General features: G+C 36.0%; 2 protein-coding genes and 1 long non-coding RNA gene across 4 annotated transcripts; 2 read left to right on the top strand and 1 right to left on the bottom strand.

The window, feature by feature from the left end:
- Positions 1 to 58,762: 58,762 nt before the first annotated feature.
- Positions 58,763 to 61,301, bottom strand: LOC132284901 (uncharacterized). The gene is made up of 3 exons (XR_009472391.1): positions 61,180 to 61,301; positions 60,656 to 60,778; positions 58,763 to 59,366 (listed from the first exon to the last, which is right to left on the bottom strand). It is a non-coding gene; the product is annotated as an uncharacterized LOC132284901 (long non-coding RNA).
- Positions 61,302 to 63,422: 2,121 nt separating this feature from the next.
- LOC132286401 (phospholipid-transporting ATPase 2) lies at positions 63,423 to 108,449 on the top strand. 2 transcript variants are annotated; one of them, XM_059788733.1, is made up of 25 exons: positions 63,423 to 63,537; positions 64,353 to 64,592; positions 67,071 to 67,284; positions 69,933 to 70,049; positions 71,960 to 72,052; positions 72,148 to 72,322; positions 74,134 to 74,300; positions 80,608 to 80,712; positions 86,899 to 86,996; positions 87,105 to 87,247; positions 88,335 to 88,431; positions 88,591 to 88,700; positions 88,783 to 88,947; positions 89,618 to 89,772; positions 89,913 to 89,993; positions 90,140 to 90,260; positions 92,215 to 92,321; positions 92,680 to 92,811; positions 94,212 to 94,365; positions 95,620 to 95,737; positions 95,887 to 96,060; positions 96,210 to 96,261; positions 106,334 to 106,461; positions 106,803 to 106,953; positions 107,454 to 108,449. In XM_059788733.1, the coding sequence occupies exons 2-25, from the start codon at positions 64,468 to 64,470 to the stop codon at positions 107,787 to 107,789; spliced, it is 3,318 nt and encodes a 1,105-aa protein (XP_059644716.1). In that variant the 5' UTR covers positions 63,423 to 63,537; positions 64,353 to 64,467; the 3' UTR covers positions 107,790 to 108,449. The 2 variants fall into 2 exon arrangements, with proteins under 2 accessions (XP_059644716.1, XP_059644717.1); XM_059788734.1 differs by lacking the exon at positions 63,423 to 63,537 and adding an exon at positions 64,071 to 64,153.
- Positions 108,450 to 117,920: 9,471 nt separating this feature from the next.
- LOC132281003 (uncharacterized) lies at positions 117,921 to 122,942 on the top strand. Its single transcript, XM_059782745.1, has 3 exons — positions 117,921 to 118,137; positions 121,836 to 122,275; positions 122,436 to 122,942. The coding sequence occupies exons 1-3, from the start codon at positions 117,921 to 117,923 to the stop codon at positions 122,940 to 122,942; spliced, it is 1,164 nt and encodes a 387-aa protein (XP_059638728.1).
- The last annotated feature ends 21,237 nt before the right edge of the window (positions 122,943 to 144,179 follow it).

Below are 144,179 nucleotides of genomic sequence, written 5' to 3'. Positions count from 1 at the left end.
TAGATCCTAGGTTATGGACCTTTCTTTTGGTAACATGATGGTTAAGCTTAATGTTTTCAATGCAAGTCAACATCTTATCGATGAAGACGAATGTTGTCTTATAGATGTCTTGGATGAGGTTGTTGAAGAGTCCATTCCTTCCATGATTATGAAAAAGCCAACTGAGGACAATCTTTAATCTCTTTTCTCCGAGGATCCTCTTGCATCTTGTCTCCTTAAAATGTATGGGAATTATGGGTTTGGCAATGAGGGATCAATGATTGTAGTAAGCGATTTAATGGAATCCATTACAAGCTTGGATTTTCTGCCTTGGAAAGCTCTAAAAGAACCTCTTCCTTTACTTTCTAGCACTCCACTTGTTCCATCTTTAATCTCCCCACCTACTCTTGAGCTTGAAACTCTTCCTTCTAATCTTAAGTATGCCTTTTTAGGCTCGAAAGAGACTCTTCCGGTCATCATTTCTTCAAGTCTTGAAAAAGACAAAGAGAATGATCTCTTGAATGTGCTTAAAAAAAATAAGGAAGCTATTGGATGGAGTATGGCCAATCTAAAGGGAATTGACCATTTCATTTGTATGCATCGCATTCTTATGGAAGAGGATGAGAAACCTTTTAGAGATGCCCAAAGGAAATTAAATCCAAACATGAAAGAAGTGGTTAAGAAAGAAGTTGTAAAGCTTTTAGATACAGGTATCATTTAGCAAATAGGTGACTCCAACCCAAGTAATTCCCAAGAAATCAGGAATTACGGTGATTGAAAATTCAAAAGGTGAGTCAATTTCTAAGCGTACCGCTAATTCATGGCGTGTATGCATTGATTTCCGAAAGTTAAATGCTGCCACTATAAAAGATCACTTTCCTTTGCCATTTATTGACCAAATTCTAGAGAGATTGGCCGGGCAACAATATTATTGCTTTTTTGATGGCTATTCAGGTTACAATCAAGTAGCCCTTGACCCTTTAGACTAAGAGAAAACCACATTTACTTGTCGTTTTGGCACATTTGCCTATAGACGGATGCCATTTGGTTTGTGCAATGCTCCAACCACATTTCAAAGGTGTATGATGTCAATTTTCTCGGATATGGTGGAAGAATATCTAGAGTTTTTTATGGATGATTTTTCAGTCTTTGGGTCTTCATTTGATGCATGCCTTAAAAATCTATCTTTGGTGCTTCAAAGATGTCGTGAAACAAACCTTGTTCTTAGTTAGGAAAAGAACCATTTCATGGTCAAAGAAGGTATTGTTTTGGGTCATGTCATCTTAAAAAGGGGTATCGAAGTTGATAAAGCAAAAGTTAAGCTCATTTTTGAATTGCCTCCACCTTTTATGGTGAGAGAGGTTCGCTCCTTTCTAGATTATGCCGACTTCTATCACCGTTTCATCAAAGACTTTAGCAAAATTGCTAGACCCTCGTGCAATCTTTTTGCCAAGGAGACCCTATTCATCTTTGATCAAGCATGCCTTGATGCTTTCCATACACTCCGTGGTTTATTGTCATCTACCCCTATTATGCAACCTCCCAATTGTTCATTACCGTTTAAAATCATGTGTGATGCTTCTGATTATACCATTGGAGCAGTTTTGGGATAAAGAGTAGGAAAACTTCCATGCGCCATATACTATGCAAGTAAGATTTTCTCGGGAGCTCAATTGAATTACTCTACTATGGAGAAAGAATTACTTGCCGTAGTGTATGCTCTTGATAAATTTCGGTCCTATCTCTTAGGGTCTAAAGTCATTGTTTATTCTGATCATGTTGCTTTGAGGCATCTTTTGACCAAGAAAGAAACAAAACCTCGTTTGATAAGATGTATTTTGCTTTTTCAAGAATTTGATTTCGAGATCAAGGATAAGAGAGGCACCAAAAATGTGGTTGCCGATCATCTTCCGAGGTTAATGGTAGAATCTTCCCCAAGCCCACCAATTTGTGATTCATTTCTGGATGAACAACTCTTCCAAATTTCTAATGGACAAATGCCTTGGTTTGCCGACATTGTGAACTTTCTTACAATTGGCAAACTTCCAACTAATTAGTCAAGACAAGCAAAGAAACGTTTCTTTGCTAACATCCGGAATTACTATTAGGAAGATCCTGTCTTGTTTCGATATTGTCCGGATCAAATAGCTAGTGAGAAGATGCATTCTGGAGAGTGAAATTCCAAGTGTCCTTGTGTTTTGCCATACCCGTGCATATGGTGGGCATTTTAGGGAAAAGAAGACCGCCTTAAAGGTTCTTCAAAGTGGGTTGTTTTGGCCACCATCCATAGAGATGCCTACAATTTTTGCAAGGAGTATGAGAGATGTCAAAAGATGGGATCGATGTCAAGAAGAGACATGATGCCCTTGATAAATATTCTTATTGTTGAGATCTTTGATATTTGAGGCATTGATTTCATGGGTCCTTTTTCTATGTCTTATGGCTTTCAATACATTTTACATGCCGTTGATTATGTTTCTAAGTGGGTGGAAGCTTGTGCTACCAAAACGAATGACCACTCTGTGGTTGTTCAATTCATAAAATTCAATATTTTCACTCATTTTGGTATGCCAAGAGCCATGATTAGTGATGGAGGAAAGCATTTTTGCAATCAATTTTTGAAGCAATTATTTCTCAAGTACTCCGTTACTCATAAAGTCGCCACCTCTTACCATCCTCAAACAAGTGGGCAAGTAGAAGTTTCAAACCGGGAAATTAAACATGTTCTTGAGAAAACGGTAAACACAACCCGGAAATATTGGTCACGCAAGTTGAATGATGCTTTGTGGGCTTACCAAATGGCATATAAGACTCCCATTGGCATGTCTCCTTATAAACTTGTATATGGAAAGCCTTGCCATCTTCCGGTTGAGCTAGAACACAAAGCTATGTGGGCAGTTAAAAAGCTCAATCTTGACCTTGACAAAGCCAGAAAGAATCGTTTACTTCAATTGAATGAGTTGGAAGAATTGAGACACAATGCTTATGATAATGCCAAGCTCTACAAAGAAAGAACTAAAGCTTTTCATAACAAACATATTATGAAGAAATTTTTTGAACCCGTCAAAAAGCATGGCTTTTCAACTCTAGGCTTAAGCTCTTTCCCAGGAAGTTGCGTACCAAATGGGAATTCCCATATGAAATCATTTCTGTTACGCCTCATGGGGTGGTTGAAATAAAAAGGTTAAAAAAAGGGAACACATTCAAAGTGAATGGGCAAAGGTTGAAGCCCTACCTTGAGGGGCAAGTTTTTCAAGACATATAGAAGCCGCCCTCTCGGTGGATCCTATCTATGAAGAGATATAGTGATGCACTCGGTGTCATCAAGGGATGTTTAATTTGTTTTTCCTAGAGTCTCATTCATTCTTTTTGTCTCCATCATCATCATAAACTTGCTTGGATTAGTTGTGCAACGAAAAATGTAATGTTAGTTGCCTGTTCGATCGATTGCAAGGCTCTCTCGATCGATCGAACTTCTCTGTAGGTAGAAAATATCATCTATTTGTCCCATCGTTCGAACTTTCTCTACATATTTTAGGTCTCTATGCATCATTCGAACTTCCTATCCGATCGATCCAAGTTCTTTCGATCAATCCAGCTATCCCTTTGATCGATCTTAGTTCTATACTTAGAAATTTTTTTTTGAATCTCTAAAAATTTCATCTCTCTGTCTATCGTTCGAAGCCGTTTGCAGGTTTTTAGGTATTGGATCGATCGATCAGAGTGTTTCTACAAAAAAAAAAGTTTCAAGGAAGCATTCCGTCTTGCTAGAGACGTTAAACTTAGCACCCATTTTGCATTTTTCATTTTTCTTTACATGTTTCTCCCTAAAAAAAAAAATCCAAAATCCAAAAATTTGTGTTTCACCATTGTGCCCTTTTGTGTAGTCATGCATACTTTATGATTTATATTGGGCCTGATCTCATATCTCTCTTTCATCTTGTGCTATATTGTCTTAGAATGCTTGATTTGGTTATCTTTATCCCATTTGATATTTGATGACAGTTTGTTAGTGTGGTTATTCAAGTAGGTTGTTGATTCTAAGTTTGGGGGTGCACTTTTTTCTTAATGGATCATTGCCGAGCTTCATGTCTTTACCGCCACGGTATACTTTTTCCATCATTTTCATTATTCTTATTGCACATTGAAGATAATGTGCGGTATAAGTTTGGGAGCAAGGTGACTTTGTTGCATTCTATTTAAATTTAAGACTTAATTGTATGATTGAGATTTGGGATCCATTTGAGCTATGATTTTGATCTTTTGATGACTATATTGCTTAGAATTTTAAAATTGCTTAACTTGAGAGTCCAATACTCCTTGTATACCTTGTGGACGCCATTTAGGTACAAATTTTTTGAAAGATTGATATCATGCTTGCACTTGTGGTTCACATCATCCTGATTTTGTGATTGTTTTGAGATTCACTCTAGGATTCTATACTAGCACTGGTGCACACCAGCATTCATTTGTGGGATACATGCTTTGTTGACTATTGATTTGGTTACATCCCAATTGAGCTAGTAGTGTATTGAAAGTTTTCATTCTTGATAAAGGTGGATAATAAACCCTTTTCATTGAGTAACCGGAGATTCTAACCTCATCAAGCACTGAATTTCTCATGCCGAAAGGTGGAGGGCCCAAACACTAGGTTAATAATTTGTTAAAAAAAAAAAAAAATTGTTGTTGCAAAAGCAAATAAAAAAGTGAGGACTTCTCCCAAAAGGTGAGAAGTGGAAAATGATTAGATGGAGGTTGTTTTGATTTGTAGCCTAGTTGATTTGAGCTTGTAAGTCCTTAGGGGTGTTTATATATCTAATGCCCTAAAATTGTCCGATTTGGGAGTTATTGACCTAACGCTCGACCTCATAGATCGCTAGAAAGCTTAATAGATCAACACATTGCACTATGCTTCTATCTTTGATCCTTAGGGATAGAAAAAAAAAAAAAAAAATCATGTTAAAAGAATAAGCGCACATAAATGAATAAAGCTTTAATAAAAAGTCCATTATTTATCTTAATGATCGGTACTAGATTTGTGAGCTAGCTTGAGGCTGGATGTGATCATTTCTTTAGTTGGCTTAGATAGCAACATATTTGATGCTGGTTCACTTAAAAATGATTCTAGAGTTGTTTTGATTTGCATAATCATTGTCTTGATGTGTGGAGGATCATATTTGCTTGCTTGATGTTGAGATTTTGGGAGATTGCTTGGAAATGGTAGAAGCATTGCATACTTGAGGTAGTTTTCTCCCAATGCTTGTTTGGAATATTGGTGCCTCTTTTGTGAGAATGAGCTTAATGTTTGTGGGTATCATTTCTGGAAACCCTCACGAGACTTTTCTCGTCCACTAAGGGTAACCTAGGGGTTTAAAAGGCCTATTGCATGTGCTAAATGCAATCGTGTTCCCTACGAAAGTGGCGTTTTCCATTTATTGCTTTCTAGTTCATAGTTGTTTAGTTATTCATTTTTTTCTTTGCTTTGTAGTTCATAGTACATTTCTCTAGATTTTTGTGTGTGCATTAATTGTGGGTTTATTAAATGGTTAATAGCATAGTTTGATAGGTTGTGCTACGCACTAGATTGATTATATAATTTATGCTTAATTTGCCATCCATTGCTTAGTATTTCAATTAATGGCACACACACTTGTTTTACAATATGGAATCCCCTTAAATTGACAAATGCTAATGTTTAGTGAAGTGAAGCTTAGTTGTGAACCCTATGTCCCAAGACTTCTCTCTCATTCTTTATACCTTAATCTCTAGATTGTTCTTAATTTGCATGTTTCATTAGCTTAATTCAACCAACCAAACCCTTCTTTGATCATTCGACCTACTAATCCAATATTGATTCCGTAGTACCTTGCAAATCCCTTAGGATGATCCCTACTCACTCTTGCTATGTTGCTAATAGTAGTAGTGGTGGTTTTTATAAATTTAAATTTGACCAAAAAGGCGTTCATTGAACCACACTCTCACTACACAATTTGGGAGTATCAACACAGCCTCGTTCAATAAGGGAAGAGAAATTGCAAACAATAACTCAACGATTTTAGCAAGGTTCAGAAACTCCTACTCCTAGGCTCAAAACCCCTCTTAAGACTTCCCAATCCACTATGGCTTCTCCTTACGAGTGGAGAACAAACCTTTACATGAAGCAAGACCTTACTTCTTTTTCTTACTAAGAAAATAACATTCTTCTAGTCTTCCTCTGGGTCACACCAACCCGATAGGTCAAACCAACCACTTACAATTGATTGTAACAAGTACAAGAAATATCTCTCAAATATTGATGTACAAATTTCAGCTTACAACTAGAGTATATATGAATATAAATTAAACTCAATACTCTATGAATGATATGAATGAGAGAAGATGTTATAAGTAAAGAACAAAAGCTCTTATGATGCTTGATGAAGTCTCTCAAGTGTAGAATAGAGCAAAAGCTCTTTGAAGATTCGAACAAGAGTAAAAGCCCTTTGAATCCTTAATTGAATCTCTCAAGTTTAGTATATGAATGAATGAGAAAGATGAAGAGAAGATGTCAAAACAAAAGCTATCTAATGCACTATAATGTCTCTCAAGTGATGTCTCGTACATATTCAGACATTCCCCACTCTATTTATAGAGTTTACAAGCTCAAAAGAGCTGTTAGGAGTTGATTGCATGAGGCTCGAGGAGAATAGAGTCGTTGCAGTTTGAATTCTGCTGATTCGACAGGAACTGGTCAACGTGTAGTAGAAACTAGTTAACATGTTTAGCCAAACCTGTCGACGTGAAGTTTAATTCGGTTGACGTGTAGCTTAGTTTCCTTAGAGTTATTACTGTCTAGATATCGGTTGACGTGAATCCGGCCTAAATCGGTCGATGTGAAGCTCATAGACTCAGGATTTTGATGTTTTCTTTGCCCTAGCTTAGTGGTGTCATGATTGAAGCCAGACTTACTTTAATTTTACAATGTAAATAAGAAAGTACCTCCCATTTGGATTCAATAAAAAATATAAGAAAATTAAAATCTAACTAAATCAAAATGTGAAAATTCAGTTTTAGTATAAATTGGGATTCCTAATAGTTTTGGCAAAACTTGATTCTCCATGGAGGCTGATAAGCGCTGAATATTGCATATTTGAGCCCCTAAATATACTTATGTTAAGACCTAACGTGATACTTCTATCCATTGTTAGACTGATTTATGCTTATTTCATGTTTATAGGTACTTTCCCAAAGAAACGGTTAAAATCCGAGAATTTAAGATGAAAAGATTAATATCGAGCCTTACAAAGTCATTGTTGATCATCTAAAGCAAACTTAGAGTCAAAATGGTGAATTTTGGAGAAATTCAAGTGCCACAGCTCGAGCCTAAGTCCATTGACTCGAGCACAAAAGTAAGAAATTCTATTAAGGTAAAATAGCTCGAGCTGAGATCTTTAGGCTTGAGCCGAACCTCAAGGTGCTCGAGCCTTTGCCAAAAAGCTCGAGCAGAATGTGCCTCGGAATATGAAAAAATGCTTCAGAAATTCTATGTTACTAGGGCCTCGAGCTAAGACCAAAGAGCTCGAGCCAAAGACAAATAGCTCTAGCCTTTTCCCAAAAAGCTCGAGCCAGAGACTTAAGGCTCGAGCACCATAAAGAAGGGATCGAGAATTGTTAAAGAAGATCCCAAAAATATTCTAAGTGTTGATGAAAAAGACATTTCGAAAAAGATTTGAAGAAATTTGGCTAAATATAGAAGTTGGGCTCGAGCACCCTTCCAAATAGCTCAAACAATTGCACAAATAGCTCGAGCCGAAGCTTCTAGGTTCAATAAGTTATAGATTTGTTGGTTTAAGTTCTGGTATGCTCAACATACAACTTTTTGGAATGCTATTGCCTCGCAGTCTAGTTCCTCTATCTGGAAATCAATGGTTGTTGTTAGGGAAGTGATGCAACAGAATATTTGTTTCGAGATTGGTGATGGCCAGCACATAAATCTCTTCAGGGATCCGTAGTGTAAAAGGCAGATGTTCAATTAATTATTTGGCCATAGAGTGGTCAGAAGTATGAAACTTTAAAGGGATGCTCAGGTCAGTTCTCTAATATTGAATGGAGCTTAGAATTTGCACAATTTGCAAAGTGAAAACCTGACAGCAGTAAAGGAATTTCTTCAGAATGTGGAAATTAAAGGTGGGGAGGATAAATTATTGTGGGATGGTAGGAAATTCAACTTCAAAAATGCTTGGAATTGTGTTAGACATATTGATATTGTGGTGCCATGGTGTAAATTGTGTTGGGGGAAGGCTTGGCCCAGATGGTCTACAACAGCTGTGTTAATGTTATTGGATAGACTTCCTACCATATGTAATTTGCAAAGAAGAAGAGTCTGTTTGGTTTCTAGATGCACACTTTGTCAGAAGAATTTGGACACTATAGATAATGTGTTTGTTACTTGCCCTTTCTCTCAAGGTTTTTGGAAATGGTTGGGTGGGATTCTAGGATGGGATCCCAATAAATTTCAAGATGTGTTAACAGCTTGGGACGTTTTCAATTGGATGGATAATTTGTATAACAAGTCAAAATAGTTGTAAAGCCTTTTTGCTGCAGGTCTGTGGTACATTTGGAGGGAAAGGAATAATAGACTTCATGGATCCAATAGCCTTGGTTTGGAGGTGGTGGCAAGGACTGCCTTCCTGGAAGTATGTGATGTTCAAAGAATTAATTTTAATGATGTTATTGTGTAATCTTTGTTTTGGTATAGTGCTTTTGTACTAGAAATGGGCTTATTCATTAAAGCACATATTCCTAGTTGTTCTTATTTTTTCTGTTCTATGAGGGTATGCCCTCTGTGCTCCTGTATTCCGGTTTATTTTTTGAGCTCAATACAACACCAATTATGAAAAGAAGCTTCTAGGTTCGAGCCATTGATGATAAGTCAGAACTTTAAGTTACGGGATTTGTTCTAATTATGTTATATTTCATCCTAGACTGGCCCAGATGACCCTAGAAGACCTAAAACTCATCCAAACCTTATTATAAGTTAATTATTCTATAAAATGAGGCACAAGGCCACAGAAAAACTCTCTCGATTCTCTCTCGTGACTTCTCGGGAAGTCACTTTATCGTCTTAAAGGTGGTGTTCATCTCTAGAGACTTTTTCTCTTTCATTGCTTCTGCACCTGGGATCCATTATCATGTCAGTTTTCGGGTTACTCGCTGACGCATTGGGTTCTTCAAAATTTGGGCCCTCACACATTCATACCACAAAAAGTGCAATGCAAAAGTTTAGGCACATAAGACAAATCAGAATGCAATGCATCAGGCAAACATGGATCAGACATAGATTTATCAGCAGGTTTAACAAAAACTATTTTACCTTGACTACTAGATGAGCCTTTAACAAATCCTAACCTAGTTTTATCATTCACATCCTTACCAATGTTGATTATCTTATTCAAACTGTCTTGACTCGTAGTGAATCCTTTCAGTTTATCTTGTGTAGATTTCAATTCAATTTCAAGATAATTAATTTTCAGAGCAAAATATTCTTTCAATGAGTTAGCACTACTTACTTTATCTTCAAGATTAATAATCTTCTTATCAAGCTCAGTGATGATTCTGATCATAACAGAGGAGGTAGACAGACTGTTGGAAGCAGGTTTCGTCAGAGAGGTTAAGTACCCCACCTAGCTTTCCAACGTAGTGGTTGTCCAGAAGAAGAATGGGAAATTGAGATTGTGCATCGATTTCACTAACTTGAACAAGGCTTATCCTAAAGACAGTTTTCCCCTGCCAAAGATCGATCAAATGGTAGATGCAACCACTGGGTATAAACGCTTGACCTTTCTAAACGCATATTTGGGCTACAACCAGATCCCTATGCATCTAGACGATGAGGAGAAGACATCTTTTGTGATAGAGCGAAGGACCTATTGCTATATAGTGATGCCCTTCGGGCTGAAGAATGCAGCAACCACATACTAGAGGCTAGTTAGAAAGATTTTCAAAGATCAGATGGGCAGAACCGTGGAAGCTTATATTGATCACATGCTGGTGAAGAGTATGAAGAAGGAGGATCACCTTGCACACCTGCAAGATGTGTTTGAGGTACTGCGGAGACATTGCATGAGACTCAACCGATCAAAGTGCTAGTTCGGAGTAGGCTCCGGACAGTTCTTAGGTGACATTGTCAACAGCTGAGGGAACGAAGTAAGCCCAACCTAGGCTGAGGCTTTAGAAAGGAATGAGGAACCAATAGCCCTTAAAAAGGTCCAGGCTCTCACTGGAAGAATAACTGCACTTAGCAGGTTCATCTTAAGATTGTCAGACTGCTGTGGTGCGGTATCGTGTGGACACCAATGCACAAAATGAGTGTGTAGTGTGGCCAAGTTTAAATTTGTAGATTACTACTACCACTACTAACTATTAAAGTAGCTAGAGTAAGTAAGGATCGTCCCAAGGGAAAATGGAGTGTATTTAAGCTTGGAAATCAATTTTGGATTAGTAGGTTGAATAATCAAAAGGTGGTTTGATTGATTAATTAAGTTAAGATTCAATTAAAACAACGCAAGTAAGAAACAATCTAGAAATTAGGTAAAGATATAGGAAAGAGAGGTCTTGGGGTTTACAGTTCACCACTAAGCTTCACTTCACCAAACACTAGCAATTGTAAATTAATGGGAAAATTTAAGTTGTAACTTGTGTGTGTGTGCCACTAATTGAAAACTAAGCATGGATGGCAAATAAGTACAGATTGTCTAATCATTCTAGTAAGTAGCACAAACTATCAAACGAGACCATTATCCATTCAATTAAACCACAATTAGTGCACACAAAATTAAATATCTAGAGACATGCACTCTTTGCATTCATAAGTATGGAACATCAAACAACAAGAATGAATTGTTCACCTACCTAAGAAATTAAAGCAATTACACTACAGCTAATCTAGAAACATGAAAATTAAACTAATTAAACTAGAGATGTGGCACAATCCATCAAGAAATAAGTATGAACCATCAAATAAATCACACGAGTGTTCAATTAGGTACCATGCCTTGACCATCACTAGATTAAAAACATCAACACACATAGACATGCATCAATTTCATTAAATCTAGAGTCATAAACATGAACATTAATTCTAGCATACATAGACATATGGATAAAACTAAATGGTCAATTGAAAGCATTAATCCATACAAATCAAGTAAAAATTATAAGATCTATATTTATTCATGATAAAAACATCTATTACAACCAAAATCCCCAAAAATACACAAAAGCTAGGTTTAAAAAGCAAGCCTAGGGGCTATCTCTAGTCCCAAGAGAAGATTTAGCCACTCATTGTAGTGGTCATCGAACCCTCAAGGTCTAGCTTAGAGGTTGGCATCATCATCTTCATTCTTACTTTCTCCCAAAACCCTAGTTCTAAAGAGAGGAATATTATTTCTATAATTGGTAATATCTCTATGATGATATCTTACAATAATGGTTCAATGAATCAATTACATCCTACTTTGAGTAGGTACCAAGTTAGAAAAATAGCCTATGATTGGAGGAAATTCATAGCTACACAAGTTAGGTAGAAATCGGTGCGCTCGGGAATTAAATAGCTCACTGTTAGCAACATTTTTAATCGATCGAAGATTCTCGATCGATCAAACACTTAGTTTCAATAGATCAAAGCTGACGTGGCATTAAAAATATCTTCTGGGTTGATCAATTGTAGATATCTCCGATCGATCGGGATTCCCTTCGATCGATCGAAGCTCCTCTGGTGCATTTTCTTGGCTTCTTTCCAACTTTGCTTCTTCGCTCCAAAATTGAGCTAAATGGCTCTTGTTAGCCTGTTTGAACTTAATTGACCTGAAATAGGCAAAAACACAAATAAGTATCTAAGATATGAAAGTAAGATAGATGGATGGACTAAAATACCCTAACTTAGGTGCTAAAATGCGTCACATTTGAGCACTTATCATGCTGCAAGCCATTCTTCGATACAATAAGAGGCCACGGATGACAAACCTGGGGGGATGAGCAGCGGCAAGCATTATCTAAGCTGAAGAAGTATATGCAGAGTCCACCAATCCTTTCTGCCCCAAAGCAGAACGAGTGGTTGTACCTCTATCTAGCAGTGTCGAATGCTGCAACCAGCACCACCCTAGTTCAAGAGGAAGAAGGGAGGCAGTGCCCCATATTCTATGTGAGTAAAATGATGACTAGTCCCGAGAAAATATATTCGAAGGCAGAACGAGTTATACTGGCGCTGGTGCATGACAAAAGAAGCTCCATCACTATTTCGAGTTTCGCCCAATTGTTGTCCTCACCACCTATCCGATCAAGATTATTCTGCACAAGCCAGACCTGTCAAGAAGAGTAACTAAGTGGGTGATCGAGTTAAGTTCTTTCGATATAACTTACGAGCCCCGAACGGCCATAAAGGGGTAAGCAGTAGCTGACTTCCTATTGGAATGTGATACAAAAGATAAAGAAGATATCCTAGGGGAACTGCTATAGAGGCTCTATGTCGACAGTTCGTCCAACCAAATGGGGCTGGCATAGGAGTTAAACTATAGACCCCCAAAGGCCAGGCAGTCAGGCTTGAGTTTGAAGTAACCAACAATGAAGCAGAGTACAAGGCGCTACTAGCTAGACTAAGTCTTGCCAAAGAGCTTAAGCACTTTCAACGACTCACAATTGATCATAAGGCAAGTGACTGGGGAATATGGCACCAAGGACAGCACAATGGAGGCTTATCATTTTGCTGTGGAGCGAGAGGTGAAAGGATTCGACCTGGTTAAGTTCGTACAGCTACCTAGAAAGGAGAATGGCAATACTGATCGGCTAGCTTGAAGTACATCCAATTCAAGGGAAACATTAACGAGGGTAGTGTCTGTTGATGTGTTCTACTAGCTGTCAATCTTTGAAGAGCCGCTCGACTCCGAACGCCTGCAGGTATGCATAATACCAAACGAGCCTAACTGGATTGATCCGATCATGTCTTACATAGGGACGGTGTATTGTCGGGGCCAAAGGATGAAGAAAGGAAAATTCGGGCAAATGCTACAAAGTATGTAATTTTTCACAACCAACTTTACCGAAGCTCTTTTTTAAGCCCCTACTTGACATGTGTAACCCCATTAGAGGCAAGGCAAGTCTTACACACCATTTATGAGGGAGTAAGTGGTAATCACACCGAGGGCAGATCCATGGCACACAAGGTAATAACCCAAGGCTACTTTTGGCCACACATGTCATGAGATGCTGAAGACTACTCTAGGAGGTGTGACAAGTGCGAGAGGTATGGGCCACTGATCTACCAACAACCTGAAGATTTGCTTGTAATGGCCAACCCATGGCTTTTCACGCAATTGGGGATAGATGTGGTTGGCACTTTACCAAAAGCAAGGTCACAAAATCAATACGTCCTGCTCGCAATAGACTGTTTTACCAAGTGGGTAGAAGCAGAACAGTATCCCAGCGTAACGCACACACAAGTGAGGCGCTTCATATGAAACAACATAATTTGTAGGTTTGGGGTCCCAAGGTTGATCATTATGGATAACGGTACCAACTTCGATAACCAGCATGTGAGGAGCCTGTTGGATGAGCATGGGATCAATTAGAAGCTTGCTGCAATTAGCCATCTGCAACGAAACGGGCATGATGAAATCACAAACAGGATAATCTTCAGCTACATAAAGAAACAACTGGAGAAAGAGAAGGGCAACTAGCTTAACGAGCTCCTGAACGTCTTATGGGTATACCGAACAAGCCCGAGAAGGTCAACCGGTGAAAGTCCGTTCGCTATGGCATATGGCACAGAAGCAGTGATACCGATCGAGCAAATAGTGCCAACCGTTCGGAGAACAACATGGAACCAAGAGCAGAATGACGAAGTGTTGGAGCTTAGCCTTAATCTTTTGGATGAAAAGAGGGATGCGGTAACAATCAGGCTGGCCTCGTACCAACAGACGCTCGTGAATACTCACAATAAAAGGGTGAGGCATATAGACTTTACTCCCAGAGAGTTAGTGTTGAAGAGAGTGGTGGGCATCATCCCAAAGATGATACCACCATGGGAAAGACCCTACATAGTCGCAGAAGTCATACGGAAGGGGGCATACATACTAGAGACATTAGCCGAAAAGCAGGTTGTCAAGCCATGGAATGCAACATATCTGAAGAAATACTATTAGTAAAATGGAACTATCAGTTATGTTTGTATTGGATTATCTTTCCTTTCAGAAGTATGTCTATATGAATATAAGATGATTAAGCAACAAGAGAGCTATAAAGAGAAAAGTTTTTCAGAAGAAAAAAAAAACTTAAACATAACAGAACCAAGTAAGTGGCAAATGGCACTATGAGCCGAACGTCAAACACTTGTATAAATTCATATAATTCAGTGGCAAGTGGCATTCTAGCCGATCGCCAAGAAATTGACCAAGTCAGTGGCAAATGGCACCATGAGCCGAATGCCAAACACTTGTAAAAATTCATTTAAATTCAGTAGCAAGTGGCATTCTAGCCAACCACCAAAAATTTGACCAAGTCAGTGGCAAATGGCACTATAAGCAGATCGCCAAACATTTATTAAAATTTGCAAATAAGAGAGAGAAAATGAAACAAAATCCAAAAAGTCTTTCATTGACAATTCTGAAGATTACATCAGTAGGCACTTTTAGCCTTACAAAAGTCAAATACCAAAAATAAAAAGAAAAAGCAAAAACAAGTCCCTAAATAGTTCTTTCATCATCTCAAGTGGATCTTGCATTATCCCGAGTATCATCCATCGCCTTATTCCCTCGGGAAGGAGAATCAAGGTCAATACATTTTTAAGCATTTGAGCCTAACTGTCAGAAGCATGACCGGATGAAGTTCCATTCCTCGAATGTGTGGCAGCAAGAGCAGTGTTCAGAGGCTGAACGGCAGGAATAGGGGGGATGACCCCAGAGGTTACAATCTCCTTACACTCCCAGAAGATAAGGAGCATGATTGGTATATTGACTGAGCGGGTCTATGTGAAGATCACGGTCATAATTATCCGGCTCGTCATAAGACCCCCTCTGCCCTTCGAGAGGAAAGCAATCTATGAATATGTCCATGTACCCCTAAGTGTACTGTGGGGCTCTGACATGAGAGAAACGGCCATAAAAAGCCTTGATGCCTCCCTCTTCCTTGCTCATAATGCCAACGAGGGTCGTACGATCGTCAGAAGACTTCTTCTCCAAAGCAGACTGAGCGGCTCATTCGTTCGCCAGAACGCCTTGAAGATAATTCATTTCTTTCTCAAGAACAGAGCGATGAGCGCTGAATATTGTATATTCGAGCCCCCAAATACCCATTTGTTAAGACCTAAAGTGATACTTCTATCTAGTTTTATATTGATTTATGTTTATTTTATATTTTTAGGTGTTTTCCTAAAGAAATGGTTAAAACCGAGCTTTTATGATGAAAAGACTGACATTGAAGATTACAGAGTCGTTACCGGTCATTTAAAAGTCCAGAGTCAAAATGGTGATTTTGGAGAAGTCCAAGTGCCAAGGCATGAGCCTAGATTTTAAGGCTCGAGCCATAACTCAAGGTGCTCAAGCCTTTGCAAAGGTGCTCAAGCAAGAATTACGTCGGAATATGAAAAGACACTTTAGAAGTTTCATGTTGCCAAATCTCGAGCTAAAGTCAAAAGGCTCACGCCTTTTCCTAAAAAGCTCGAGCCATAGCCCCAAGGCTCGAGCCTCAAGCTACAGGGATCGAGCACCATGAAGATTTATCCCAAAAATATTTTAAGTGTTGATGAAAAAGACGATTTGGAAAAGATTTGAAGAAATTTGACTTAGTGTTGAAGATAGTGCTTGAGCCTAATCCAAAAGAGTCGAGCCTAAGCCAAAAAGCTCGAGCCATAACTTCTAGGCTTGAGCCTTGGTTGTTAAGTCAGATTTATCAGATGTGGGATTTGTCTTAATTAAGTCATCTTTCTCCCAAATAGGCCCAGATTACCCCAGAAAACCTAAAAGCCCATGCAACCCTTATTAGAAGTTAATTCTTCTATAAAAGGAGGCAAAAAGCCACAAATTAGAAGTACCTCTTCTTAGTTATTATTCTTTCATTTGGTGGCGGCTTTTAGGGTTTCAAAGGTGAAGATCCCAAGAGGAGAATTACAGTCCATGGTGATGAAGACCACGACAACACAGATAATATCTAGTGTTGTCATGAGTAGCTAATTCCTTTCTTAGGGCATTGATGTATCCCGAATTCAAGTATTATGGTTTGATTATTCTAACTTTGGGAATTTATGTGTTTATGTATCTTGATTGCATAATTATGTGCAATTGATTACGGATCAATTGGTGTTTTAATGAAATATTCGTTTTAGACTAATTAATACATTTTCCTAGATTTAATTGTTCTCAATAGGAGTGAGCAAATAATCCATCAATCCGGTTTGAACCAATCCGATCCGTGTGGTTCGGTTCGGTTTTCAGATCTCATGGTTTGGTGATGGTTTGAAAAATCTGCAATCTGGTGTTCGCGGTTCGGTTAACAGATTGGACTCTGAAAAAATCAAACCGAACCGTTAACTGAACCGAACCGCTGCCAATCCGAACTGTTAGTCAATCCGAACCGAACCGTTAAATAAATAATATATTAATATATATTATATATATACAATATACCGTATTTCTTTTCTTTTCTTTTCTTTTTATTCATTATTCTTTTAATGTTAGCCTAACCCTAACTCAGCCTCGCCTCTTCATTATTCCAATCTCATTTCAGCCGCGCCTCTTTTCTTTACCCTCTTCAGTCTTCTCCTCTCGCCTCTGTGAATCTGTGACTCTTCACCTCTGTTTTCCTCTTGCCTCTCAATCCCTCACTTTCCAATCTCTCACCTATCAATCCAACACCTCTCAACCATCATTCACCAGATTCGAAGCAACGGTGACCTCTGCGTATCGAAGCAACGGCGACCTCTTCAACTGGATCTACCTCTTTTCCAGTGAGTTCATTAGATTTTTCCGTGGGATTTCTTATTCTCCTTTTCTCTGAACATGTTTTGTAAATTATTTTTTTTCTTATTCTCCTCTTTTCTTCGACTTGATCTACTTCTTACAAATTATTTTTTTTAATGGTTTTCCACTGATTGCATGTATTAACTATTGTTTGATTACCAGTATGTGTTGAATTCATCGGGAAAGGACATGAAAACAGCTTGTCACCGGTGATGGAGAGTCCCATTTGGGGATGTTATGATCCTCAAGCTCTTCACACAATGAAATCCCAGAAAGCCCTTTTAATTTTAATTTTATTTTATTTTGTTTATATTCCCCTCTTTAAATTTTTTTTAATCTGGGTTTGATTACTATGAGTGAGAGTGAGTATGCTTTTCTTAAATTTTTGCAATCATCAGTGAGACTGATGGCCGTGTTTTGGCCTTCAATCAATTACTAAATCCCTCTCCTCCTTACATGATTTTAATTTTGTTTTGTAAATTGACAACCTATGTTATATTTTATTATTATTATATATATATATATATATATATATATATATATATATATATATATTATAACTACTGCAATTGACGTCCAGAAATTGACCTCCACCAGCCATCACATGCGCATCCCTCAATTAACACACCATGAAAACCCCAATCAATAACCCATTGAACATCCAGTTGATTTGGGTATGAAAGAGGATCTGTTTGAAAAGCCCAATCAGCTCAATCCGTGGAAACCGATCCGTCACTTTATGGATTGGTTTGGTTCGGGTTGAAGGCCCCCACGAATCGATTTGGTTTCAATTTTCACCAATCCGTGGGGACCGGTTCGGCTTGATCTTTACCCCCAAACCGAACCGAACCGATCCGAACCGTGATCAGCCCTAGTTCTCAACCTATTCTTATTGTACGAAACTGGTGGATGCCAATCGAACATAAGAATAGAGATTATGCAATGGTGTTCCATCATTTTTCATAAATTAATGTTTTCATAATCTATGCATAGGGAAGACGAGTTATACTGTAACATTAGTTAGAAGTAGGTAGGTAGATAATTTGTGCCAACCGAAGATAGGTTATAGTTAGTTGAAGTTCATGGAACATCTTTCTTTAAACCTGAATTAAATGAATGTTATTGAGTTTAATTCATCTGATACATAAATTGTGAAATACCAAAGTTAAATGGTTGACCATGACACGAGATTTGTAATGAAGCCAATCCTTAAGAGTTTCTCTCTCTTGATCTTTTCTTTAATTTAGTTTACTTTTATTTTTATGTTCATGACAGACAATTAAATAATCAATCTTTTTCCTTGAATCAAAATAATATTAATTGGATACTAAAATAAATTACAGCAATCTTTCTATGGTTCGACACCCTTAATAGAGTCCTATTCTGCAAAGATTCGTGTTATTGCGAGTGGTTATAATTTGGTACACATCACAGAGAACTTGGCCTCTAACTCCTTCTGCTTCGAATCTGCCTTCTTTAGGTCAAAAGATAACTTCTTATACCCTGAAGAGAGGGTAACCACTTTCTGGTCAGCAATCTCTAGGGCCTCTGCATTGTGCCTATCTCGAATAGAGTCTGTATATAAACGAGAGGCATCTATTACAATTAGTGTAAACAAATCTACGTCAGGATGATCGAAAAAGAAAATAAGTATAAAATAACAAGTTACCTCCATGACAGAGACAGGGAATAGAGTGAACATGTCCTTACAGGACATCTCCCTCTGCACCTTCACATCCTGGGGTAGACCACAGGTATAAGTAATAAGCTAAGGCAGTCGAACCATGCCTAAACATGGTGTCACTGTGTTCGACCACCAAACCATCCGCCCTGATGAACTTAGGAGTCCATGGGATCGCTGTCAAAAGGTCAAATGAAGTTCCCTCTACTCCTTCAGTCATTCCAGTCGGAGCAGGCACCTCGGTCTGAACATGAGGGACAGTCGTCCTGGAAACCCTTATCCTTTAAGACAGAGGAGCATCATCTTCGGTTTCCCTACCTATTTTTGGAGGTAGAACTCTTCCCGGCAGCCTTCTCTTGGGCGGACTCCCGAGCGGGTGGAGGGTTCTCAAAGCCCGGAGCAATGGTAGGGGTGGTCCTTTGTTGATCCCTCTTTCTTCCGAATGAAGGGATCTGTAGTTTGTCTATGTAGAACCTTAGGAAAGAAATGTTATTAAGTGCTGCCGAAGTAAGTAACCCGGATGATGAGAGGATACTATTCCACACCTTTTCCTCCAAGGTATGGAGTCAGACCTGCAAGTGTAATAGCCCTAATTTTAAAAGCATAGTCTCGAGATTTATTTTATTATTTTATTACATTTTTAATTAATTAATATTTCATTTTTAATTGATTGATTGATTATTTGATTTCGTGGCTAAGTGTTTATGTGTTTACTTGAATTAATTATTTGTCTATGTGTTTAATTGTCTTATTTTAATTAATTGTCTATTTAACTTTATTTGTTAAAATGATGAACTATTTTATTTTATATTTTAAATGATGGATATGGATAATAGTAATAGACTAACCATTTGGGTCACATGGATTACTTGGATAGGAGGTTTGATGGGTACGAATAATTATCTATGGATAGTTGTATATATATGTATATATATATATATATGTATATATATATTTTATAAGTTGGTGATTGATCTAGTTAATCAACAGAAAATAACTGATAACTGAAATTAACTGATAATTTAGTATAACAAAATAAATTGATTGATAATTTAGTATAACAAAATAAATTGACTGAATTTAACTAATATTAATGAAAGATAATTACAACAGAATATAATGAAAATAACTTACAAACTGATATATTACTGGTAGATGGTTGTATACAGCATACCGGAGATGTAATACAACGAAAAATATCAATATTACAAATGAAGACTAATAATATGAAAACTAAAGCCTGAGTTCCCTCTGAATGAAGCCTGCCTATCTAATGGTCTGTCTTCTCTCTTTATAGCTAGTTCCTGCATTGTTGGAGGACTGTTGGAGACATCTTTCCGAAATCTGCAGCGCAACTTTTGGCTTTAAAAGATGCTTCTGGCTTTTCTAACTGAGGTTTACTGTAGATGTTACTGTTCTTATCCTTTTGTGCTGATAGTGACGGCACTGTAGATGAATAGTGTTTTGTCGGGTGACTGTAGAAATAGTGATCTGCCGACAATACTATAGCAAATAATAATGTTGACTTGGTACTGTAGCAAATAGTAACTCTGACCATGTAGTGATTTTGACTTTTTCTGGCCTAAAATTCAAATGGATTCTGGGCATCCTGAAGATCATAATAAAGATCTGGTGGGTGACTTGACTCAGCAGCAGAGGAAGCATCATCTACTTCTTCTTCATCTTGGGATAGTTTTTGAATGCGATCAGTCAGTGTGGCTGCCATTCTTTTGAGTTCCTCAATTTCTGACTTGGAAGTATGCTTCCGAGACTTGGTGGATGTAATAGTGTTTGTAGGAGAAGACTGTTTTTGTTGAATGGCTTGTTTTGGTGGTGGAGTGACTTGTCTTGAGGTTAGTTTTGGGTAATCATCTTCAACATAACCAATAATTCTGTCAATTTTGAAAATGTCCCACCATTTAACATAGTGGCGACGGATGAGCATGTTGTCCTGGATATCGTATTGCCATTTAAATATTATATTGCCATTTTTGGACTTGGGACTGGGTCTGAACTTGTGTTTGGACTTGCAAGGGGTGCTGGATTGACCAGAGCTGACTTAAAGGTTGATTGGGAGGCAAGTGGTTGGAACCGGTTGACCACTGCTAGGGCAGAAGAGGATTGTGACTGTGATCGGGTAACTGAAGCTTTGCCTGAGCAAATATCAAAGGGTTTAACTGGTTGGGGCCTCTGGGGAGGCTGTCGGTCTGCCATCAGATTTCTGCAAGAATTCTCTGGTGAGAAAATCTGCAACGGAATTGTTACTGCCTTTAATATATTTTATATCAAAATCAAATATACTTAATATGGCTTGCCATCGGGCAAAAAATCTATTTAGAAGCAATATTTTCAACATCTTTTTCTAAAACATATTTTGCACTTTGACAATCAACTCAAACTAAAAACTTTTGGTTTAAAATATCATCTTGAAATTTAGTAATACATAAAACAATAGATAAAATTTCTTTTTTAATAGTACTGTAATTACTCTGTGCTTTTGTCTAAACACCAGAATGGAATTGAACCAATTGTTCAGGTGCATTTGGACTGACCAGCTGTTTGAGGATGCCACCATAACCAATGTCTGAAGCATCAGTTTCAATGATTTTGAAAGAATCAGTAGTTGGAATGTCAAGACAAGGCGATGACTTGACATATTGCTTGATAGATTTGACTATACTAGTATGAATAGAAGTCCATGGAGGAGGATTACTTTGAAGACAATCAAAGAGTGGTTTACATTGCTTACGAAGAACTTTGTAGAAATTAGCAATGTAATTAAGAGATCTTAAGAACCTTTGGAGTTGTGACTTATCAAGAATTTCATCAGGGAACTTATCAGCAAACTGGATTGATCGGTCAATACGACGGATTTGGCAATGAATGTGATAACCTAAAAAGCAGATTTTGCTAATGACTAGCCTATTTGCATAATTTACATTAATATGCTAATGACTGGAACAATATGGAATTTTAATTAATTTACATGTTAATGGAGAACCTAATTGCTTAAACTTATTCTAGCAATTTTCAAGGTATGTTTATATGATTTTAATCATGTATTGACAATATAATATGATCATCTATTTATCTAATTTTTATTATGCTTACTGCTGGATTATTTTAATGTATAATTGTAGATGTTATGTCAATTATGGATTATGTGGATTAATGCACCATTGTCAAGATATGAGGGCATATTAGAGATGGATTAACCAAAAAGTTAAGTCATACCTATTCGTGTCAGGCCACGGAACCAGTTGGATGACATGCCATTGAAATAATATGGTTAGATAGTTTATCTTTATGTTTTTGGATATGATGGATTTTATACATGTATAGATATGTGCCATGATATGAGCGTAAGTCTCAGGATCAATGGTTAGGGAGCGTATATTCCTTGTGATGTATAGCTGGATATAATGGATAGATATGTGCCCTGGTAGGTTTAGGTACTAATGCCCACTTTATGTGTGTTTTGCATGTTGCCTACTATTCAGGTTGAGGCCGCCTTATAGTCCAGTGAGAGTCCTTTAGTATGTGTGTGTGTGTGTGTGTGTGTGTGTGTGTGTATATACGGACTACTTAGTTACTGTTATACTACCCCTCGACTCTGAGACATGGGTTGATCAGCCCAAGCCCAAACCCAAGGGAATATCAAACAATTAAAGTATTTAACAAGTATGGAATACAAAGTGAATTATGAATAAAGAATGAAGCTGAAAGAAAACTAAATAATAACTCCTTAAATAAAATTAAATGATCCTCCAAATAAAATATTCAAAACCTCCGATATCATTATAACTCAAAAATCTATCATGTGGACCTAATCCAAAATCCAACTGAAACTAAAATTAACAAAATAAAACTGAATCCAAATACTAAAACATAAGGAAGACTCCTACGTCGAATCGAAAGAGCGAATGGATAGTCTCTGCTCGGCACGAACCACCTCTATGACTAGATCTGATGAACACCTGAAAAATAATAATGGGTCAGACCCATAAACAAGTTCTAATCTACTACATCCCAAACAAAGACCCGATACACGTATACATCCTAGTCAATTCAACAATAACTATATAATCCGTATATGTATAGATACACACTAAAGGGTTCCCATTGGACTATTAGGCGGCCTCAACCTGAATAGTAGGTAACATGTAAAACATACATACAGTGGGCATGAGTACCTAGGCCTAACAGGGCACACTATAATCCACTATAGCCAGCTAACCACCCCTACGCAATATACGCACCCTAAACACTGATTCTGAGACTCAAGCTCATATCATGGCACGTATCTTTACATATATAAAGTCCATCCTATCCAAAGCATAAAATAAATGTCATCCAATTACTTCACTGCCGACACGTATAAATAGGACTTAACCTCTATGTTAATCCATTCCCTTATAAAATTCAAATAGGTAGGACTTAACTGATAAGTTAATCCATCCTTAATAAATGCCACCATCCCATACTGGTGCATTATATCCATACAATCCACAATTGATGAAATAATTATAATACTACATCAATTAAATCCAAAAATAATCATAATAAAAATCATATATATACATGATCATATTATGCAGCCAACACATGATTAAGACCATATAACCTCCATTTAAATTGCTAAAATAATTTTAAACATTTAAATCATCCATTAACAACATGCAAACCTATTTAAATTTCATATTGTTTAATTCCCATAGCATATTAATTATAATCATGCTTTTCGCATCCTATATGAATCTAATTAATCAATTTTAATTATTAGAATAGATTCCAATAATCATAAACATATGAACAGTATGCTAACCCAAGAAAAATCCACATCCCAAGCTAAATCGGTCGACCGAAATCCTCCACCGGTCGGCCGATAGTATTCTTACAATCGGTTGACCAAAACCCCGTGTCGGTCGGCCAATGGCCCTCCTTCGGTCGACCGAACCCCAATATCGGTTGACCAAAACCCACTGCTCATCATCTTCTTCGCTAGTTCCTTCTTTAAACCTCCATTGTTAGAGATTTAAAGCTTCGATTTACCATCCCCGAATGTCCCAATAACGTCAATACATAATATGAACATGGTTTCTATAATATAGAATACAATTCATGCATTAATTTATCAAATCATAACAAAAATATAAACCAACCCATTACATATACATATGCACTGAAATTTCAGATTTAAACATGTAGTTAGGTTTATTTTAATCCAATTAATTCTACTGGAATTGATCTAAGCCTATATAGAACACAAGTCAAAGAAGAAGAAACAGAATTAGAACTTGCCTTAGAGTTTTCAGATTGAAAACCCAAACTCCTTCTTCCTCTTTATCTCTCTCGGCTTCTTTCTTCCTTTCTTTCTGGCGAGATCTCTCTCTCTACTGTGTTTGCGTATAAGGGTTGTGTAACCCTTCTACAAACTTATACCATATATATATATATATATATATATTACACTACTCCTAATGCCATTCCAACTTTAGTTACTTAGGGAGAAAGACAAAAAAAAAAAAGGAAAATAAAAATAAAATAGAAACTAACTATACATATATTTTTATATTTTGTCAACTAACGTGATATATATAATATACATATAAATAACATTAAAATTATTATTATTATTATTATTATATATAGATATACTCACTATCTATAAGAATAATAAGATTAATAATTATTATTAACAACTAACTTTATATATATATATATATATATATATATATATATATATATATATATATATATATATACCTAACTATCCATGGGTAATTATCCATACCCATTTATCCTCCTATCCAAGTAGTCCATGTCGGTCCATTAATACTATCCGTATCCATCCTTTAAAATAAAAAGAAAATAAAATACACATTTAAAATTCAAATAAACACATAGCATGAAGACAAATAATTACACATCATTTAGCACCTAAAAACCATGCAATTAAATTTAAATCAAAACATACCATTTAATGACATAAATAATATAAACGATTAATTCACATAAAAGCACACAATTAATTCACATAAAAGCACTTAACAAATAGCCACGTAAACAAATAATCAATTAAAAATGCAATAAAACAATTAAAATAATATCGAGACTATCCTTTTAAAATTAGGGTTATTACAACTGTTGAGTTGACTAGGATGTATACGTGTATCGGGTTTCTCTTTGAGATGTAGTAGAGTAGAACTTGTTCGTAGGACTGACCCACTATTATTTTACAGGTGTTCATCAGTTCTAGATTTAGAGATTGTTCGTGCTGAGCAGAGACAATCTACTTCACTCTTTCGTTTCTACGTAGGATTCTTCTCTGTATTTTAGTATTTGGATTTGGACTATTTCAGTTGGATTTTATCTGGGGTCCACATGATGGATTCTTGAGTTATAATCTAGATGGTTACTGGTATCAGATGATTTAGAGTATGTTGGATGATTTTATTATTGGATTATTTTATTGGAGGATTTATAATTTAGTTTTCTTTTCAGCTTTATTCTTTATTTTTTTTCTTTTTGTATTTTGTGTTCGTTTAAATACTTTAATTATCTAGTATCCCTCGATTTCGGGCTTGGGCTTGCTCAACCCTTGTCTCAGAGTCGAGGGGCATCACAGCAAGTGCCGTAACCTTAGTTGTCACAAGGGATTTTTAGGGAATTGCAAAGGAAAGACTAATAGCGCGGGAAACAAATTTTACATATACACTCACTCTTGTGCTTCTTTTACTTAACATACAGGGACCGAACACTCACCAAAGGCAGTCGGGATAGGAAAGTTTTTAGAGGCAAAAGCTTGTCAGATCCCTCTAACCCCTATGAGGCCCTTCTTTCAACCATTCTCAGAGTCAGGGTTGTCGGTACAGATCGACTGTTTGGGAAGAGGGAAAAGGTGATAGTACATATCTTTCTACCTAATCTTACAGATCCTATAGCAAAGGAGAAGATCCAAAAGGTTAAGCTCTAGATTTCTATTATTGTTCATGACCAGAAGGACTAACATGATCCTAAAGAAATTAGGATTCACTTGCAGAGCGGAAAGGTTTAGTTTATTTAGGATTTAGTGAAAGAAATGATGGAGAGGGAATCTAATTACATTTAAATGAAGGGTGGAAAAGAGGGTCCCCCCTTTTAGGAGACCCTTACAAACGTCGAATGAACACATCTCCGGGGATCTCTGATGAGCGCTGAAAATTGACCATTTAAACCCGTTAAGCTTAGGTATTCCAGGACCTTATCTATCTTATTTTCCCACTTTAGATTGATTTCATGTTATTTCTGTTTTCAGGCATTTCTCTCCAAAATAGGCTAATTCAGCCAAATAAGAGCATAATTGAAGCAATCTTGAGATGAATGAAAGAAAGGAGCAAAGTGGAAGCAAAATGAAACAAGTGGTGGAAGTTCAGCAAAGTTAATTCGATCGATCACAGAGTTTCTTCGATCAATCTGAAATAGATCTATCTCTGCACTCCAAGATGGATCCAAGCTCTTTTGTCCTTATCCAAAGATCCCACAATGTTCGATCGATCCAACATTTATCAGATCGATCGAAAAGATTCCATCTTGTCCTGTTGTACCACCCCATCTACCACTTTTGTCTCTTTCCCAAAATATCTCAAAAATATCTCAGATTTGTCTTTATCCAAAAAGGCGCCGCCATAGGAGGATCGATCTAGCCAAAGTTTGATAGATCTCAGCTAAGTTCGATCAATTTCAGCATAGGTTCGATCCATCGAACCCTCTCAAGTACGAATTAAATCAATTTCCAGCTCATTAAAAGTTGTCTCATGGTGCAATCATTGGAGGAGCCCTTGTGTACGAGCCTAGACCGTTGGGTGTGACATTTGAGCTACCTATATAAGGATTATGAGCTACTTTTACATATATGTTTTTAGATACAACATTTGAGATCATTCTTAGAGAGGAAAAAAAGAGAAGAGGAGGCTAGAGACATATTCTTGGGAAGTCTTCCATCTACCTCAAGAAGAAGAGCATTTCTACTATGGAGATAGCCCTTGAGGGTTGGAGGACACCATCCATGAGTGGCTAGACATCCTCTTGGGGTTAGAGTTAGCCCTAAGCATGCCTTCTTTACCTTGATTTATGTATTTTTAAGGGGATTTGTGTTGTAATACATGTTTTGACATTTTTATATACATAGATCTTGTTTATTCAATGATTTGTGTGGTTTAATTCTTCTAATTGATCATTTCATTCTATCCATATGTCTATGTATGCTAGAATAGATGTTCATGTGTTTATCTCTAGCTCTTGTGTTGTTGATGCATGTCTATATGTGTTGATGTTATAGATCTAGAGATTGTCAAGACATAGTGCTTAATAGAATGCTCTTATGGTTTATTTGATAGTTCATACTTATTTCTTGATGGATTGTACCTCTCTCTTAGTTTAATTTGTTTAATTTTCATGTCATTAGCTTAGATGTAGTGTAGTTACCTTAATTGTTAAATGGGAGGACAATCCATACTTGTTGTTTAATGTTCCATACTTATGAATACAAGTAGTATATTTCTTTAATCATGTGATGTGTTTGGATTGTGAGCTTAAAGGAAGGATTAATAGCTTAGTTTGATATATTGTGCTATTCATTATGTTATTTAGATAATATATACTTAATTGGTCATCCATGCTTGTTGAAACAACCACACACACTCACTATTGTTGCAACATATATTTTCCCCCTCATTAATTATGAATTGAGTGTATAGAAAGGTGATGCTTAGTGGTGACCTCTAAGTCCCAAGACTTCTCTTTCTTGTTTTCTCTATCCTTTAATTACTTGTTTTATATTGAGCTTGTTTAGTCTTAATAGTTGTTTAATCAACCAAACCAACCACATTTTGATCACTCAACCTACTAACCCTAATCTTGTTTCCATAGTAACACGACCCACCAATCCCTTGGGATGATCCCTACTCACCGTAGCTATATTTTTAGTTAGAGGTAGTAGTGACTTTTATAAATTTAAAACTTAGCCACATTACACACTCACACTCTTAGTTCATCTCTTTGCAAACTTTTAGTGCAATGCGACGGCAACCACCAATCTCACACTGGGCATGGAGAGATTCTAAACTATTAGACATGGCAACAACGAGGGGAATCCCCATATTTAAAAGAGAAAAGACGAAAGATTTTTCCAGAAAAAATAAAGAAGTGAAGCTGACCTTAGGGAATGGAATTGAATTACGAGGTTACTGTCAAGAGTTGCAGACGAAGAACCTCAAAGAAAACTCGTCGAAAAAGATTTCCCCGTTGCCGGAGATGAAGGGAAGAACGGGTTACGTGAAGGAATAAAAGAGGACATTAGAGGGAAAAGGGGGCACGGACCAAGGGTTTTAAAGGGGAGCCGTCACGTTGACCGAAGTGTCATGGCAATGATGAAGCCTCTGTTTTCAAAGCATGGATCTCTGTGTTGACCGTTCGCATCCCCACGTCATCACATCAAGTTGTCACATCATCATGACATCCCCTTGTTAATCTCACTCTCATAAATTAGAAAGAGATTAAGGGCAGGTGAAGGAACAGAAAGTGGACCGGGCCATACTCGATCCGTCCACCAGGCCTAGTGCGTAATCAAGTCGTTAGGCCATACACGAACTAATCCTTCAGGCCCAAAATGCCAACAAGATATGACCAGGCCCAATTTCATCAGCGTTGTGAGCAGGGTTTCCTATTTAGTGTAGCCCAGGAAGAAGATCTAGCCCAGAAAGGACGTGGCCTGAGAGCCAAGAGAGAAATTTTAGGGTAAATGTAAACTTTTATAAATAGAAGTGAGTAAGAGAGAAAGAGGCAGATTGTTTGGAGTGTAAGAAAATAATTTCCTAATATAGAGAGCAATTTCTTGCATCTTCAGATGCTCATAAGCTTCATCCTCTAATTGATTGGTTCATTCTTACACTTGAAGGAGACAATGGAATTTCTTACACCCTCCTAGAGAGGTTACCAAGTGATGATCTGTAACGACCCAACATTCATTTAATTCCTAATTTTATCTATTTTGGAAATTTAACAACAAATGTGGTTTGTTAATTTTGTAAAAATGATTAGGGTTTGAGATAATTAACAATTGAACTAGTCTTCTGTGAGTTTAAGGTAATTAACATTTTAAAAGTCACACCAATTTTCTCCATTCATTTTATTGGTCTTGTGTTTAACAATTAATCCAAAGAAAAAAGGAAAACCACTGCAATGTGAAAGGATCTCTAATGGGTTTCTCAAAAAAATTAAAGTCAAATTAAACCATGCCAAATTTAAATGATGTTCACACACACACGCATATATAAATATGTTAATTGATGAACAATGACACAAGATGGATTTTTTTAATAATTCAGGGTTATATATATATATATATATATATATATATATATATATATATATATATATATATAATGATACCTTAAATTGATCAAGTGCAATTTCAAAAAGTTTTAGTTGTCCATATGCATGTTTGATTGAGCAGAGATGAAATTTTTTTTGGACGTTAACTCTCAAACTACTAACCTAGCTCAACATGAATTGATGTTTTTCGGAAGGTACATGACTTTAAGTTGGCAATGCCTCGGTCACATTTGAAATTATATTATATGTGTGTGTGTGCGCGCGCGCGCGATTGCAGTGAAGTTAGCCTAGACATGCACAGAATAGGAGGTCTTAGTGTCTGTCTTCAACCATACAAAAGAACTATCAGTGATAAATTTGTTCACATGAAACTGGTTACATTGAATCCACAAAGTAAGGTATTTTGAATCCACAAAATAAGAGATAAATTAATAAAGAATTTTGAAATATTATTGATAAAAGGTTAAATTTTGCTATTGCAATAGATAAATAATTATAATAGAGAAAACCTAACACTAGAAGGAAACTAAAATATAATCCTACAAGGAAACGAATCCTAGAATTAAGTATAAAATAATTTTTCTCTAAAAATTTTGAAAAAATAGAGAAAGAAAACTAATCAAATAAAGCTACTAAATATAAGATCTTAGAGTATTTGGACTTTGTTAAGGCTTTGAACAAAAATCCGGAAATAATCGGCAAGTATCCTATAACACAATAAAACACAATTTCGGAGCCCTAAACGAAAGTTTTTAGCCGAAAACCAGCATCACCCACAAGCTAAAGCTAGTGCGTTTTCTCAATGCGTCGTTTCCACCCAAAAAAACAATCAAACTGCTTATCAAACTATGCAGAATTCTGTCCAACATCAATCAGAGTTCAAGTCTCCATGGTTCAAAATTGATGTGTGAGTTACTTGTTATGATACATAAAAAAGAAAGTTTGTCTAATCATATGAACCAATTCATGTTCCATTTTGATTATCATGCAAGCATAAACAAAGATGGCTTAGTCCGACATTTTTTCCACAAACCTTCAAAAGCATACACCACCGAAACTAGGAAACGAAGAAAAGTACATGTTGACATAGATGGAAGCGAAACTAGGTGGCATAAAACCGGTAAGACAAGGCTAGTTTTTGTTAAAGGTAAAGTGAAAGGGTATAAGAAGATACTTGTGCTATACACGAATTATGGAAAGCAAAGGAAGCCCGGGAAAACAAATTGGGTGATGCATCAGTACCACCTCAGCAACAACGAAGACGAGAGAGATGTCGCACTATTAGTTGCGACAGTTTTCTACCAAACACAACCAAGGGCGGAACCAGAAATTGTTAATGGGGTGGGCAAAAATTTTTTGGGTGGGCTAATATTATTATTATTATTTTTCTACTGGGCTAAATTTGCCTATGGTAATTTTTTATTTTGGGTGGGCTTGAGCCCACCAATCCTAACACCTAGATACGTCCTTAAACACAACCACGACAATGTAGCTCTAACGCGGTCAAGGACTCGCCTCCTGTAATGTCAAAGGGGTGAAAAGTTCGGCATGAGAATGGACACACTAGGGATGCTACCCAAGGCCGGCCCTTAGATTGAAAAAATCTTGAGAAGCCCTAGGCGAACTTTAAATGTGAGGCCCTCTATACATAAGTTTCACAGGCGCAAAAAAAAAAAAAAAAAAAAAAAAAAAAATTATAAAAGTGCAAAATTTTCATTAAAGTAAATGTGATCGTCTTGCATTTTGAGCCGCAAAATCATCAATTAAAGTGCTCAAATCAACTTTCTCCAACACATCTTTTTCAACAGACAAGACAGCCAATCCATTCAATCTCTCTTGTGTCATTGTCGACCGTAGGTAAGATTTGATTAACTTCAACTTTGAAAAGCTTCTTTTAGCAGATGCAACTATAACTGGGATAGTCAATAATATTCTATATGCAATCCAAGCATTTGGAAAACAATAACCTAACCTTTTTATAAATCCAATACTTCAATTGCCTTTTTTGTTTCTTTTGGTAAAGCTTCTCTTAAGACTTGTAGCTCTAAAGATAATTCAGTCCTATCAATATCAGAAACTATGTCATGTTTTAGAATAGTTTCAAGATTATGACCTGAACACTTTAAACTATCATTATTTAGAGACTTCAACCTCTCTAAATTAAACAAAAATTCAAAAGAGTCATCATATTGTTGAAATTGTTCAAATCTACTCTTTAGAGTAAAAAGAGCTTGATCAACTATGTATATAAAGTAATTAACTTTAAACGATTCTTCGGCCGATTGTGTTTGTGATGACCCTGGTTTTTAGGTCAGCGTATCCTGTGATAAACCGAAAACTGACCCGATAACAGATCCGATATGCGAAAGTGAAAACAGAAAATAAGACACTAAGAAGTCAAAATGACCTTCCATGAGGTCGTGGAACTCAATGAGAACTGACGCGGAAGCAAAAGACCAAAAATATGACAAATAAGCCCTCACGGGCAAAATAGTCATTTCTGAAACTATGGATTCGGGTGCCACCGAGCACATCGCTGGAAAGACAACGAAAAACTAATGAAGGTGGACTCAAGAATCACATGATTCGGGGTCCAGTTGAAGAAGATATGAAACTCTATAGTTTTATAAAATCAAATTTTTGGGTTTTTGAAATTAATGCGGCAAGGATACTTTACAAGGGGTAAACTGGCCTTTTTAGATAAAACCAGATGCAACTGAGAATACCATTAGATAGACCAGGAAAAATTAATGAATCTAGACTCAAGAATCACTTGATTCAAAGTCCGGACGAAGAAGATATGAAACATCAAAGTTATAAAAAAACCATCTTTTGGGTTTAAAAACAGAGCGGCATAGGTATTTGACAAGGGGTAAAATGGTCTTTTCAGATAGAATTGGATGCAACCGTGCATACCGTTGGATAGACAAGCAAAAGTTAATAAACTTAGACTCAAAAATCACTTGATTTGGAGTCCGGATGACGAAGATATGAAGCCTCAAAATTTCAAAAAAATAGACTCACTTTTCGGGTCAAAAATCTGGGCATGAATAGTGTTTTTACAGCAAGCAACATTTGATTTTTTTTTCCAGAATTGAGGCTAAGAATGGACCCTTAAACGAGTTTTTCTGGAAAAACATGAAGAAGAAACCCCCCTTAAAATGATTTAAAGTCCCTAAAATGCCCCTTGAACAGTGTAGGTCAAGATGGACCCAAAAAGCTGCTGCATGAAATTTTTTAGAATCTGCCCACAACTGAGAGCAAAAACGGGCTAAAAGATGAATTTTTCTAGAAAAACACAAAGAAAAAACCCCCTTCAAAATTGAGTTTTCTATGTGACTCGCGAGGGAATTAAAAAAAAACGCAATGTAAAATGCCCGAAATGCCCCTCCATGAAATCTGGTCATGGAGGTCTAAAAAGCTGCTAGAAAAAAACAGAAAGCTGAACTTTGCGATCGATTTTCGACACCAACATGACATTTTCTAGCAAAACACGAAAAAGAACCCCCCTAAAAATCATGTTTTCTAAGCGACTATATCAAGAACGGAATTTATTTCCAGAAGGAAAACCCCAAAGTGCTCTAAAATCGGATTATGCAACAAAACTTCAAAATGAGTCCATAGGAAGCTCAAAGCACAAACGATAAGGTTTTGCCTGGAAACGACCATGCACGCAAACGTAACTTACCTATTTAGACGTGCTACAATGGTCCACGACTTAAAAATACCACCGATACAAAATCCGACCCCCCAACGGGCAAAAAGGCAATAATGGAACTTGGAATGAAAACTCAGAATCCAAAAATACAAAACGGGGTCAAATGACCGTTTGACCCTTGGCCACACTTCAAACATGATTTATAAAACCCTATGAAAGAATGAAAATGGAATTCCCACACCCAATGCAACCATGGTGAGACAATGACTTGGCGTTTTTCAATATTTTCCTAATATTTCAAGAAGTTAGAAGTTACAAAAAATTCACTATACATATCAATGGCCTCCGGCCTCATCTCATATATGTTGAATACATTGAAAGGAGTGCACTTAAGTATACATTACATATATGGAATCAAAGAATACAAGTTTTACATATAAGTCTACAAAATGACATTTCATGCTAACATTTGCATGAAATGGAAACTTGAAAGCTACACGACATCTAAGGAATGCTAAGCATCACGAACCAAGTCTTCTTACCTGAAATATGCCCCAGTAACGTAAGGGTGAGCAACATAAAGCTACTCGTAGGAGATGAGCATGCATCGACCTAGCATTTTACAATTTTATCACCTTAAGGTGAAACATGTCAAAGGGGCTCATGCCACCTAACGTCTATGTTAAAGTGAGACTCAGGGGGCATCCTAAGCTATCATGGAGCATAAGCAACAAGAATCATGATATATATACATATATGAAATAAGTCAAGATTTGGGATAATCCAAGGAACACGATATGATGGATGCTTGAAAATTTATCTACATGAATTGTACTTTCAATACAATTAAACAAGGTTTGGGATGATCCATACTACACAACAAGAAGTATACTCGGAAGCAAGAACAAGGCATAATATCTATGCTAGTAAACAAGGATGGAATACGCGACATGAAGTGTACTTGAAATAACGAATAAGGCATAATACCTATGCTAATGACAAGATTAGCGCATTCTAATTTACATGATAGGAGTCATACAAGAAATCAAGAACAGGGCATATTATATATGCAAGTAAACAAGATTGGAACATTCTGGTTAACACGACATGAAGTATACTTGAAATTAAACAAGATTGGAGCATTTCACATAACACGACAAGTTTAAATCTTCAAGGAATAGCAACTTGAAATTTAAAGGGTGAAATCAACCAATGTGGAAACTCGGATATCGCCCGGATTAAAACCGTACTCTCGAGATCACTTTAGGGCTACTAACCCATGGGTACCTTTCCCCTAGTGCGCACTATAGTTGTAGGAGGACATTCCCCCATACTAGAACCAAGTTCTAGCCATGACAATTCTTGATTGATATCCCAAGTCCCAAAATCAACAAGTTGTGCAAGTCAAGATTGTAAAAAAATACAAGAAATGCATTAATCACGTTTCATGCACAACCAAGATTTTGGAACATACAAGTCATGCCCTAAGTACTCAACTATGATGGCATGCGAAATGTCAAGAAATCATAGTATGCATCTATATACATTATAACCAAGGTACATAGTATAAGGATTCCATTGAAGTAGATATACCACAAGTATAAGATACATGATTCAAGTACTCACTAAGCAACACATGTGTAAGTAAACCGTTCCAAGACAAATGAGCAAGTTCATTAAATACATTAATGAAACCAAGATACAAGGGATCACGATGCATGATAAAAGGTACAAGTTCTTAAAATGCAAGTCAAATTCACAAGCTTAATAAGAATTCAATAACAAGGCATGATTAACTCGATGGAAGCATACAAAAGAATTTAATCTACTTAAGGGATTAAATTATCAAGGTTACAAGGCAAGTCAAGGATCATGTCATGGACGAATTTAATGTCAAATTACAAGTTCATTGCATACAAGACACCACCATGTGAGTTAAGTCCATGGAACCATTGAATGGATTTTAATTAATTCCATTAATTAAAATCTCTAGTTTTTGAAAGTCTTCCAAATGATCTCAATTTAATGTACATTATACAACATGTTAAAACTTGATTTAAAAGCACAATACAAGTGGATTCTAAGCAAGATACAGCCATGAGTATTAAACTTTAATACTAAAAAAATAATAAATGATAGATTTTAAAACCTAATCAAATATTCTAGATTTAATATATATGAAATTAGATGACATGTACATCATGAATATCAAGTCAAAAATCAAATGGAGTGAATAGTACACTCGGGGCAAATTAATTAATCAATTAATTAATTATTCTCTAGATTTTTAAACAACTCCGATTACTCCCAATTTAATCTATATTGATGAGCATGCTAGGGCCTAATATAATATGCTAACACATATTGATTTCAAGCTAGTTAAGGCCATGTGAATTAATCTTTCACTAAAGATAAATATTAAATAAAATCTTTAATACTTATTCAAATATTCCAAATTTAATACACGATAATGAGCATATCAAGGGACAATATAATATCATGCTACATATTTAAACCAAGTCATGAGCAACCGGGAAAATCGGATCCCGTACAAGAAAAATAAATAATAAAATCTCTAGATTTTATATTTAATCATGCCAACAAGTTGTATAAACATCACAAGCATGCTATATACCAATAATTTAAACCTAGAATATCCCCTACCTCAATTTGAGATGAAAATCTCTAATCCCCACCGAAACGAAAGTGCTCCGAATCTGACGATACCGAGAGGTTTTGTCGGGGACAACACTGTGAACAAGAATCCACAAGAAGCCCCATGAAAATCCCAACTTGACTCCAAACCCAAACTCGAAAAATCGTCGAAAATGGATTCTAATAAGGGCATAAGATGCGCGGCGTCAAGACAAGCATTAAATGTTAAAGCCGAAGACTTTTCATGAAAGAAAAGTGAACCAAAAGAGGAGAGAGAAGATGGCAGCCATGGAAGGCTATGGGATCTGGTCCAGAATGTGTGGGGAAGAAGAGGAAAATTATGTTTTAATTTTTCAAACCTCCTTTTTATAGAAAATCACAAAAAGTGCCCCGAAAGGGCCCGGCCGGGTCTGGAAAAGTGAATTTTGAGTAGATGCACTCAAACAGGAAAACTCCATGAGTAAAAAAGATTCAAAATGAGAAAATATGAATAACGGAAGAAACGGCATCAAAAACTGAGTCCCGAGCAGAAAGTTATGCCCCGAACAAGTTCGGCGGCAACCGGGTTTAGAAACCCTGAAACTGGAGAAAAATGACCAGAACGGAATTCTATGACTACACGACTCAACAAAATGTGAAAATGAATCCCGTACGAGGATTCAGGCTCCAGACAAGATATTTTGCAATAAATTTCGTTAATTGCACAATGGCCCCTACAAAAAGGGTTAACTGCAAAACTGCCCTAGAATGGAAATATCTTCCAAAAGATATTTTCTTAGATACCCCTGAAATAAAATATCTTCAAAAGATATTTATGAAAAAAACCCCAAGAAATGAAAAAAATTCTGAAGAATTGTGCATCCATGCCCCTATGGGCACCGGGAACAACCAGAGTACTTTCTTGCAAAAGTAAAGATATGTATTTCGAGCAAACCACTCAAGATGAAGGCACGTGAAGTCAAAAACTAACTCCGAGCATGAGAAGTGAGGTTGTGCCAACAATGTGACAAATGGGGAAAAGATATAATAGGGAAAAGGACGAAACAGGGAAAAGGACGAAAGGCGCATAGTGTCGAAAAACGAAAAATGTAAAAATGACTTGGTCCTCAAAGGAAGTTGTCAATCCACAGAAAAGAGTCTCAGGAACCAATTCCGAGCACTCGAGATGACACTAAGCGACATGAAACAGAGCTCAGAAAAGAAAATTAAACGAAAAAAATTCATTCGTAAAATTTCAGGAAAAAGGAAAAGAAGGCAAATGACTGGGTCATTACAGTGTTATCTCTTCGTTAGCACTCTCGTCAAATTATTTCTTTCTATGAATGACACATCTTTCACAGAATAATGGTTCAGTTACGATCTCTTTAGCCTCAATCATAGCAGATTTAAACCCATTTTCTCTATAAGTTTCAAAAAAAGAAATGGGTCCTTTTAAGAGATCTATAACAACATCAATTTGCATGTCCTCTGTTTGTTTGATTTTGCTTTCTTTTTTAATAGCATTCAATATATCAAACCAAATAACCATGGCAAGTAAGAACTCAAAATTCTCAATTTCATATGTAGCTAAGCACTCAGCATCACTCTTTGTCATGGGATCTTCACTAGTGTTTGGAAAGTGAATTAAAGCATTTCTTATATCTGGAGCTTGAAATCTTATTGTTTTAACACTTTCTAGTTGACCTTCCCAACGTGTTTGGGATGGTGGCTTAAGTATAAAACCTTTAACATTGTGTGTGAGAACTTTCTATCACTTTGTGGAAGATGAAAATAATGAATAAATGCATTGCAAAACTCCAAAAAAAGATGATGCTATAGAACAAGAGTTTGCCATATCACAAAGTGCAAGATTAAGACTATAACAACCACATGGCATATAGAATGCTTTAGGATTTATATCTAGTAATCTTTTTTATACACCTTTGTGTTTCCCTTAAATATTAGAACCATTATCATACCTTTGTCCTCTTACGTCACCAATATCAAGTTCAAGACCTTTCAAAGCATCTATAAGTTCATCAAAAAGCCATTGCCATGATGTATCATCTACCTTTAGAAATCCTAAAAAGAACTCTTCCACATTTATCGGACTTGCTGAAACATTAACACATCTTAATATAAGTGACATTTGCTCTTCATGACTTGCATCCAGAGTACAATCGAGAATAACTGAAAAGAATTTTGCTTCTTTAACCTTTTTAATGATTATATATTTAATTTCATTTGATATCCGAAGAATAAATTCATTTTGAATTTTGTGACTAAGATAATGGTAATGAATTTGTTTATCTTGAATTCGAATGTGCTCTTTCATTATTGGATCAAATTCAGCAATCATTTCAATTATGCTTAAAAAGTTTCCATTATTTTCTTCATAAAGCTACTCATTGTCCCCACGGAATGCCAAACTATTTCTAGCAAGAGTTTTCACAACGGAAATTATTCTTAATAATACTTGCCTCCAATGTTCTCTATCTTTGTTGATTTTTTCTTCCACACTTTTATCGGTTGTTGCTTTTTTTTTTTCTTTTTCTTTTTTTTTTGTAATTGATTTCTAATTTAATCCAATTCCCCATGTTAACAATGTGTTCACGACTAGTCTCGTGACTTTTAAGTTTGTCACTAAGATTTTTCCGGTCATTGACTACTTCATTTGCCAAATGAGTTTATTGTTTGTCACATTTAAACAACTTACAACAAAAGCAATAGACTAAGAACTCGAATAGATTAGCCATCTCCTATCATGTTTTTCACCGTTTGACAAGTGTCGAATGTAATATGTACAAGAGAAATGTCTACTTTTTCAATTTTTAGGAAAATTTTTAAGTTTAGCATCTCTTGGAGGACCTCTTTCAACTAATAAATCTCTCATTTTTTTTATCAATATTGATGAGCACTGAAAAGTGCGCATTTAAACCCGTTAAGCTTAAGCATTCTAGTACCTTTATCTATCTTACTTTGCCGTTTTAGACTTATTACGTGTTATTTATATTTTCAGGCACTAATCCCAAAATTTAGCTAACTCAGCCAAATAAGAGCTTAATTGAAGCAATCCTGAGATAAACCAAAGGAGGGAGCAAAGTGGAGAAAGAAAGGAGCAAAAAGGAATCAAGTTGTGCAACTGAAAAGTTCGATCGATCCAACTTAGAGTTCGATCGATCGAACATCTATGATCGATCACAGTACTTCTCGATAGATCCAACCTTGGCCTTTGCTGAAATTCCAAGTTCGGTCGATCAAACATCACATTTGATCGATCGAACCCTATTTTGTTCTATTCAAATGATTGATCTTATCCACAGCTGTACGCCTACCAACCACTTTTGTCTTTTTCCCCATAAATATCTTGAAAATATCCCAGCCTTGTTATTATCCGGAGGAGTCAGACCACTTCGATCAATTCAAGATGCAGTTCGATCGATCGAACCCATTTTCGATCGATCCAAGTTAAGGTTCGATCGATCGAACTTCCTCCAGCGAGAAAAAGTTAAAGTCCAGCTCATTTATTCCGTCCTTCATCCAATGATTGGAGAATATGCATTGCACGACCACAGCTCATCATGGGGTGTATTTGACCTACCTATATAAGGAATATGATACACTTTTTGTGGGAGTCTCTTGTCACACATTGAAAATTGATCTTAGAGGCTATTCTTGGAGAGGAGGAAGGAGGGAAGCTAGAGCACCATTGGAAGAGATCTTCACCAACAAGGAGCAGCCATGGAGTTAGCCCTTGAGGGTTGGATCATCACTACCATGAGTGGCTAGACATCCTCTTGAGGCTAGAGTTAGCCCCAAGCATGCTTTCTATACTCTAATCTTGTGTATTATTGAGGGATTAGTGTTGTATGATACATCTTGATATTCATGTATATATAAATCTTGATTATTTCATGGTTTGTATGGTTTAATGCTTCCAATTGACTATTCTATTCTATCCATATGTCTATGTATGCTAGAGTAGGATATTCATGTGCTTATCTCTAGATTTAGTGTTTTTGATGCATGTCTATGTGTATTGATGCTATAGATCTAGAGATTATCAAGATGATATGCTTAATGAATGCTATTTTGGTTCATTTGATGGTTTATGCCTATTCTTGATGGTTTGTGCCTCTCCCTTAGTCTAGATAGCTTTATTTTCATGCTAGTAGTGTAGATTTAGTGTAGTGGTAGTGTAATGTTAGATAGGAGGACAATCTACTCTTGATGTTTGATGTTCCATGCTTGTGAGTCCAAATGGCATATTCCTCTAATATTGTGTTGTATGTGGATTGTGAGCTTAATGAAGGATTAATGACTTGTTTTGATCTATTGTGCTATCCCCATGTTGTCTAGACAATATATGTTCTATTGTTTAGATATATTGTGCTCTTCACATGATGTTTAGACAATACTTGCTTGATTTATCATCCTTGCCAATTGAATCAACCTAATGCACACACACCCTTATCATATTACAACACATCCATTACCATCAATTGATCACTTGTTAGTAGTATAGAAAAGTATTGCTTGGTGGTGATCTTTACACCCCAAGACCTCTCTCTCTCTTGTTTACTTCATATTATTTTATTTAGTTGAATTCAATTTAGCTTAATCAACCAACCAATCAATTGTGTGATCACTCGACCTACTAACCCTAATTACCATAGTTTCACAATTCGATACAGCATCAAATCCCTTGGGACGATCCCTATTCGCCCTATCTATATTTTATATAAAGAAAGGTAGTAGTGGCTTTCTATAAATGTAAAACTTGGCCACCTCCTAAATTCACAACTCTTCAAGCTTGACTTGGTATCGCGACCCTTGTAAAGGACCAGTCAGTTTTTGGCGCCGTTGCCGGGGATTTTAAATTGGCAACGTCGAATTGTGAAATTCAATTAGGATTAGTACTCTTTTGATCGTGTCTTTACTTTCTTTTTATTTCCTATTTTTTTTTATTACTTATTAAGTTTGTTCTTCATTAACAAGGTGCATTGAGCAAGGAGCTAGCAAAGAACTTCAAAGCTAAGGATCAAAGGAAGCAAAAAGGAAAAAAATGCTAAAAATGAAGAGTTGCTAAAAAAAATTTTGCTAAGCTAAGCTTTAAATTTGGAGTTGAAGTGCTAAAGGACCATTGCGAGACCTTCTTACTCAATCTCCTTAGTTAAATCGGGGGCCCACGTGGAGGCATTTATTTGACATACATTGCATTTGAAAATTGTGGTTGTGAAGTTTAATTGCATTGTTGAGAAAGTTGCTTATTCGTGTTGCATTGTGCATGCATGGTCGTCGTTCATTGAGACCTACTCTTGTCCCTCTTGATTTGCATTTAGAATCCACTATTAGGAATCCAAGGGGAAGAGGAAGTTCACATAGAACCAATCTACCAATGGACGCTCTCAATAATGATCATGTTGAAGACCTTAGTCACATAGACCAACAAGGCATCCTTCATCCTAATGTGCAAAATGATAATATGCAAGTTCCATTAGGCATGCCTAAGCCATACATTCATCAACCTCCTCAACAACAAGGCCAAATTCCAATAGGAATTCCAAGGCCAATGTATGCACCACAACCCCCCATCATTAATCAAGCTTAATATAACCAAGGTGTCCATGTTGCACCTCAAGTTGCTAATCCACCACTCGCATTGAGAGATCACTATGTGCCTAATGAGTATAATGCACCCACATGCATTCAATTGCCACCATTTAGAGCACACCATTATGAGATTAAAGCACAAACTATCCAAATGCTACCTAACTTTCATGGACTTCCTAGTGAAGAACCTTACAAGCATTTGGATGAGTTTCTTGAAGTTTGTTCTACCGTTCGATACACGGACATGCCGGAAGAAGTTTTAAGGCTGAAACTTTTTTCCATTCACCCTTAAAGATAAGGCGAAGTATTGGTTTAACAACCTTAGGCCTTTTTCTATAACTTCTTGGGCAGAAATGCAACAAAAAATTTTGAAAAAGTATTATCCGGTTTCTAAGACCAATGCTATGAGAACCGCCATTAGAGAATTCACACATGGGGAGGGAGAAACTTTCCACGAGGCATGGGAACGCTTCAATGAATTGCTTAGGAAGTGTCCTCACCATGACATGCCTAAATGGCAATTGGTCCAATTCTTCTTTGAAAGCTTATCGGACAATTATAAAGGTATGGTTGATGCTTTAATGGGAGGTTCTTATATAGACCGGCAAGAGGAAGACGTGTGGCGTCTTTATGAGAGCATGAGTGAAAACTCTTTGCATAGAACATTGTCATCTAGGAATGGTAGAAATTCTCAAGGTAGGAAGAGTGTTGGCTTGCATCAAGTTGACCACTCAAATGATATAACCGCCGAGATAAAGTCTTTATCTCAAAAGTTTGATCAATTGATCAATCAAAACTTGGCGAATCAAGTGTCTTCCTTTCCTAACCATTCTCCTAGAGCTCAAAATGAATCATGTATGACTTGTTCTAGTGTTCTTCATTCTACTTCTAATTGTCCTCATGGACAAATTCAAAATGAACCCATTGAGCAAGTTAATGCAACATTTGTGAACCAAAGGAACAATCCTTATGGTAACCATTACAATCCCAGTTGGAGGAATCATCCTAATTTTTCTTGGAAAAACCAAGGGGAGGGCTCAAACTCTTTCCAAGGCGGTTTTCAAGGGAAATACATTCCACCTCCACTTCAAAACCAAGGATCCCAAGGTTCAAGACCATATAACTCACAAGGAAATCAATTTGCTAGTTCTCATTTTCCTAACCAATCATATTCTCAAGGAAATTCTAGAGGTTCCGCTTTTGAGGAAAAGGTTTTAAATGCTTTGGGCACTCTGGAAGCAAATACTCAATTGTTGCATTCTCATTCTCAATCAATTGCCAAGCTAGAAACCCAAGTAGGGCAAATAGCTGAAACACTTAATGCTAGAGAGAAGGGAAAGATGCACATGAATGCCCCAATCAAACAACAATGTGTTGTAGAAACCAAATCCTTATTGGAAGGGCATAATGTTGAGCATGTCAATGCGGTAACAACCTTGAGAAGTGGTAGGGTAGTAGACAATCAAGTTAGAATGCCTAATGAAGAGAGTGAACCGGTACAACCTCAAGTTGTCACCCGTCCCGTTCCACACACTATTCCTCCTTCATTGCATGTGCATGATCTTGAGAATGAGAAGCCCTCAAATTGTGAGTTGAAAGATGATTTCCAAAGAGATTCATTGAAAACAGTGTTGAAAAATGTGTTTGAGAAAAGTTCTTTGAAAAATGTTATTCATGATTCTTCTTTGAAAAGTGATTTGAAATCCAATGAATTGAACAAGTCCAATGCTGAGAATTCTTTGAAAGAAAATGCTGAAAGAGTTTTTGAAAAAGCTCCATTTCCGGACGCCTTGAAAGGGGTCCATTTCAAAAGAAAGGCAAAAGACCAAGAACAATGAGATAATGGATATGTTTAGGCAAGTCAAAGTCAATCTTCCACTTTTGGATGCAATTAAGCAAATTCCGGCTTATGCCAAATTCTTGAAGGACTTATGCACCCAAAAGCGGAAGAACAAGAGCCAAACATCAAAGAAAGTGGTTTTAACCGAACAAGTGAATTCCATTCTACAACACAACACTTTGCCAAAGTTTAAGGACCCCGATGCACCTACAACATCTTGTATCATTGGTGAACATGTCATCAACCGAGCACTTGTTGACTTAGGGGCTAGTGTTAACCTTCTTCCCTATTCGGTTTATGTCAAATTGGGCCTAAGTGAATTGAAACCGACGTCGATGGTTTTACAACTTGCCGACCGATCCATTAAGAAGCCTAGGGGGATAATTGAGGATGTGTTAATTAAGATTGATAAGTTCTTCTTCCCGGTTGACTTTGTCGTCATTGACACGGAACCGGTGCCCAATCCAAAGAACCAAATTTCGGTTATCCTTGGCCGTCCTTTCTTGGCAACCTCAAATGCCAACATAAATTGTAGGACGGGGATAATGAAGATTTCTTTTGGGCACATGAGAGTGAAGTTGAACATCTTTAACCCCACACCCAATCCATTTGACAAATATGAGGAAGAGGTTAATGTGGTAGAGGAATATCATGATCTTGCTTGTGAAAGGAATGAGCTTTTGTGTATGAACAATGTTTCAAAGCCTTCATCTTCATCTTCAGCATTGCATGCAAGAAAAGTGATTTCAAACTCTTGTTGTGAAAGGGCGTGGAAGCCCAAGGAAAGTTTTGACAAGGAACTCAAGACGTCTTTTGAGTTTACCCCAACAAGTTCTTCCAAGAACCATTTGTTGGGAGTGACTCGAAACATCTCTCATCCCAAAAAGGAGGGGATGCATTGCAAGATCTTTGATCCGGGTTAAAAGAACCCTAGGTCTTGCTAGAGACGTTAAAGACTAGCACCGAAACTCGTAGGATGTCAAAACCCTATTCCTCCCTCATTTCTATCTTGCATTTTGATTCTTGCGAAGTCTAGATACTGTTTTATGGTTCATATACATTGGAAGGAACTGAGTAAGGGATTGCATGAGCATTCAAATCATTTTGAGCATTTAGGCATAATTTCGATCGATCCAAGTTTTGGTTCGATCGATCGAATATTGGTTCGATCGATCCAACTATGGACTCGATCGATCCAGCTCTCATTTTGCACCCAACACTTAGAAAAATTTTGGACCTACATCCAAATTCCAAAATGCATGCTCTCAGGATCTCCAAATTTTCAAAAGTTTGATCGATCGTAAACCATTTCGATCGATCGAACTACCTTTCGATCGATCCAACATGTGGTTCGATCGATCATGAGTCCCAACACTTAGAAAAATTTTCAGACCTCATCCATTTTTCAAAAATGTATGCTCTCGGGACTTTTCAAAATTTTTCATGTTCGATCGATCGAATTCCAAGTTCGATCGATCCAAGGTTCCAACACGTGTCAACTCTTGAGCCCTTAAACTTGTACATTCTTTATCCTCTTCGATCGATCGAAATCTTTCTTCGATCGATCGAAATTTGCATCTCATTAATTTAATTTCCTTTGATTTTTCAAAATTCAAAATTCAAATTTAAAAAAAAAAAAAAAAAAAAAAAAAAAATTTAGAGTGGAGACCTAGGTTCGATCGATCGAACTTAATGTTCGATCGATCGAACTTAATGTTCGATCGATCGAACTTAATGTTCGATCGATCGAACTCTACATATCGTGTTTTTAAAATAAAACCGAGTTGGATCGATCCAATTTCGAAACAAACCCTAACCCTAAGTCTCCCTTTCTCTCAATCTCAAGCTCAATCCGGCCAACCTCCATCCCAATCATCTTCCCCATCTTCGGCGAGCCAATTCCGCCAAGGATAAGCTCCATTTTCATCGCGGCTTTGCCCCTTCTCTCTCATCTCATCTCTCTCGGTTTAGAGGTAAACCGAATGCAATTTTCTTGATTCCAAGCTTAAATTGATGCATGTTATTGATTGTTTATGTTAAATCATGTTCAATATGTATGAATCATTCATTGTTGAAGCTTCAATTTCATGATTACATGCTATATATACACACATGCATTCGGCCGAACCAAAATTGGGGGTTTTTTATTTGATTTGATTTGAAGTTAGGGAGTGTTTGGGTGTTGTTAATTGTATGAATGGTGTGTAGATGGGCCCACAAACACGTTTGTGTGGGCCCCGTACTCTAGATCTCACAAATCTGTGACTTTTCAAATTCGGCATTCGCACAGTTCGATCGATCGAACTTGTGCTTCGATCGATCGAAGTAGTGAACTTCATTTCACTACCTTCGATCGATCCAATCTTGTGCACTTTCATGCTTCGATCGAAAATTTTCGGTAATCGATCAAACTTAAAGTTCGATCGATCGAGCTTTCAAAGATCACACATGCACACTCCATTCATCTTGTGTCGTCTTCATGCTATCTTTATATGCACAATGCCTGTGATATTCCACATTGGATGCATTTCATACCTACATTGCTTAGCATGACTCACATTTCATCATTATCATAGATTCATGTCATCCATATTTTGTCTATCTTATTTGACATACATGTTTCTATTATGCATTTAAATTCTTATATATCTGGCACTGACTTATATATTGAAATTTTCTTGTCTTTTTACAGATCATGCCTCCGCGGTTCAAGACAGTAGCCAGGCGATCTTCGAGGCCACAGCGACCCCCCAGACATATACGGCCCAGGATAGAGATGGTTGCAAAGCCATCTCATGCTCAGGAGGAGCCCGCACAGGCTACTCCCCCTCAGTCCCCATCCCACGAGGCTGAGGAGGGAGCTGACCACGTGCCATCTACATCCCAGGCTCCTCCAGCCTTCACACCATCACCTTCTCCTGCGCCATCAGGCAGATGCAGCCGTTATGCTATCACCACAGCCACCTCTACCGGCTCAGCGCCGTGACCAGTTGCTGCCGAGATATGTAGCCATGACCGTGGCTCAGGAGTCTTACTTCGATACTGAGTACTTCTCCGAGTCTATCCTGACCCAGTCTGGCTATCAGGATATCATGCAGCGGGGCCTCTCAGCCATCCTTGCCTCAGTCACCGGCCTTGTATACCCACGACTGGTGCGGCTATTCTTTTAGCATCTCCGGCCCTCGCCACGATCTACCGCGGAGATGATCACTACAGTGGATGGCCACGAGATTGTCATCACAGTTGACACTCTAGCCCGTGCTTGCCGGTGCCCACACCGGTGTCCACCTGAGCTTGCAGAGACATACCCGAGGCTGCATAGGCCTTCATTTTCTGACATGGCTGTCTCCTTGACAGGCCATCATGCCGGTGGTTAGACATTCGCCACCAGGACCTTCTTACCTGACGACCTCTGGTTCATCGACACAGTTCTCTTCCAGAACATTTACATGGCGGGCCACAAGATCCAGAGGCGTCATGACTACTTGACAGCTCTTTACGCTTTTTACACGAGCTGCTGGGTATCTATCCCAGTCCTCATCTAGAGCGTGATGAGGTTGCTGTATGATTCTTTCATTTCCAGGGAGGACCCTAAGCGGTCCAAGGTCCTGCCCTTCGGACACCTCATCACGCAGATCCTTCTTGACCAGCGCTACAGAGTGCCCCCAGATGAGGAGCCCCTTGCACGGTCCAGCTTCTATGGGAGGAGCGACTGGAAGAAGAGCTACAATACTCTTATTCGGAGTCTTCAGGAGCCAGCTGTAGAGGCAGCAGCTGAACTAGAGGAGGAGGAGGCAGCCCAGGCACAGCCGGCACCTCCAGCAGCAGCAGATATCACAGCGGACGACGCACCAGTCGGTCCGGCTGCCGATCGCATGGACATTGACCTGGAGTGACCTGCGGAGAAGTATGCCAATGCTGCAGATGATGCTGATGCCGATGATACCAGTGATCGAGCCGCTGCTCAGGAGCGAGTTCGGAGTCTTCTTCAGAGGCATCTCTGCCTGAGTCTCCAGTTCCCACTCCCGGATTCGGAGCACGCTTGTAGACACTGGAGGAGGATGTAGCAGCCATGCGAGCCGACATCATTACCCACCGAGCTGAGTTTACCTCTTTTAGGGCGGATATCATGGCTTGCTTTGCCGATCTCTCCAGCCGACTCCCTGCACCTGCACCCACACCTGCACCTCCAGCCACTGCAGATCTTCACGATCAGGCCTCCTGAGACTCCACTTCCAGTTATTCTATGCTTTCATTTCTTTTATTCTGGATCTTTATTATACTGTCACTGTTACTGTATTATACTTTGCGGCTGGTCTGTCGGCTTTATTATTTTATTGATGTACTTGCACTTTATATTCTCTATATATTGCTTTTTGATTATGGATGTCTCTTAGTATCTCATATTTGTATGTTTGACTCCATCAGGTACACCACAGTGACTTCAGTGAGAGAGTGCTGCCTAATTTTTCAGGACCACTCTTACACTTCTCTCTCTATTCTCTATTTATCCCATTTTACACTTGCATGTCCACTGTGCACTGATTATCCTATCTTGTTATCTAATGAGTTTATCCGAGTGCAAACTTTTCAGGACCACAGTTTATCCCAAGTTTGGGGGGGCCATGCCACCCACTTTGGATACTTCTATCCCGATCATTCATGTCTAAAGCACTGGTATACTCTTTCCTTTGTTCTCTTCACACATTGAGGACAATGTGCAGTTTAAGTTTGGGGGTATTGGTGTATGTTTCAGTGTTACTTTAAAATTCAAATTTTGAGCATGTCTTGTGTATTTGAGGGATATTTCTATACTTGGTCCATTTCTAGCTATGATTTTGATCTTTTGAGGACTATATTGCTTAAAATTTAAAAATTGCTTGACTTGAGAGTCCAATACTCCTTGTATGCCTTTTGAATGCCATTTAGGAGTAAATTTTTCAAAAAATAAAAATAAAATAAAAAAATAAAAAATTAATATCATGCTTGCACTTGTGGTCCACATCATCTTGATTCTGTGATTGTTTTGAGATTCATTCTAGGATTCTACACTAGTATCGGCGCACGCTAGCATTCAATTGTGGGGTACATGCTTTGTTGATTATTGAATTGGTTATATCCCAGTTGGGCTAGTAGTGCATTGAAAGCTTTCATTCTTAATAAAGGTGGATAACAACCCATTTTCATTGAGTAGCCGGGATTCTTGCCTCATTAAGCAGTGAACTTCTCGCGCCGAAAGGTGGAGGGCCCAAACTCTAGGTTAATAATTGATTAAAAAAAAAAAAAAAAAAGAAGAAGAAGTTGCAAAAGCAATAAAAGTGAGAACTTCTCCCAAAATGTGAGAAGCAGGAAATGATTAGATGGTTTTTGTTTTGATTTGTAGCCTAGTTGATTTGAGTTTGTAAGTCCGTAGGGGTGTCTTAACACCTAATGCCCTAAAGCCATCTGGTTTGGGAGTCATTGACCTAAAGCTCGCTACATGAATTTTCTAAAAAGCTTAAGAGATCAACACATTGCACAATATTTCCATCTTTGATCCTCAATAAAATAAAATAAAAAGAAAAAAGAAGAAGAAAAAGAGTAAAAAGAATAAGCGCATCTAAAACAATAAAGCTTTAATAAAAGGTCCACTCTCTTATCTTGATGATCGGTACTAGATTTGTGTGCTAGTTTGAGGGTAAGGATGTGATTACTTCTCTAGTTGGCTAAGATAGCAACACACTTGATGTCGTACCTCTCACATGGATTCTAGACTTGTTTCGATTTTCATGATCATTTTATTGATATGTGGAGGACCATACTTGCTTGCTTGATATTGAAATTTTGGGAGATTGCTTAGAAACGGTTGAAAAATTGCATACTTGAGGTAGTTTTTTCCCAATGCTTGTTTGCAATATTGGTGCCTCTTTTGAAAGAATGAGCTTAATGTTTGTGGGTACCATTTCTGGAAACCCTCACAAGACTTTACTCGTCCACTAGGGGTAACCTAGGGGTTTAAAAGGCTTGTTGCATATGCTAAATGCAATCGTGTTTCCTACGAAAATGGTGTTATCATTTTACTTGCTTCCCAGTTTATACTTGTATAGTTGTTTATTTCATTCCTTTACTTCTTAGTTCATTACTAGGGACTAGCAATATTTAAGTTTGGGGGTGTGATGAGCACTGAAAAGTGCGCATTTAAACCCGTTAAGCTTAAGCATTCTAGTACCTTTATCTATCTTACTTTGCCGTTTTAGACTTATTACGTGTTATTTATATTTTCAGGCACTAATCCCAAAATTTAGCTAACTCAGCCAAATAAGAGCTTAATTGAAGCAATCTTGAGATAAACCAAAGGAGGGAGCAAAGTGGAGAAAAAAAGGAGCAAAAAGGAATCAAGTTGTGCAGCTGAAAAGTTCGATCGATCCAACTTAGAGTTCGATCGATCGAACATCTATGATCGATCACAGTACTTCTCGATAGATCCAACCTTGGCCTTTGCTGAAATTGCAAGTTCGATCGATCGAACATCACCTTCGATCGATCGAACCCTATTTTGTCCTATTCAAATGATTGATCTTATCCACAGCTGTACGCCTACCAACCACTTTTGTCTTTTTCCCTATAAATATCCTGAAAATATCCCAGCCTTGTCATTATCCGGAGGAGTCAGACCACTTCGATCAATCCAAGATGCAGTTCGATCGATCGAACCCATTTTCAATCGATCCAAGTTAAGGTTCGAACGATCGAACTTCCTCCAGCGAGAAAAAGTTAAAGTCCAGCTCATTGATTCCGTCCTTCATCCAATGATTGGAGAATATGCCTTGCACGACCACAGCTCATCATGGGGTGTATTTGACCTACCTATATAAGGAATATGATACACTTTTTGAGGGAGTCTCTTGTCACACATTGAAAATTGATCTTAGAGGCTATTCTTGGAGAGGAGGAAGAATGGAAGCTAGAGCACCATTGGAGGATATCTTCACCAACAAGGAGCAGCCATGGAGTTAGCCCTTGAGGGTTGGATCATCACTACCATGAGTGGCTAGACATCCTCTTGGGGCTAGAGTTAGCCCCAAGCATGCTTTCTATACTCTAATCTTGTGTATTATTGAGGGATTAGTGTTGTATGATACATCTTGATATTCATGTATATATAAATCTTGATTATTTCATGGTTTGTATGGTTTAATGCTTCCAATTGACTATTCTATTCTATCCATATGTCTATGTATGCTAGAGTAGGATATTCATGTGCTTATCTCTAGATTTAGTGTTTTTGATGCATGTCTATGTGTATTGATGCTATAGATCTAGAGATTATCAAGATGATATGCTTAATGAATGCTATTTTGGTTCATTTGATGGTTTATGCCTATTCTTGATGGTTTGTGCCTCTCCCTTAGTCTAGATAGCTTTATTTTCATGCTAGTAGTGTAGATTTAGTGGTAGTGTAATGTTAGATAGGAGGACAATCTACTCTTGATGTTTGATGTTCCATGCTTGTGAGTCCAAATGGCATATTCCTCTAATATTGTGTTGTATGTGGATTGTGAGCTTAATGAAGGCTTAATGACTTGTTTTGATCTGTTGTGCTATCCCTATGTTGTCTAGACAATATATGCTCTATTGTTTAGATATATTGTGCTCTTCACATGATGTTTAGACAATACTTGCTTGATTTATCATCCTTGCCAATTGAATCAACCTAATGCACACACACCCTTATCATATTGCAACACATCCATTACCCTCAATTGATCACTTGTTAGTAGTATAGAAAAGTATTGCTTGGTGGTGATCTCTACACCCCAAGACCTCTCTCTCTCTTGTTTACTTCATATTATTTTATTTAGTTGAATTCAATTTAGCTTAATCAACCAACCAATCAATTGTGCGATCACTCGACCTACTAACCTTAATTACCGTAGTTTCACAATTCGATACACTATCAAATCCCTTGGGACGATCCCTACTCGCCCTATCTATATTTTATATAGAGAAAGGTAGTAGTGGCTTTCTATAAATGTAAAACTTGGCAGCCTCCTAAATTCACAACTCTTCAAGCTTAACTTGGTATCGCGACCCTTGTAAAGGACCGGTCAAATATCTTTCCAATTTCCTGAATCATTAATGTTCAAAAGAAGATTATCATTTTCATTCATATATTCTTTATTTATCAAATCTTCAAGTTCATTCATATTTTCTTCCTTTTGATTCTCATTCCTATGTTCATTCATTAAATCTCCATGTTCATTAAGATTTTCTTCATTCCTATGTTGTTCATTCACCAAATCTTCAGCTAAACTCTCAATTTGTGCATTGTTCCTAAGAAACTTATGAATAACACCTTTTTGAGATTGAATCAATTCTTTTTCTTTTTTTCTTTTTCTTTTTTTCATACCCAGATTCAAATTTTCTTGTAGACATAATTGTCAAAAATCTTGAAATCTTAGAAATCTAAATAACAGGAAACACAATCTACATAAACTAAACTTAAAAAAAAAAAAAAAAATGCTTTGCTGAAAGAAAATATAAATTACCTCAATGGCTCAATGATATGTCTTCAAGTGAAGGATTGCTCATGAGTTGTCTAAATGATACGATTTACAGAAAAAAACAAAAATACCTCGTGAGATGTCTAAATAATATGTCTTCAAGTGAAGGATTGCTGCATTGGAAGTTTGGAACTCCTGTATTACAAATTTATAACAAATTATTAGAAATCAGTTTTTATTATTGTTTAGAATATATTTTGTTTAGAATTTTTATTTATATTGTTAAATATAACTATTAGAAAGCACATATCCAAGAATGGCAAGGAGGCAGATTCTCCACAGAGAGAAATTGAATGGAGGAATCGAATTTTCCTGCAATTAAAGATTCAAATAATTAATAATACATATTTAGTGTGTGTCAATGTGTGTGTATATATATTATATATATGTGTGGGTATAGGTTAGAAAAGTAATGGGATGGGTAAGAGAGAGAGACCTGTGGAAAAAGAAGGCAAAGGGCAATGTGGCTACTTTGAAGAGTGTGCTTAGTAGCTTAGGCGATCATGGCGATGATGATGGATTGATGCAGATGCGAATCATGCGATGCGAGTTACAAACCCGAGGTCCAGAACTGCGATTTGCGAATTGAAAGTCTGGATTCTGAAACAGAGAGAGAGGAACAGAAGAGTGAAGATGATGATGATGTGATGGCAATGATGTTTTCAATTTTCTGGTTTTGAACTTTTGATTTTTAAAGAAAAAAACTTTTGATTGTTGTAGTTGTAGTCTTGCAGAGAGAGAAAGGGAGTGTAACCAGGTAAGCTTGAGACTTTGAGAGTTGAGGGTTTGTTGAGATTCTTAAGAACGAGACGATAATGGCTTTAAATGAATTGTTGGATTTTTTTTTTTTTTTTTTGAGGCACCTTAAATGATTTGTTGGGTTACAATTTTTTTATTTATTTATTATTATTATTTTTTTTTGGTGGCCCATCATTCATGGGCCTATAAATTTTGAGGGCCTTTAAAAGATTTGCTTCATCTGGTTAAATTTTTTTTTTTTTGTGGCCCATCATGCATGGGCCTCAAAATTTTGAGGTCCCTTAAAATCTTAGGCCCTAGGCGACCGCCTTGGTTGCCTTGGACCAGGGCCAGCCCTGATGCTACCATTGTTGAGTACTATAGTCCGTCTCTCATTTCTTTTGTGACCATAGTTTGAATTTGCATAATGGGGCTTCTTTTTTTTTTGGATGATAAAACAAACATACACACACTTTTTTGCCCATGTCCGGGCTCGAACCCCGCCCCTCTTCTTTGAAGATGAGGAGATTATACCATTAGGCCAAAGGCCTTTTGGTTAATGGGGCTTCTTTTGTTCCATGACATGAGAATGTTGAGGAAAATGTTCGGACTTAGCATGCGTTGAAACAATGTACAAATGTATCTTCTATTTGTTGTCTAATTAGTAGTGATGAAATAAATTATAACACTGTTAATTTTAAGAGGAAGAAGGTGAGGAAGAAGAGTTGTCCAATAAATTAAAAATAATTTAATTAAAATCACGCACCATTTGCATGTGTTCATTGGTGGTAGAATTGAATTGCAAAGTATATTTGGAATTTGAAATCTCTACTTGTAATTTAAAATTCAAATCCTGGAATTAATTCATTCCAAATCCGAAATCATATCCAACGATCTAAGGTGGATATGAAATCACAAATAATAGAGCACTACGCATGAATTTAAATTTATTATTTTATCTTGAATTATGTAGCTACTTATTTTTTGGGTGTTTTTTTTTTTTAATATAGGAAATAAAAAAAAATAGCAAAAAATCTAAATCCTAACAGTCCGTAAAATTCAATAATGATTACAAGAAAAAGTAACAAGCTAGATTTTAGTCTTATGTGTCTTGAAGTGTTCCTTTTTAGGGATGACAATTTGTACCGTCTCGTCGGGGATCGTCCATTTTGCCTTGTTAAATGCTGGTGTGGAAATTACTTTTATATCGTAAGTGCGGCTACATGTAAAATATTAAGACTCGTCGTGGCTCACGGGGCGGACAGGTTCTGATAAAGACTCGCCCGAGCCGTTATATACTTTTTTATTTATTTTTATAAATATATAGTAGTATATATATATATATACATATTATGATATAGGAATAATTACAGTTATCTCCCTTATAGATAGGTCAAATTACGCCCGCATTCCCTCTAATTTGAATAATTTCGCTTACCTCCCCAATAAGTGGCTAACGTTCATATCTGGTGATTGGAGTAATGATATTAATCTTCTATCTTCATTGTTTTAGAGCATCTCCAATGGTATGTTAAAATACTCTTTTGTATAAAATATACCCTGCCATCTATAATGTGTAAATTTTTTCCATCTCCAGCAATGTGTTAAGATACATTGCCATATCACTAATGTGTAAAAGGGTTGTGTAATTACGTCAAATCAATATATTTCATTTTTCATCCCTCTTTTTCATTCCATTAAAGAATCAACCATATATTAAGTAAATTTGTAAAAGTTATGTGGGTCCTAGCATGACACATGTTATTGGGAGATATATTTTTACACAAAAGGTACAAAACAACCGTTGGAGTTAAAATTAAATAATTCAAATTTTTTGTGTAGATCTACCATGACACATCATATTTACACAAATATATATATATAAGATGCTCTTAATGCATATTTACTCCCAAAAAAAAAAATATTGAGTGCAAATTTACTTTTATGCCCATTACACATTTAGTAATATAAAATCTAATTCAATCAGAGGGTTAACAAAGCAAGAGAGAGAGAGTTTGGAATCTTCGTCTTCCTCATCAATTCTTCTATACAAATAACAGTGTGAGTACTCAAGATCCCAAAGCTGATCCTTTTCATAGCTGAAATCGATGACAAATCAAAACCTACTTGCAAAAACCGAAAATTTGGCAAACCCAAAATCCAAAATCGATTATTTCCCCACCATGTCTGGTTAAAAATGTAGAGAAATTTGAGTCTTTCTGGTCCATTAAGCGGTGTTAATGGTGGTTGCGGTGACGGTGCAAAGATCGTGGTGATGGCAGCGCCGGCCGCCTTGGGTCACAAATATTAGAGGGCCTCAAATTTTGAGGCCCGTAAGGGAAAGCAAAAAAAAAAAAAAAATTAAGTTAGGACAAGTCTTGGTCGCCTTGGGCCTAAAATTTTAGAGGCTTCAAATTTTGAGGCCCATAGGGGATGTAAAAAATAAATAAAAAATTTAAGTTGGGGCAAGTTTCAGACGACGCAATCTGCTTCGACACTCCGCAGGGCACAGCCTCCGCTATCGCCTCAAGTGACAAGGTATTTTCATCCTCTCTCTCTCTCTCCTCTCTCCTTTTGCATGAATCCATCTTTTATATATGTTTCTTTCTTTCGTTCATCTCATCATTTGATTTGTTCTAATTTTGGTTCGTTTGATTCGGGCCTTTACCTTTGTTCCAACAGTGAAAAGTAGCTTCCAAACTAGGGTTTTTTGTGTGTCTGTGTTGATGGCTATCAAAAGCTGAATGAATGTATATTATGGTTCTCTTAGTATTTTAATAGATGTGTGCCTTTCTACACGTGTCTTTCATGGCGATCGAGCGCATAATCTATTCCAGGTACTTTTTTTTTTTTACTCTCCCTAATTCCACTCCAATCTCACAACAGCAGCAACCATACCCCTTTTCCTCATATTTTTTTGCATTTTCACATTCAATCCTACGGATCCCTTCTAGTGGGTTGAGCCGTTGATATAATAATTAACTTTTTCGATCTCTAAATTATGCTCATACTTAAAAGTGCCAAATTAGGGTTTTTTATATTTTATTTTTATATGAAGACACATACCACCATTATTGAAGTTATTTGAAGTTGGCTCAGCTAGAATTTCAGTTAATAATACTGTCAAAGCACTTGCAATCAGAATGTACAAACACATGGAAATCAAGAGCAGGCTTTAACAAAAAAACAGTTGATGAATTTTCTATTAATTTGCACAGGTCTTCTGTGGCAATGATCAATCAATCATGGCTACTAAAGTTAATTCCTCATCCTGAAATCAAGAAAGGGGTAATTGGCTCCCCAAAAAAACGCACACAAAGTCGGTGTAGTGTAGTTGATAAAAAGAGTGAGAGACAAAACTATATATGATAGTGGATGCCACATATAACCTAAAAGTCCCACTACTTCTTCAGTACTACAACTTCAGCCTCCTATAATATATATAGTCACCTCATCTCCACGTACTTTTGTCATCTGTAATCATCAAATTTTAGTATCTATATAAACAATGAATGTAAAAGAAGCTGCAGTTTTCTGTTCTCTACATGCTAGTAAACTGTTCTCTTCATTTTTTATTTTGTGCTTGTGAAAATTTCGAACTCTTTAATTGATAGATTTATTATTATTAGTTAGCTGTTTTATGCACTCTGCACATGCACACAATTATTTATTGGTGGTGATAGGTTTATAGTTATTAGTTAGTTGTCTTATGCAAATTGCACAGACGCACAATTATTTATTGGTGGTGATAAAAATTTATAGTTTTTAGTTAGTTGTCTTAAGCACACTGCACAGACGTACAATTATTTATTGGTGGTGATAGATTTATAGTTATTAGTTAATTGTCTTATGCACACTGTACAGGCGCACAATTATTTGCTGGTGGTGATAAATTTATAGTTAGTAGTTAGTTGTCTTATGCACAATGCACAGACGCACAATTATTTGTTGGTGGTAATAAATTTATAGTTATTAGTTAGTTGTCTTATGCACAATGACTACAAGAAAAAGTAACAGGCTAGATTTAGTCTCACGTGTCTTCAAGTGATCCTTTTTAGGGATGGCAATTTGTCCCGCTCGTCGGGGCCCGCCCCGTTCTGCCCCATTAAATGCAGGTATGTAAACTATTTTTATATCATAAGGGTGGGTACAGGTAAAATATTGTAACCCATCACGGCTCACAAGGCGGACAGGTTCTGATAAAGCCCCGACCCGGCCCGTTATATACATTTTTATTTATTTTTATAAATATATAGGAGTATATATATATATATATATACATATTATAACATAGGGATAATTACATCTATCTCCCTTGCAGATAGGTCAACTTATGACCGCATCCCCTTTAGTTTGAATAATTTTGCTTACCTCCCCCTGTAAGTGGCCGACTTTCATAGCCGGTGATCTGAGTAATGAAATTACTCTTCTATCCTCATTATTTTAATGCATATTTAGTCCAAAAAATATTGACTGTAAATTTACTTTTATGCCTATGGCACGTTTAGTAATATAAAATATGATTCAATTAGAGGGTTAACAAAGCAAGAGAGAAAAAGTAGAAAATGTAGCGAGAGAAAGTTAGGAATCTTCGTCTTCCTCATCAATTCTTTTACACAAATAATTTTATTGTGAATACTCAAGATCCCAAAGCTGACCCAGTTGAGAAAAAAAGTTTATTTATAGTTGAAATCGATAACAAATCAAAACCCACTTACAAAAACCCAAAATTTGACAAACCCAAAATCCAATATCGATTATTTCCCCACCATGACTGGTTAAAAATGTAGAGAAATTTGGTTCTTTGTGTTCCTTCATTTGGCGGTGTTAATGGTGGTTGCGGTGACGGTGCAAAGATTGTGGTGGTGGGTTTCACTCTGCGTCGTGTTCTAGGTCGTTATCGGCCAATTGGAGCTCAAAGCAATGGATACATTCTTAGTTCTTTCTTGGGTCAATTTGGGGCTTTCCACAATGTGTGTGTGTGTATACACAGAATTTGATAGGAAATCAGAATCCACTATATCCCTTAATCAGAACCCCATCAATTTTCTTTCTTAAACACACAGTGACGTACACCCAGATACACACACACATATTAGAGGAGAAGATCATGTAATTTGAGAAAACCACGGCTACACGTCCACACTCGTTGCCGATTCGAATCCCACCACGGTTTCACCAAAATGTCTCCTTCGGCGACCTTAGCTTTGCCATCTTCAAGACAATTCACTGTCTACAACCCTAGCCATCAGACAATTCGCCGTCTGCAAACCCATCAGATAGTTCGTCATCGACGTTATGATTATCATCTCTCAAGTCGATTTCTGCAACAACTACCATATCTTCATCGCCAACACCTTAGCCTACGTTTTCAAGAGTGATTGACCTTGAACGTGATGGCAGAGCTTGAAGATGGAGTGCTGGACCTTGAACATGATGGAAGGAGCTCTCTCTCTCTCTCTCTATATATGGGATATGAGTTCTTTAAGGAGGACATAAATGTCTTCACATACATTTTAGGAGTAGTATTGTCATTTTGAGATAGCGATGATGTCAGTGTTGACTGTGCTGGAGGCTGACTGGAGGGGTGTATTTGTTTTAAATTTTTAAAATTAAGAGAGGTAAGTGAAATTATCCAAACTAGATGGTATGGAGGCATAGTTTAACCTATCTATAGGGAAGGTAACTGTAAATTACCGTATAACATATAACCCTAAGGCCCTATTTGGTACGCGTTGTGTTTTGTTTTATTCCGAAACAAAACAAGTGTTTTGTTCTAGAGTGTTCTGAGTTGAAAACAAAAACATGTTTGGCAATGCAAATTTGCAGTAGGAATTCCGAAAGTAGAAACATGCATAACATGTTTGGCAAATTCTTTTATTTCAAGATATTTGAAAACAAAACATGTTTGGCAGGGTCCGACAGTTGTCAAATAAAAATAAGAAACATGTTTAGTACAGAGTTTTTTGTTTTTTTGTTTTAAAATTTTCAAAATATATTAATAAATTATTATTTATATATAATAGTACAATTTTAGATATGGTTTAAAAAATTATTTACACGTTATTTTATTTTTTTTCTAAAACACTTAGAATAAAGTTAGAAAATTTGATGTAAAGTTTAGAAACTGTGAAATATGTTGTTCAAGACTATAATTGTCATTCTTACTTTAAAATTAAATATTGAATAATGTGGTTTAATAGTATCATTGTCGATATTTATTTGAAAAATAATGTGGTTAATAACTTTTTTTTTACAAGTGAAAGGTTTGAAATTGAATTGGACATTAACACTTAAGTGGAAATTTAGTAAAAAATTGAAGTTAACGTAAGTAAAAATTTTACCTATTCATAAAATTTTAAATCCCATTGAAATTCGACAATAAAGAACCATATAACACCATTAAATTGATCATGAGGATGGTCTAGAATGGAATTAATTAATACATAAGTTTTTCTATTTCAGACAAGCATGGTAAATAAGTTAGTCAAAAACTATACACTTATTATTTGGATAGAGCTGGTAGGTGGTATTGAATTTTAAGCAAGATCAAAGATGGTAAGCCCTTTAAGTAATAAAAGGGCCGGAGGGAGAATTATTTCACATCGGAGATAAACATTCTTACATGAGAAAGATTATTTCAAATAGGATATAAACATTGTTACATCAGAAAGATATATATATATAGAAATATGTAACAGGGAAGAACCTAAAAGAAAAAGTTGCAAACTAGTATTGGATGACATTAAAATTAATTTTAAATTGTAATTAATATAAATAGAGCTTACGCATCCAAATAGCAATGTGTAAGAACATACAAATCTTAGGCCTTGCTTGAAATGTAACTATGAGAATAATTTTTAGAGAATCAGAACAGAAAATAGTTTTCAGATTTTTGAGTCTAAAAATCTGCTTGGTTGGAAAAACTACAAAACAATTTTCAGAGAACAAAAATTCATAAATCTAATTGGTTGTGAAAACTACAAAACAATTTTCATTCATTCATGGCCACCATACAAATACAAAATTTATGTCTAAAAGAAATTGAATCCAATATCCTTGTATCCTCATATTCAAATAAGAGATAATTATATAAATTACATCAACTGTTCTAAAATAGAGATATCATAAGTTCATTGTTACATGCATTTAAACTATACATTCATTTAAAAAAAAAATAAAAGAAGAACAAAATGCCTAAAAATGCACAAGCATGCCTAGTTGCAAAATGCTCCACTGCAATTATATATGAAGACTTTCCTTGTAGTTACTCAAACCACAAAAAAGGTTTGAATAAAACATGAGTTGCACTGAAAACCTGCAAGATACTGTCAAATTGAGTTGTACTGAAAAATCAATTCCAATCTAACTTACCTTAAAAAAAAAAACTACTGCCCCTTTAGCCATTTTTTACAATGGCCTATTACTAAAAAGCAACTCAATGCAACACACACCAAGAAGTCAAAGGTCTCTTAAACAAAATTATAGGCTTCATAACATCAAATGCACAAGCAGTTGATTGGATCATTCAAATGTAAAGTTTAATTGACAAGACATGGACAAAGGTACTATCCATTTCCCACTTCTTTTAGTTTTTGCAAGTACAATGTTGCAATTGACTGGATATGGACATTTAGCATACATATTAGTTGCATTCTTTCAATATTCTAGAGGTTTCATTGTACAAAGAAATAAAGGAAAATGAAATGGAACTGAGAACATGGGCATGATTCACTACCATAAGTTTCAACAATTGCAAAGTGTAATGGCCCGATCAACTCATGTCTCCGAAATTGGGGAGTATCACACAAAGTCATCAATGACTATTCTACAATGAATTACTATCTCCGTCCCATAATAGTTGTCTATTGCAAAAATTTGAACTCACTACTACCTTTTATTTTTGAATCTTTTGAGATCATTTTTAGTCATATTCAATTTTTATACTTATATATTACCTATACTCCGTATTAGATGTCTATTTCGGTAACTTTGATTCACAAAAATTATGAGTCAAAATTTTTTATACGGACAATTAATATAGAACGGAGGGAGTATTCTAGTTGTGACAAACTGTTTGTGGTGGGAAAAGTCTCTAAAGCATTTGATAATGCTGATACTTTCTTATTATATATATATGCGCGCGCGTGTTTATTTTAGGGACACAGACCTAAATATCAACATCTAGAAGGTTGGAAGTAGATGATTTAACTTCATATTCCGTATAAAAACTTAATCTCATCTAAACTGCCTTAAACAACATTTATTCCCATTTTATATTGTGTACGACAACTTTGTCTCATCTAAGCTGCGTTAAGCAACATTCATTTCATAATTGACAATCAGTTCCCTAATTGGTACTGACACACACATGTGTCTCCACTAAGATTCGAACCTCTGACCTCATTTTGGAAAGTAAAAACTTGATACCGCTAGGCCACTTGTCTGTTACTAATTGATAATCAGTATCATATACCATAATCACAGCAAGAGTATACACCCCAGTGATAAATGCAAGTAATATCTCTATAAAAAAATAAAATAAAAGGAAGAAGCGCAAATCAGTTGATAACAAATAAATCTTAGACAGAAAATACATAGCTTTACCTGAACAGAGAGAGATTCAGTCAACCGTGAATGAGAAATTTAGTCGATCGTGATCCCAAAAGAAGAAGCGCAAAACAGAGAGAGTAGATCGATGATGGTTGAGATCTTCTGAGAGTGAAAGATCTGCTATTGTTTAAAAGCCAATGAGTTGAGCTCCTTGTAATTAACAATAAATCAGTGTTTTAATGGATTCCAGTTTTACTTATTAAAAAAAAAAAAAAAAAAATTAACAAAAAATCAGAAAGAATTAACTTTATATTGTCTACCAAAAAATGTTAAACCCTTTTTATATCATGAGAAAAACTTATTAGGCTTCATTGTCTCAAAAAAAAAAAAAAATCTCGTCGTTTTCCAAAAAAAATTGAAAGAGAAAATTATGGTTTTCAAAAGAAATCAGCATAGTTTAAAATCAAGCTCAAATCAAACAACATTGAGCTCCATATGTGGACTTTCAACTACAAAACTCAAAGAAACGTCATCTGATTTAAACATATTCCGGGAACTGAAACGAAAATGGCTCAAACCTGGACTGTTGGTCGAAGAAAAGTAACACAATAGCTTCAACAGGTGTTGTATTTGAGCAAAACCAGCAAGGCTTAACTTCAATCGGTGGTGGTGAAATCTGATATCGCCTTTGAATCGTAGTTGTCCAAAATGAACAAAAATGTTATAAGCTTTGTTTATATACTTAGGGCAAGTATGTTTTAAGTTGGGCAGGGTGTTTCCTCCGCTACGGTGAATATTATGGGGAACAGTGCTGAAACAAGTTAAAACATCATTTTGGTATTTCAGTTTTTGAGTCTTTTTATTGAAATATTTATAACTATGCAAAACAAAACAGAACCAACCAAACATGTTTTCACCATTTTTATTGAAATGTTTTACAACATGCATTAATTAAAACACTACGAATAAAATTAGAAAATTTGATATAAAGTTTAGAAAATGCGAAATGTGTGGTTCAAGACTATAATTGTCATTCTTACTTTAAAATTAAATATTGAATAGGGTGGTTTAATAGTATCATTGTTGATGTATTATTTGAAAAATCAATGTGGTTAATAACAAATATATATATATTTTTTAATGAGTGAAAGGTTTGAAATTGAATTGGACATTAACAATTAAGTGGAAATTTAGAAAAAAAATTGAAGTTAACGTAAATATATTTTTTACTTATTCATAAAATCTTAAATCGCATTGAAATTGGACAATAAAGAACCATATAATTCCATTAAATTGATCATGAGTATGGTCTACAATGGAATTAATTAATATATAAGTTTTTCTATTTCAAATAGGATATAAAAATTCTTGCATCAGGACGATACATATCGAACTATGTAATAGGGAAGAACCTAAGGCTCCGTTTAGTTAGATAGAAATAAGCGAAAAAAGAAAAGAAATGGAAAATGAAAGAAAAGTGAAGTAAATAAAAAGAAAAGTTATTTTCTATGAAACATTTAGTTAGCCTGAAAATTTATTCAAGAAAATTGTATGAAAATATTAGTTTGTTAGTTTGGATAACATGAAAATGAAAAGAAAGTGATTGTGCATACCAAAATTACCCTTATGATTTCAACTACTAAAAAAATAAATAAATTTGTGTTTGATGATATTTATTTTATTCAAAGTTTTAATAAAATGATGAATTATTAAATTTTTATAATATAATTATTTATATTGTTTAAATTAAAACAATATTTCAAGACCTCTTAGGTAGAACTATAAAAGCAGAACCATCTATTCATTTGAGAGAAATAACGAAGCTTAAAAAAAAAAAAAAAATTTGGGCTCATGGACTTTCAACCAAGAAGACAAAAAGAGAAAAATATATATATTTTATTCTTTATCTATATAATAGAGGTGTATAATATATATGATACAATGTATATATTTAGAACAAAAAAAAAAAAAAAAACAAATCGTCCAAATAGTATTGCAAGAGAACATGTTTAGAGAGAAGTTGACTTCTAGAGTTCACTAAAATATAAATTGTTAAAAAACTTGCCTCTAGTAGAAAAGAAACTAAGTTAGAAAATAAAGAAATTAATTATTTTACATGGTTTAGTTATTGGATAAAATAAGAATTTCAAATAAAAAGAAGCAATTTTCACGAAAAAATATTATTTTCCCGTGTTTCGTGTCAAAAAAGTTTTGGAAGAAAGTAGCCTAATGTGGGAAAGTATTTTTTTTATTACGATTCTTTTTTCATCTATCCAAATTATAAAAAAATTTAAAATTTTTCTTTTTCCTTTTTTTTTCTAGTTGATTCCATCTAACCAAACGAAGCCTAAAAGAAAAAGTTGCAAACTAGTATTGAATGACATTAAAATTAATTTTAAATTGAGAGAAACTTAAATTTAATTAATATAAACAGAGCTTATGCATCCAAGTAGCAATGTGTAAGCACATAAAAATCTTAGGCCCGTTTGAAATGCTTTTTGTTTTTGGGTTACTGTATTGTCGATTTTGACAAAAAAAAAAAAAAAAAAAATATTGGTATGACATTTTTATTTATTTTATATAATGCTAAAACACGTCGTAAACAATTATCTAAAATTAAAAGATCAAAAAATTATTATTTTTTGTTATGATAATTATTCATGATCTAAATTCATAACAGTATAATAACACAAAACGTTTAAAACATCGCTCCAAACGCGTGCATGTATTCCAAACGCGCGCATGTATTACGTAGTAAAGGAGATTAAGTGTAATTTGACAATTTAAATAAAATGGGTCTATAAGCTATAACCCGGATTTTTTTTTGGGTCAGAGAAATTAACCCCTTACACGGTTCATTACACACTGAAAATATTAGATTTCAAACAGAGGAGAGGAGAGGAAGAGGAAGAGGAAGAGGAAGAGGAAGAAGAGAGGTATGATCTATGACCATCTTGGAATTTATTGAAGTATTTAATCTTGAAAAGATTTTATATGATTTTAATTTACGTTGCTATTATGATACAGTTTAGTCGAAAATCAGGAAATTGCTATCGATTTCGTTCATCGATTGAACCAAACTACTATTAGATTTAATCGGTTTTGATAATCGGTACTACGATTCACACCAATGCGAACTTTTGATCTTTATCTAGACCCTTATGACTTCCAACGAGCCATTTACCAAAAGATAGGCAAACCTACAGTAGCTATCGGCTCCAAGTAGCTCTGAAACTTTCTTACCATCACCGTTATTGTCATAATCCTCTTCTTCTTCAAGCAACAAAACCCTAATTTTTCTATTTAACTTATTGCGTAAATAATTAGAAGGTTAGGTAAGGACCTTTGGCATGATTTGACTTTCAGATGTCGGGTCTCAAATTATTGACAATTTGGCAATAAAATGTGAATCAGTGAAATCCCAATATCGAATTATTGATAATGGGGTTTCAATCCACAGATTTTCGTCAGGCAGTTCAGGGATTTTTTGCTGCAACTGCTTGAAACTCGTTAATCTTGGAGTGGATTATGTTACTTAGGTCATGCTGGCTGGTAGGACTTGTACTGTAAATGACCAAGACAGACAATGTTTGCATATTGGTCTTTATCTTGTCTTATTGGACTCATTTCTGTTGTATTTTTATCTTGCTTTTGGTGGCTATGAGTTATATCAGCTGAAATATGTGATATATATATACATATATATTCAAAATCTAACCTTTTTTTTTTTTTTTTTCTTCTTGTGTCACAGGATACAGTACTCTCTGAGATTATCTATTATGGTGGGGGTTCTAAATGCTTTGAGCGCTGGTACCATAATTTGGAATTAAACTTGCCAAACATGATCTGTTGCTTCTGAGTTAACGATGAAGCGTTATGTTTACATCAATGATGACGAACTTTCACCAGATCTTTACTGTGACAATCGCATATCGAATAGAAAATATACATTGCTGAACTTCCTCCCAAAAAATTTATGGGAACAGTTCAGGTGATTATCGAATTGTTACCTTTGATTTCATTTATTTCTTCTCAAATTCTGTTGTGGATTGTCTTGAATAAACATGTCGAAATTTGATAAAATCTTCTGCTCTTTTGAGTTCCTTTTAGCAGGTCACATGTAGAATTTTTCTCTTTCAATTCAATATATTTCCTTTGGCAGTATAGATATATTTTAGAATTTTTAGGTAGCTTCATGGATATAATGGAATCTTAATTGTTGAAACCTTCAATTCAGCCTAAATGTTTTTGTAGTTGATCTACTATATGGGTCAACTGGTTGTCTGGGCTGGTCCTTTCTATTTTATGCCAACTGGGTTTGAAGTGAGTGATTTTCATTATTTATGGGGCATATGGTAGGAGATACTCATGGGGACTGGGAAAAGAATGAGTTAAATTACACCTGCAGAAACAGGATACATGGAACAATTTTTATAGCCTCATTTTTTGCTAATTAATAGAGGCTGCTTTTTAGTAGAGGAATATTATTAGTTTCCTCTACTCCTATGGTATATAAATACGATAGTATGTATATGATTATATGTGCATCTACATATGTATGTAATATGTATGCATGTGTATATACATATTTATGTATGCCTATGTCTATGAATGGGCTTCCTCCAATCAGTTGATAGTTAATCTTTTATGTTGAATTGCAAATTTTAAATTTTCTTTCCTTTCTTGCTTATGGAAACTTATGGTATGTTTGGTTCGAGGGAAGGGAAGAGAGGGAGGCATCCCTCCTTGCTTTGTGTTTTTTAATCCTCCCAAAATTGGGGGAAGAGAGGAGAGAAAAAAGGATAACTACCAACAAACATGCAATTTCCATGTTTAACCTTCCCAAAAAATTGAAATAAATATCTACTTTTTATAATTGTATATAAAAACACTCTTTCCCTTCCTTCGAACCAAACAAGAAAAAAGTGTTACCCCATCAATCCTTTCGACTAGCCATTCCATTCAACAAAACAAAAAGTGAGGGAGACACCTACCCTTCCTAGGGATGCCTCCCCCTCTCCCTCCATCCATTTTTTCATCCCTCCAACCAAACATAGCATAATATGATGGACAAACAGGACATGGACATAGGCACCGTGACATGAAAGTTTTTAAAAGAAGGATAGGACATAGGCATGATGAGCACACAATAATATCTATTTTGATGTATAAATTTGTATGATTTACGAAAAAAATCATGATGCGTGTTTGAATGTATTGTTCATCCATGTAGATGTGTATATGTATACATGTATGACTCTGCTTCTACTTTCATGCCATATTTTATACCACTTCTACTTCCATACCATATGTTACATGGACTCTAATGTGTAGCGGTGTGCAAGTGTCAGACTTCCATGAATTAAAAATTCTTAGGATACTGAGACTTTGCTTGAATTATGTCCAAAAATTAGATTTGAGTACTACTCACATTCTGGACATTTAAATACATCATATGTATATAATTGTGTAATATATGATACTTTTATTAAAATAAAATATAATAATAGTGTAATTTATGATGCTACTGATCTTTAAGGATCTACTGATGTAGAATTTAAATCATATGAGATGTGAAAAAAGGGATTTTCAATTATCTCAGAAGTAGGAAATTTTTTTGTTCTATCAGATTTGAGCTTTCTTTCTTCTGCTCCTTCCATCATCATGTGCAGAGGATCACGTTGTCTGTTTTAGGTTCATGCATTGGACACATACCCCATTTTAATACAGTTTGTGTGGACACAGGTATTGAAGGGGATAGGAGAGTTCATGTAACATACCTGTTCCCATTCCATTAGTAGAACATTCTTATAGGTTTTATTTTTAAATATGGTCAAAATTTATTTAAGTTTTATATGAACATTATTTCTTTTTCCTTAGAATTAAAGTTTTCTTTTTCCTTAGACTCATTCGTCACATGTTAGTGAGTGTTCAAGAATTTTTTACCTTGTCCTGAACTTAAGAATAAATTGCGAACATGTTCTAGAATCTAGATGTGTCGAACACGTGTGAGTTTGTTCGAAAAGTCTTAGTGTTTGACATTTGTCTAACACGGACTTCTCCTTAGAAGCGATTTTTGCTTTTTTAGGTGGCCACCAATATTATTTCACAAAGCTGCAGATTAACTTCATTATTTTATGTTTCAGTCTTTGTATTATTCGGTTGGTGAATGGCCCTGTCACTTTCACGGAGTCATTGGCCAATATTTTATGGCAAAAAATTTCTCAAATGGGATCATTATGTAATAGCCAACATTCTTTAATATTATGTTTCCCCCTTTTATTGTGTATTCCTCTTTATTCCTGTAGCATACTTATTGTATTCACTAAACTAGCACATTTCACAACAACTTTAACTTTGCATTTCTTTTCTTTGCTAAATTTTATTTATTTATGTGCTTCTCAGACGCTTTCTTTCTTTCTTTGCTTCCTTTGTAATTTTCTTACAAATTTATATCCTATGTGTCCAGCCGGTTCATGAACCAGTACTTTTTGTTGATAGCTTGCCTTCAGCTATGGCCACTTATTACTCCCGTAAATCCTGCAAGTACGTGGGGCCCACTCATTTTTATATTTGCAGTCTCAGCATCAAAAGAGGCATGGGATGATTACAATAGATATCTCTCGGACAAGAAAGCAAATGAGAAAGAAGTTTGGATTGTAAGGCAGGGCATCAAAAAACATGTATGGGAAATTTATCTCCACTAATTTTCTTTTTAGTGGTTAATTTTCAATTTTTTTGTGGAACATAGAAATTTACTTACATTTGTTGCCAAATGAACTAGTGGGTTTGCTAACTTCCTCGATTGCTCCACTCTTCTGTTTTCTAGAATTCATGTTTAATTCTTGTCATCTATTTGTATAAATATTACTTGGTCTTCTTTCTTGAGAAACAACATTTGATTTCTCATTCTCTTTTGTTGATTGGTTTTGTTTTTATCAACTCAATCAACTCAATAAAGTCTTATCTTAACTATTGTGGTCAGTTATATGAATCTTTATCGGTAATAGCATAATTAGTAAAAAAGTTTGGGTCATTTTGTAAATATCCTTCAATACTTCTGCGTAGATATATATAAGTGATTTTAGTGTTCTCTAATTTTTTAAGAGAAGACAGATTCATCCCAAATTATTTTTCTTTGTAATTCGTAGCATGGTATTGGAGCAACGATCCATTTCTCTATTTGAAACCCTAGATGATTGTCACGATGAGAGTCATCGTGGCCATGTCTATGTGTTGGTGTCCTTGAAAACTTAGAATTAAAATCGGAACCCTAGATTGTTGTCGCTAAAGGAGACGTCGTCGTACTAGTTCGTTGGTGGTACTCGTCGTTGTCGTACTAGTTCGTTGGTGGTACTCATCGTCATTGGCGGAGGGAGATTGATCGACCATCATTCTCTCTCTCAGATTTGACTTCGCTTGTCATGCACGTGTAATCGCATGACTAGTGATTGGTCGATTGGTCGCTGTGTTCATTGTGGTACTGTGAGTGGTCATCGTTGTTATGGATTGTTGGTAGCCAGAATTTTGAAAGGCAAACAGGTTTGAGGAAGTAAAGGAGGTATTGTCATCCGATATGACTATAGCGAATCGGGTTACATCGATTCAAGCCAAATTTACTGAATTGGGTTGGATCCGACCCGTCAGATTCGGCCTGACTAGCGTAAACCAGGTTATCAGACCAGTTCAGTTTGGTTTGGTTTTTCGGCCAGTTTAACCCATTGGAGTTTCGTTCGGTTTGTTTTTCTCCTTGTGCAGTTCCTTTAAAATTAGTTCAAGTGGTTCAGTTTCTTTTACTCTCTCAGCTTCTCAGTTTCTCCTGATTTTTTCCTAGCAAAAGTTGTTATCTTTGTTAATGGATCATGGCAGAGCCTAATGAAGTCAAGATAACCTCTACTGCAGTTACAAATAATGTTGTTGTTGGGATGCAAACTATTACTATTAAACCAAGTAATACCAAGTAATCATTACCATATATAGAATTACCATGTATAGGGTTTTCTTGTTCTCCACTCACCTACTCCCGTAGCTTCCCCTATATAAACACCATTGTATTATTGTATTACTTGCTCAATAATATTCATGTTTTCATATATTCTCTCTCTCTCTCTCTCAACAATTACCAAGAGTTGTGATTGTTAACTGGCGTTGTAGGAGACTTTCTTATACTCTAATGGATGTATTGCAGATGTTACTGAAAAATTATCTTTCTTCTCAGATTTATTACTCAATTTGTTATCTCTAGTAATGCAATTTTTGTTTTTTTTTGTTTTTTTGATAAGTAAGATTTCATTAAAGGCGCTCAAAAGGGGGAGCGCTCCCAAAGGAAACAAAAGTCATCCAAGACGACACTATAACTGTAAGCTATCAACAAAATCCAAGAGACAATCCATAGTATTACAATCCCGTCCATTGACCCAAAAGAGAAAAGAAGTAAGAATATTGTTTTTAAGAGCTGAAATTGGAGACTCCTCTCCCTCAAAGGATCTCCTATTCCTCTCGCGCCACGAACCCCACCAAATACAAAGGGGAGTAGCCCTCCAAGCATCTCTGACTCGGCTCTCCACTGTACACCCTTTCCAAGTCTCTAACATGTCCACCGTGGATTCTAAAAAAACCCATGGAAGACCAAAAGCTACAAAAAGCATAGACCAAACATCCCTTGCCACCTAGCAATGAAGGAGAAGATGGTCGACAGATTCATCCGACTTCTTACACATGCAGCACCACTTAACCACAATCTGACGTCTCCTTCTAACCTTGTCAAGAGTAAGGATACTTCCCAGGGCAGCAGTCCACAAGAAGAAAGCCACCTTCAGTGGAGCTTTAGCTTTCCAAGGGAAAGCTGGGCAGGAAGCTCCAACATACTGTAGTAGAAAGACCTAACCTCAAATACACCTCTCGAGGTACCCACCCACACCATCTCGTCCATGCCCACCCCGACCACGACCTGGCAATAAATGAAGGCCAGGAAGCCTGTAACCTTCAAGAGTTCCCAACCGTGGAACTGTCTCTGCACATCCCAAGTCACCCTCCCATTATCGAGACGATAATAGTCAGCAACCACAACATCTCTAATAATGCAAAACTTTTTTAAAAAAATTGACGGAAAAGTAACTTAAAACGTAACTAATTATCACAGATGAGACACTAAAATTATAACGGCCTTCTTATAGAAGCTACATGATACATTGTGTATGTTCATTTGTTTTTGTCACTCATTTTTGCAGATTTTTTAAAATTTTTTTTAATAATCTATTTCTTTAGCTTGAATTTTACGATACTAACTGGTCTGAGCCATCTTCATTGCATCGGTGATTTTCACTTGTAGATTCAAGCTCAGGACATTCGTGTGGGTAACATTGTGTGGCTTCGTGAGAATGAAGAAGCCCCATGCGATCTTGTTCTAATTGGTACCTCTGAACCACAGGGTCTTTGCTATATAGAGGTATGCATGCTGCTTCATATGTTCTGTTTGACACTTCTAAGTTTGAAGTTGTTACTGCAGCTATTTTTTGTTCCATTTCCTTTCCCTTTTTATTTTTTATTTTTTTATTATCCATAAATGGTATATATTTTTATTTTGAGTGATTGGGTTGGCTTGCTAGCAATTGTTGAAGTGAATCATGATAAAATTCTACAGAAAGTAAAGCAGGTTAAGGAAAACAACTCCACGAAATGTTCAAGAATTACTAGGAGATTAAATTGCGTTCGAAGAAAAGTTCAATTATGTAGATTCCAGCTTTTCTATGAGGAATCCATAGCTTGTCAAACTCAAATGAATTCAAATTAGATTTCAGCCTGAATTCCTTCTTTAGAAAGCTACTGGTAGTCCCTCTTTTGCGATGTTATAAAAGAATTGTAATATTTTCATACTGAAGAACATTTCTGGAGTCTTCTAGAAGCCCTAAACAAAAAAGAACTGTTCAGAAGACTTCTCTCAAGTTTATAAAAAAGAAAAAGGAAGAAGACTAAGTACTAAAGTAGGATCTCTTAATTTTGCTTTCGGTTGAATAAAACATTAATGCTCAAATAAAAACCTTGTAATGGTTCTTGTTAAAAAGCCTTCTAATGGCATTAAATCTAATCTCTCTCAAGTAAGTATTAAAGTGTACTTAAATTTGAAGCTACATGTAAAGAGTAGTCTGTTGTTAGCCCCATTGCTGTTTTTGTTTATTCAATTATTGGTTGCCTATTAGGGGTAAAGAGAAGTCTGAGCCTTCCACTTCCAGTTCTTCTTTTGGATTTTAGTGAAATTCATTCTTAACACTATTAACATCCTCCCCAAATCCCATCACCACCCAAAAAAGACAAAAAAGAAAAACTGTTAGTATCTTCCTGTAATTGTAATGGAGATTGACTTTGAGTTTTATATTGTAGAACAGATGTAATGCTCAAGTATTATAACCATAGCATGTTCAAAATGGGAGAAAATCACCTCTGCTGTATTTGGATTTCCCAGAGAGGTACCACCCGATCCCCTTGATTGGGAGTGGGTTGATGAACTTATGCCGGTGTCAGATAGGGATAGGGTTGGTTGGACAGCCTAGCTTCCGGAACCAACAGGATTATTTGAGGGAGGAGCATTTGCTATGGATTCATGGACTTTTTTTTATTTCTTCAAATTAGTATGTCTTTGCTTCAAAATATTAAAGGCACTATATTGTCATTTGCATTATTGATCATAGCCCCAATGAATCCAAATTATGGGGGATACTTTAGATTCTAAACACATGGTGTGGTGGAGCTTTTTTCATGGGTAGGAGAATTTCTTGTAGTCTTTCTATGTAGTGTGCGTGTGTCATCATACAATTCATAGCAGTCGTGAAGATCACTGTTCTTTTCAAGGCCGTTACTGATTACGGTAGCACTAGACAATGATTTGTTGAAGCTGTAGTTACCCATTTGATCAACAATATGGGTGCTGATGCTTCTTTGCTCATAAAGCTTCTGCTTATCATCAAGCCCTTGGCTGGTTTTGTTCAACCTGCTTTTTGTTAGGAAGTGAGTATGCGGATGCTGGAGAGTAAGATACTGAAGGATAGCAACTTTCCTGTGATGTAGCATTTTTCTCGTGTTTGTTTAACATTTTAGTAGCACTTTTTTGTGAGAATGCAGGATTCTTAAGTTAATTTTTTTTTTTTAATCCCCCCACCCACCTGACCCCTACATTTGTTTCTTAAAAATTAACAGGGGGACTTGGAGTTTAACGAAACACTATTTCCTGTCTCCAACAACTCTCACTCTGATTAAACAGATTGATATCATAAGCTGTGAAGGATGCTAGCATTTCTTGAAAAGCATGATGTTCATTCTTTTTTAATATTCAAGTAACCAATGATGTAACATATTTTGCAGACCTCTGCCTTAGATGGTGAAACTGATCTCAAGACAAGGGTGATACCCTCTGCTTGCATGGGAATAGATTTTGAACTGTTGCACAAAATCAAAGTATGATTTTTGTATGATTATGGCTAGAGAATTTATTGGTATATCGCTTTTAAATTATTGACCAGTTATTATGGTATTAAATTTATCTTTGACAGGGTGTTATTGAGTGCCCCAACCCAGATAAAGACATCAGAAGATTCGATGCAAATTTGCGGTTGTTTCCTCCATTTATTGATAATGACATGTGTCCTTTAACAATAAAGAACACTATTCTTCAGTCGTGCTACTTGCGGAATACAGAGTGGGCTTGTGGAGTTGCTGTCTACACAGGCAAGTCCATATTTTTATGAAATGTCAAGGTCATGGAACATGGCTGAATCATTTTACTTATTTATCTTATTTATGTCCTTTAAATTATTTGCTTCTTTTTCTGCTGTTTTCTGTTTGTACGTGTATATGTTATATGTGGTAGTTAAATCTTTCACCTGAAGGAGCTAAAAGATGATCAATTGCAACAATGGATGAGAAAAGAGAGCAGAAGAGTGACTGATATTTTGTTGGGCATGTCGGGGATACTAATTCATATGAAGGAACTGAAAAAGATGACGAGGAGCAATAATGGCAGAAAGAGAGAGTGGAGAGGAGAGGAGAGAAGGGTTGGAGGGTTATTAAATTGTGTTGTGCTGCTTTTTTATGCACATGTTAAATGAATTGTCTTGTGACACAATATCTTAATTCTTAACTAGTCTCTTTGAGTGATTGCAAAATATTTGTCCATTAAAGGAGTAGATATAAAGCAGTAGAAATGTGTTCCTTTATTTCGCCTGTCTGACAATTGTTAGCTGCATGTTTGGCAAAATATGAGCTGCAGAAGACTATGGCCCACGAGATACTCATGCCCCATCTTTGGTGCTTGATTTTGTTTTAGGTGTATCCATTCTCATACATTGGTCAAGAACAATTTGTTGGATTATTTAGGAGCAGTTATTCTTCAAATTTCTTGGAACAGCATGTGGGTCATTAGAAGTAATATTCATGTTGTCAGCTATGCGTCAGTTAGGATCTGTTCATATGCTTTTGTCTACATGGTTAATTTGGAGAGGACTAGAGGAGGCTGTCTCAAATGGCTGTACAAAGGAAGGTTTATATTTTGGTGGGGTTGGAATTTTCTTGAATCGTCTTGCGTATCTCAATCTGCTTTGAAATTTATCCTTCAAAATATACTTTTTGGTCCTCATGGATTGAGTAAGTTGTTATAAAATAGGTTCGAGAGGGAGATTGTGTTTGGGGAGAATGTGTTTTACCATTTTGTAGGTACTATGAATGATCTTATGAGAGATCCAATTCACTACTGCTAGTAGTAATTTGTGTTACTGTTAGCTGATATTTAAAAGCATTTAACATGCCATTAACTTTGGTTGTTCACACTTAATAGTAGAAATATTTGATTAAGATATTCCAAAAAGGAAAAAGAAGATGCGCTCAAAGACTCTAAAACCCTCCGTACTTATCAAAAAAAAAAAAAAAAAAAAGATTCTAAAACCCTCCGCAACACATATAACCTTTTTTTTTTTTACTGCTTTTCACTATTGTAGTTGTAGCCAATTTGAGAGACATACATGTATTTATTTATTTCCTTCTGGCTCCAAATTAATTAAACTGTTCTGCTAAAATCAACACAAGATCAAACATACAATCTTGGATTGTTGAACAAAATCATTTGAAATATTGAAGAAGTTCGTAGCAATTTCATCAAACTCAGTAACCCATTGATAGGGTGAAACTATTATTATTTTTTTCCCAGGTTCCATGAACACTTGAGAAAAATTTGCAAATCATATGCTAACTGCTTGGATTATTATATACCATAAACTTGATTTAAGGAATGGATGTATTAATCAAGAACTAGATTTCTTCTTTGTGCACTCCAATTATTTTTAGATTGTTCTTTCCTATGCTACTTCTGAATATTTTCTGAGTTTGGTTTTCCCACTGCCTTAACTTTCTAGTATGATACTTCTCTTGATTTGTTTTTAATTCCAAAGTTCGTTTGTTATGTAATTTCTGAATCTTTGTGATGGTGATGAGTCGGTAACAACAAATTGTTAACCTTCTATACGTTCTTCTTGTTTTATTTTCAGGCAATGAAACAAAGCTCGGTATGAGTAGGGGTATACCTGAACCAAAGCTTACAGCTGTTGATGCCATGATTGACAAGTTGACTGGAGCAATATTTGTTTTTCAGATAGTAGTTGTTATTGTTCTAGGCATAGCTGGGAATGTCTGGAAGGATACAGAAGCAAGAAAGGTTTGTCTCAATTTGCAACTTGTTAATTTTGAATTTGAGCTTTCATGGAAAATGTTTCTTTCACACACACACACATGCACATATATATATTAATATATTTTTGTTGGGATTGTGTCTACATAACGGGTCTGATTTTATTCGCAAATTGAACCATTTTGCTTTCATATTATTAGAATCTGTTTGAATTTCTAGTCAGGCAATGTACATGACTGCAAGCATTTGATGGATACTAGATATATTCGGTAAGCGGTTGGTTAATTCTTCAACAATTTGTTGCTGGTTGTTATTGTGGGACAAAACTGTGCTAATTATTGTCTTCACTTCTGAAAGATTATACTGTCGCTACTGAAATTGAACTTATATCTCCAGTTGGAGATGGTTCAAGAGCATAGCAATTTTGTACATATGAAATTATTTATCGTTGGAGTTTTTTTATTTTCCTTTCACTAAAAATTAAATAATATAAACTTCTCTTGGCATCATTTAGGAACTTTTATCTTCTTAATATCTCTACGTGTGAATGTAAATTTATTATTATTTTTTTTCGTAAGTTGTGCATGTAAAGTTATTGTTATCTAACCACTATGATACTGAAGTGTGAAAGCGCCATTCCTTGGTGCAAGCTCCGGTTGTTAAGCTCGAGAATGCATGTTAGATTGTGTGGGTTGCCACTTTTTGCAAATGGAGGTAAGGTTTGTACCTAGTCCACCCCTTCTAGCACTGGGATTGAATGCGACCTACAGTGGTTTCCGCACATTACTGCTGTTCATGGTGTTTAAGTGCGTAGACTCCTCTAATTAATAATTACTAATAAACATTGATAAATTACATATTGGAATATTAATTCATTAAACATTCTTAACTCTCTTCTCAAGCTGGATCATAGATATTTGTCATGCTAGCTTGTTAGAGAAATGTTAGAAAAGAGGGAGGGAGGGAGGGAGGGAGGGAGGGAGAGGGGGGATAAATAGTTAAAGAAAAAAACAAAGAAAGAAAGAGAATTAGGGTATAGTTGAGAAATAAATTATTGTTTGTTAATAACAAAAAAGGAGAATCTATAGAGGAAGAAAAGGGTTTGTAACAGGTTAAAGAGGGAAAAAAGAAAAAGGATTGTTGAATAAGAAGGCTCGTTGATAGTTGAGCTTCGATGATTGGTTGTAGCAAGTTCGACACTTGGTTGCAAGAGAGAGTGAGATTTCTCTGTTTCCACTTTTTGGTCTTGTACAAGTTTGAACAGGTAATAAGCATTGATAAATATTAATTAAATTATCATTGAAACTTTTCGGAGTATTCCTAGGGGTGGAAATTCGTGTTTGCAGGTCGTAATCATGTCGTGTCGTGTCGATCTAAGGATATTCTACTAAACAGCTCAACCCGAACACGACTCGTTTAATAATCATGTCAGGAACCCTCAACACTAACCCGACCTGTTTATTAAATGGGTTACACGTGTAACTCGTTTAGTGACCTGTTTAATAAAATCAAATATTTTATTATTTAAATTATTAATAATACTTGATCAAACATTAAATACTATAAAAATATAAGTTTCAATCCAACCAAATTACTAGTTTAGATAGTTATTTTGGAACTTAAATAGAAATTTGCTTATGACACATATAGTTAAACGGGTATAAACGGGTTACACGGGTTGAATCCCTCAACCCAAACACGACACGATTAACTAAACGGGTTAATCGTGTTGACTCGTTTACGACCCGAAAGGTCAACCCTAACCCGTTTAACTCGTGTCGTGTTTGAGTCGTGTTGGCAGGTCGTGTCAAACTTTGCCACCCCTAAGGATTCCTCATACTTTATACTTTAATGATTCTTTTTTTGAAACTTGAAAAACCCCCTTTTAATCTAGCATCATTGTCCACATCATGTCCATTTATTTGAAAAAAACAAAGAAACTCAGGCACGTTTTTTGGCTTGTCCGACACATATTGGGTCGTGTCCGACGGGTGTTTGCTTCTGACACGGATAGTTCAACCTTTTTTTTTTTTTGATAAGTAAATTGTATTAAAAGCGTTCAAAAAGGGGAACGCGACCCAAACTATACAAAGACAAAACGGAGCCTATGAATTCAAAGAGCTCATAAAATCAACAATCTCCTCAAGAGAGGAGTAGTCTCTCCCCTGACCCCAACAAAACAAATTACAAATGATAGAAAATTTTAACACCCCAATGGAGGATTCCTTTCCCTCAAAAGATCTTCCATTACGCTCTCTCCAAAGGCTCCACCAAATACAAAAAGGGATCACCCTCCAAAAAACTCTGACCTGAGCCCCCACCCATTGGCCCCTCCACATATCTAACAACTCCCAAGATGACCGAGGCATGACCCAATGAATACCAAACAGGCCAAACATCAAACTCCAACAATCATGAGCCACAGGACAGTGCAACAAAAGATGATCCACCGACTCCCTATTAATCTTGCAAAGACAACACCTATTAACAATGATATGCCTTCGCTTCCTCAAGTTGTCCAAAGTCAAAATCTTACTCCAAGCTGCAGTCCACATAAAAAAGGCCACCCTAAGAGGCGCCTTAGACCTCCACACCGTCTTCCATAGGAATGAGGTACCATGAAAACCAGAAAGGCACACAAAAAAGGTCCGGACCTGGAACATCCCCTGAGAAGAAGGCACCCAAAACAAGGAATCTGCCCCAGACCCCTCCACCTCCTGTCTGTAAAGAAGAGCCAAAAACCCAGTGACATCATCCAGCTCCCAATCCTGAAAAGCTCGCCGGAAACGCACATCCCAAGACAACCTTCCACTATCAAGGCGATAGTAGTCAGCAACCATTGCATGTTTGTCAATAGCAATCCTAAAAAGCCTGGGAAACAATAGGGCCAAAGGCCTATCATCACACCATGGATCCTCCCAAAACCGGACAGTTCTTCCATCCCGAACTCTGAATCTAATATGTTTGGAAAAGGCATCCCACCCCTTACCAATGGCCCTCCACACCCCCACTCCGCTAACAGACCTGACTGGTCTAGCTGACCACCCTCCTCTCTCCTCCCCAAAGCGACATGAGATAACCCTTCTCCATAATCTATGTCTTTCCTTACCAAATCTCCAAAGCCACTTACCAAGAAGAGCACAATTGAAAAGGGCCAATCTCCTAATTCCAAGCCCTCCAAACCGAATAGGCTTGCAAACCTGTTCCCATTTGACAAGATGATACTTGAACTCTTCTCCGCGACCCCCCCAAAGGAAATTACGTTGGAGCATTTCTAGTCTTCCAACAATAGAGGCTGGAATACAAAAAAGCGAAAGAAAGTGCGTTGGAAGGCTTGACAAAGTGCTCTTCACTAACGTAACTTTACCGCCCTTTGACAGATATTGTTTTTTCCAACCCACTAATCTTCTCTCGACCCGCTCAATCACCGGGTTCCAACTTCCCACCCTCCTAGCCGAGTCCCCCAGCGGCAAACCCAAGTACGAGATGGGAAAGCGTTGCGTCCCACATCCTAGGACAGCAGCCAGAGTGTCCACCTCCTGAACGTCCCCCACAGGAACAATCACACTCTTTCCCACGTTAACTTTCAAACCAGAAACAGCCTGGAAACAAACCAAAACACATCTCAGTTACCTCAACTGGGAAATATCAGCCTCACAAAAAACAATAGTGTCATCCGCAAAAAGTAAATGAGAGATCTCCAACTGCTGAACTGATTCAGGGCCAATCTTGAAACCCCTAAGAAAACCCAAATCCACCGCCCTTCTCATCAGCCTGCTAAGGGCCTCCATAACAATAATAAAAAGAAAAGGGGAGAGACGATCCCCCTGTCTCAGCCCACGAGAACTGCCAAAGAACCCCGAAGGAGAGCCATTCACCAACACCGAAAACCTGACAGTGGAAACACAAGAAACAATCCACTTCCTCCATCTCTCACCAAAACCCATCCTCTCCAACAGATAGAACAGGAAATTCCAGCAAACATGATCATAGGCTTTCTCAATATCCAGCTTACCTTTTAGCTATGTCTGTGCTCTCTCTCTCTCTCTTCGTGTTGCACTCACACTGAAGTTTGTATTCAAGTTTCCATCTTATTTTTCAAAATTTTCCATTCACCATGTTTGCCGTGTATCTTTTGGACTGCATGACTGCATAATGCAGTTCTGACTTCCATGTGTAATGGAGTTGTCGTGTATAGAACATCAAGTTTCCAACAATATACACCCGACTTTAGTGCATCATTACAACATAAATGACTCTGATGATGATGTGCTCAGATAATCATATATAAGTTTTAACGACGATGTGCCCAGATAATTCTATCTAAGTTTGTTTGGGTTTTCCGGTGGGATTAGTAGCAGAAGAATTAGTTTGTTTTCTCAGGTACTTCTTAATTACTGTTGATGTTCCTGCTCTTGACAGGTTGTTAGATGTTACAGTTGCATAGTTTGGAAGAGTTGGACAATTCGCATTAATTTCAAGTTATTTTTACACTTTCTGGGTAGTATATTGTTTGGCGTCTTTACAGCATACAAGTTTGGATTTGTTGAGTGGTGTGCTCTCTTGCCTCCTTAGGGCTTGTTCATCCTTTCTACTTTTATGTGTGTGTGTATATATATACACACACACACACACATATATATTTGTTTTATATTTTCTACTAATGGATTATAACTATTAATTAAGTTTTATAAAAAAAGATTATTTGGTCAAATAGTTAGAAGTGTTGTGCTTGCACATTAATTTATGAAGCATTGAAGTGGTTAATGGTTTCATGATGTATGTGGATTGACTTCCTGGTCTGCGTTCTTTCTTTCTTGTGATTATATTTCTGATTTTCCTTGATACACAACATTTTACTCATAAATGAACTTGAGCTGCTGTGGTCTGCATATTTAAAGATTAAATTGGTATACAAAACATCAAAGTACATATTGATTTATTGGTCTGTGCAGTTATTTTTCTTGCATTAATTTCATTTTTAAGGAGTATCCTCACACTTCGTCATTTTTTCTAAGAATTGTTGTTGCTAGTATGGTTGTCTTTGCTCAAAAGTTACATATGATTGAGAATCACATTGTAATTCTTTAGTGAAATATTAAGCTCTCAACATTATACATATTATTGAAGATTTAATGGAGAAATTAGTGGAGGAAAAATCTTACAGTAATTGATGTTGTTTCCTATTATTGAAGATTTGATGTTATAGAGGAATCAATGGAGAAAAATCCTCCTTGTTTCCTATTTTCTATCTCTTTCCATTCTCATAATTTCTTCTCTTATATAAAGAGCTTCCACCATTGTATTGTATATGAATTGAGAGAGTATTATAAAAGTGATGTAGCCCTTTGGGCTCTTTGTGTCGTGGATGTAAGCCTTAGTGGCTCAACCACGTAATATTTGTGTTCTACTTGTTTTATTTAACTATTCGCTTCCGTTTTATGCTTTACAACATGGTATCAGAGTCTAATTTCTCTTCCTAGGTTCAGACCTCTATTTTGGGGTATTCCCTTGGTATCTGAAATGTTGCTAAGGGTTTCTTAGTGCTTTGTGACTTGTTTGGGCTGCCGGTTTGTTCGGCAGTAATGCTTTTTGCCTTTGCTGTGTCTCTGGCAGTTTTTATTGACTTGTTTGGTTTGCCGGTGTGTTCGGTAGCATTGTCTTCGTCTTTGCCGTGTCTCCGGCAGTTTTTATCGACTGTTTGGGTTGTCGGTGTGTTCGGTAGCATTGTCCTTGCCTTTGCTGTGTCTCTGGCAGTTTTGTGCTTACTTGTTTGGGCTGTCGGTGTGTTCGGTAGCATTGTTCTTCGTCTTCTCTCTTCATCATTCACACTTGTTGCTCGTCATCTCAATGGCAAGTTAGGCATTCATGCTCCAACTTGAGGGGGAGTATTGAAGATTGAATGGAGATATCAGTGGAGGAAAATCTTATAGCAATTGATGTTGTTTCCTATTATTGAAGATTTGATATTATAGAGGAATCAATGGAGAAAAATCCTCCTTGTTTCCTATTTTCTATCTCTTTCCATTCTCATAATTTATTTTCCTATATAAAGGAGCCTCCACCATTGTATTGTATATGAATTGAGAGAGTATCAAGTGATGTAGCCCTTTGGGCTCTTTGTGTCGTGGATGTAGGCCCTAGTGGCTGAACCACGTAATAGCTGTGTGTTCTACTTGTTTTATTTATCTCTTTGCATCCGTTTTATGCTTTACAACATATATATATATATATATATATATATATATATATATATATATATATATATATATAACCTTTATTATGTAAATTTGTTTCAGTTCATACCCACTTTCGTGTTCTTATGCTTTTGTAGCAATGGTACGTCCGATATCCAAATGAAGGTCCATGGTATGAACTATTGGTCATCCCTCTACGATTTGAGCTTCTTTGTTCCATCATGATACCCATATCTATAAAGGTAAGCATTTATGTTATGTTGCTTCCTCCTCATTTACTTTACAATTTTTTTTTTTTTGCTGTAGTTGACATCAGTTTTATTATGTTTTGATGCAAAATAAAGTTCTTTAAGAAAAGTTGGCAGTTGACATGAGTATGTGTTTTGATGTGAAATTAAGTTCTGTAAGAAAAGCCGAGAATGAATATGAGACAAGTCCTTGTAGTGGAAGGAAAAGAGTAGCAAGTTGGTGTGCGTCAACACAAAGATCTGTGAGCTGTGGTGGATACAAGTCTCCTTTAGCTTCCCCAATGGTTGAGGGCCTTCAGGCTGGACCTTTATTAAATTTTTGGTTATGAGTCCTATTAAGATTTTTCAAAGGTTGAGGCTACATCTGCCGTTAGTTTTTGGCTTCCAAATTGCCCTAGTTAGGAATTCTTAGTTATGAGACCCTCCTTTTGTTAAAGAGGATATATTGTTATATGCATATGATACAATAGAATCTAGACCTTTTGACCTTTTGACCTTTTGTTATTCTCAAATATATAGAGACCCTCCTTTTGTTAAAGAGGATATACTGTCATATGCATATGATACAATAGTATCTAGACTTTTTGACGTTTTGTTATTCTCATATATATATATATATATATATATATATATATATATATATATATATATATATTAACTCTTTCTGAAATTTCTTATGTTCTTTCAAGGTTATTTTCATAGTTGGAAAAAAAAAAAAAAATGTAGCGTCTCTCTTTTGCTTACTTCTGACTTCATCTCTATGATTCATCGAATCTGACACATTATATTTTTTCCTTCCTATTATGAGGAGCCCAGTTACTATACACACAGTATTAATCCTAATTATGTCAAGGCATGAAAAGAATTTCTGTTTACTTAAAAAATTCACTAACTAGTCATTCACATTATAATCCATAATAATATAAAACAAACATGTTTGCTAACTTGTGCAAGTACGTATTCCCCTTTTTGTTCTTTTGAATGAGTTATTGGAAAAGGTCATGGCTGTAATTATATTGTAGGTTTTGATGTACTCTCTATAAACGATGCAATTTTTTTTTCTTCTTTCAATGAATCATCGAAGAAGTTCAAGCTTTTGTTGTATTGCAGATGTTTGTCTAAATTCTATAAACTATGCAATCCAATGAGATGGAATGCCAACAACAACAAGAAGCCTTTTTCCCAGCTACTTAGGGTTGACTGCATGCTAGGAAGCACAAATTCAGATATGGACACGACACGATACGAGTATGGCGATATGGCAAATCTTAGAAAGACAGGATATGGGAACGTTAGGATACAAAAAATAATATATATATATAAAATAATTTTTGGTCCATTTTTTAAAATATCATGAATCTAAATGCAGCATTAATATAACATAGGAGTTTGTTTCACAACACATAAAACAAGCATCCCTAGCCATCACTTAATAAATATTTAACTTTTGTTAACAATTATACTACGTTATTATTGATGGAAAAGTTACATTTTAATGTTCAAAACTTATTTAAAATGTGTTATAAGTATCTGAGAAGTGTCGGATACTCAATCAAAGTATCAGATACGTGTTAGAAATATAAAAATATATTTTAAATTATAGTTATGTTGAGGAAGTATCGGACACGTATCTGCGAGTATCCGTATCCGACACGTATCTGATACGGGTACGTCACACTCTAAGAAGTATTCGTGCTTCCTAAGATACATGAATTATATTTTTCCATTCCGCTGTGTCTAAGGCTATAGCCTCAGTCAAACCACAAGCTATCATATCCTTCTTCACTAACTCTACCCACGTTAACTTTGGTCTTCCTCTTCCCCTAGTGTTATCCTCGATGTGGACTATGTCACTATTCCTAATCGGCATCTAAATGTCTTCTTTGCAGATGTCCAAACCATCTAACCAATTTTCTCCCATTTTATCTCTAATTTGTGCTACTTTAACCATCTCCCAAATGTGGTCATTTCTAATTTTATCCTTTCTAGTCTTACTGCAAATCGATCTCAACATTTGCATTTTCACCACACTATGCATATGTTGTTTCTTAGTTGCCCAACATTCTATGCCATAAAGTATGGCTGGTCTAATAGTGGTTCGTTTGAACTTCCCTTTCAATTTTGAGGGAATACGCACATCACACAAGATACTAGATGCACTCCTCCATTTAACCCATTCTGCCTTGAATCTTTGATTAATGTCATCTCTAATTTTTCCTTCTTGATGAATAATTGAACCTAAATGATGAAAATGTTCATTTTCTTTTTTCTTTTTTTTTTTTTTTTGTACCTCTTGATTCTCAATCCAAACTACATCCTCGTTTATATTTCTTCTAGATTTACTAAAGTTACATTCCATGTATTCAGTTGTATTTCTAATTATCTTAAACCCTTTTAATTCTAAAACTTTTCTCCAAACCTCCAATTTGGCATTAACTCCTCCTCTAGTCTCATTGAAAACAATATCATTGGCAAATTGCATACACCATGGAATCTCATCTTGGATGTGTCTCGTCAGCTCCTCCATAATCAAGCCAAAAGGTATGGACTTAATGCTGCTTGATGTAAATCTACAGGGATTGGGAATTCACTTGTTTCCCCTATAGGCGTTCTAACTATAGTCATACAACCATCATAAACATAAATGCAATTTTTTGAAATAATATATATATATTATATCATATTATATTCTCATTTTCAAAATTATATGTATGAGAATGAGGAGTTGACAATTAATTTGTCATGTAAATAAATTGTATATCATATAATTTAAATAATTAAATTCTTTTTGTGGGCATATTCTTGTCATTGAGTCTATTACTGTGACTAAAGGGGAAATATATAATTTACATTTATTTTCATATAATAATATAAGAAGAGGAACCAGCTCATCATGAGTTTATGTTCTCTCTATTATTTTCATCTTCTTTCCCTTTCTTGCATTTGTGAACATTTTAGAACTTGGTATAGGAGTCCCAAGCTTCAACAATTGATTTTTCTGTTTTTTTCCTTCTTTATGCTCTTCTTTCTTTCTTTTTCTTTTTCTTTTTCTTTCCTACTACTTACCTAATTTTGTTCAATGAAGAGTACTAAAAGCAATAGGGTCACAACTAGAAGGCGGCCTAAATATATCCATATGGATTTTAAGGAATTCTCCATACAATAAGGACGTCCTAGGTAGCACAAACACAATAGACACGATACAACACAAAATGTGCCAACACGTCAGCTCCTAAAAAAGGTAGGACGTGAACACGGTTATATAAATATGAAGTTGTATTTACATAAATGTACGGAGTAACAAAATTATAGAACTTTTAATTTTACATTTAATATTATGAATTCAATAATTTAGAAAATGAAACTACGCAAATACCACAAAGGTTGTTTCTGTTGTATATGCTACTACTATCCTATTTTTTTCATCACCATTAAATTTGTCCTATATGAGAAAGTGTTGTTGCATGCTTGACTTGTGCGACCATGTGTACAATGTCTATTTTCCTTAAAAAAAAAAAAAAAGATTGGACACTTTGAGGTGTGTTCAAATTGTTTTCAAGATTTTTGGGCATGGTTTCTCTTGTATGTGTTTGTGTTTTGGGGAGTGTCCTGAATGTGTCAGCTAAGTGTTCTGACATAATGAAATTTATTTTTAAATTATGAACACATCCATGAAATGTTAAGCGCGTGTCTATGAGTGTCAGTGAAGTGTCAGCGTCCTACACGTGTCCGACACGAATATGACACCTTAGTGGAAATGTTCTTGCTTCTTAACTCAATGTCAATCATATAAGGTGTATAACTGATAAAAGCCTTTTATAGGCTTAAGCAGTCTCCCAGAGACCATTTTAATAAAATCAGTGTGAATATAGGTAGGCTTGCAAATGAACAGAGCTATTCATGAGCAACTCAGGTTTAACTCAGTAAAAGCTTGGCTCATGTTTGTATATTAAGTAAACGACTTTACTGGAGATTCCTTTTCGGGTTTGTTTAATAAACAAGCTGAGCCAAGCTGCCCAAGCAAACAAGCCTGTTTATAAATAGCCCATTAAATTTCAGTTTTTCCTTTTTCTGCTTTTTATACTTCTTCTTCTTCTTTGTGTGTGTGTGTGTGTGTATTGAAAAGATTAGCCAATATAATATATGCTAATCCCAAATTCAACAGCTTCATAATTTGGTTCCATTAGTTTATTTAACCTTTGTGAACTTATCACACAAATAAAGCCCAACCCTCCGAAAGAAACGGAGGACTTCATAGCGCATTTGTCCATATGCTAATGTGTATTAGTTATCCTAGATATGTCCTCATGGAATCTCATCCTTTAAAAATCAAAACCCTAGCTATCTATTTATTTTCACCATCCTCATTGAGACATCACTGAACCCAGCATCCAACTATTTCTCTTCATGACTACAAGACTCTCTCTCTCTCTCTCTCTCTCTCTCTCTCTCTCTCATATTTATCTGTTTCACATTCTCTCATTTTTCTTGTATATTGTCAATGCCGATGGAGTCATGAGCATCATTGATTCGTGTGAGGGTGGTGATTGGAGGTCGAAGATGGGTTTAGAAATTGGCAAAGGAGATCGACAGCGATGCGTATATGTACACAGAGAATAAACAGTTTGATTTGGTTGGATTGAAGTCAAGCCAAGCCGATCCTGAGCTCAGAGAGAAAATGCTGAGCTGAGCCTGAACTTGATTAGGTCAAGTTCGTCCAAACACGAGCCAAGCCTGAACATCTCATCTTAGGTGATTAGAGCCCAAAAAATCTAAAACTCGGCTTGGCTCGATTCTTTTGGAGCACTAATTGTCGAGCTGTCGCTATATATGGTTTGCAGTGCAACGTGGTTCAGCCACTAGGGCTTACATCCACGACACAGAGCCCAGAGGACTACATCTCTTTCATTACATTCTCTCTTGATTTTGTTTACAATAACCACCTCTAGTTATAGATGAATTGGGGAAGACTTGTAATAAAGGAATTACACAGAAAGTCAAATATAATTATGGCAACAACTTGTTGCCCAAGTATAGCAACTTAACATTTTTTCAATGAGTGATTTAAGGGCTTAAATCACTCATATAATTATTCTCCAACACCCCCCCTCAAGTTGGTACACGGAGATTTAACTCAAGTGTCCAACTTGAAATTAAATATGAAGTTGTCAAGAGTCTGAGACGAGTAAATCTAAGACGAGTTGATCTAAAGATCCGGTACAAGTAGAGTATAGAGTAGGGTATGATAAACCTGCTCTGATACCATGTTGAAAGAAAAATAAAAGTTGAAGAGAGATTAAAACATGAAGAACACAAAATATAACGTGGTTCAGCCACTAGGGCTTCCATCCACGACACAAAGAGCCCAGACGACTACATTCCTTTCATTACATTCTCTCTTGATTTTGTTTACAATAACCACCTCTATTTATAGGTGAATTGGGGAAGACTTGTAATAAAGGAATTACATAGAAAGTCAAATATAATTATGGCAACAACTTGTTGCCCAAGTATAGCAACTTAACATTCTTTCAAGGAGTGATTTAACCCAGTATTTCATGACTCAACAAAATATGTAGAGCATACAGGAGGAATGTTACTTTATGAGAGAGATGGTGATGAGGAAAAAAGTTGTTACATCCTATGTCAAGTCAGTAGATCAATAAGGTAATATTTTCACTAAAGCTTTTGAGAATAACCAGGCTTAGTGCTATTTAACAAACTGGGCATGATTGATTTCATACTCCAGCTTGAGGGAAGTGTTGAATGTGTTACTATGTACTGAATGGCAAGTATGTTATTCACATTTACTCTCATATAATAATACAAGTAGAGGAGCCACGCCAATCAGGATGTCATGCTCACTCTGTTATTTGCATCTTCTATCATGCTCGCTCTCTCTCTTGCATTTACAATCATCTAAATTGGTACATATTTCATTATTCCAAATCTAAAAGATTGATGATATATGTCCGATACACGTACAGAAAGCGATACCCCCGATATGATGCATGATTTGGCAACCATGATTCCACTATCTACGAAATTTTCTAATATCCCTAGCTGTTATAGTCACTGGTGATTGGTCAAATGATTTTTGTGCTTATAATGAGGTTGAGTATTCATGTGTAGGGCTACCATTTGTAGAACCTAAAGCATTGTAATTCTTATTTGTGGCAGGTATCTTTAGATCTTGTGAAGAGCTTGTATGCAAAGTTTATTGATTGGGACAATGAGATGATTGACCTAGAAACTGGCACTCCGTCCCATGCAGCTAAGTAAGAGAATAGAAGACCACCCATCACTTTAATTACACATGAGCTATAAGTTACATTGCATATATTTATTTATTATTATTTATTTAAGTTGTGTGTTGTATCTGGCAGCACAGCAATTAGTGAGGACTTGGGACAAGTTGAGTACATATTGACTGACAAAACTGGAACCCTCACTGAGAATAGAATGATCTTCAAAAGATGCTGTATCAGTGGAATTTTTTATGGAAATGAGAGTGGCGATGCACGTAAAGGTTTGGTTTTCGATTCTGTTATGCACGCTTGCTATATTTCAAACTTCTAACTTATTCGATGAATCAGCTTCTACATCTTTTGTTGCTGAATCATCTGTATAAGCCTTTTGTAATCATATCACCTGTGCAGAATCCTGCATTAATGATTGAGTAATTGCTTTCCAGAATACAATTTTTTATTTCTTTCAAGTCCCATGATATACCTGTAATTTCAATAGTCTCTATGAAGGATTCAGAGCAAGTGTATTGATGTTTACAAAATAAATTGGTTTTTTCTCCTCATTTTTTTTGAACAACAACTAAGTTATATTCTTGTATTTTACTAATTAAAAAAAAGAAAAGAAAGAAGTTATATTCTTGTATTTTTGGTCTAGATAGAAGCTGATATATTCAGGAGAAAAATGAACTGCTGTTCCTCTTCTTCACTTCCGCAATCCACTAGCCGTTGTCCTACATATAAAAAACATATATACATGTCTGTGTAGTAATTTACAGAATTAGAATGTGAGCATTGTACCATGATGTGAGTGAGTGCAGCCTTTTGGTATTTTCCAACACATACTTATTGGGCTAAAAGGGTACCGTAATTTTGATTTACAATAGTCATGCTTTTTTTTGAGAAACCTGAAGCTACATTGCTGTGTTCATGTGACTCCAAACCCTGCTGTTATGTGCTTGATCATATCTGCATCGCTTTAATTTTTCCATTGCATTGATCCTAAAACTTGAGCAAATTTCTATCAGATTTTGATTTCTTTTATGTTTTGTTGGATTGAGAAATTTTTTACCTTCCTGCTTGAGACAAATTTGATTACATGTTTGAATTTGAGCATTGAAATTATTACTTTTAAGATCCCTAAAGTTTTATCAAGCCGAGCCACAAGATGGACATGAAACATCGAGCGCTAGGTTTTTGTGACATATTTGTACTGATAAAGCTTTGCATTGCGAAGAATGAACTTATTATTTCACTAGTGCAGTTCTTGTTTCACATCAATTTGTCTAATGCAATTTCTTTAGGGTATGTTTAAGATTGTGAAATATGTGAATTCCTTGGCATGTAATTTGTTCCTTCTGTGTTTTTTAGATGTGGAGCTGTTCAATGCTGTTTCCAGTGGCTCTTCCGATGTTATTCGATTTCTTACAGTTATGGCGATATGTAATACAGTCGTACCTATGCAAAGGTGATTTTTTTAATCTTCTTTGGTTCAAATAATTGCTTGGATCTTTGCGTTTACCTTGAAGCTCAACAAATGTCATGCACCATTTTTCTATGCTTGCATGTGATGAGTCTTATATCTTTAAATCGTGGATTATCTTGTGTCTTATGTGATTGTCTACAGCAAAAGTGGAGCGATCTCATATAAGGCACAATCTCAAGATGAAGAAGCTCTTGTTCATGCTGCTGCCCACTTTCATATGGTTTTTGTCAAGAAGAATACGAATATTCTTGGTACAAGTCACTTTATTTTGACTGTTATACAATGCATGGCTTTGATGGGGATAATTTTTAACTTCCTAAACTCTGGTTGCAGAAATCAAATTTAATGCCTCAATAGTTCACTATGAAGTATTGGACACACTGGAGTTCACTTCTGATAGGAAAAGAATGTCAGTTGTGGTAAAAGATTTGCAGAATGGGAGAATCATGCTTTTGTCAAAGGGTGCAGATGAAGCTATTCTTCCTTATGCATGTGGCGGTATCTCTTTCTTTATGCATATTGTTTCTTTTTTTTCCAAAGGGTTGCATGGAAACATTATAAAATGTATTGGTGGTAGTAATCTTCCAACTTCAATTACAGTTTCTGACTACCGAGCTTTTATGTGGATCAATTAACCGAGAAACATTAATGCTCTAATCAAATAAGCTATTTTTTTACTAATGGTGGATTTTTTGAATAAAAATGATCATGCACATTTTAACTAAATATGTGTGTATATATTGAATTTCCTGTGCACTCATCCACATTTGAGGACTAGAGTAAACTAACGTGGATTTTTCTAATTTGGAAGTTAAGTGGCACTGTTACAGTGTTACTTGGGGTTGAATGCATTTGGTATTTGGTGAAGTCCATATACTGGATTCTGATAACTGCCAACCTGAGCACATTATTTCACCATGTTTATGGTATTTCATTGGGTCCTTGCTATTGTCAATATTGGTCATCTGTATCAGCTGTAATGGTGTAATTGGAGCCCTTATAGTTTTGAGGTTCATTTGGTTGTAATTTTTTATGTCGATATATTGCTGATTATTCACCCTTTTTCATAATTTTCCTAAACTCTTTGGATTTTCTGTTTGTACTTATCAATTGCCTTTGCTCCTCATCTTGCAGAGTTTATATATGTTCTAACACACATTTATGTCAGGACAACAAACAAGGACTTTTGCTGAAGCTGTAGAACAGTATTCTCAATTGGGACTGCGGACATTATGCTTGGCTTGGCGTGAGATAGAGGAAGATGAATATCAAGAATGGTCTCTGATGTTCAAAGAGGCTAATAGCACATTGGTTGATAGGGAGGTAAAGGCTACATGCAATATTATGTGAAGTTTTACTTGTTTTTCTTTTATTCTCTCTCTCTCTTTCTCTCTCTCATGTTCATTTTCAAGCTTAAGTTGGTTATAATGGAATTTGATTTTTGTCAACTCTATTTTTTGCAGTGGAAGGTAGCTGAGGTCTGCCAAAAATTGGAGCATGACTTTAAAATCCTCGGAGTTGCTGCCATAGAGGATCGTCTGCAGGTGAACATTTTTGATTTTATGAGTACTGAATCTATTGTTGTGGCACATATTGTGGTATTTTTATTTGGAGTTCTTGTAGTGAGCTATTCCTCACTAGTCCTGGTAGATGGAAAAGACTTCATTTGCTATCTTATAACATTTTCCAGGATGGTGTACCAGAAACAATTGAGACACTTAGAAAAGCAGGAATAAACTTTTGGATGTTAACTGGAGACAAACAAAATACGGCCATACAGATCGCTCTTTCATGCAATTTTGTTTCTCCAGGTAATTCAGAGCATATATTTCTCTGCTCCTATATTTTTGGACATGTTGTTTATAGGCCAGTAGTTCTTTTCCAATTTTCTAGGTGAACAACTTCATGTGAATGAGAGAGGCTGATCCCCTCTGTACCAAAATTTTGAAAGACATGCTAATATTATGCTACGAGGTCTGACACATGGATAATATTTGATGCTACCACCTTAAGTGGCTAAAATATTATGAGTTTGTATATGCACGTTCATGCCTGATACATACATCAAAGTAAAGTTCTTTAGCAAATGTGTTCTGCTGTTAAAATTTGATAAAGAAGGTCCTAATTTTTTTATTTTTTTTTTGTGGTGCACAAAGTAGCCCTCCTGTTTCCCCTGTTCTGTTCCCCATTAAGATAAGCCAGCCAAGCAGTTTTGTTATACATGAATACGAGGGTATAACTGAAATCATCATTCATGATTGTCAAAGTTGGAATAGAATCTTCTACAACTTCAGCTTTGTGCTCAATTCATGAAACCTCCTCCATGACTGCTGGTGCTCTTAGTCTCATCCTAGGAAATCAGTATGGAAGTTCGAAATAGCTCCTGCATTGTTATGAAGCAAGATACCACTTGGTAGAAGTTCTGAAAATACATTTTTCGAATTAATTTATAAAATTGCAAAAGATCCCATAGATTTTGCGTTTACTTTTTTTTCTACTTTATTAGGTATAGCTAAGAGCATTGTTACGTCATGGTTAGTGTTCCTAGGAATTAAAATTAGCGTGACTTAAACCCCCATTATAGCTTCTAGGGGGGACTTCTCATGATACTTTGGGACTATGGAGCTCTCTAACTTCCTATATATTATCTTTAGTTGCTTTTGAACCAGAATTAATTCATGGGAACATTATGGTGGTTTGAAATTTCATGCACTGGATTCCAGTGTTGTCCAACCAATTATGGAAAACTGTGAATTTCACTTCAATGTTTCGTATTTTATGAAACAAGTAAGAACAGATCTGCCCCACTTCTCACCTTATTCTTTGAATTGATACAGATTTATAAAGCGGCTGAAGTTTCAATTTAGTTGAAAAACCAGACAGATAATTGAACTGAGAGCTTCAGTTACACAACTGAAACTATGTTGTATCCTGTTATGGATAAGTACAAAAGAGTCTTATACCACAAAGATGAAGCTAAAGCTAAGGGCATCTGCCTCTATAACAGATGTGTTCTCCGCAATCATTCACTGAAAGTGGGTGCTGTGCATGCTCTGCCCTATGAAAAATGTTGTTCACAGAATTTTGCAGTTAAAGTGAGGTTCTGTCATACAGTTCAAAGTCCCAATTACCTTCACAGTTAGAAGCTTTTGATAACCTGGGGACACCCACCACTCCAATCAAATTTTCTATTTTGGCCTGCTCTGCCTTGCCGAGCATTTAGGGAGTCATATCTTCCTCTCAGGGCAGCATCAGGAAAGGGGTGCCCTTCCTAATTCCGCTCCGTCACCATCCCTAATGAGGATTGTAGTGAGTCAAGACAATGTGAAATGAGTCGATTCTCACGTGGACACAACGTTGATAAATTGCATTACTTGGGTTATCCATGCAAATAAGAAGGCAAGTATTCATTGGTAGCAGTCATATAACAGTTTTTAGTTGATTAGATATGCTCTATTAATCTTGCATTTAATATAAATTATTGTTGTCTCTCTCTCTCTCTCTGTCTCTCTCTCGGACACACACACACACAAGGTAGATGAATGGCACTTGGACCAATTAGAACTTTGGTATTTTGATAGCTTGCATGGTAAACTCTGTATTAATGTATATTTAATGATAAATGCATTTTATGGAGTATCATTCTGAATACTATTGAACGGAACCTACCAACATTTTGGGATTATTATGATTTAATTATTAAATGTGTCACCAAAATTTACTTGTCATTAACTTTTTGCAGTTTTTTTCGTGTCTTGTTCACAGAACCTAAAGGCCAGCTTCTTTTAATTAATGGTAAAACTGAAGATGAAGTCTGTAGAAGCTTAGAGAGAGTTCTACGTACAATGAGAATCACGAATTCAGAACCAAAGGTACAGCTTTAGCGTATTCATGTTTAGTATGAGTGTTTATTAGATCTTTAGGTGGTCCATGAACAAAGAATATATATGAACTGCAGTTAATAATGGTTTTAAGACTATATCTACGTGTACTTCTTAAGTTAATATATTTGAAAGTTTGTATATATTTGAATTTTGTATATATTTGAACAAAGAATACTAGAGTAGTTTTAAGACAGTTAATAATCAGATTGCTGTACCTGTGTGTACCTCTTAAGTTATGTCTTTAGGAAGCACTGTTTTCTTTGAATTTAACTTTTTGGTTATAGTTTTCCATTGCTAAAGGCTTCCTCAAAGGTTCTTCTGAAATGCTTTCATTCTTTTATAACAGGATGTGGCTTTTGTTGTTGATGGCTGGGCTCTTGAAATTGCACTTAAGCATTACAGGAAAGCATTCACAGAATTGGCTATACTGTCTAGAACTGCTATATGTTGTCGTGTGACACCATCACAAAAGGCACAGGTGCTAATTCTTGGCTTACAGAGTTTAGTGTTATTACCATACTTTTTGTTGCTTCATTTCTTTTAATTTTAATTTTTTACTTATTTCGTCTGTATAGAGCTTTGCTTTTGTACTAATGAGTTATATGTGAATCACATACCAAACAATTAAAAAAATGGTGGAAACCTAGGAGAAACCTGACATCAGGCAGATGAAGCTGCTTACTTATAAAATTTGAGATTGGAAAAACTTATAAATTTCTTAAATATATCATAAGAAGTGTGCCTTTGGTGCTGGGTAATCTAGGGGTTGATCAATGGTTCATTCAGTTTGTACTTGGTGTTATGAAGATCCCACAAGTTGGTAGTAGTGGTACTGTTCTTCCTTTTCTCATGCTTGTAGGAATTTTCATCCCTATTTGCCTTTGTACTCTTCTTCTTCTTCTTTTTTTCATTTTTTTTTTTTTAAATGATAATTTTCTGTTTTGTTTTTGAAATTGAAAACGGTTTCCAGACTTTAGAGCGTCAACTGGACTGCTCCCAGAGTTGCCTCCAGATATTCAAAACCAGTATTGTTTGAAAGAGAAAGAAAAGGACTTACCATGAGTGGTGGATCATTTCTATGTATAATTAATTGAACAAAAGCCGAAGAGGAACTATGAAACTAGATTTAAACATTATTATCTTACTTCATATGGATTCGGTCGTGTTTAATTCAAAAGAATTATCATGCTTAAATATAGTTTGGCTGCTGGATGAAGAAATGGCATAAAGCAGAAAGACGGGAAATTCCCTAGTTCACCATTGATGTTTATTATTAAAACTAGAAAAGGGCAAATACCAGCTATATTCTTGTAATCTTGAAAGCATTATCAGATGGAGACTTGTGGGGCGTGACCACGATACCTTGTTAGAAACTGGTGTTATTTTGTATGTGTCACGTTTATAAATTGGTAGCACCTCTTATTTATGATTCTTACTGCTTGTTTAAATAGTTTCAAACACATAGTGCCTCTCAATATGATTCCCTCTGCTTGTTAGATAGTTGCTAGTTATAACTTTTGCAAATGATAATTTTCATAGATAATCAATTTCTGGTGTTCTCGGAGCTCTTAAGGTTTGCACCAGGATATTTGTTCTTCAAATGTTGGTTTCCTACTTATGGTTTTCTTGCTACTCTTGAAGTACTCCTAATTTTAGGAGTCTAGCTTATTTGACTTCCAAGGATAGTTATCCTGAGATACAGCTCTCTCCTTGTTAACTAACTATAAAGTCTAACATATAGAGTGGAGTGGAACATTATCACCATGATTGATATTTTCTCCTTAAATTTGTGTTATTGTCAAGCATTTATATTTTCCTTTTTTTTATTCTTGTGTAGAAAGGGCAAGTATTTTATTCATTTCTTATTTCATTTTGCAGCTTGTGGAGCTCTTAAAATCTTGTGACTATAGAACATTGGCCATTGGGGATGGTGGGAATGATGTGAGGATGATACAACAAGCTGACATTGGGGTCGGCATTAGTGGCAGAGAAGGATTGCAGGCAGCAAGGGCAGCTGATTATAGCATTGGCAGTAAGTTTTTTAAGATTCTTTCATATATTATACCTATATATATAAGTTATTTGATATATATGTGTGTGTGCGCGCGCGTGCGCATGAAGTTAATTTGGGTCATTGCTTAATGGTCAAAACTTAGGTTGTCAAGCCTGAGAGTGCAGGTTTGAGTTTGAGAGCGATCAGGAAGAATATTGATTGATGGCCTTTTATATGAATGATAATACAGATCCTTTTTTAAAGATTTTGTTAGTGTTTAACTTTTATTTCATTTGATTTATTTTGCCTCATGAACATAACAAAACTCTTGTCCTTCTTTCATTGATAAATAATTGTAGAATGAAGACTGTCTTAATTATTCTTGGTTTTTTGCATTAGAACACTACATCTCTCATACACCCTAGACCCTTCAATTTGATAACAGCCACAATTGTGTTCTTATCCTAACAATGGACTGTGTCCCTTTGGCATTTGTATATACACTACCATTATATGATATAAAAATTCCTGGAATGTTGACATATGTCTTCCCCAACTACTTTCTATTTTTTATTTTAATTGGCTGCATATTGATTGAACAGAGTTTGATACTTGTGTCAATTTTTTTTACTTTAGGAGAAAATTGAGCAGCATTAGGAAACATTTTAATTTGTAATCATAAATGAACATAATTTGAATTCATAATACTTGCTGGTAACTATTGTGTGCATTGAGGCTGGTTTAACTGGTGATCTTGCATGCTTCTCAGGTTTACGGTTTACTACTGAAAAGTATGTTTGCATTACATTAATTTACAATAACGTCATAATATTTGGAAAAGATATACAATGAGCGTACTTTTCTCACTTCCAAAAATTTGAATATCTTTTATTACAAGATTCATTTTCAATTACAGCACAAGTGATTTTGCTGTCACTAACTGTTTTCCTCGGAGTTGAACATTGCAATTATAGGGTTGTCCTTGGGGAATTTGGAAAGCTTCGGCAAAATTTTTGCTTAGGTACAAGAAAATTGAAATATATGGTTGGGATGTATTGTATATAATGAGAACCTAAATTTTTAATTTCATATAAATGTCCTTTAAGAAGTTCTTAATATTCTTCTTGAGAAATGTTCTTGAAATTTTGTTTCTAGTTTTATTTTTTATTTTTTCCAGTTGTCAGTCTTAAGTTACATCACATGCACCAGTCTGGTTGTTTTAGTCGCTATTTTGCCTGGACTAGATGTTCTAGATATTGATTTCTTGATTTATTTATTTTTGTTGTCCTGCAGAGTTCAAGTTTTTGAAAAGATTGATACTTGTCCATGGGCGGTATTCATATAATCGTACAGCATTCCTATCCCAGTATTCCTTTTATAAATCCCTGTTGATATGTTTCATCCAGATCTTGTGAGTTTTGATGGATTATGTTTCTCTTGTTCCACTTTCTTTTTATTCTGGTTCTTCTTGATATAGCAATATGTTGCAATAGATGTTTTTCATAATAACTTTTACTTTCAATTATATTTTTCTGATGTACTAACATCAGGCACATTCAGTTTCTCTTTTATTTCAGGCGTCTCCGGAACCAGCCTTTTCAATTCTGTCAGCCTGATGGCATATAATGTTTTCTACACAAGTATTCCTGTCTTAGTTAGTGTGCTTGACAAAGATCTTAGTGAAAGAACTGTGATGCAGCACCCACAAATTTTATTTTACTGCCAAGCAGGGAGGTTGGACCTCTTACGCTCTTTTATCCACATTAATAGTAAATCTACAATAAATATAGAACTTGGGGAATGTGGAGCTGGGTCATTTACTTTCTCAGGCTATTTACTTCCTGCTAGTGTATAATCTGACATCACTATCATTCTTGAAACAGGCTTCTTAATCCTAGCACATTTGCTGGATGGTTTGGGCGGTCTCTATTCCATGTGAGTGCTACCTATTGTTTCTCATCATTATACTTTTTGTTGTTGCAATCTAAAAGTTTTGAGACGTCTGTGTTACGACTTGAAAAAAGGTTATTCTCTGCTAGATTTTCTGTATACCTGTAAAATTCTTACTGAGAATGCTCATTTTCTGGCTTCAGTGAATAAACAGAGTGATACTTTTTTGCAAGAGTGATAGAACTTGCTATTCAAATGCACAAATAATTTCTGTGTCATCCTATTCCTCGCCTGTTTCTACATTGACTATTTCATTTGTCCTGTTTTTCCTAAAGACTTCATACACCACTTTTTCCTGACACACTGGTGTAAACCTCTATTGTGATCATACAAATCAAGTCAACTCAATAAAGCCTTTTTCCAACATTAATCATTTTTTGTCATTCCACTCTATCTATGACCACATTCTCAATCAGACCACATATTTTCATTTTTTTCCTTATTTTATCCATGTTAATTTTGGTCTTCCTTTTCCCCTAGCATTACCCTCAATGTAAACCTTGTAATTCTTTGCACATGTTCAAACCATCTTAATAGTTTTTTTTTTTCTTCTTTCTTTCTTGTTTTATCTCCAATTGATAGTTACTTAAACCATCTTATGAAATTGTTCATTTCTAATTCTATCATTGCCTTGTAGCACATCCATTTAAACATTTACATGTCCACCACACTCACTTTATGCATATGTTATTTCTTAGCTGCCCAATATTTTGCTCCATAAAGAATGACTGGTCTAATAGTTGTTTCATAGAACTTCTCTTTCAATCTTATAGGGATGCGTTGTAATAGTTGTTTCATAGAACTTCTCTTTCAATCTTATAGTGATGCGTTGTAATAGTTGTTTCATAGAACTTTCCTTTCAATCTTATAGGGATGCATTGATTGCACAATATACTAGGCACACTCCTCCATTAAGCCTATATTGCAGTTATACATTTATTAATTCATTTTTCCTTCCTAAATCACCCTTCAGCTTCATCAATTATTCAATCTTTTTCTCTCTTACATTTTCCATGTCTATGGAGGAGCTAGGAGAAATGATAAAGATGAGGTTGTGGTGAAAAATTAAGTTAACAAGAGTAATACCGTATATAAATGGAATATCCGCCTAGGGTACCAATTGTGTCACCTTATATGTGTTCTGTTTCTTCCCAGGCGATATCTAGACTAAGTTAATTAGCGATAGTGATTTAATTTCCATATATGAGGTGGCGGAAGTCGGTGGTTGATGAATCTCGGTTGTAAAGCTGGCTCGTCTCTGCCTTTGGGATATTCCTTCAAAAGGCAAGTCAGTGGAGTGTTTTTAAGTTTTCTTCTTTTTTTTGTTTTCCTTGGCAAGAAACTCACACACCCAGGACTTGAACCGTCACCTTTCACTTTGAGTGGTGTAGGAGATACCACTAGGTTACAGCCATTGGTTTGTAAGTAGATTGAATGGCTGGAAAAGTATTAATTCTCAAAAAGGATTGGCTAGCCCTTTGCCAGCTTGCCTACCTATTTCATGTTAACCCTCAACGGGTTTTGAGGCAAAGAAGAGCAAAAAGCCTTTTGTTGCTAATATCTGGAGTTATATTTGATACCCAAAGTTTACAAATAAGGACTTTCGCTATTATGTTCACTTTCTAGACAGAACCTTTTTAGGATGTTCAGTTCATCGGTCATCTACAGGAGATGGTTTTTTTTTGTTTTTTTTTTAACTTGATGTCCTGATGCTAATACTCCCATTTAGTACCTCAATTTACAAACAGGGAGGCTTTTTTTATCTTATTATGTTCACTTTCTAGATAGGAATTTTTTAGGATGTTCAGTTCACTGGGCCTCTGCTGGAGATGCCTTTTTTGACTTGCTGTGTTAAGTTCCATGTCTAAGTTGTGGGAGGATGCTTTGTGGTAGAAAATCGCTGGGAATGGAAGCTTGTGGTGAAATACTTCTAGGATTTCTGTGCAGTTAAGGGGGTAAGGGAATTGTTGGATTTCCGTAGAAGCCATTTGGCCAGCCAAAGTACCATCAATGGTTACCTTCTTAGTGGGATAGGTTACTTGGAGAATAAATTAATGATTGGCAACCTTGTGAAGAGGAAAGGTGCTCCCAAGCTGGTTGGATTAGGATCCTGTAAGTTAAAATATGTCTAAGTTATCCTAGGTTGAATTCATAAGGTGTTGACACATGTTGTTTTACCTAAATCTATGGATTGAGAGATGCCACGTCACCGCTTAAAAGAAATAACCAAAACTACTTTGTGTATATCTAACATTAGTAAACGTCTTTGCCCAATGACGTTCTGCATCTTCATCTTCTCCTCTTTGTGCCGCTTCTCATTCTGAAGCTCCCTTCTAATTTCGCCATCGAAGCCAGCAGCCGAATGTGTACAGACCCTATTCCATTGTTACATTTTTCTTTCAGGCATGTATTTCAGAGGAACAGAAAACATTTTCTTGTTTACTTAACTGTGAATTTAATTTGGACTGAGCATAAATCCAATCTTCTATTTCTTTTTTATTTTATTTTATTTTTTTTGAAAAAATAATAAATGGTTGGAAAGGAAATTTTCCCGGTCATCTCTTGGCTTTTCAGGGGTCGTTGATGTAGGACAAGGGAGCAGTTTTATTTAAGGCTGCTCCCTTGTCCTACATCAGTTTTTGGTATCAGAGCCTAATTAGACATTATGTTTACTCAATCGGGCAATGAAACATTGGATGATAATCAGGAGATTGAATATTTTGGAACAACTTAAAGGGTTGAATGCTCAATGCGATAAGATAGGAGCTCGAATTTTGCGTCTGTTTAACAAATCGGTAGCCCTTGAAGAAGGATCTGCATTTGGTATTAATGATGGCAGAAATCGCGATCTACAACAGCCTTTACACTGCCAGCAAAGGCGTGAATTGAAGGCTGACCCACCACTACCTCCTATGTTGAAGTTTCCAAGAAATCCATTAGAAGTGAATCATCATGAACCACATAATGCCACTGGAGATATTCCAAATAAGTCAAAGTGATGGAACGTACAGCACACTGACAACCACCATGCTGCTAAATGGTGGATCAAATGCATCTTTCTATAACATGGCTCATTCTGGAGGAAAGAGTACGATGGCTAGCAAGGATCGTGAACACCTGCTTGATGGTGAGACTTGGAACACTGATCATGTGAAAGAAGTTGGAGAGAATGTTTCCTCCATCTCCGTTGTGACGCACATCCTTGAAGACCCTAAAGTTGGTGGCAAAAATGGGCAGCAGACCTCTAATTTTGAGATGCAAGTTCATTGTGGAAACCAAGCTCAGAAGGCTATTATTGATGGTGGTGGCAGCCCAAATGTTCTCTCCACAGCCATGGTTAAGCGTCCCAAACTTTCCCCAGCCCAAATCCAAGACCCTGAAATTGAAGACGAAGATGAGCAACGTATCTCTAATTTTCAGATGCAAGTTCAGTGTGGAAACCAAGCTCGGAAGCCTATTATTGATGGCTGTGGTAGCCCAAATGTTGTCTCCACAGCCATGGTTAAGCGTCTCAAATTTTCCATCAAACCATATTAGTGGGCACTGCAAAGAAATGGGAGCATGCTTGTGCCAAGAAGCAACAGAAGCTGGTTCAAATAGACACCAACTTGGTAGATGAGGTCTGGAAAAACCAACTGCCAGAAGAAACTAACCTGTAAGTGATAAGCTAGAGGGGTCTCGCACATCAAAAGAGCATTTTAGAGGGTTGAGTTTTCCTACTATTTCCTCAGTTGGTCCTAATGCAGCAATTATGCATTATAAACTAGAGGAGAAAACATGTTTAGGACTTTATCCAAACAACATTTGTCTATTCGATTCGGGAGCACAGTACCTAGATGGAACCAACTGGGTTGCTCTTTATGTTCTTGCTCGAATATATTCGTGGAAGGATAGCATTGATTTTCAACATGGTACCAGCCATGGAGTTGTTATCAGAGGTGATGGGTCAGACGCTGATTTTGTTCTGGGGTTGCCTAGAACTAGTCGAGGACATGATGCTATAATCATTGTTTTGGATCGTTTTTCGAAAAAGTCGCATTTCCTTCTATGTTCTAAGACCTCCAATGTTGTCCACGATGCCAAACCTTTTTTTCAAGAAGTTGTTCGACTTCATGGGTTGCACAACACTATTATTTCTGATCAAGCTCTGAAGTTTATGCGTTGTTTTTTGGTGCAAATTATGGAAATTACTGAATACAAGACTGAAATTTTCTTGCTCTTTTCACATTTATGAGCAATTTTATCCCTTTAATTTGTCGGAGCCGAGTTTTTCCAAGCCGGAGAGAATTTGTAGAGAAAAGTGGCAGCAAGTAGAGGACAGTGGCAGCAGCCTTTTAAAGTATATAAAAGGCGTGGCAAGGAGGGCTCTAAGGCTCAAACCTTAATTTGGCACATGCTAAACGAGGGGGGGGGGGGGGGGGGGGGGTCCACTTGGAGCCTTGCATAATTAGGGGGTTTGGTCAAATTGCATTATTTTGGTACTTGCATCAATTATGGTGAAATTGCATTGTTTTGGTAAATTGCATCAATTAGATTGAATTGCATCAATTAAGTTATTTGTTGCTTTATTAAGATAGAGTCAACTTTTGATTAATTCCATTGTAGGGTAATCCAAGGGTCATTAGTTATTATAAAAAGGATACAATGTAATTCTTATTACTCAGTCAATAAATGAAATAAAAAAATATCTTTGAATTTCCTTTGTGAGTGATTCACAAAATTTGAGGGTTTGAGGCCTTCTCTAGGTATGATACATAGGCCCTGTTGGAGTGATTCCAATAGGTTTTTGTTTTCTATTGGTGTGATGCCAATAGGTTTTTTTCTTATTTTCAAATCCTTTCTCTCTTGAACCATAATTTTTTTTTCTCTCACCAAGAGGCAGCTCTTATTCTATTCTCCTTGATTTCCTACATTTTCTACTATCAAACCTCCAAATTTCAGCCCTAGTTGTTAGAACTTTTAGACTCTGAATTTGTTGAGTTCTTAGCTATTTAAGGTTGTTCTCTTGTCCTACATCAGTTTTCTTGTTGGATCAGGCCGTGCCATCTCATCTAAAAATCAATTGGTGTCCAGTGAGGGAAGGACACGCCTTTTATGGCATTCGACACCAAGGCCCACCCGTGCAAGGAGCAGCATTGCGTGGCGACACCAGCCAACAATCCCTCCCCCATGCGATGGGCTCTTGCGAATCGAACCCATGACCTCTGGCTCTGATACCAAAAACTGATGCAGCCTTAAATAGATAAAGACGCACAGAATTCAGAGGCTGAAAGTTCAAAGAACTAGGGCTGAAATTTGGAGGTTTGATAGTAGAAATGTATGAAATCAAGGAGAATAGAATAAGAGTTGCCTATTGGCATCACACCAACAGGTCAGAGAAACAGATTATGGTTCAAGAGAGATAAATGATTTGAAAATAAGAAAAAGCCTATTGGCATCACACCAACTAGAAAACAAAAACCTCTTGGAATCACTCCAACAGGACCTAGGTATCACACCTAGAGAAGGCCTCACACCCTCATAATTTGTGAATCTCTCACAAAGAAATCTCAAAGGATATTTTTTATTCATTCATTTACTGAGTAATCAGAATTACATAGTATCCTTTGACCCTTGGATTACCCTACAATGGAGGTAATCAAAAGTTGACTCTAGCTTTATAAAGTAACAAATAATTTAATTGATGCAACTTACCAAAACAATGCAATTTCACCATAATTAATGCAATTACCAAAATAATGCATTTTGACCAAACCCCCTAATTATGCAAGCCTCCAAGTGGACCCCCCATCATCTAGCATGCGCCAAATTAAGGTTTAAGCTCTAGAATCCTCTTTTCGACGCCTTTTATACATTTTAAAAAGTTGCTGCCACTGTCTTCTACTTGCTGCCACTGTTCTCTACCAGTCGATTGTTACTAATCAATCAAATCATAGAAGAGAGGAAAGAGGCTTAATTAGTTCACCCTTCATGATAGATTTGAAGTAAATTGATGTGGTATTACTATCAGGCAATCTTTGGAGATGCAAGTGAGTGCTCCTGATTTAGAGATCTGCTATGGTATGCTAGAGTAAAAAAATATGGAGAGAAAAAGGAATAGGGTTTGAAAATGGGAAGGCATAGGGAGAAGCGGTAGCGATCGTAGATGATTTCAACTAGCATGACTGAGAAAAAGAAAGGCATAGATAGAGAAAATCTGTTTCAGCCATTAAAGAAAACAAACATGGTGGAGAGTGCATGTCGATGTCGTGTGCTAACGGCGTTCTTGAAATTAATCTCAAAAAGCAATGTTGCATTTTATTATAATTCAAAGAGACTGTTGTGGCATTTTTAAAGCCATAGATCTACTAAGAATAACATGTTTCAACTCATTATGAATTCAACTTAGGATAACTTAGACAAATTTAACTTGGGGATCCTGATCCCAAGCTGGTGTTGTATGTTTATAACAGGAAGAGGAAACAATTAATTGTCTTCTTTTCCACTATGTGCTGGCAAGAATATTCTTATTCTGTGGTCTCTGTTCAGCATTCATTTGGTTGTCAAGGTTGGTTCCAATTCCCAAAGGTGTGGTGTCATGGGAAAAAGGTGAGGGAATGGCCTGCAAGAAGGTTTGCCTGGTATGATCAGCAGCACATCTGCGTCTTCGGTAGTGTGTTGGGAAGGAGTGGAGTAGATTGACCTTTGAGGGTGAGGAGCTTCCAGTTCAAAGATGAAATGTCATGCTCAGTTTGTTGCATCCCCTTGGCACCCTTTATTAGATTTGATCTATAAAATAGAAAATATTAACAAAGGACTAGATTAAGGAAATAGTTTAAATTAAAAGCCAAATATAGTCTGAAGTCATAGTTTTTAAAGTCCCAATCCGGATCCTAGTATTCTACAATCTTACAATTCAAATAATATTGAAATGTTTTCGATATCGCAGGAAATCCCGGGAGGGTGGAATCCTTATGGAATTCCTATAGGATCACAGGAACCTTGGGATCTCGATTTGGCTAGGAATTCCTATAGGATCACAGGAACCTTGGGATCTCGATTTGGCTTCTGATTCTACCGATTTTATCGTACATGTTATTCTTATGCTCTCTCATAAGTTAGGACACAAGATCCAAATGGTATTCTAAAACAAAAACTAAAAACAACTTAAATTTCCTAATAAAGACAAGTACGCCAAAGTTTTTCAATAAGCTTTTAATTTGTGACCACTCTTCAAACTAACACCAATTTAACAATTGGTTTAGGAATATTTAATTTTTTAAAATGTAATTGAGAAGTAGTAAAATTTTGATTTATAAACCCTACTGCAACCGTTAACATTGGTCTTCGTAAGTCTATTCCCTTCGGGTATGAAATTCGCTATGAAAAGCATCGATAAAGTCAGTTTCCTGAATCAAATTAGATTTTAAACAAATCTTCCTCAACAACCAATTGAACTTAAGGAAGCCAGCCCGAATGGATGGTGAAATCCGCTTATTGGCTCTCTCTAAAACTTAGTATGATATTAACCAGTCAGTCTTTTATGTACTCAAATTTTTAGTGCTCATTTTTGTTGTTTTCTCCAAATAGAATTCTGTACAGAATCCTTCATGAATCATCATCATCCTTTCCTTAATCCCATACGAATGAGGTCGGCTGTGTGAATTCTTGTGAAGTGGTATTTATTTTTTCATGTGTAAGCTGAAGATTTTCATGCAGTGTCTCACAGTGTCATGAAAATTTTCATCTTATGTTTTACATTTAATATCTCCTCATACTTCCCGTTGGGTCATAGTGGGTTTGCCTGTGTGCATGCTTGCTTACCAAAAATTAAATAAACAAATGAAATAAAATAAAATAATGGTAATAAATATTTTATTTGTGTGGGTTAATATGCTCCAAAATTATTGATGAAAACTTTTCGAAGTTTATTTTTATTTTTTCTGGGAAACTTTTCAAAGTTTGTCTTCATTCTCTTAGATTTCCAAATAAATAGGTTTGTTTTAAGAATTCTTATTATGCACAGGTAATATTAATTATTATTTTTCTCATTCTAGAGAATCTTACGCTTCTTGATCAGATCCTCCAATCCGATCCCTAGGATTTCCTAATTGTTTTAATCATAGAATCCCAAGGACTCTCTAATCGAATTACCATAGAATCCCTATTGTAATAGCATTGCTCTAAAGTGACTATTTGTGTTATCTTTGATTATATATCCGTTAGGAGAGAGTAACCCAAGTGGTTTCTACTTACGAAGAGACCAAAGTGAATTTTGCACACAATTAGAGTAGAATGGGTAATGTACACTTGGATCTCATGTGATTTTTGGATGATCTATGCTATAAGGAAAACATTTTACCCAACTTGAACAATTAAAATAACATGTTTATAACATGAGAGTTACCATATTGAGGATATTGATATGGATAAGTGCACAAAACCAAGAAAAGATGGATTATGAAATGAATATATTTGTGAGAAGGTAGATCCACCACATTACTTGACGGCAAGATGACATAACCGTTTGAGACAGGTTTTGACGTGCAACGACGAGTGATGGCACCTATAAGTAAACATTGTAAGTCAAGTGGAAGGACTTTTAAGGACAAAATGAAGGTTAAAATGAATTGAGCCGAAGCTCCGGTAAAAGACATAATGTTTTTTTTATTTAATTGAAGTCATGTCTTTTGATGAAAATAAATGGTCATATAAAATATGTGCGCTACTAAATCTAAATCATTAGCATGAAAGTTTTTTTTTTTTTTAATTCCTCTTTCATTTCCTTCACCCTCTTAATTTGGTCTTGCAATTGTGAACATATTAGAGAGAATTTGATTTTTGAAGCAGCAGTACGCAAACCAATGAACATAGATGTAAAGGAAGCTGATGAGAGATGCAAGTGTCAATATGCCACACATTATTTGTTGAAGAATCATTTATAACATAGTTTGTACAAGCATGTTGACTTTGTGCTGTTGCCACCTCCTAATGAAAGCTTGGTTGAAAGAAAAGCCGTATGTGACACACTGAAGCACACATTAATATCTGGGAGAATTGTAAGATAGTTTGCGGCTTTGCTTTTGATAGAATGCTGCCTTTGTGCCAATTGACTACAAAAGTTTGCGCTTGAATGCATGCTGCTCTTTTTGCCAGTTAACAACAGAACCACAAAGAATTGGATTGAGGAATTTTATTGCCCTAAAGTTATTAGTGAAAATGGCACAAATGTATATAAAATATTAACGGCGAAGTTTTCTTTTGAGCGTGAAAGAGAGAAAGTTTTGAAAGGTGATGTTGGTAAAGGTTTGAGCGTGCTTCAAAACCAGTACGCTGTTGGTAGACTCATATCCAATTATTTGACACTCACAGTGATGAGAGGATATCTGAAATGGGAAAAACAGCTATGAAAATAAGGCCGTATCATGCTTATTGTGCATCCATTCCAAGAAAGAGTCACCATAAAGTGGTGGTGTGGAGAGTTTTCTGAAGGAGAAATGATACCAAGTTCCTTAACAAAGATTAATAACATTAATTTGATTTGCCAAACATTTTCTTTGTAATTTTCAGGTAAAATCACCCTGGTTTTTGGGGTCAATGATGATATAGTATGGATAAGGAGGAAGCTTACACCATAAATATATATATGTGTGTGTGTATATATACATATATTATATTTGAAGTTTTTATTTTATTTTATTTCCCACCCCAAGGAGAGGGGAGATTGAATCCATGCTTCAGAGGGGAAAAGTCATTGGAAAAAAATAGGAATGATTTCAAAATTTTCGACATAAGCCTTCCAATAGGGTATACAATGGAAACATGGAGGTCATTGTTGTTGTGTTAAGCTAGAATTCTTTTAGTACTACTTTCTTGTCAGACTACCTTCTCTGAGAGTTAAAATCAGTTCAAAAACTTGCTTGAGAACTATAAATTCAACATATACCTCTGCTGGGTACACAGCTCACAAATGAATCAACTTCATTTCTAAATTAGTTGATTAGCTTGGTTATCTTAATTCTTTCCCTGTTACTATTTTCAACTATTCCATGGTACTGAAACTAAGGATGGTTTGCAGGCAATTGTTGTATTCATAATTACTGTACATGCATTTGCATATGAAAAAGGTGAAATGGAAGAGCTATCAATGGTGGCACTCTCTGGATGTATTTGGTTGCAGGCTTTCGTTGTAGCATTAGAAACCAAGTAAGTTACCATCTCATTAGTTTTGGTTCAACATAATTTGTCTTCTTTAAATTGAAAATTTGAAAATGGCTCATCATAATCCAACTGTACTATGTCTCTCTTAATATCCTTTTCATAAAAAGTTCCAGAAAGTTGGCAGTTTTGCCTTCATCATCAAGGAGGCAAAAAACCAACAATCATGTGGGTAATCAATAGGCGAGGTGCTATTTTTCAAAACTGAAATAATGTCCCATCCTGCACCCAAATAGTTGTACTCTATTTTTTATAGTTTCTTTCTTGCAAAAAGTTCCATTGAAATTAGTAGTCTGTTTAACTACTCGGCTTTTGTTTGATGTTTGCAGTTCCTTCACAATATTTCAACATCTTGCCATATGGGGTAACCTGGCTGCCTTCTATATCATCAACTGGATTGTCAGTGCCTTACCATTCACAGGGATGTACACAATCATGTTCCGCCTGTGTAGACAGCCATCTTATTGGCTAACTATTTTGGTGAGTTTTACTTCTATATCATGTATTCTCTAGTTTAAGGTGCAGCTCCTCTCCAAATACCACTGTTAGGTTACTATTACAGGATGCCACATAATGGCATAAGGAACTTCTGTTGTCGTTTATTTAGAAATCAGATACTTTTTGTTATAATGAATTCCTTTGTGCAAAGATGACAGTAGTGGCCCTGAAAGTCGCACTCCTCAAATGGTCTTTCATATTGATGGACTAACCGTTGTCATTTTTGCTCGTCTTTAGTTCAATGGATTTTGCTTATTTGTATATGTGTGACCTATGTATGCCCTGATATGATGTGATGTAGTTGCAAGCCAACAAATTTAAAAAGCTCAATGCTGGAGAGGAGATAAACCCTTTACTTTTTTATTTTTATTATTATTATTTTTTAATTTTTAATTTTTATTTTTTGTTGTTGTTGTTGTGTAAGTCTAGTCTTTACTTTTTAGAGCTTATATACTGACTAGAAACTGAACTTGCCATTTCAGCTCATCGTAGCAGCAGGGATGGGTCCAGTGCTAGCTCTAAAGTACTTCAGATTTACATATAGATCAAGTAAAATTAACATACTTCAGCAGGCTGAACGTTTGGGAGGGCCCATCTTATCCTTGGGAAATATAGAGCCACAAGCACGATACATGGATAAAGATATGGCTCCATTATCTATTACTCAACCCAAGAACAGGAATCCAGTGTACGAACCTCTTTTATCCGATTCTCCAAATTCTACAAGGAGGTCATTTGGAGGAGCGGCACCATTTGATTTCTTTCAGTCCCAGTCCAGATTGTCAGCAAGCTATTCCAGAAATTGCAAGGACAACTGAGTTCATACAAGGTATTTAACTAACATAAACGTAGAAGAGGCATAGAATCAGAGTAGGAACGACGGTTGGAGTTGTGATAATCTATCATTGGGTCGACCAACATTGTATGTAGTACATTCTTGGATTGCAACAGCTGCTTACTTGCACCGAATGAATACATGATGCACTGTATGTAATTTTTCTGTCCGATTTTTACTCTCTGTACCTCCATGACAACTGTTGAGAGGCCTGTATATTTTTCATAATAAGGTTCAGATATTGTACAATGCACACAAACAAATTGTTACCGACTCGGTTCATACAATGGGAGTGTGAAGAGGGTATACTGTTAATAAACCTCAAATGGAAATGACTCGGGTGCTGATATTTTATGAGATTGATGTATGTAAGCCAAACCTGTAAAGAACATGTTAATATTAAGACCAGATATGGCTAGAAGTTTGTCCCAATTCTTTTGGGACAATGGCAAGGATTATATAATGACCATGTCTTTGGAAGTTTATGTAGGAGGCGCCCTCCACTGTGGAGTTGAATCTCATTTGAATTCTTTTCGTACGTGTGATGGTGGAGTAATCTTACCATTGTGTTGAAGTCCATGTGGTGATTAATGGCAGTGCTTGTAATACTAATTCCATCTGTATATGGTGATACATTATATAAGGGCATTGTCTATCTATTTGAAAAGTGGATAACCGAGGTGTGCTGATGTGGCTATTTACCTTTGTTTTTTTAGCTGTTTTTTTAGGGTAATTTATGAGATTTGAGTTTATCACAGACAATACAACTAGACCTTGTTTTGAATGATGACATCCTTGGTTTAATAAAGTTAACAAAGACACCAACAATGATATTATTATTCTTTGACTAGTTAATGGACTCATTTAAATATTGGAATTGCCTTTTTAACTTTTACGAGTTATTTTATTGGACTAAACTAACCCTCTTTAACGGCATGTTTTCATTTTAATAAATCAAGCAACACTACCATCACCAACAATTACTTCAATATTCAATAATAAACTTACACATACATAATTACTAGTAAAACACATCTTTTTTTGTAAAGGATCAAAAATATATATAAGAATAATTTTGCACTATTATTTGTGTTATATATAAATAATATTATAAAAACATATTATTTAGTGAAATAAATAATATTATAAATTTTTTAATTAAATTATTAAAAATTAAATATAAAAATAGTTTTGTATATAGAATTCTTAGTTTATGATTTTATTGGTATATTTTGATATAAAATTGTTGTTATGTATTTATTGAAATAAATAATATATTTACTTCTCCAATTAGATTTCATTTTATTAAATTTCAGTATTTCCTACTACTATATCCGATTATATTTCTTTTTATTGAATTAATTCAATAAGTTTTTAATATTTTATATTTTCTTCTCTAATTATATTTCATTTTATTGAATTTCAGTAATTCAGTTTTTAAATATTATTCCGTATATATTTCATTCTCTAATTATTTTTTTTATTACTATATTATTAAGGACAAATTACACAAAAGACCCCCAGGTTTTCAATTTGTACACGTAGAGAGAAGAGGGCCACAATATAACATAAATGTCCAAATTTTATATTTTTGTTCTTAGAATTAAACTATTTGTTTAATAAAAAAAAAAAAAATTGTGTATTGTTAAAGTTAGGACACACACATTTCTCTTCTGGAATGATTTTGAGCTCATCGTAGAGAGAGGAAATGTGCTCGCTGAGAGTGATTCTGATCTTTCTCTTGGCAACACTCGCCAGCTTTTTCCTACTGAGAAACCTCAAATCTCAACCCAAAATCCCTTAAGAAGAAGAAGAAGAAGATCATCATTCCCGCGATTCCCTAATTCCTCCCTCGGATTCTTCCTCCTTCGAAACCAACACATTCTTCTCCAAGGTCCCCAATTTGTTCCCTTTCCATAACTTCTAGGGTTTTCCTTCCCATCAATTTCCCTTCTCTCCCAATTTAAGAGTGCCCACTGTACCCGCCATCCTCGCCGTAATCCTCGTCGTTCCGTTTCACCGCCGAGAACACCTTGCTCGCCGTCGTTCTCGCGCCTCGACGGTAAGCTTCATTCCGAGCTCTCCTTCAGCTGTTCATCCTTGCCCATCGTTGTTAATCGCTATCTGCCGCTGCAACTGTCGTGCTTGCCATCATCGGTCACCATCATCGGCTGTCATCCAAGCGCACTGACGGTCACCATCATCGGCTTTCTCGTCATCCTTGCTGACCATTTAGTTGTTCTAAGCTCGCCGTTACCAAGCCGGTAAGTTCCATTGCCGTAAAATCCTTGATAGCCGGTAGGTTCTCTTGCCGTCAGCAGTACAGACCCGCTTGGGTCATCACCGGTGAAGCACAGTCCCAACATCTGCAAGGGGCCCATACCCGATAGGGCATTGAACAAGCCAGGGAAACAGAAACACACCAGTCCGATAAGACCCACCTGAACAAGGTGTGAATTGTACCGGAACATGGATGATTTTCCGGTGACTTGGCTCGGCGTCGTCCCAGCTTCTTCATCTCCTTGGAAACGTATGATTAGATTAGAGAGAGAACAGAGGATTGATGTGGTTCTGTGGTTGGATTTGGCTCTGTGGTTTGTGGATGGATTTGAGCCACAAATGATTATCTTATATTTTTTTTAATAATACAAAACTTTTTTTTTATTTATAATCTTTCATGAAACAAATAGTTTAATTCTAAAGACAAAAATATAAATTCATATCAAATCATTAGCCACAAACAGTTAATTTGGACTTTTTTTTGTTACGTTGTGACCATCTTCTTTTAATATTATATATTCCCTTCTCCAATTAGATTTTCTTTTATTGAATTTCAATATGTATTTCCTTCTACTATTATATTATTTAGTATTTCCTTCAACTATATTATTAAATAAATTAATGTACTGAAATTCAATTATTGATATATCTTGATATAGAATTGTTGTTATGTTTTTATTAAAATAAATTATATTTTTATTTCTTTAATTAGATTTTATTTTACTGAAAATTAATTAGTGATAGATTTTTATTGAATTACTAGTAATTATATGTGTAAATTTATTACTGAATACTGAAGTAATTTGTTGGTGGTGGTGGTGTTGCTTGGATCATTAATGTGAGAATATATTGTTGGAGTTGGTTTGTTTGGTCCAATAAAATGACTTGTAAATGTTTAAAAGGTAATTCTAATATTTAAATGGGTTAACTAAGCAGTCAAAGGGCAATAATGTTATTAGGAATGTCTTTGTTAACTTTATTAAACTTGAGAGGTGTCATTGTTAAAAAATGGGTCAAATCGTATCTGTTTGTTATAAACCTAAGCCTTAGGGGGTGTCACTGTAAATTACCTTTTTTTTAAAATTAACTATGTCTCATGTATATAGCCCCATATCTCTCTCCTATTCACTTTATTATTTTATTATTGTGATAAAGGTTGAGAGGTAGAAAAAAAAAAAAAAAAAAAAAAAAAAAAAAAAAAAAAAAAAAAAACTTTTGGATTCTCTACTCCATTGGTTATCTATTGATATTGTTATAGAGAATGACAAGTGGAGTCCATTGACATGACACTTTACTCCAACTCCACCATCCCAACGAACTCTAACTCCGCCATATCAACGGACTCCACTTGTCATTCTCTATTACAATATGGAGAGATAACCAATGGAGTAGAGAATCCAAAAGTTTGTTTGTTTGTTTATTTTTTTTATTTTATTTTATTTTTCTCTACCTCTCAACCTTTATCACAGTAATAAAATAATAAAGTAGATAGGAGATACAAGATCGTACACCATGAGACATAGTTAACTAAAAAAAAGGGTAATTTATAGATACCCCTTGAGGTTTAGGTTTATAACAAGCAGACACAACTTGACCCATTTTTGAACAATGACACTCTTCAGTTTTAAAAAAGTTAACAAAGACACCCCTAATAACATTATTGCCTTTTGACGGGTTAGTTGACTTATTCAAATATTAGAATTACCTTTTAAACATTTCCAAGTCATTTTATTGGACTAGCTAAGAGTGCTTGCTAAGAAGTGGGTATTCGATGTAAACTAATAGTGATTAATGAGAAATGTGTGCTTAATCTAAGCTAGTAGTGATAGCTAAGAACTCACTTTTAACTAGTAATGATAGCGGGAAGTGAGTGCTCATTCTATTGTGATTGCATATAAATCTTAAATAATAAGTTAATTATTTGCTTAACCGATTGAGTTATGTGATGTGTGATACGTGGAATGTTAGACATGTTAATATGACTGACTTAACAAGAACCTAAACGTAGATACTCAATTTATAAATACGAGAGATGTAGAAGTAAATATTAATTAGAGCTCATTATAATTAATATCTCTAACATTAATTTACAGTAACGTCAGTGACCTGCTAAAGAACAAGCTAGAGATAATGTGAGTACATATGCACTAGAAACTGTTATACATGTTTGTTGAGAAACAAATATATAAAACATTGGAAAGGTAGATGAGGTGAAATATTTAGTATATGGAATTTTAAGAGTTAGAAAACCATGATAAATACATTATAAATAAAATTTCAGGATTATCCCAATGTTGTGGAAGAATATTGCCCATTGATAAAATTTGCTACGAGTTACCTCCTCAGATAAGAAATACTTATAAATGTGAAGGTTCTTAATCCTAAGAGATTTTGGATAGAACCAAAAATTATTTATAATATTGGTTAAAACAATAATGCATCTTGCTTCCTATGAGGAAAATATTTATTGGGACAATTAAAGGAGTTCATTGTTCCAGCTTAAGAGTTAAGTGTGCAAGCTTATAAATCCTTAAGTGGATTAAAGTTAGTACCGAGACAATGACATAAATTTGATGCATAAGTCATTCTACGCCTTAAAAAATTAATGATATACTAATTAGTATATTTGATATGAAAGATTTAACATCCGATAACATATTATATTCTTAATAGAGTGAGATTGATATAATACTAGTTATGATAACAAAAGTCTAGCTAGCTTTTGTAAATGTAAATCTCAAATATAAATACTAATTAAAGTATATCACTGGTTGAGATTGTAAGACATCTTAATAACTATGATTAATTTCACACTTTTAATTCATGATAGGATCACTGAAAAACAATTAATTAGGTAGTTGAGATATACCCTAAGTCAAATATTGCATAAATCGAGGTAGCTAACTAAATTGAAGGTGTAAGAATGATGCAATCTGGATGTAGGATATTATAGACTTCAAATCTAATAGTGGATATGTCTTTAATATTAAAGGTGTAGTTGTATGTTCTGTAATACTCCTAATTTTCTGAGCATTTAATTTATTATTTTAATTGTTTATTTGGCTAATTGTTGATTATTTGATTTAAATGGCTATTTGATTAATTTATTTGATTAGGTTATTTTAAATTATTTTATGTACTTTACTTGTCATTACTTGTTTATGTGAAGTTTGCTTGTTTAATTAATTGGTTTATTTTTTTTTTATTAATCATAGTTTGGACTTGGAGATATTTGACCCAAAGAAATGGGTTTGGGCTTGATGATACGGACTCTACAATCTAACATGGACTCTAGTAGACATGGGAGTCAGGGAGTTGGATAAACTACAATTAATAAAGCGATATGAATAAAGAGTAGTTCTCCAATCCGTATTGAACAAATAAGGATAAATTAATTCCCTTATTAAATACTACAACCTACCCCATAAAAAGGGTAGTTAGCCAATTCAAAATGTATGCAAAATGTAATGATCCGGTCATTTTCTTTCCTTTCATTTTCTTAGAATTTTACGGATATTTTTTTTCCGTTGTCTTTTCTTTTCTGTGTTTCGTTTTTCGTCACTTGATATCGTCTCGAGTGCTCTGGAATGATTTCCGAGACTCTTTTCCTTGGATTGACAACTTCCTTTGAGGATCGAGTCATTTCCATATTTTTATTTTTCCGGATACTATTCACTTTTCGTCTTTTTCTCATTTATCATTTTTCCTTGCACAACCTCACTTTTTGTGTTCGGATTTGATTCCGATTTTGCATGCATCCATGATATTTAAATTCCATACCATGTGTATTTTTACTTTCTTAGAAAAGTCTGTTAAGTGTTTACTTTTCTTGTAAACGGTATGGATACATAACCTTTTTATAATATTCTTAATTTGTGAGGTTTTAGTGTAATTAAATAAAATAATTATTTTTCATCTTGGAGACCATTTTGCAATTTAATTTAGAAAATATTTTAGAAAATGATTTTTTTGCAATTTTAGGAAAATGTGACAAGTGTCACATTCTCATGGTGCCACTTGTTGGCATTAGGGTGGAGTGACTTGGATGCATCATCTTGTGACATTTGGAGGGTGGAGATTCACCCACTTGTTGGCCTAGGATTGGTGCACTTGTTAGCTTAGATGGTTGACAAGTGTAGGCTTGAGATTAAGCCGAGGAAGGAACACTGGATTTGTGACAAGTGTAGGTTCACAATTAAGTCTTGCAATTATTTTTGGGCTACTTTGAGATTATGGTTTTAAAGAAGGGTTTCTTGTACAATTGACCAAGCTTGTGTGTGTTGACCAAAGTGTAAGATCACATAATGAGTGGAGGATTTCTATTTCCTCTACTCACACTTCATTTCATTGTTTCATTATCTTCCTCACTAAAAACATTAGCCTCCATGGATGAAGCTTAAAGCCTTAAGCTTTGACTTTGATTTTTGAAAGCCTTCCATTGATTTCCAAACTTAACCTTATGATATTTTTTGTTCCCCTCATCTTCCTCTTTATAACTCTTGAAAGGTTTATTATTTTGTGTTGATTTGCCTTGGATTCAAGAGGAACAATCCTCTTGTGAGGTAGGGGATGTTATAATTTATTACCTAAGGGTATTCCTTACTTTTGTAGTGATATATAAGTTGTATGCATGTCTTTTGTTAATTTGAGAAATTAATGATTTGTCGTAATTTGCATATAACTCATTTTAGACTTGGTATATGGCATGGCCATGGCATGATCTTTATTATATATTAAATTGGAATGATTTAAATGAGTTTTCAAATCTAGAGATTTAATGAATTTAATTTGATTTAAATTCTAGTTAATTGTGTTTTGCTTGTATTCCATTTTTGACTTGATATATGGTATGACCATGACTTAGTGCTTGACATATATTAATTTGAGATCATTTGAACAACTTTTGAAATCTAGAGATTTAATTAATTTAAATTAATTAAATTCTATTTGATGATATCTTGCTCATTTTACACTTTTGATTTGATATATGTAATGAGTATGCTATGTTGTTTAACATATATTAATTAGATGTTATTTGAATTTGATTTGAAATTTAGAGAATTTAATTATTTTGTTTAATTAAATTCTATTTAGTGGCTCCATGGATCTATTTGTGTTTTAGAAGTTGTTTCTATATTCAAATCATGGACTTGGACTTATTGTGTATTCACTTGGTTGTGTTTTGAGTATTTGATATCATTGTTGTTATATTTATATTCATAAGAACATGTTTTTTTTTATGGAATATATTGTTGCCTTGTGTAATGAATTGCACACTTTGTAATTGATATTATGTGTGCCATTTTAGAATTGAAACTCTAAGGCATGAATTGTGTGGTTTCAACCTACTTGTGCATGGAAGGTGATATATATGTCTTAATATTGTATATAAGTTTTGAACTTGATATATTTTGGATTCTCTTGGGACATTGTTACAAGTGACATGGTTAGAGTTCGACTCTAGTGCAGGAGGTATGAGTTCTCCCCATTTATAGTGCGCATTAAGGTGGTCTTCCTAGCGGGTTAATGCCCGGAATAACCATTTAGGTCTTGGCTTTATCCAAGGCATGATGTCCAAATCTTCCACTATTTGATTTCGCATTCAATTCCAAGTTGACAATCATGTTTAATTGTGACTTGTGGTTTGGGTTATTGACGATTTTGATGTTATTAAGTACATCTATGTTGTATGATTTTAATGAAACATTGTAAAAATTTGATGTTGTTAAGTACATCTATGCTAAATTGTTATATTTAGTTGTTTTCGCACTTTAGATTTTAAGTTGATAACTTTGAAAATTTATATCTTGTTGCTTTGTATAGTATGCCCTTATGTTGTTTGGGATTGCTTACATGATGTGATTTATGCTAGAAATGTTTTAAGGTAGTTTAGGATGCTCCCTGAGTTTAACCTTTGACATAGACGTTAGGTGGCATGACCCTTTTGAATTGTTTCAAGTCAATGTAAAAATTTATAAGAAATCGAGTCATGCATGCTCATTCTCTATGAGTAAACTTGTTTACTCAACCCGAAGTTACTGGGGGGCTGTTTCAGGTACGAAGACTTGGTTCGTGATGTTCATCATTGCTTGGATGATTGTATACTTGAAGGTTTTAAATCTTGTAAAGGTTGGCTTGAAACGCCACTTGTAGCCTTATATGTCAAAATATGTATATTTGATTCCATATATGTAATGTGTACATGAATACACTATTTACAATGTATTTGACATGTATGAGATGAGGCCGAAGGCCAATGACATATAATTTGTATCCTATGTAATTTTTGACTTCATAGAATATTATGAAAATATTAAAAAATATTGAGTTATTGCTTCACCATGTTTGCATCGGGTGTGGGAATTCTATTTTGATTCTTCCATAGGGTCTCTTTAACCATGTATGAAGTGTGACCAAGGGCCAAATGGTATTTTGAAACCATTTCATAATTTTGAATTCCGAGTTTTCATTCCAAGTTCCACTTTTGTTATTTTGGCCATTGGGGGATCGAATTTTGTATCGGCGATATTTTTAAGCCATGGATCATTGTAGCACATCTTACTAGGTAAGTTACGTTTGCGTGCATGGTCGTTTCTGGGCAAAACCTCATCCTTTGTGATTTGAGCCTTCTATGGACTCATTTTGCGTTTTTATTGCATAATCTGATCTAGGGACATTCTTGACTTTTTACTATATTTTTATTTTCTTCTTTCAACATGGTTGAATAGAAAACATGATTTTAGGGGGGGTTTCTTCTTGGTGTTTTTCCAGAAAATGTCGTCTTGGTATCGGAAACCCATTGCAAAGTTTAGCTTTCAGTTTTGCATTTAGCAGATTTTTGGACCCTCATGACCTGATTTCATGGAGGGGCAGTTTGGGCATCTTACATTGAGTTTTTTTCAATTTCTTTTGAGTGGTCATGTAGAAAACTTGATTTTGAGGGGGGTTTCTTCTTTGTGTTTTTCTAGAAAATGTCATCTTGGCCCTCAAAATTCCAATTTTTTCCGAAAAACCCTTGCTGCCAGGTTTCCTTGATGACCCTTCTGTTTTTTGCTTCGTAACTGGTTAGAAGGGGTCTCCTAACAGGTTAGATGTGCTTGGGCAGTGTTATGGTCATGATTTTTGGCCTCCTAATCAGTTAGGAAGGTGTGGTAACCGGTTAGATGTTCTAGGGTTGGCTCCTTTTGACCTTTTTGCCCCTTCTTCTTCCGTTAGTCATATCTTCTTCATCCGGACTCCGAATCAAGTGATTCTTGAGTCTAAGTTTACTAGTTTTTTGTTGTCTTTCCAATGGTGTGCTTGGTAGTACCCAATTTCATGTTGGAAATGACCATTTTTTCCCTAGGTTCATTCTTGTCCTTTTTTGAAACGCCGCTTCTGCATTTATTTCTTTTGGGTTCCGTGACATCGTTGACGGTCACATTGGTGTCTTAGAGACGTGTTGTATCTCTAGAGACTGTTATTTCATCTTTTGCTTCCGTATTCTAGATCCAGTTTGGGTCATTACAGGACACACTGGGTTGAAAAATCCAGAGTCGTTACACAAAATATCCCTAACAGAGTCCAATCATCTTCTTGGTCATGTACTAACTTGGCCGTCAGAGACTTTTAGGTCGGTACCTCACCGGTACCTTTCTAATAACTTTTTCTTTTCTCTACAGGTTACGACGTCGTTTTGGGTTATGATATAATCTTGCATCATTAGTTGGCACCGTCTGTGGGAAACCATATTAGTTTCCTAGAAAAATAATGGTTCAGTTATGATCCGGAGTCCAACTCAGAGAAGGAAGCTAGCACCCCTCGCACCTAGACAGTAGAAGCCATCATCAACAACATGACGGGAATTAGTCACAGCATGGTGATAGCAGCCAACATTAACAGCATCAAGGTGCAAATCAATCACAGCATGGTGATGACAGTAGCCGTTAACAACATGACGATGAGAATCAGTCACGTCACAACGATGGTCATCAATCACATCATGACGATGATCAACCTTATCGCAGGATTGACCGACCTCGCGCTAGTCAGTCTCGCGCTAAAGAAGATCAGTCTGAGCATGCATCCTGTTAAGTAAACGATGGGAAGATTGTCGCGTTAGAGCAACAGATTCAAAACCTTACTCAAGGTATGAATCAGTTGGTCCAGCAAAATGCGACAATCATACAACACCTAGCCATCCCTGAAGGTAACGATGACAGCGACAGAGTAAAACATAGTCAAGCAGGAGGTCGACAGAGAGACCTACGCACTTCCATGCCTCATTCTCTGTATATGTTTGATATCGGAGAATGCACTGAAGCAACTTACGTCGATCAATAAACTAGAATCTCAAATCGAAAGTGGAAGGAATGGCCTAAGTGTGATACCCTTTGGATCTGAGACACGGGTTGATCAGGCCCAGGCCCAAACCCGAGGGAATATCAAATAATTAATATTTTATAATGAACACGGAATACAAAATAAATTAAGAAATGAAATTAAAGCTGGAAGGAACTAAAAATAGAATCTGTAAAATATTATAATTATTAAAATCCATCAAACCCAAACTCCAAAACTCCATCAGTTTACAACTTGGGAATCCATCTCTAGTGGACCCCTATTAAACATCCAAACAGAAGATAGAACAACTGTAATAAACGTCCAGAACTAAAACTATAGAGAGAGCCCTACATCGTCGGAAGAGTGAATAGAGACCTCTGCACAGCACGAACACGTCTAAGCCTGGAACTGTCGTGTACCTGAAAAATAGAAGTGGGTCAGGCCCACGCGCAAGTTCTATACTACTACAATCCAAACAGAGGCCTGATACGCATGTACATCCTAAACAATTCAACAATAGCTAATAGGCCGTAAATATATATATAGTCACACTAAAGGACTCTTACTGGACTACAGGCCGGTCTCAACCTGAATAGAGGTAACATGCTAAAACGCACACGAAGTGGGCATATGTACCTATACCTAAACAGGGTACACCTCCAACCATCATAGCCAGCTACACATCCCGATGCATATACGCTTCCAAGCCATCGGTCCTGAGGCTCAAGCTCATACCGAGGCACCATAACAGTACATATATAAAATCCATCCAAAATCCCTGGTATTGCCGCTCAACAAGTAGTTGCCATGACAATACAAATCCACGGGATTTAACTTTTAGTTAATCCCATCCTTATTCCAAGTAGGTGGGTAATGGTATTGTTTTAAAAACCAAACCCATCCTTAGTATGCCACCGTCCCATACCGGTGCCTACTTTCCAATCCTCCAGTAGTTAATAATACCAATAAATCAAGTATATATTAACTAAATTCCAACATTCAGCATTCAATGTTAGCAGTGATAAAATAAGCATTGATAAACAGGGTCACAACAACAACATATACATGCCCAATTTAAGTTGTTCCCTTTAGTCTGATATAAAGACAAAATTAATTAAAACTTCCATTTAACACCTTACAAATGACATACAGATATGTAGGGTATGTATCACAAAATCCTAACCTCCACAATTGATACTAACTGTGATAATGTAAGCATCAAAACAACATTCACAGTATGTATGTAGACATAATCAAATTATAGTGTTCCACAAAACCGATCTAGTGTTAAACTCAAATCCTCCTAGTATTTAAGTTCCAACAGTTGCTATTACAGAAGTTAAGATAGCTATCATCTAAACCCATCCTTCCAATAATTTATACTAGCAGTGGAAAGGAAAAACGTGAACCACAGAACCACAATGCATCCACAAACATGCTTAGTCTAGGTTGAACAAGCATACAACACTACTGTAACTACCAGTTTCATAGCAAAACAGATATCATTTTAGTTTGGTTTAATCTTCATTAATCCTGAAATCATTTAAGAGTGCAAAGAGTATGAAGCCTAAGGGAAAGAGTAAAGATAGAATCTTGCCTCAGAAACTTTTGTTCAAAGTTTCAACGTCGTCTTCTTAAAAAAATCCCGGCGAGTTCCAAAACCCGGTTACTGTTTACGGGTACGAAACACTATTCTCGAACTCAAAATCTGATCTCCACCGTTCAGATTGTGAGACACTAAGTCATGAACCTATCCTCCAAATTTCAGCTCGATCGGACCACGGACGAAGCGGAATCGGATGTTTGATGAAATCTGGGCAGAATGGAAAAAAAACTTGTGCGACCCAGTTACTGTTCATGAGTACGAATCACTGTTCCCAAGGTTAAACTCTGATCTACACCGTTCAGATTGTGCGTCACTGAGTCATGAACCTCTCCTCTAAAATTCAGCTCGATCGGACCATAGACGAAGCGGGATCGGATGTTTGATGAAATCTGGGTAGAATGGAAAAAACCTGTGCGACCCAGTTACTGTTCACGAGTACGAATCACTGTTCCCAAGGTCAAACTCTGATCTCCACCGTTCAGATTGTGCGTCACTGAGTCCTGAACCTTTCCTCCAAAATTCAACTCGATCGGCCACAGATGAAGCGGGATCGGAGCTTTGATCAAACCTTGGTAGAATGTGAAAAACTGCGTTTTTCCTTCTCCACTTCCACAAAACGTGTGCTTTGTTTAAAAAAACCCTACACAGACGTCTACCTTATACTTTTAGAGTTTTCCTAAACCCTGGGTTCATTTAAGTCCAACTCACAATCCTAACCGGCCCATCCAATTAACGTAGAAACCTACGACGGCTATAAAATAAAACCCAAATTTATACTGGAATTAAAACCCTAGTTGGATGTATTTACCTAATTACCCTATTCACCATTAAATACTTAACAAATAATCTAATTGAACAAAATAATAATTAGTAAACCCAATTAAACTAAATAAGACACACATAAAATAAGACACACATAGAATAATTAAACCAATTACACTTAAACCATTAATGCCAATTAAATAATTAAAACACTAACAAGTAATTCCAATCAAATAACTAAATCAATTACACTTAAACTATTAATGCCAATTAAATAATTAAAACATTAACAAGTAATTCCAATCAAATAACTAAAAATAAATATCATTTAAATAAATTAAATCACCACAAAAGAAAACAATTAAGCACCTAATTTAAAAAATAATGACACATAATCAAATAAAATGCACTTAAATAATAAATTAAATACCATTAAATACCAGGAATATCCTTTTTAAAATTAGCGGTATTACACTAAGCCCTAAAAGAAAAGGGTCCCAACACAATTGATTACCTTGTTCAAAAGTCGAATCTACCTTTTAGTCCTTAGATCATGGCCCTCCCATTACCAACAAAATTCAAGATGCCACATCTTAACAGTTTCGACGAAACTTGCGACCCCCTCGACCACTTAGAAACTTTCAAGTCCCTCATGAACTTGTAAGCCATTCAAGATGAGATTGTATGCACTCAAAGGGTTAGCCCGGGTTTCGTTTAATAAATTGAATCCAGGATTTATCAACGACTTTGATGAACTCAGTAAATAGTTCATAAGGCATTTTATTACAGGGAAGAGACATCAAAAGCCAGTTACTTATTTGTTGAATGTTAAGCAAGACAAATGGGAGTTATTGCGTGATTATATTGGTCGCTTTAATACGAAGATGTTGCAGGTTGACGAGGTAGATGATAAGGTTGCCCTTACAACTTTTATGGGAGGGTTATAATCCTCCAAGTTCCTATTTTCCTTGTTAAAAGACCTACCAAACAGTATAGCAGAGTTATTAATAAAGGCCCAGAAGCATATGAATGCTGAAGATGCCATGAATTCATGAAAAGGCAAAAGAGTTGACGATAAGAAAGGAGACAAGAAAAGGCTAGCCGCTAGCTCCAAAGACGAGAGAGACACCAAGTTTAGAAAGCCTGCCAATGATAGGCCCCCTAGAGTACCCAGGGGGCAAGATAGCTACACTAACTTCACTCCCTTGAACACCCTGATTAGCCAGATCCTCTTGCAGATCCAAGATGACCACTCCTTGAAATGGCCCCCCAAGTTAAAATCAGATCCAACAAGGAGATCTAGGGCCAAGTATTACCGGTTCCATAGAGATCATGGGCACAATACCGATGATTGCTTAGACTTGAAGAACCAGATAAAAAGCCTAATTCGACGTGGGCAGTTGCACAGATATGCCACTGACCGTGAAAAAGGTGCAACTCAACCAACTCGTGAAAATAGAGAGAACAACCCTCCTGGCCACTCATTGGGAGAAATAAAGGTGATTTCAGGAGGATTTGCGTGTGGGGAGAATTAAACTCGACGCGAAAAGCCTATATCATGAGAATCCAGAGCTCAGTAGGAGTCAATGAAGTTGAGATTCATGAACCCCAGTGGAGTCTCCTAGAGTGGAAGGTTATGACATTACCTTTTCAAAACAGGATGCTAGGGGAATCCAGCAGCCACATGACGATCCTTTAGTAGTGACGATAGTCGTAACCAACTATACAATCCATTGCATACTAATAGACAATGGTAGTTCTGCTGACTTGTTATTTATTAAGGCATTTGACAAGATGTGTATTGGCAGGGAAATGTTAAGACCAATGAAGTCCCCCCTTATTGGTTTTTTTGGAGAAAAGGTATTCCCTTTAGGTGTAATCACACTACCATTGATAGCCAAGACCAGTCCGAAACAAGTAACTGTGATGGTAGAATTTCTGGTAGTGGACTGTCCATCTACGTATAATATAATCTTGGGGAGAATGACCTTGAATGCAATAAGAGCCGTCACTTCTATGTACCACCTGTTGATGCAGTTCTTTACAGAACAAAGCATTGGTGAGTTAAGAGGTGACCAAGCAATAGTAAGGAAGTGTTACACTGTAGCTTTAAGAACAAAAAGTTGCAGGAAGCGTTGGCCATTGAGAAACCAGAAGGGGAACTAAGAAGGAACCCATTCAAAGGACAGAACTAGTGGAGGACCTCATTGAGATCGATTTGGATTAACAAAGAGCCAAAAAAAAAAAAAAGATACGCATAGGGTCACTACTCAACCTATTCATCTAAGATTCACTCGTTCAACTTATCAGACACGACAAAGATGTGTTTGCATGGATATATGACAATATACCTGGCGTCGACCCCTCCATTGTGTAGCATCGACTCAATGTGGATTCATCTTTCAAACCAGTCAGACAATAAAAAGCGGGTACTTGCTCCAGAGAGGAACTGTGCTATATTAGAGGAGGTCAAGAAGCTCCTGAAGGCTGACTTTATCCGGGAGGTATAATACAACCATTGGCTGTCAAATGTGGTCCTGGTCAGGAAGGCAAATGGCAAGTAGAGGCTTTGTGTTGATTTCACAGATCTAAATAAGGCTTCCCCAAAGGATAATTTTCCTTTGCCGAGGATCGATATGTTGGTTGAAGGAACAACATGATATGAGTTACTGAGCTTCATGGATGCTTACTCCGGATACAACCAGATCCCTATGTATGCTCCTGATAGTGAAAAAACTTCTTTTATCACCGGTAGAGGTCTATACTATTACAAAGTGATACTATTCGGGTTAAAGAATGCCGGCGCCACCTATCAGAACTAGTCAACACAATGTTCAAGCAACAAATAAGGAAAAACATGGAAGTGTATGTGGATGACATATTGGTAAAGAGCCTGAAGGTTGAAGACCACAGAGCCGATTTACAAGAGTCTTTTGATGTGTTTAAGGCCCATAATATGCGCTTAAATCCAAGCAAGTGCGCCTTTGGAGTATTCTCGGGAAAATTTCTGGGGTATATGGTAAGCCAAAGGGGAATCGAAGTAAACCTTGAGAAGATTCAGGCAATACTGGATATGAAATCACCTAAATCAACCAAAGAGGTTCAGAGGCTAGCAAGAAAGGTGGCAGCTTTGAATAGGTTAATCTCTCGAGCCACTGACAAGTGTCTTCCTTTCTTTAAGATACTAAAGAAAGCCTTCGAGTGGACCTCAGAGTGCAAGCAGGCATTCATTGGGCTCAAAGACTATCTTAGTTCACCACCATTGTTGTCCCAAGCAATTTTTGGAGATGAATTGTACCTTTACCTAGCGGTTTCCCCTGTAGCGGTAAGGTCAGCATTGGTCAGGAAGATAATGGTATTCAAAAACTGGTATATTATACTAGCTAAGTACTTCGGGGAGTAGAAGAGTGATACCTGGTGATAGAGAAACTAGCGTTTGCACTAGTTGTGGTAGCAAGGAAACTCAGACCATACTTCCAGGCACACACCATAATGGTGCTGACAGACCAACCACTAAGGCAGGTCCTCTACAAGCGAGAGACATCAGGACACCTCATGAAGTGGTCAATAGAGCTCGGTGAGTTCGACATCCAATACAAGCTGAGGGTAGCAATAAAAGGCCAAGCACTTGCTAATTTTGTGGTTGAGTTTTCTTCCTCTCTGAAAGAGGATGAGGTCATAGCCCTAGCTGAAACTGATCCTGAAAATTAGATGCACTCGGAGGATACTTGGTCACTTTAGGTTGACGGGTCATCCAACACCCGAGCCTGTGGGGCAGGATTAGTGATTATATACCAGAAGGAGAGAATCTGAAATATACACTCCGATTTGGTTTCAGAGCTACCAACAATGAAGCAGAGTACGAGGCTTTAATAGCAGGATTAAAGCTAGCAGAAGCTCTCAGAGTGCAACAATTGAAGGTGTTTACTGATTCTCAGTTGTTTGTAGGGCAAGTTTGTAAAGAGTATGGAGCTAAAGATGACAAGACAATCAAACAAATACCTAGAATTAATAACGAGAATGCAGATGCATTGGTTCGGCTAACTACCGCAGTAGAGCTTGAGAGTACTATGGCTATACCACTTGAGTACTTGGAAGAGCCCAGTGCATCCAAAGAGCACAAGGAAGTAAACCAGTTGGCACCAGGGTTAGAGTGGGCAGACTCAATAGTTAGGTACCTCAAGGATGGGGAGCTACCACAAAACCCAGTGGAAGCTCGGAAGGTAAAGATCCGAGCGCCCAGGTATACACTTGTCAATGAAGTTCTTTACAAGAGGGGTTTTTCTTTGCCCTTTCTATGTTGTGTTTCAGCAGAGAAAGCTCATTATATCATGAAAGAGATACATGAGGGCACTTGCAGAAATCATGCGGGAGGCAGATCCTTGGCTTACAAGGTAGTTCATCAAGGTTATTATTGGCCCACCATACAGAAAGATGCATTGCAATTTGTAAGGAAATGTGATAAATGTCAACGATTTGCCAATGTCCCTAGACAACCACCAGAGGAGCTAGTGCCGATGTCAAGTCCATGGCCCTTTACTCAACGGGGAATGGACGTGATTGGTCCACTGGCTAATGGGAAAGGGAAAACCAAGTACGCTGTTGTGCAATCGACTATTTCACCAAGTGGGTAGAAGCTCAACCATTGGCCACCATCACCGCAAATAGCGTCAAAGACTTTATTTGGAAGTCTATAGTATGTAGGTTTGGAATTCCTCATGTCATTCAGCCCTTTTTCTTTTCCTCATTAGTTAGAGGAAATCAGTCAAAAGATGGAAGTGACAAATCCATAAGGGCAGCTGCTGAAGCATTGGATGCAAGTTCTTTAAGATTAGATGAGGAAAGAAGATCTTCAGCGGACGGAGGGTTCTTCCAAACTTTTTCTTTAAGAAAATCAAGTCTCCTCTTAGCCACCGAGGATGGAAACGATACTGAAAAAACACCAAGAAATTCATAAATACAATGAAAAAGTAAAACTTGACAAGGGAAACAACTAGAGTGTGACGTTCCGAATTTTCACAAACACGAATATGTCAATGTGGCCCAAAAGTTGACTCGATAATGGATCCGAAATGCGGAACCGAAAACAAAACACAAAGTCTATGGGGATATTCGATATCCCTAAGACACAAACATGGCTTCCTATGAAGCCACGAAACCAAAAGAAAACAAATACAGAAGCAAAACGGTGAAAATAGACCAAGTATGCCCCCAAAAGGGCAAAATGGTCATTTCAGATGAAAACAAAGTCTAGAGGGATGTACGTCATCCCTAAAACACAAATATGACTGTTGGGCTAAGGATTTTATCTAAAGGTCAATCTTATGTTTTGATGATTACAAATCATTAATGATGTTTAAGTACTAATAATTTCATTGAGTGATGTGTAGTTGATCAATATTCAATCCTCAATGATGAGCTAGAAGATCTATTCCAAGCATTCCAAGCACTTAAGCAATGGATTCAAGGAAGCCTCAAAGTTGTAAGAAATCAAAGAAAAACTCGGACTTCAAAGATCACACAAAGCATTTCAAAGAAACAAAGCAAATCTTCATCAAGCCTAAACGATCATGGTCAAAGAATGAAGAAAAGGGTAGATAGGATGGTAAGAGCTTAAGATTTAATGTCAAAGTATTTATGAATTCATTTGAAGCTCATCTCTATAGGACCATGCATATCATACATCATTTATATGCTCCTACATCATTAGCAATAGACTATGAACTTCAATGCATATATATTTAACATATGAAGTCTTTGCTAAGAATAAGTTAGTTTAAGCTTGTATAAGCATTGAAAGAACTCACAACTTAAGCTAGAAATGCTAGGACCATGCACATTAATCATAATATTTATTTTGGTCTCTAAAAAGAAAATGAAAAGGCATTGAACTTAATATTTCATCTTTAAAGCCTTTGTTGCCATAATTTGGTAAATGACTCTAGGACACAATGCACTTAAAATTTATCATCTTCATATGTCCCTAGACTCTTAGAAATAGGCCTTGAACTAAATTGAACCATTCATCAAAGTCCTAGGTGCTAGAAAGATGGATATCTCATAAGAAGCAATTTTCAGCCCAGAAAAATTTCAGACCAGAAAAATTTCAGACCAGCCTGTACTAAAAATGCTATAACTATTTGTGTAGTTGTCATTTTTATGTAAGGCTAGTGGCATTAGAAATCTGACTTCGATCCCTTGAGTTTAGACTCAAATTTCACCTAAAACGGATTTGAATTGAGTGAGATATAACCATCACAAGATGCCTGATTCTGCTCTGTGAAATTTCTGACCAGGTTGTCCTAAAATGGCCATAACTATTTCTGTGGTTAGAAATTTTGAGCAAGGCTGGTGGCATTAGAAAGCGGACTTCAAGACAATAAATATAGACTTAAATTTTACCTCATTTGGAGTTTCATGGACTGAGTTATGTCCATTTGAAGTCATGTACTTTTTCTGTCCAATCCAATTTAGTAGCAGCCTTCATGAAGCAAGAGCCGCCTCTATAAGAAATAAAGCCAGCTCTCACAAGGCCAATAGAGCAGGCTCTATGAAAGATAGAGAAGGCTCCATGAAAAAAAATAGAGAAGGCTCCATGCAAATAGAGAAGGCTCCATGAAAATGGAGAAGGCTCCATAAAGATAGAACAAGCTCTCAAAGAATAGAGCCGGCTCTGTAAAAGACAAAGCATGCTCTTACAACTCTAGTAGTTATTTTTCAACGAAAAATGAATCTTCCAACCAAAGAGCAGGCTCCCAAAATAGGGAGCAGGCTCTCAGAGGCTGAGAGCCGGCTCCATGCAATGGAGAGCCGGCTCTCAAGGCTAGGGAGCCGCCTCCTCTTGTTTTACAAGAGCCCGCTCCTTCTGGGGTTTTGAACTGCAACGGAAACTTTTGCATTTATTATTTCCTAACCACCTGTAACAGCTATATTGAACTCCGTTTATATATAAATACAGAGGTTGGTCTGTAACATAAAAAACACCATTTTGAGAGACATTATATTACATTGCAAAGAGAGCTTTTGTTCTCATCTTCTCTTCATCTCTCTCATTCACTCTTATTCCACTTGAGAGATTCCAGTAAAGATTAAAAGGGCTTTTGCTCTTGTTTTAATCTTCATAGAGTTTTTACTCTATTATACACTTGAGAGATTATATTGAATTCATAGGAGCTTATTTTCTTCACATATTTCATCTTCTCTCATTCATTTCATTCATAGAGTTTGAGCTTCATTTATATTCATCAATACTCTAGTTGTGAGCTAAAAATTGTACTACTATCTTTGAGAGATTCATTGTACACTTCATTTCTATTACAAGTTATTGTAAAGGGTTGGTGTGACCCAAAAGGAAGCCTAGGAGAAGGGTGTTCTCCTAGCAAGAAAGAGAAGCAAGGTCTTGCTTCAATTGAAGGTTTGCTCTCCACCATTAAGGAGAAGCTCTAAGGAATGTGGGAAGTCTCAAGAGGGATCTTGAGCCGAGGAGTAGAAGTTTCCGAACCTTGCAAAAATCGCCGTGTTATTGTTTGCAATTTCTCTTCCCTTATCTCTTTTACAATTGTGCTAAATTATTACTTTCATATCTTGATTATTGCATAATTGGTTATATTGTTGATTATAAATTGTATTTCTATAATTTGCGAAAATTGGCCATTGACTCTATTCACCCCCCCTCTAGAGTCAATTCTTGGGTAACAATGACTTCCCATGAAACCATGGAACTTAAAAAAAAACAAAATGCGGAAGCGATGTTTTAAAAATGGACAAATTTAGTCTTAAGGGCAAAATCATAATTTTTAGAAAGTCATGGATGTTACCGAGCACACCATTGGATAGCTAGTGAAATATTAATAAAGATAAACTCAAGAATCACTTGATTCGGAGTCCGGATAGAAGAAAAAAGTCGAAACAAAGTTTTGATGTCGTCGCGGCCGTGAACAATGTTTTGACAGCAGTGAACGATACCTGGGTAGAAAATGCTGAAAAACGTGTGCCGTTTTGAGGCATTAAACGACGTTTTTTGGAAAAATATAAAGAAGAAACCCATTATTAAAATAATTTTTCCAAGCTGGCTATGTTGAAAGAAAATTTTATTTTTGACTTAAAATTCCCAAAATACCCTTGAGATCAGTTTTGACAAAAAAAACAAAAGCGCAAGTTTGCTTCAAGTGTTCAAATGACCAAATATGAGTTGTGGACTAAAACGATTGTGCACACAACCATAATAAGTGTTTTAAAACATGTGGGAGTGGTCCGTGACCCCCAAATATGCCCAATGCAAAATTCAACCTATTAAACCTCAAAAAATGCCTTAAAATGGGAATTTTGAAGCCTACCATCAACCATAACATGCAACCATGATATTTTGTAGAAAGTAAACATTCTCGCAAACATAATATACATAATAAAATGCGTTCCAATAGTCCATGACCTAAAAATACACCATATGCAAATATGACATGACTAAACCCCAAAAGCATGAAAAATGGCCTTTTTAGGCAAATTTTGAAGTCAATCATCATAGATGCATTCAAAGAACCATTTGGCCTTTGGCCACACATCACATATAATAAAAGAGCACTAGAGGAAGTGATAAAACACAATTGCTACCAACTAAAATGAAATGGTGACGCTAAAACGTCGCATTTTTCTATTTTTCTCATTTTTAAGCACAAAGGCAAAAAAGTAAAGCATAAGGTCATTGGCCCTTGGCCTCATCACATACATGTCAAATAGGTCTCAAAGGATGCATTTAAGTACTTATTACACATTCCAAATAGAAATTACAAGTTTTGACATATTTAACCCAAAATAAAGCAAAATCATGCTAGTAAGTGCATGTATGGAAATACGCCAAACTCATCAAGCCATAAGCTAGTTCAAGGATGTTATATATCTCTAAAATATGGTTCTTTTACCTAAAAAATGTCCCCACAATGAGGGTGAGTAAACAAGTTTACTCGTAGGAAATGAACATGTGTATGACCTAAAGTTGTGCAAGTCTTTATAAGTTGATATAAATCAATTCATGTGGTTCATGCCACCTAACATCTATGTCCAAGGTAAGACTAAGGAATCATCCTAAGCTACATTAGAACATCCACATCATAAACCACAATAAATAAGCAATTAAACAACATTGAAACATCAAATGCAAGGAAAACAATATATAAAATCACAAAGTAAGCAACTTGAATTTAAAATGCGAAATCAAACAAGTGGAAGAACTAGGACATGTGGTCACAAGACCGAGCAAGCTGTTTTGGGTAATTACGACCCTCAAGGAGCTACCTAGTGCACACTTGTGATTAAGAAAGACCGTGTTCTCGTACTAGAGCTGAACCTTAGCCATCACATAAACTTACGTCCCTACAAGCCTTCTAAAATCAATAAATTGTGCGCAACAAGTATATACACATATACTAAATGCACTTAATCAAACATCATACACAATCAAATTGTGAAAACACACATGACATGCCCTAGGTCCTCAACTACCATGGCATATAACATAATAGGCCTTGAAAACAACAAAGATGCAAATAAATCATAATTTCATTAAATGGAAACTAATTAAACAAAAATTAATTAATTTTTCTAGATTGCAAAACATCACCAAATGGCATGAAATTAACACATAATAAGTAACATACCACGAATAACTCAAATATCAAATCAAAAGTCTAATTAAGCCACTAAAACACTTAATTAATTTTTAATTAAATTAATTAAAAATATCTAGATTTCAAAAGTCATCCAAAAATTCTAAAAATAATATATGATGGACTAAAAGTCATGGGCTCTTTGAATATCACATTTTTAATCTAAACTAAGCATGTTACAACTATAAAATTAAATTATCATTTAATTAAAAATAAAACTTTTCTTGATCTAAACTTTAAACATGCATACAAGTTATATAAACCTCAAAAACATGTAAAACACTAAGATTATAAATATGAAACACCCCCTACCTCCCTTTGAGATGAAATCTCAAATCCCACCAAAATCAAACTCCACAAAATGCGATTAAACTTCGGGGTTTTGATAGGGACAACAAGGAGAGCAAGAAATCCTCAAGTGACAAGACCCAAATCCAAGCTTAAACTTACAACCCAAAAATAAAAGTATTGCAAATCGAAAACTGATCAAATAGAAATCATCGCATCGTTGAGGACATCAAAAAAGTTTAAATTGTGAAGAGCTGGATCAAAGAGGAAGTATATGAAAAGAGGAGAGAGAGAGGGCAGCTCTAAGCTCCTTTAATGGTGGCTGGCTGCTGCTACTTTTACATGGAAGAAAAAGTGAAATGACTTTATCTTTCATCCACCTACTCTCAATAGGTCAAAAAGGTGTCCCAGACAGTCCGAACGGCCCTATCTGGGTCTAAAAAGTGAAATCTATGAAGATGCTCTCAAATACAGATGGTCCATGAATGAAAAAGTTTCAAAATGGAATTCTAAGTTCAATGGAAGAAGTGGGGTCAAAAACTGAGTCCCGAGCGAGGAGATATGCACCGGACAAGTTTGACAACTAATGGGGTTTGAAAATTCAAAATAAATGAAATAAAAATCCAAAAAATATTCTGGAAGTGCTAGAGTAAAAAAGAAAAAGAAAATAAACCCCTCATGAAAGTTTGAACCCAAAATGAGAAATTTTCTGAAAACTTTTTATAATTACACAAATGCCCTCCCACTGAATAACTCAAAAAGTGAATTTATCAAAAAACCCCAAATAAAGTGCCATTCAAAAGATACATTCAAAAGAATCTTAAATACAAAATTTCATTAAAAGAGAATTACGAAAAACACTCCAAGTAAAGAAAATAATTTTCAAGAATCTTTGCATTTCTACCCCTAAAGGCAAAAGTAAATATCTAGCATGCCTTTTGTACAAAAGTAAAAATGTGGATCACATAGAAATCAAGTAAAATGGATGCATGCAAGGTCAGAATCAAATCCGAGCACGACCTGATAGGTTACGCAAAATGAAAAGATAATGAAAATGTGACGGGAAAAGAAAACTCGGAAAAAGAAATCAACGGAAAAAATTTATCTGTAAAATTTAAAGGAATAGAAAAGAAGAAAAATGACCAAGTCATTACACAGAGCATTTTGGATGAAAAGGAGAAAGCCCTTCTATACTTAAGATCCCAAACTTTTAAGGAATAGGGTGTTTTTCAGACTAGGGCACGGACCAATTCCCCCAAACTATGATCATCCTCTCCTTCCATCTCTTTTCAGAAGTAGGAAGGTCCGTACATAATCTCTGTTGAAGAGACGAAGTGAAGAAATTGTGGCCCAGTTCAGTTTGATGCCTAGAAATAGTATAGCTGAAAAATAAGTCAACGAGGTTCAGATCAATCCCTTTTAACCTTCGACGAACTAGAAAAGCAAAGACTATTCTAAAAAAGTTAGGATTTACCTGAAGAGGAGGAATCCCTAACTTATTAAAAACTAAGTGATAGAAGGGATGAAGGGGAAAATGAAGGGCTTGGAGATGCCCAACAGATAAGAGTAACTCATTCTCACTAACACCTTTACCGGAACTAAAATCGGCGTCATTAGGGTACTTGGATATATTTACCCCTTCAGGAATCTCAAATTCTTCCATCATAGAATCAATGGAGAACTTGATATGACAAACTAATAAAATTATATCCCTCTCTTCTTGCGTGAAAATTTCCTCAGATCCAGAAACAGATTCCTCCACCTGAGGCAAAGGATCATCTCCTCTCACAGTAGAATCGTCCGGAATATCAGAAGGTTTAGGAACTTTAGGAGGAGGGGTTCTAAGAAGAATGGGAGATACTAAAGGAGTGGCCTCAGAATCTATAATCTCTATTTGATTGTGAGTGGGTGAAGTGTTCATAATATGGCAGCAATAAGAAAATTATAAAGTGACCTGAGAAGTGACGAAGCCGCAAACCCAGGAAGTCAAGAACAAGCTTTGGAGAAGTTTTTTGGTCAGAATGTCAATAGTCACTTCCAAAACCGCCTCTTACACTTCTGACAATTGTGCAAATTCAATTCATTTCTAATTAGGGACCGTTACTGAAATTAGGAGGGAATTGGGGGCAAACTATGGAGGGAAAATTTTCCCTACCAATAAATATAATCATTTTATAAATTATGACCCATTTCTTCTGGCCACAAGATCCTTAAGCCCAGCTTAGCGAAAAAACTATCATCAGCCCAATACCAGATCAACTCCATCTATCCTTAGTCAAATATACAGCTTGGATAAATATTATCCATGATTCAGATCAGATCAATTACGTTATCAAAGGAGCCTCACAAGGAAGAATTTATATAAAACAAGAACCCTGTATAGAAGAAAAAGCCTTATATGGAAGAATTTATATGAAGAAAGATTATTATATAGAAGAAAAACCTTATATGGAACATAATGACGAAGAATAATGGTGAATAAAACGTGATGGACAAACAAGACGAGTTTTACCATAATTTGTCATTAATTTTTGTATAAATAGAGGCATGAGCCTACAATAAAATATCTCGAAATTTCTCTGAATATTTACTGTGCATTATTTTTATTATTTTTATTGAGTGTTTTGCTTTTATTATTCAATTTATTGTAATTGACGAATTTTTGTACCTACACAGTAATAATAACATATCAGTAGAAAGCTCTTGCAGTGTGTAGGTTGGATTATATATATATATATATATATATATATATATATATATATTGTGGGTAAGGTGTTTTTAAGCTCAGATTATGCATACAATAAATATGTACTTTGCTCAAAATGTTGTTGAATTATGAAATGTAGTCAAGCAAAATAGTTTTTAAATCTTGTTCTAATAGCTCAACATGGAAGGAAAATGGGCTACTCTAAGTTTCAAATCTTATCAAGGGGCATCCATTTTTAAAAATTTACTATGAAAATGAAGGTACAACTTAGATAATCACAGGTATGGAGGTGTATAAATTAGATTAATTTGGTAGTTAAAGAAGAAAAAATAATAATAAGAAAAGTCAATTATTCAGTGTGATCTTTATTAAATCTAAAGTGACGAGAAAGAGATATTAGTGTACAAATTTAGTTGGTATTATTTAAACAAATAATTACACTCGGACTCAAAAGTAAAATTCGAATGTGAAATCCGTGTCAAATAAAAAAATAATGAAAAAAAATGAAGACCAAAAATAAGATGCTTACATCTAAAATGTATGTAGAAATATAGTGAGAATGATTGATGACTTAATGCTTTCCGATTAAAAAAACTAATTTGAACGTATGCAAGTAATAAAGATTTAAATATTACTTTGGTGATGTATACCAAATATAGGTTCAAAAAATAAGGCTATAGATAAGATGGCTACATAATTATTTATTTATTTTGTAAAGTTGTCATAATTAATTAAAACGTTTTGTTAATATAAATCTGAGATAAATAAAATAAAATAAAATAATTAAGGCTTCTTCATTAAACCGTAAAATTGGTGATCTTCAGTCAATCTCATCAGTAGCCATGTCAACGATCTGACAGGTTAGATTCATCAGAGCTCCCTTGCTGCATTATGAACCTTCCTTTGTTTCTCACTACTTCAACCCCAAACCAAACCAATTTGTAAATTCTTTCTTAATTTTGCTCCATTTCTCTCTCTTTCTATATAAGTAAAGCGTATGTATGTATGTGTGTGTGTGTGTGTGTATATATATATATATATATATATATATATATATATATGGGTTAATTGAAAGTTAGAGGATTTTTACGACAATGATAACCCCGGTCAAATTTTGGAAACAAAGTCGAAAAGTAGGTGAAATGTCTAATTCACCTTTTAATAACTTATTATTAATTGTTACTATAAAATATTAGAATAATTAAATGACCAAAATGCCCTTATGCAATATTAATATTCATTTTTTACTTTAATTTTGGGCCCAATAGTCAGCTGCAAAATCTAACGCATATTAAAATGACTTTATTACTCTTTGACTTATTAGTTAATCTATTTAGGGTAAAATACAGAGACATCCTGAAGTTTGGGGTAAGGACAAACAGATGAAAGTTTGCCTATTTTTGGACAACTACACCCCTTCGTAAAATTTGTCATCCAAATATAGCCTTAAAATATGTGAAAAGACACCTTCACTATTTTATTAATTTTAATTATAAAATATCAAAATAATTAGAGGACCAAACTACCCTCTTCCCTATCTCTCTCTCTCTACAGAGTTCTTAGTCTTCTTCCCTGTAATACCCCTAATCTTAAAAGAACAGTCCTGGAATTTAATTTAATTATTTATGTGCATTTTTAATAAATTAGTTGTTTAATTGCTTGTATTATTAGACTTAATTGATTATGTGCTTGTTTGTCTTTTTGTTTGAATTACTTGTTGATTTATTTAATTTAATTGTGTTTTTATTTTCTTTAATTAAATTAATTGTTTTAATTTGCTTAATGGTGTAATTGTATTATTTATTTTGTTTATATGCATTATTTGGTTAAATTAGTTTTATTAATGGTTTTAACTGTATAAAATAATTATTAGGTTTTTATGTTTTATCACGTTGTGGGATTTAGCCGACTTATAGTTGGTTTAGGTTTTGATTTAGGTTTTCAAGTAAAGCCTATAAATACGTTATTATACATTTGTATAAGGGTTACAAACAAACCCTATTCACGTATTGAGGCAGAGAGAAACAGAGAGTAAATTAGGGAGAAAAGAGAGTGAACCTTGAGAGATTTACAAAGAGGTTCAGGGAGAAAGGAACGTGTTTGCTTCTGAGTTGAACCAAGAGCACCGGAGGGGTGGAACGGCAGTCTAGGACGTTGACAGAAAACTCAGAGACGGTGGTTTAGAGTTTCAAAATCTGAAACTAAAGCCAAGTCTCTGTTCTACTCTTTCCCTTAAATCTGTGCTTTGTGTATGCCTAGCTAGACTCCAGGGGTTTAATGAATGCTAAAATTGAGTAATTATGCATGCTTAGTTGGACTAAAATAGAGGGTGTATGATTTTGTTTTCATATTCCTGTTTTGAATGATGCTGAAAATTCTTGATGCACAATTGATGTTTAAGTTTAATCTTTGCATGTTAAAACATCTAAAATAGTTTAGTATGGACGTATGGGACTTAGGTTGAAGCTTAGTGGCCTTAACAATGAAGTTTTAGGGTTTACAGAGGCTGAACAGACGAAGAAGACGACTTCAGTAACAACTCAGCCTGCTAAGTTGGGAACTCAGCTTGCTGAGTTGGACCGTGACCTGGATTTTGGTTTTAATTGCCTAGAATTATTTCTAAACCTATTTTAATTAATCTAAATGGGTTTAATGGACTTAAAAAGATCCCAAAATGCATCTTATATCTATATATGCTAAGAAGGTGGATGGTTTGGAAATTAAATAACTTATACGTTTTTTTGATCGGATGGAAGGGTAAATTTAATTGTTCTGACAATTGAAATTAATGTTTAAACGGATTAAACAATGTTCATGAAACGTTATATTTGTTTATCTGAGATGTATGTTACTGACTTGGAGGGTAAGTTAGCTGCATGCTATTTAAACTGTGGTATTGCTTAAATAAATGCAATACTTATCTATATAATGTGTATCATATTATCTGTGGATTAAATTGATGTATTATTTTTATATTGCATCATTTATTGGACAGGATGGTTTAATTTTGTATCATAGTATTTCTGGTTTAATTGATGTGCTATTATTTTGTTGCATCATTTGTTGGACTGGATGGATTAGTGCACCGGTATGGGACGGTGGCATTCTAGGGACGGATTAACCAAAGAAGTTAAATCCTACCTAATCTGGATTGAGGTATGAATTAACTATAAAGGTTAAATCCATCTCCTACTTTTGTTATGTCAATAAAATAATTGCATGACCTACTTTGGTTTCTGGATGGATTGTTATACATATATTAGACCACTATACTAGATGGATGATATTTTGTATTAAAAGTATACGGACTTTATATATTTATGATATGGTGCCAGGGTATGAGCTTAAGTCTCAGAACCATGGTTAGGGTGCGTATATCACCTAGGATAGATAACTGGACATAGGTGTTGTTCCCTGGTAGGTCTAGGTACTCATGCCCACCTTTGGGTGCGTTTTCGCATGCTGCCTTCTATTCAGGTTGCGACAGACCTATTGGACTAGCGAGCGTCCTATAGTGTGTAATATATACATATATGGACTACTCTAGATATTGTTGAGCTATCTAGGATGTATCTGCGTATTGGATTTCTATATGAATTGAAGTAGGATAGGACTTGCATGTGGGCCTGACCCACTCTCTTATTTTTTTTCGGTGTTCGTCAGTTCCAGGGTTAGAGTTTGGACGTGCAGAGCAGATACAGACACTCATTCATCCGATTACGTAGGATTGCTTTCTATGTTTAGTTTTAAATTCTACTTCAGTTGTTTTTGTTTTTTTTTTTGGGATTTTAATAAGGGGTTCACTGGATGGATTCCCGAGTTGTATGGATTGGAGGTTCTGGAAAGTTTGGTTTTAATGATTAATGATTGAGGATTTTATTATTTAGTATTCGTTTAGCGTTATTATTTATTTCTTCTTAATTCATTTTGTAATCTGTGTTCGTTTTAAATATTAATTTTTTGATATTTCCCTCGGGTTTGGGCCTGGGCCTGATCAACCCGTGTCTTGGATCCGAGGGGTATCACAGTTGGTATTAGAGCACTCTAGGTTCAAGTGTCTCTAGGATTCTATCGTATAAGACTTCCGCGTAGCGTTCTCTATTGTTTAGAGCTTAAGTTTGGGATTCATTGTATTCCTTTACGGTTTGATTAGAAGGTACTGATGTCAAGTTTATTTTGTAATTTCAGAATGTTTGGCACTAGGAAAAGGATGTGGTCTGCGATGGAAGCAAAGAAAGACCCAAGGAAGAAGAAGGTTACTCCGACGATTCCCCTGCGAAGGTCGACCAAGAAGGCAGAATTGGAGACCAAGAAATTGGTTCCAATAGGAGTTGCTTCGGAGTAAAAAGCAAGGAAGGTTTTGGGTGTGCGAGATTGGCCACCATACAGTGGACCTAACAAAACTTCGGTGGTGCTCGAAGCTGAGCCAAGTGGAGAGGAAGACCCCGAAGAAGATCCGGATGGAGGAGATACTGGGGCATCCAAGATGGAGAGTACCGACGTTCAAGGATAAATGCTCTTTTAATAGTATTATGATTTTCATTACTAGTTGGAGTGGAAGTATTATTTAAAGAATAGTACTGTTTTAAATTACATACACTAGTAGTATGTAATGAATAAATGCCAATTATTCTTTTGGAGGTTTACGATTTTAAGGAGTTCGTAATAAAATAAACTAGTGGTTTTGGCTATCTCTTTTATGTTTATGATAGTATTGTTGTGATATATACATGAATGGTTTTATTAAACTATATTGGAATGTGTATGTTGCGATAATAAAAGAATGTCACAGTGGAGTGATTTGTATTTGAGCAAGCAAACAAAGCTTTGCTTATAGGTTAGTTATGTTGAGATGGGACGATTACCAATGAGTTATAAAAGCAACTTGTGGGAATTAATTTGGTAAGATGGATTGTAGAGGAAACAGTTTAGCACCTTATAGGTGGTTGCCATACTTGTGGAGAGTTTGGTCACTCTTTCAGATAGTGTCCTAAAGCAAGACAGGAATAGAACAGGCACCATAGCAGTTGCATTATGGCAGGGTGTACAACCCCATGCCATAGGATGTTCGGGCACCTCAGGCTGTTGAGGGTAAGTTTCCTATTAATAGTTTAGGTTAATGTGTTTTATTTGATACGGGTGCTACACACTCATTTGTAGCTAGATCTTTTGTTGTTTTATCTGGGATGATGACTCAGGTATGCAGTAGACCTCATGGTATTTCTACACCATTAGGCAATACAGCAATTCTTCATGAGAGTTATGGGCCTGTGACACTAGATATTGGTAGACTCAGATTTCTAGCCAATCTTTTAGTCCTGGACATGCACACTTATGATGTAATACTTGGGATGGATTGGTTATCGCATTATCATGCCTAAGTTGATTGTTATGATTACAGTTGTATTCACCATACCTGGTCAGGACATGTACGTCGTCGCTATGTTGCGTTCTAGCGGGGTCACTAGCACCTATTTGTTTCATATGGAGGAGGAAATGGAGGAGGGGATTACTGTATCATTGGATAACATACCAATAGTACAGGATTTCCCGGATGTATTTCAGGAGATTCCAAGGTTGCCACCTAGTCGAAAGATTGACTTAGCTCTAGGCACTACGCCTATTGCTAGGGCACCATATAGGATAGCACCGGTAGAGATGCGAGAGCTGAGGGATCAGATTCAGTAGTTACTCAGCCAGGGTTTTATTCGCAGTAGTACTTCACCCTGGGGAGCACCGGTTTTATTTATGAAGAAGAAAGATGGTTCACTTCGGCGGTGTATAGATTACAGGGAGTTAAACAAGGTTACTATTTATAACAAATATCCGTTACCCAGGATTGATGATCTTTTTGATCAGTTGAAGGGAGCTACGTACTTCTCTAAGATTGATCTGTAGTCTGGATATCATTAACTTTGGGTTAGGGAGTAAGATGTTCCGAGGACAGCGTTTCTCACTAGATATGGATCTTATGAGTTTCGTGTGATGCTGGTTGGGTTGATAATGCACCAGCGGTTTTCATGGATTTGATGAACAGGGTCTTCAGGGCTTACTTGGATCAGTTTGTCATTGTCTTTATAGATGACATTTTGATTTACTCGAGGTTAGAGGACAATCATGCTAGACATTTTTGGATAGTCTTGCAGACGCTGCGTGAGCACTAGTTGTATGCTAAGTTTGAGAAATGTCAATTTTGGTAGTAGGATGTGAAATTTCTAGGTCACGTGGTGTCAGAAAGGGGAATAGCGGTGGATCCGGCCAAGGTTTCAGCGGTGGTTGGTGGGGACAGCCTATTTTACCTACTGAGGTTTGGAGTTTCCTCGATTTGGCAGGGTATTATAGGAGGTTTATCCAAGGGTTCTCCAAGATAGCGGGGCCACTCACTATTTTGACTAAGAAGGGTGTACGTTTCGTGTGAGATGAACACTGTCAGAAAGCTTTTGATGACCTGAAGACTAAGTTGACTTCTGCACCAATTTTGTCTTTCCTACAAAGCGGGATCGAGTATCTTGTTTACACAGATGCTTCTTTGCAGGGTCTTGGATGTGTTTTGATGTAGGAGGAGCGACCGATTTCGTATGGATCTCGGAAGCTTAAGCTGCATGAGCTTAATTATCCAACACATGATTTGGAGTTGGCAGCTGTGGTCTTTGCCTTGCGTATTTGGAGGCATTATCTGTTGGGTGAGTCCTTCATATTATTCAGCGATCACAAGAGTCTGTAGTATTTGTTCACTCAGCGGGAGCTGAATATGAGACAGCGTAGGTGGTTGGAGTTTGTAAAAGACGATCACTTTTCTATACAGTATCATCCAGGAAAAGTGAATGTATTGGCAGATGCACTCAGTCGCCGACTTGTTGGTAGTTTTTCTATTGTCTTTACTACTGAGTGGAACGCTTTGAGGATAGTGGATGAATTGTCGGATACTTTCATAGCTTGCATGGTAGTTACACCTTCTATCATTCATAAGGTTTTACAGGCATAACTCACGGATCAGCAATGCATTGACAAAGTTGAAGAGATAGCTTATGGAGAGGTCCCATTTTACTATGTTGGGGTTGATGGAGGTTTGAGGTACAAGGGACAGTTAGTGGTACCTTCTGCTAACGATTTGAGGAAGGATGTGATGACTGAGACTCATCACTCTGAGTTTTCTGTTCATCCAGGGGGCGACAAGATGTATCAGGATATAAAGCGGGAGTTTTGGTGGGCAGGTATGAAGAAGGACATTGCTCTATTTGTATCACGATGTAGTACTTGTTAGATAGTCAAGATTGATCATCAGAGACCGCTAGGAGCTCTACAGCCACTACCAATACTGGAATGGAAATGGGAGAGCATTTCTATAGATTTTGTGGAGGGATTGCCTAATTCCTTCAAGGATCACAATTCCTTTTGGGTCATCATGGATAGGTTGACTAAATCAGCTCATTTCTTGACTATTCGCACTGATTTCACTTCTGAGCAGTTAGCAAGACTTTACATAACATAGATTGTGAAGTTGCATGGCATTCCGTTGTCTATTATATCGGACAGGGATTTGAGCTTTGTGTCGGGCTTTTGGAAGAGTTTTCAGCAGGCTTTGGGTACATAGTTACATCTTAGCACTGCTTATCACCCTCAGACTGAGAGGGTGAATCAGATTATGGATTATATGCTTCGGTCATGTGTTCTTGATTTCAAGGGCCACTGGGAGGATTATTTGCCACTTGTGGAGTTTGCATATAACAATAGTTTCCAGAAGACTATTGGTATGGCACCATTTGAGGCATTATATGGCCGACCGTGTCGATCACCTGTTTGTTGGATGGAGGTTGGTGAGAGCAGATTCTTCGGTCCTGATTTCATCAAGGATACTTCTGAGAAGATTGCTCTTATTAGGGATCGCATGCGTACTACTCATAGTAGGCAAAAGAGTTATGCTGATCATCGTACTTGTGCATTGGAGTTTAGGGTTGGAGATCAGGTTCTACTCAAAGTGTCACCTATGAAAGGTGTTATGCGCTTTGGGAAGAAAGGGAGTTGGAACCGCGGTTTGTCGGTTCATTCATGATTACGGATCGAGTGGGCGCTGTAGCTTATCGGATAGCACTTCCGAATAATTTGGATCATATGCATAATGTGTTCCATGTTTCCATGTTGCGGAAATTTCTGTGCGATGAGGATCGGTATCAGCATATCAATGTTAGGGAGCTTGAGTTACAGCCGGATATAACATATTTGGAGCCACCGTGTCGTATTGTCGACCGGAGGGATCAAATCCTTCGTAACAAGGTTATCCCTTTAGTTCGTGTTCAGTGGAGTCATCACAATGAGGCTGAGTCTACTTGGGAACAGGAGGATGTCATTCGCTCACAGTTTCCTGAAATATTGGAAGAAGGTAAGAGTGAATTCCGAGGACGGAATTCCTTTTGTTAGGGGGGAAGAATGTAATACCCCTAATTTTAAAAGGACAGTCCTGGAATTTAATTTAATTATTTATGTGCATTTTTAATAAATTAGTTGTTTAATTGCTTGTATTATTGGACTTAATTAATTATGTGCTTGTTTGTCTTTTTATTTGAATTACTTGTTGATTTATTTTATTTAATTGTGTTTTTATTTTCTTTAGTTAAATTAATTATTTTAATTTGTTTAATGGTGTAATTGTATTATTTATTTTGTTTATATGCATTATTTGGTTAAATTAGTTTTGTTAATGGTTTTAATTGTATAAAATAATTATTAGGTTTTTATGTTTTATCACGCTGTGGGATTTAGCCAACTTATAGTTGATTTAGGTTTTCAAGTAAAGTCTATAAATACGTTATTATACGTCTGTATAAGGGTTACAAACAAACCCTATTCACGTATTGAGGCAGAGAGAAACAGAGAGTAAATTAGGGAGAAACCGAGAGTGAACCTTGAGAGATTTATAGAGAGGTTGAAGGAGAAAGGAACGTGTTTGCTTCTCGGTTGAACCAAGAGTACCGGAGGGGTGGAACGGTAGTCTAGGACATTGACGGCTCAGAGACGGTGGTTTAGAATTTCAAAATTTGAAACTAAAGGCAAGTCTCTGTTCTACTCTGTCCCTTAAATCTGTGTTTTGTGCATGCCTAGCTAGACTCCAGGGGTTTAATGAATGTTAAAATTGAGTAATTATGCATGCTTAGTTGGACTAAAATAGAGGGTGTATGATTTTGTTTTCATATTCCTGTTTTGAATGATGCTGGAAATTCTTGATGCACAATTGATGTTTAAGTTTAATTTTTGCATGTTAAAACATCTAAAATAGTTTAGTATGGACGTATGGGACTTAGGTTGAAGCTTAGTGGCCTTAACAATGAAGTTTTAGGGATTAAAGAGGTTGAACAGACGAAGAAGATGACTTCAGCAACAACTCAACCGACTAAGTTGGGAATTCAGCCTGCTGAGTTGGACCGCCACCTGAATTTTGGTTTTAATTGCCCAGAATTATTTCTAGACCTATTTTAATTAATCTAAATGGGTTTAATGGACTTAGGAAGATCCCAGAATGCATCTTATATCTATATATGCTAAGAAGGTGGGTGGTTTGGAAATTAAATAACTTATACGTTGTTTAGATCGGATGGAAGGGTAAATTTAATTGCTCTGACAATTGAAATTAATGTTTAAACGGATTAAACAATGTTCATGAAACGTTATATTTGTTTATCTAAGATGTATGTTACTGACTTGGAGGGTAAGTAAGCTGCATGCTATTTAAACTGTGGTATTGCTTAAATAAATGCAATACTTATCTATATGATGTGTATCATATTATCTGTGGATTAAATTGATGTATTATTTTTATATTGCATCATTTATTGGACGGGATGGTTTAATTTTGTATCATAGTATTTCTGGTTTAATTGATGTGCTATTATTTTGTTGCATCATTTGTTGGACTGGATGGATTAGTGCACCGGTATGGGACGGTGGCATTCTAGGGACGGATTAACCAAAGAAGTTAAATCCTACCTAATCTGGATTGAGGTATGAATTAACTATAAAGGTTAAATCCATTTCCTACTTTTGTTATGTCAATAAAATAATTGCATGACCTACTTTGGTTTCTGGATAGATTGTTATACATATATCAAACCACTATACTAGGTCCATGGTTAGGGTGCATATATCGCCTAGGATGGATAACTGGACATAGGTGTTGTTCACTGGTAGGTCTAGGTACTCATGCCCACCTTTGGGTGCGTTTTCGCATGCTGCCTTCTATTCAGGTTGAGACATACCTATTGGACTAACGAGCGTCCTATAGTGTGTAATATATACGTATATGGACTACTCTAGATATTGTTGAGCTATCTAGGATGTATCTACGTATCAGATTTCTGTATGGATCGTAGTAGGATAGGACTTGCATGTGGGCCTGACTCATTCTCTTATTTTTTGAAGTGTTCGTCCGTTCCAGGGTTAGAGCTTGGACGTGCAGAGTAGATACAGACACTCATTCCTCCGATTACGTAGGATTGCTTTCTATGTTTAGTTTTAAATTCTACTTCAGTTGTTTTAGTTTTAGTTTGGGATTTTAATAAGGGGTCCGCTGGATGGATTCCCAAGTTGTATGGATTAGAGGTTCTGGAAAGTTTGGTTTTAATGATTAACGATTGAGGATTTTATTATTTAGTATTTGTTCAGCGTTATTATTTATTTCTTCTTAATTCATTTTGTAATCTGTGTTCGTTTTAAATATTAATTTTTTGATATTTCCCTCGGGTTTGGGCCTGG

Source organism: Cornus florida, unplaced genomic scaffold (assembly GCF_030987335.1).
Source record: "Cornus florida cultivar Cherokee Brave unplaced genomic scaffold, ASM3098733v1 CherokeeBrave_3.0.0_Hap2_Chr11, whole genome shotgun sequence".
Taxonomy (NCBI): domain Eukaryota; kingdom Viridiplantae; phylum Streptophyta; class Magnoliopsida; order Cornales; family Cornaceae; genus Cornus; species Cornus florida.
Note: the sequence above shows the minus strand (reverse complement) of the source record. Positions and strands in the feature narration are given on the sequence as shown.

Excerpts from the sequence above, each read along its gene's own strand:
- LOC132281003 (XM_059782745.1), top strand. The coding sequence starts at position 117,921 with ATGACGGGAATTAGTCACAGCATGGTGATAGCAGCCAACATTAACAGC. Across the intron at positions 118,138-121,835 it reads TCTCGCGCTAAAGAAGATCA|GCAAAAGAGTTGACGATAAG; the intron begins GTCTGAGCATGC and ends ATTCATGAAAAG. Across the intron at positions 122,276-122,435 it reads ACTCATTGGGAGAAATAAAG|GATGCTAGGGGAATCCAGCA; the intron begins GTGATTTCAGGA and ends TTTTCAAAACAG.
- LOC132286401 (XM_059788733.1), top strand. The coding sequence starts at position 64,468 with ATGAAGCGTTATGTTTACATCAATGATGACGAACTTTCACCAGATCTT. Across the intron at positions 74,301-80,607 it reads AGGATACAGAAGCAAGAAAG|CAATGGTACGTCCGATATCC; the intron begins GTTTGTCTCAAT and ends ATGCTTTTGTAG. Across the intron at positions 96,262-106,333 it reads TTGGGCGGTCTCTATTCCAT|GCAATTGTTGTATTCATAAT; the intron begins GTGAGTGCTACC and ends GATGGTTTGCAG.